Consider the following 114,573-nt stretch of genomic DNA (forward strand, 5'->3'; position numbering starts at 1 on the left):
TTTCTTGCAGTGATGGAGCGCAGTGCGCACAGAGAGCTCTATAAATGCTTGAAGAATGAAACGAACGGATAATGGTGACAGTTACAGTACAGCCAGAAGGCGTCGGGAGACCGTTCCTGGCTGATTCTGGTGAATTTCTACCTGTCCGATGTCAGTGGAACGTGAAGGCTTTATGAGGATTTTGCTTCGTCTACATTTACATCCTGACTACTGTCCAAAACAATTCGGAGTTGCTATCAATAAAAACAGAAGCACAGTTAGATTTTTCAGAACACACACACACGATTAATTGCACATAAAAGACAGAAGCCCAGGGCTTCCCTGGTGGCGCAGTGCTTGAGAGTCCGCCTGCCGATGCAGGGGACGCGGGTTCGTGCCCCGGTCCGGGAAGATCCCACATGCCGCGGAGCGGCTGGGCCCGTGAGCCATGGCCGCTGAGCCTGCGCGTCCGGAACCTGTGCTCCGCGACGGGAGAGGCCACAACAGTGAGTGGCCCGCGTACCAAAAAAAAAAAAAAAAAGACAGAAACCCAGAATGGAAAGCCAAGTGAACCAGGAAAAACAAGAAATTCTGAATGAGGCCGCCTCCAAGTCTCCTGCCAGGGAGGCAAAGAGGAGGTAGGAACGGCTGTGCGCTTGAGGAGAGCACCCTCACACAGGTCTTTCTGCTGATCGTGAATTTGCTGAAACATGAGCCTGTCTAATAGACCCACAGTTGGCCCCTCTTCCCAGCAGGCTGTAGGAGATTTGAAGCAGAAAATGCCCTATTGTTCTCAAATGTTTTAATGTCACAGATTATTTGATTAGCCTGCAAAGCAGCCTACGGAAACCGCACTGATGTTTAACCACTGGTGAGATTCTGCGAAGGGCGGCCCCGCCTCGGTGTTGACACTTCACATATGTTTAAAGCCCAAGGCCAGCACCACCTCCTCCAGAAAGCCTTCCCTGACCAATCTCCCTCCACAGAGACTGTTTCCTGCTCAACACCAGTGTCCCTTTGGAACTTCTTTGCACTTTCTCTGGGTCGCAGGAGCTCTGTGCGCCTCTTGTGTGTCCTACGAGGCTCTGAGCCTGCACATCCTTGTCGACCTCTGGGTCCTGAAGATGCCTGGCTCCTGCTAGGACCTTGGCAAATTTGCGTGGGATTGACTCATGAGAGGAATTCGACAGCTGCACGGCTGTAGGGTTGTGACTACCCAGCCGAGTCAGGCAGGAGAGGTGAGCTACGAAGGAAACCTTTGCATTCTGAGGAATACAACGTTTCCTCAGAATCTTCCATCTTCAGTTTCTTCCTGTGTGTCGTCATCACCATCCTTCTTTCAATCAGTGCTTCCCGAGCCCCCACCTGCATGTCCCAGACACTTGGCTGGGTTCTGGGACGGGGTTCTGAGCAGAACACAGTCCCTGCCTTCAGGGAGCTTTCAATCCACGTGCGGGACCAACTGGCAATGAGAACCAATGTCCTGCCATCATGGGGACGCCCCTCTCTGGGCCCCTAACCCCGGAAGGGTAGGGAGTACAGCCGTTCAGGAAGAAAACGAGAGACAAAGGGCGCCGAGGAACCCAGAGGGATGTGCAGAGGCATGATTTTGGTTCCATGTCCTCTGTGTGCCCTCCAGGATGGATCGCGTCCCGACACGGCGGCTTGGGAGGTGTGCAGAGCGGAGAATCCAAGCACGCCTGCTCCACCAGGGCAGGACCTCCCGCTGCATCAGGAGGGGCGAACTTCTGCCCAGTCAGGGGCTCCTGCCTGCTTCCTCCTGGGGAGCCTGAAAGGGGCTTGGGTCCTGGAGAGAAGAGGTGACTTCTGATCCACTTCCACTGTCCAAGGAGCCTTATCTGATTCCCCTGAGTGGGTCTGACACCCCGGGTGCTATGGCTTCTCCCCTGTGGCTCTTACCACCAATGCAGATGGATTGATCCTCATGTGATTATTCCAGCAACGCCCATCCCCCTGTGGGGCTAAACCACTAAAAAGGCAGGACTGGCATGAGCCCACCACCACTGGGACCCCAGGCCCAGCTCAGCACGGCCATGACAGCTCAGCAGACACATGGAGTGAGTAAGTGAAGGGATGCCTTGCAGTGCTCCGGGAGAGAGGGGATAGGAGAGCCAGCTGGCTCCACGCCCTGGGGGAAGAGTACAGGATGCTAAAAAACAATTGACAGGCTGAATTTGGGGGTTTGGGGGGAACATCTGGTAATGCACCCCCCCCAACCGGGACATGAAATTGAAGCTGCATTGAGATTTGTAGAATGAACTTGCCAGGCAAAATGGGTGGGGGGCTGGGGGGCAGGTTTTCCAGGCGGAGGGAATAGTGCATGCAGGGTGGGGGCTGAGAGGGGAGCGGGGAGCACAGCAGAGGGGGAGGGGAGGGGGTGGCAGGGCCAGATGAGTCCGGACGAGGGGCAGTGGTGGGCAACCTCACAGGGCTTTCTGAGCATTCATTCGACCATCATTCATTGAGTAGCCGCTGTGCCAGGCACTGTGCTGGGCTGTGCAGGTCGTATTAGGACTGTCGCTCTCCATCCTAGAAGCGGTGAGGAAGCGCTGAAGACCGTTAGCAGTGGGGTGGGTCACTGATCAATGACCACCCTGACTGCCAAGGGCAGAACTGGCAAGAGGGGAAGGCGGACCAGGGATGGTGGCTGATGGGACATGGGCAGTGAGCGTGCCCTGGGGGCCAGGCCGGAGCAGCTGGGCAGCTGCAAATACCACCTATGTAAACTGGAGGCAGGGGAGCAGTGAGGGGGGACCACAGCATATCTGTGACAAGAGATCAAGAGCTCCTTTGGGACGTTAAACTCGGGATGACACTGAGATGATCCGGCCACAGTCGGACACGCTCAAGCAGTGCGGTGTGTATCTCAGTTGACATTAACCATAAACCACCATGGAGCCCAAAACTGGCTTGTGGCGATCAGCCCCTAGTTAATGAGAACCGAGAACTCAGAGCTCTTAAGGAGTCCAAAATAAAATCACTGAACCCAGCTCATTGTGAAACCGACTTCAGCGAAAATGGGACAGGTTAGGTATTTAACACGCGTATCACTTTGCTTTTTTCTTAACAGCTGACAGTGATTACGTTAGTTTCCCCTTCAAAAGGATTTCCTGCCAGCCCACATCTGTCTTTTCCCTTAGGTGTGTACCATGGGGAACAACCCGGTGAGAAGCATGGAACTGGGAAGGAAGAGGGATAGGATAGCCAGGTAGGTGAGCTTGTGCTGGTGTTGGCCTGTGCATGCACATGTATGCACGTGCAAGGGTGTGTGCAATTGTGTGCAGTGCGTGTGTGTGCACGTGTCCGTGTGTGCGTGTGTACCCTAGGACTGCACGTGTCTTCACGCACTGCCAAAAGCAAAACCCCACGTGCAGCCCTAATTACCTAAGGACGCATGTCTAGAGAGGAGAGTCTGCATAGCGCTCTGGCGGGATCCTGAAGGGCCCACATTTTTTATGCACTGAAAAGAGGCATCGACTGTATTTCCAGGCCTCGAGGGAGTCATTCCGTCAGGGCAGAGACCATGAAGCCTTTGGAAGAGACGGTGAATCACGCCTCTGCCAGGGAACCACGCGCGGAGAGACCCTCGAGCGGTACACATTTCAACCTTTATACTTTAATTTTAAAACGTAATTGACAAAACTGCCTGATTTAAATGTTCTCGTTAAAAAAAAAAAAAACTAATAACAAAAGGAAACAGCACTGTCGTTTATTTGTGAAGAGCGCGTGGTCCCTGCGTCCCTGATGAGAAAGTGGGTGGTTCCGGGAGGAGGGCCACAGCGGGCACGGAGGCTGGTGTCCCCCGGCCCGAAAGGGCCCTGCGGCCCCGGCCCCGGGAGGGCTTTAGCCTCGTCCGTCCGTGGACCTCGGTCCCGTGGCGCCGACGCACGTGCCTGAGACGAGGTGCGGGCCAGCGCGGGGTATCCACCCGAGGGCGGCCGCCCCCGGGGCTCGCGGCGGGAGACGCCGCCGTCCCTTCCCACGCGGACCGGGTTCGCCGTGCAGCCCCGGGCCCGGCCCACCCAGCACTGCATCGGTGGGCAGTGCGGCCAGGGCGGGGAACGGCCTCGCGCGACCACCTCCAGGGACTCCAGCATCGCTCCCGGGGCGCAGAAGCCAAGGCCGGGGCCCGGGAAAATCGCCTGCCGGACCGGGGTGGAAGACACCGCCGCGCAGGCCCTCCCAGCCAGCCTCCACGCGCGTGGCCGGGGACGCCAAAGGAGGCCCCTCACGAACATGGCCGCCGCCCCGCTTAAACGTGGCGGCCGCAGAGCCGTCAAGGGAGGTGCCCCTCATAAACATGGCCGCCACCCCGCTTAAACATGGCGGCCGCAGAGACACCAAAGGAGGCGACCCTCATAAATATGGCCTCCGCCCCGCTCAAAAATGGCGGCCGGAGAGCCCGCAAGGGAGATTTTCCTCACAACACTGCCGTGAGACCCGCCCGCTACGTAAAACGCCGACTTTGTTGGGTCACATGCCTGGAGACGCCTGGCTGTGATTGGCCAGCATTCTGGTGACGTCAGACGCCGCGGCGCGAGCCGAGGGCGGCCGGGTCGCTTCTCTGCTGGAGAGTGTTAGGCCCGGTGCTGGGGCTTGGCGGCGGGGCTGGGGGCGGCAACGCGCCGCTCACACTCATGAGGAGCCGGAAGGTGAGGGGCCGCAGGCCGGGCGGGAGCTGCGCCGGGCGCAGTGGGGGGTGCCGCCGCCAACTTTCTGGGAGCTGAGGGGGAGCCACGGTACGCCTCGGGCGGAGGTGGGGGATCTCTGCCTGGCTCTCGACCCCCGGAAGGGAGCTCCCAGGTCACGCCTTTGGAAGCGGACCCCCCCTTTTCCGACCACGTCTGCGGGAAGGGGGTCTCCCAGGCCACGCCCTTGGAAGGGCACCCCCCCCATACCACGCCCCCGGGCTAGGGAAGCTCCGAGGCCACGCCCCTGGGAAGGGGGCTCCCAGATCAGGTCCTGGGATGGGGGGGCTCTCTCTCCGGAGCTGGTCCGGACCGCTGGTGCCCTGACGCTGCCCAGCCCGGGGTTCGCGTGCCTCTGCTGCCGGCATCCGAGCCCGGGGTCAGCCAGCCCAAGTGCGGGCACATGACGACGGGTACACCCCGGAGGGTGGAGAGGATGGAGGGGCGCCAGTTCCTGGCACTGGTAGCCGGCGGGCGGTGTGAACCAGGGCGAGGGACAGGGACAGGATGCGCCCCTGCCTGGGGAGGGGGCCCTCCGGGGGGTGGGAGCGGCGCCTGGGGTACCTTTGACCCGAAAATGTGCCTCCTGAAAACCCACGTGGTTGCGCTTTCCCAGTCTGACGTCTCTGCCTTTTGAGGGATTGTTTAACGCGTCAGTGACTTAGTTGGGTTCGCGTGTCATTTTACTTTTTGTTTTTCTCACACTTCTGTTTGGTTCTAATGTAGGGTTTTAATTTATTGATTTATTTTAAACCTTTAGTTTTTTCCCCCAGGGGTTGCTCTGGGTCTTACCGTGTACATTGTAATTTAGCAGAATTCGTTTCAGATTGAACTAGCTTAGTTCCAGAGAGATACACAAATGTTACCCCTATGTAGCTCTGTTCCCTTAACGCACTCTGTTCCCTTAACGCACTTTTCTGGTGGTGGTAAATGTTTAATGTTACAAACCCGATAGTACACTGTCATGATTACTTTACCAGCCGTGGTCATTTCCTTAGCCCAGTACAGCCTTGATGCCACGCATCTCCTTTGTGCTGTTATGGGCATTCCTGCCTACACTTGCATACGTGTTACTGTATGCAACTGTCTTTTAAATCACCTTAGGGAAAGAAATAATATGCACGTAAACTGTCTCCGTGAGGACGTAATTACCTTTACTGGTGCCCTTTTTTATGTGGATTTGTTTTTTTGGTTTGTTTTCTTTTTTTGCGGTACGCGGGCCTCTCACTGTTGTGGCCTCTCCCGTCGCGGAGCACAGGCTCCGGACGCGCAGGCTCAGCGGCCATGGCTCACAGGCCCAGCCGCTCCGCGGCATGTGGGATCCTCCCGGACCGGGGCACGAACCCGCGTCCCCTGCATCGGCAGGCGGACTCTCAACCACTGCGCCACCAGGGAAGCCCTTTCTGTGGATTTGAATTATCGTCTGGGGTCACCTGCTTCCAACCCAAAGAACTTCCTCTAGTATTTCTTGTAAGAGGAGTCTGCAGCAACAAGTGCTCTCAGTTTTTATCTGGAAGTGTCTATTTTGCCTTCACTTTTGAAGGATAGTTTTGCTGGATATAGTATTCTTGGTTGACAGTTTTTTTGTTTGAGAACTTTGAATCTGTTTGAATATACCCACTGTGGTGTGGCACCCATTGTTTCTGCTAAATCAACAGTTTATTTGTTGGGCTCCCTTGTCCTAAGGAGTCATTTTCCTCTTGCTGCTTCCGAGACTTTCCCCTTGTCTTTGACTTTCAGCACTTAAACAGTGTTGCATCTGCTTATAGATGTCTTTGCAGTTATCCTACTTGAAGTTCAGTTCTTTGAGATTGCTGGGTTTGGGGAATTTCCTGGCGGTCCAGTGGTTAGGGTTCCATGCTTCCACTATAGGGGGCGTGGGTTCAATCCCTGGTGGGGGAACTAATCCCACATGCCACACGGCACAGCCAAAAAGAAAAAAAAAGAAAGAGAAACAGAGATTGCTGGTTTGTACATTGTTGTTTTTCAGTAAATTTGGGAAGTTTTCAGCCATTATTTCTTCAAATATTTTTTCTGCCCCTCTCTCCCTCCTTTCTTGCTGGTACTCCCATCACACGTATGTTGCTGCACTTTATAGCCTCCACCATGTCTCTGGGGCGCTCTTCATTCTTCCCCGTTCTTATTTCTCTCTGTTCTTCAGCTTGTGTAATCTAGCAATCTATCTTCAAGTTCACTTATTCTTTCTTCTGCCAGTTCATATCTACTCTTGAGCACACCCCCACCCCTGCCAGTGAATTTTTTACTTCAGCTATTGTAATTTTCAACTCCTGAATTCCCATTTGGTTCTTTTTTATAATTTCTATCTTATTATTGATAATCTCTATTTGATGTGATGTCATCAAATCTTTCTTTGATCATGGTCTCTCTTAGTTCTTGAACACATTTATAATGGCTATTTTGAAGTCCTTTTCTGATAAATCCAACATCTGATCTCTCTCACAGGGAGTTTCTGTTGCCTGCTTTTATTCTAGTGTATGGGTCTGCTTTCCTGTTTCTTTGCATGTTTCATGATTTTTTGAAAACTGGACATGTTAGATAACATATTGTAGCAGCTCTGGGTACTGGGCTCCCACCCCCATCCTGAGGCTTTTTACTGTTAATGTCCTTTTTATTTGTTTGGTGATGGGGATTCTAGTAGAGTCTGTTTCCCTTCCCACAGCTGAAGCTGTGATGATGCTCCTCAGGGGCAGTGTTGGGTGTGCCCACAGTCACCTGGGTCTCACTAGTTTCAGGGGGGCTGTCTTCCTCTTTCTCTGACCACACCCAGCTCTTTCTTTTTTTTTTTGGCTGCGTTGGGTCTTCGTTGCTGTGCACAGGCTTTTTCCAGTTGCGGCGAGCGGGTGCTACTCTTCTTTGCGGTGCGCAGGCTTCTCATTGCGGTTGGCTTGTCTTGTTGCGGAGCACAGGCTCTAGGTACATGGGCTTCAGTAGTTGTGGCTCGCAGGCTCAGTAGCTGTGACTTGCGGGCTCTAGAGCGCAGGCTCAGTACCTGTGGCACACGGGCTTAGTTGCTTCGCGGCACGTGGGATATTCCAGGACTCAAACCCACGTCCCCTGCATTGGCAGGTGGATTCTTAACCACTGCGCCACCAGGGAAGTCCCCACACCCAGCTTTTAAGCTCTGCTAGTTGCCAGCTGATCGCCCAGTCGTTTTCAGCGATGACCTGGAGTATAAATTTTCTACAAAGGAATCCAATCACATTCAGGCTTCTTGGAAGGAATAGTTTCTAAGATCAGTGTTTGATGTTTGTTCTGACCCCAGGAGGGATTCTCCTGCTGTGTTTTTCCCTGGCTGTCTCCTGAAGACTATACGCCTACACTTTATCTTGACTTTTCTCCCATCTGCCTTTCATCACAGCTTCCACTGATCTTGAGGACCCCTTAGGCATTACCTTCTCCACACTCTGTTGTAAATGAAGTTGGAAGAGATTAAGAGCCCTTTGTTTTGATGCCTGCCTCTTCTCCAGGCAGAATCTGAGCCAGGGCTCCCCAGCTGGGGACAGTGACAGGCTTCTCTGTGTGACACCCCTGCTCTCAGAGCTAAGTGCTCAGGGGAGGGAAGGGGGGCAGCAGCCTGAGATCCCCTGGACTTGCCTCTCCTGGCCTTGGAACCACTGCCTCGCTAGGAGGGGCGAGGGTGATGGGGCCCCAGTCTCCTTAGTGCCCTGCCCAGGCAGGAACTTCTGTTCCATGAGTGGGGCCTCGGCAGAAGGGAGCCCCTCCTCTCAAGCGTGCTTGCTGGAGACTTGGCCTCACAGCAGGTGGGGTGAGGGCAGAATGAGAAGTGCTGCCATCCTGCTCCCCTGGGAAGAAAGCCCTCTGCCTGGGGCGGGGGGTGGGGGGGGGAGGGTGTCCTGTGTGCTGACCTTGGCCGTGTGGAGTTGGGACACCAGAATAACTGTTTCTTCATTTTGCTCTTTGCTTATAGGACCATTTGCAAAGGTTTTAAATGGTTGTTTTTAATACTCTTCACCAGTTGCACTGGGGGAGGGTTAGTGGAGCACCTCTTGCTGTTTTGTTGATCTCTTCCAGCTCTTTTAGTCTTTAACTAGTCTGCTTGGAAGGAGGAAGTCCTCAATGATGGGGGCTTTTTCATTTAGGGATTGTTTACGTGGAAGCAACCAGTTTGCCTAACTGAAGAGCAACGGTTCTCCAAGTTAGAAAAAAATGTAATTGATTCTTGACATTTTGGAGCAAGGGCCTTAGAGGTAGTTTTACCCACAATTAAACTAAAGCCAAAATGCCACTGGAGTTGACTCTCGCAAATCTGGTGCGGATGGCAGATGGCCTGCTCAGGTGCCTGTAACCACAGCTCCTGGGTCTCAGCCAGACCCTCACCGACTTCACCTCTGCAGAGGGGCCCAGAAAGCTGAGGGGTGACAGGCCCACCCGAGGAGCTGTGGTACAAAGCATCTAGAAGTGCCCTGCTGCCAGCAGAGGGCCTGCACGGCACACAGCCCCAGAGCCGGATGGCAGGTTCTCTGCTCGGTCCCTCTGCAAGCAGCCAAGGCTTTCATGCGGGTGGCTCTGGTGACAGAGCAGGGGGAGGGGCTCTGAAGCCAGACATCACTCTGTGTGACCTTGGCAGGGTCTTTTCCCGAGTCCCCATCTGCAGTGGGGTGCTGCTCCTTTTAAAGCTGCTCGGCACGAGCACAGCACCTGTGTGTTGACACTCAGGGGTGGTGGCCGCTGTCACGAGCGCCAGTCCCCCCCGAGGGAGCCTGGCACGACCCGGCATCAAAATGTTTGGAGTCGGACTATAACGGGAAGGAGAGGATAGTCAGCGACTCTCTGGGGCTAAGAATGTCTGTTCCCGACTGTGGCAGCGCTAGAGCTCCAGGGAGACTGGGTGGTGCGGTGCCGTCCCCACAGGAGATATTCTGTAACCTCTTAGGCTTAGTTCCTTGGGTATGAGCGGCCACACTGCTGCCTGGGCTCTTTGAGCAAAGCCCAGCCCCGGGGCGTCCACATCAGCGGGTCCTGCCTTGTTCTCGCTGTGGAAGCTGCCTTCCCCTTCCCTTTAAGTGCCCTCCGCAAGCGGTCACGTGCCTCGGAGCCTCAGTGGCCTGCCCTCCTCCAGGGGCCTCTGGATGAGATGCTGCTGTGAAGATTTCTAAACTAGTCTGTGTGCTTTCTGACCTCTCTTCTCCACTTTTGGGCATGCTGCCCCCCATCCGGCCCCGTCCTCAGCCCCTAGGTCTCGGCCGCTAGGACAGCGCTGTCAAGCTTGCCCTCCGCTACGCCTTCCTCACTATCCCCCACCTCTCTTACTTTCAAGTTCTCACTTGCACTTTAATGTGTTATTTTCTAAGTGTCTGTGGTCCCCATTCTGGAACAGAGAGAGCAGTCAGTGGAGAGGCAGGTGAAATGCAAATGAAGCCCCAGTTTCGTGAATTGTCGCGTCAATGCTGAGCTTAGTTTTGACAGATGCACCAGGTTGTTGGCTGCTGGGAAGATGAGGGAGGCACGGGCAGAACTCCCTTCCCATCTCTGCTGCTTTTCTGAAAACCTAAAATTATTCCTAAATAAAATGATTGTAAGTTTCATTGTTTTAATTCCTTTCTTGTCACTAGAAGACTTTCCTTTGCATTCCAAGTGAGATGGCGGCGGGCGGTTTGTTAGCGTTGTGGCCTGTCGATGGCAGCTAGAGCTCCTTTAAGCTGATGGGATTAGGCCTGGCTCCCCTGTGATTTCAGAGAGAGGGTTTGTGGGGCGGGGGTGGGGGGGGGGCTTTTGCTTTTTCACCTTTTATCCAGAACCTGAGCAAGGATACAGGCTGCTTATTCTAAACACCTGAAGTCAACTGAACATCTATTCACTCACAAATGGAGGTTCTAAAAACGTGGGAGGTAGGGACAGAGTATGTGAGCTTCCCGGATCATGGAAATGGGGGTCGGCACCTTCCACCCAGCTTTGTGCAGATGCGCCATTCAGGCCATGGTATTAGGGGAGCCCCTGGCGGTGCAGTGGTTGGGACTCGGCGCTGTCACTGTGCGGGCCTGGGTTCAGCCCCTGGTTGGGGAACTAAGATCCCACAAGCCACACGGCACAGCCGAAAAAAAAAAAAAGAGGCCATGGTGTCTGTCTTTCCATGGTCGATAAAAACATGGGGGTGGGAGGGGCCATCTTCGGGGTCTCTGACCAGCCTCTGGTCTGGCCCAGCTGGCAGGTGGAGTGCGGTCCTCGGCACGCCTCCGAGCCCGGAGCTGCTTGGCCACATCGGCCTCGGCCCAGGAAGCCCACGTCGCCACATCTGCCCGGACGGCATGTCAGGTGAGCCTCAGCCCCTCAGAGACAGGACTGGACTGAGCGTCAACCTCTCCACGAAACATGTCACGTTAGAAAGCCTTGAGTGTGGCGAACAGACCAGAGGCGAGGTCACGGCGCTGTCGCCATCAGAGGAGGCCCCGCCCTCGGTGCACGTGCTCCCCGCCCACCGAGAGCTGTGGGCTCAGCGGCCTCTGCTGGGCAGCCTGAGCGATGCTGGCACAGGCCATGCTGCTCACCCCAAAGGGCAGGTGGGGAGGCAGGGGACTCTGTGTCCAGCCAGGGGCACACAGCCATGGTGGCCCGGTGGTCCCAGTTTCCAGAGCTGCTCCCTTGAGCTGCAGCCCGGCGGTCTGGCTAGACTTGGCTTCACAGCAGCAACTGGCCTGGTTTCCCTCCTGGGGTGCCACTTGTTAGAGCTGCGCTGAGTCAAGTTCACGGCCCCGTTGAGCGCCCGCTCCTGCCATGGAACAGAGAGTCCTGCCTCGTCAGAGCTCACAGCCCAGCAGAAACGAATGGAAGCTGGGTCTGGGGTCATCATTTTACATGGCAGGGCGCCCCTCGGGGGACAGCGTCAGTCTGGACTCCGCCCCTTTGGCGGCAGACAATGAAAGGACCCTGTCCTGTAAGTTGTGGCTCCAGCAGTGACGTCGCTTGCTGTGAGCAGGACTGCCCGCCCCTGGAGTTGAGGCTTGTTAACTGTTTGCCATCTGCTTCGTAACCTTCAGCGTGTCTGGTCTTCCCTTGCCTTTTCTCTCCTGACAGCCTTCCTCATCACAAAAAGCCACCGACAGGCGCACGTCCAAGAAGTTCAAGTACGACAAAGGTCATCTTGTGAAGTCAGAATTCCAGAAACCCATCCCCCAGAGTGACAGCACTGCTGCGCCCACAGCGACCCCCGAGACCCCAGGTCAACGCGAGCCTCTGGCATCGGCTGAGGACAGGGCCAGGCTTCCGGGAAAGGAAGCCAGCGGCTCCGCTCCTCAGGGGACCGCAGGACTCCCCCAGGGGCACTGTGGAGCCATGAGTGACGCCTGCCCGGTAGAGACTGAGGACAGGCCGCCCCTGCCGAGATGCGGGGCCCCTGCGGGAGGAGAGTCCGACAGTGGCTGCCCCGAGAGGGACGGGGCGGTGGCGGACCTGGAGCAGAGCCACACGCCTCCACTGCAGATGGACAACAGCGTCCTTCTCGATGACGACAGCAACCAGCCGATGCCAGTGAGCCGCTTCTTCGGAAACGTCGAGCTCATGCAGGTAAGGCCTGTGGCCTCTCCCCTGGGCAGGCAGCCCCCAGCAGACCGCACGCCTGGTCACGGCCCCAGTTCACACGTGTGAGTGCCACCCGATGCAGATCAAACACAGTAAGAGCTCTAACCCGGGAGGAGAGAACAGAACGGTTGCTGATGTGGGGCATCCCCCGCACGGAGCTGAGAACCGTTGCCATAGCGAGTGCGGGTGTGGGCGGGGCTGGCCGACGTGAGTCTGGACCCTGCTGCGGGGTGTGAAGTCATGGCCGTGGTTTGCAGCCCTCTGGGCAGTTCCCCCGCATTTGCCGGGCTTGCTTTTGCTTTTAACCCAGAGTCTTTCCTCTCTCCCTCCATCACGCTGGTGGGGAGCACGCTCCCATGATGGGGGGGGACCAGAGCCCGGAGACGGGTGCTCGTGCTGGGCAACCCGTGCCTGAAGCAGGTGTTCTCTTCCCTCCAAGGACCTTCCGCCAGCATCGTCATCCTGCCCTTCGATGAGCAGACGCGAATTCAGGAAAATGCATTTCAGAGCCAAAGACGACGATGACGACGATGCCGACGGTGCAGAAACATAGAGGGTGAGACGCACACACTGATCCTCTGCACGTTCAGTACCGTTGACCGCTTCCCAGTTCAGCACATTAGAGATTTATACCAAACCTTTCTCCAAGAGTCCATGCTTCTAATCAGAATTCAGAACTGACCCACAAAGGTCAGCAGCACAGAATGCCACGTACCCGCGGGGAGGCTGGCACACGTGAACTAGAGACCTCTGCGTGCACAGCTGTTTCCGCAGCGATGCGTTTTCTCCCATCTGTACCCACGGGGGTGACTCCAGCTAACTCCTCTCGTAAACGAGAGATCTCTCTGTAAAGGAAACTCTTAAGCTTAGCTTTGATAACGTGCAAGTTTATTTTCCATAATCAGAATTCGATCATTCTTGTGACTGATTCAATCCCAGTTCTTAAAGAACTCTCCTTTATTTCTGTATATGAAGCTCATGTGTACCTTGGACATTCAGCAAAATCCATATGGAAAAGAAATAAAATATATTTTGAAAATATTTTTAAAGAAGGCTTAGGTTCCTAGAGCTGTATTCCTTTCTAAAATGCTGGACAGCCAAGTGGAGAAAATAGATCCTGTCCTGTCTTAACATGTACGAGGCTGGCTCAGCTTTGCACCCATTAACCACTGCCAAGAGCTGAGAGTGCAGGGCTGTGAGCTGGAAGGGACACGGCTCCTCCTCTTGAGGCTGTGGGATTTCTGAGATGGTAGGTGTTCGGCACATTCCTCGCCCTGTGTGGTGTGGGGACCAACCATCCAGCGAAGCCGTGCTCTTCTCCCTGGTGCAGTGTTACCTGGTGCAGCTGCCCTGCCGGAGCTACACTGTCACTCCCCCTGTCTCAAGGAGCGCCTGGTGACACATTCTTGCCAGTGGGCTCCGGAGAGGAATGTGGGCCTGCTTGACTGCTGCCCCTTCCTGTCACCAGCTGCTGGCAGAGGACACCAAGGCTGGTGACTAGGAGAGCGTCCAAGAGGGAGCCTGGTCCCCGGGTGACAGGTACAGGAGGAGAGCTGCCTGCAGTTCCGGAGGGCCGTGCTGGATTTTCACGAGTGAGCAGCGGTCCTACTGTTGCTGCGCTAGCAAACATTTCTGCTTTAGTTACGACAGCCATTAGACTTCCCTCCCTCTAAAGTGTCCTGTGAACAACGGAAGTTTCTTACATAACATCATTTGGGGGCAAAATATAGTTGAATTGCCCTGTAAGGTTGGCCACTGTCCTTGATGGACCCAGAGTGCTGCCGGGAAGCGCCTGTCCCCACACGTGTCCCCACAGTCCCTCTGCTTCAGTGTGGTCGTTGTCCCGTCAGCAGCTGTGACCTTCCCCTGCTCTGAGTCATTCTGTGATTTATTGGTCAACAAACTACTTTAATAACGTGACGATGTTGCTTCTAAGGCCTTTTGGCAGCATCCAGGGAGAGTAATTCACAACCTGAGATTCTGCAGGAATGACTGTTAATCACGGCACTCGGATTCGTGGGGGTCGAGCTGCATCAGATTTCAGGGGATTTTGTCTTTCCCCTACACTGGCTCCCGGGAGAAGCATCAACCTGAATCACAGCCCACCTGCAGGACAGACACGTCGGCATGTTCCCACCAAAATGCGAAACGTAAACCTCACTCCTGGATGCCTGAGCCCCGCTGGCTTGCGGTCCACGTGGAACCTGGAGAGGTTCCTCCCCAGCCGCCCAGGTTGCTGAGCTAAACCACAGGAAGCTCCCCACGTGTTCCAGGCCTTTTTCTAACTGATGACGGACAGTGTGGTGGGCCATCGTCCCGCCCACCCGCCTCCCCGGCGCCAGCTGGCTCCACTGAGTTGCAGCTCTGGTTTCCAGTGGCAACTGGAGGATCACATTGAGTGCAGGGAACGCGCCCAGTGGAACCTGCTGGGTGTTGAAAGTGGCCAGGGTGGGCAAGTCCATGTCCCTGATGGTTACTCCCGAGAGTGAGACATTACCAAAAGAAAACACCAGGTGTCCCCGTAACGAGGCGGCTGGGACCAGGGCGGTGCATCTGGGGAACCTGTTCTGTGCTCACGCGTGCAAGGACAGTGCAAAGAAAACACGTCGTGAGGCCAGCCCAGGGTGACGTGAGCAAGACAGATGGAATGCAGATCAGGCCCGGGGGACGAAATAAAGTTTCAAAAAGCGTATTAAAACGCGTGTTAAAATTGCTCTAATTGGGAGTACTCCGAGGATGTGTTCTGCCAGCATTTAAAATGAACACCCGACCCACAGGCCAGGCCATGTGACACATGCAGATTTTTAGAAACACTTCCTACGTGAATCCACAAAATGACCTACCGGTGCCAGAGCAGTAGGGGTGTGGGGTGCGTCCTGCGAGCATTCCTGCGACTCTGTCGACTGCCATCGACCGCTCATCCCGCTTCCTTGCGCACGTCTGTGCAGGGGACCTAGGACCGGCCTCAGGCACGACAGTTCTCAGAGCTCACAGGACTCGGGAAAGCTGTCGCACTCTTGGTCACCCCGATTAAAATTAGCAGAGAGAAAAGGTGCACGGGGCCAAGGCCAGGAGAGACCGGCACAAGCTTCCGGACACCTCTCCCGGCAGTCGCACCGAGGCGGCACGATGTGGGCAGCAGGAGCCCTGACCAGTCGGCTCTTGGGGAGGCCTCGTGCCCGGGCAGCCCTGCGCAACCAGAGGCCAGGGGCGGGGGAAGGAAGGGGTCCTTATGACAACTGTGCTGAGTTGCCCTCCAGAAACGTCACGAAGAGGTTGTAACAGGCGCACTCCAGCAGCAGAGAGCAGGCAGCCCTGCCCTGGACACGCAGCCACGGAGCTGGAGGGACGGGGTGGGGGCCACTGGGCCTGGTCCGGCCTCCTTACTGCACAGATGGGACCCACCACGCTCCGGGACGTCCAGCCTATCCCACGTCCCCACTTCCCAGCACACTAGATCAGTGCCATGAACTGAAACAGCACTTTTCAAATCCCACGCTGAACTGGCACCTTCTAAAATGTGTGTATATTTCAGTGACGAAGATAGAATGATTTGGGTCAGCTTCTTAAAAGTCATTGACTCATTTTTTTCCTCATTTTCATCATTCTCAATGAGGGCAAACTTTTTTGACGTGTCTATTTTTTAAAAATCTTTATTGCTTTCGTGATTATACAGTACATATAAAAATTCAAGTATTATAAAATGTGACTTTAAAAAGTAAATTTAAAAAAATTATGAAATGCTCATTTCAAAAACTTCAAGTATTATAAAATGCATGATTTAGAAAATTAGTCCTTTGTGACCCAGTCACCCCACCCCACCCCCCAGGTTTCCTGCTCTTCACACGCAGTGACGGTCTCTGCATGACCGGCACATATGTATCATACACACCCGTGTCACACTGGGCATGGCCGAGCCACCTGCCTGCCTCGTGCACTTAACAGCCAGCTTCCCACTTCTCACATAAACGCCCGAAACTGTTACAGAGTAGATGTGTCAGGTTGAGTCATGAAATTAATGCTATCTACCTGACCATTTTGGACCCACAGAAACAGCAATTGCGTATGGGTCAGCAGAATGCCACAAGCAGCCCCACGGACATTTGGAGGGTTTCCCACTTTCTGCAGTTAGAAATAATACAGCAGTGAATATCCTTGTATTTTACCCCAAAAGGGTCACGACTCTTTCGAGCATTTAGAAGAGACCAGAGGACAGAGCACTGTGTTTGCCTGGGGTGTGGAGGCCCAGAGGAGCTGAGGGCTCACACAAGCTCCCTGAAGCCCGAGTGGCCAGGCGAGAGGGGAGCCACCTGGCTGGGAACACCGCACACACACATGGGTGAAGCCGGAGGGAGGCCACTCCTGAGCCTGGGTGTCCCGGGAGCCACCAGAATCATCCTCTGGCAGCTGGGCTTGCAGAGGTCAGGAGACAGCTTCAGAAATGTGCTCAAACCAGAATCTGTAGGAAGATTTTTTTCAAGTGTTTTCCGGGAATATTGGAGTGGCCAAAAAAACAAAAAAAGGAGCACCTGTTGGAAGGATGCACGTGCTGTCCGGGCTGCATCACGGGCGCTGGCGAGCACGGCGCTTCCTCCGGGGCACCGCCGGGGCTCGGTAGATCCTGCTGGGATCACAGAGGAGTTTGTGGGTGGTCTTCTTGTGGCAGGCGATGTGGACTAACTTGAGGTTCTCAGAGGTGAAGAGCAGGCGGTAGAAGTACTTCCAGTCCACTTCTCTCCCCTCGGCGTCGTGGATGGCCGCGGCCAGCGTGGGGACGACCGTGCGCTTCTTTTCTATCCTGCAAAGCAAGGTTAGAGACGCCGTCTCTGCTGTCCAATTTGTCACAATACCCCAGGCACCTGCCAGGCCTCATTTTCTGTTAAACCACAGAGATGGTTGAATGTGGTGTCTACTCGGCTGAGACATCCATCAAGGTTTGGCGGCTTCCAGGAGAGACGAGCGGAGATGGTTAAACTCGGCAGAGGAACTGCACTCAGGCCGTCCCAGACAGAGCAGGGCGGGCGCTGAAAGGGGCTCACCCTGTGGCCATCGAACAAGCACTGGGGACATCCCTCCACAGGCTGGCGGGGCTGCATCGCCACACGCAGGCACGCCCGCCGGGCCAGCCAGCCTGGCAGAGCCTGATGCCGGCCACCCGGGCTTCTCACGTTTTACAAGTAGCTGGGGGACTTCCCTGGCGGTCCAGTGGTTAGGACTCGGCGCGCTCACTGCTGAGGGTGCAAGTTCAATCCCTGGTCTGGGAACTAAGATCCCACAAGCTGCGCGGCACAGCCAAATTAAAAAAATAAGTGAATAAAAGTAGGTAGCGTGTACTTTTTTAAATACTGAAAAGTACACAGAGAAAAATGAGAGCCAACCGTAGTCCCATCACGCTCACTCACCAACAACTTGGCTTCCTGGGCTACGTGCAGACTTAGCAAAACATTACCTGATACTGTACGAACGCTTTTAAACAGAATCTTACAAATGAAGCTAAAGTCACCTCCAGCTACAGCCTTCGCTCTCACTTCCCGCCTTCCCTTCCCAGAGACGATCTCTATTAAGGGTCTGACATGTGTCTTTCCAAATTTCATCCTGTACTTTTATACGCATATGTGTGTCCACTTAAAACAACCGTGATGTTATCTTTGTGTAAACTGCTTTCACTTATAAGCAACAGTTCAAAAGACCTCACTAAGTAACCAGCCTAGAAGCTTGTAAACTTGACAAGATGGAATTGGAAACAGCACAGCTCGGGGGGCTGGCGGCAACTAGACCGGCAGAGAATCCTGTCCCCCATGACACAGAAAAGGTGAGTAACAATAAATAAGTATCTGAGAGTAAAAGAAAGAAGGCGGCTCCCCTCTGCAGACACAGAAACCAATGCTGGACCACAGGACTGAGCTACACTCCACAGCTCAACGGGGTTCCGGTCCTGATGGAGGCCCCAGGGGCCCTCAAGAGCCAGGAGGGGTGGGCCGAGATTCGCACCCCAGCCATTAGGGGAGGAACAGGTGCTGCTGGGGGTCCAGGGCTTTGTGAGGGGAAGGAAAAGCCTCTGCGTCAATTACCAACTGCTGCATAACCAGCCCCCCAAAACCTAGCGGTTCTGTGGGTTGGCCTGGCCCAGTCACGGGGCTGCACTCTGCTGAGGGGTTGGCCAGGAGCTGGCTCTTCTCCCCGCGGGGTCTTTCATCCTCCAGGAGGCCAAGTCAGGCTCCCCGGCGTGGTGAATGTGCGAGCCCTTGCCAGGCACCCCCAGGTTCCTGTCTGCTTGATGCAGTGGGGGGATGAGGTAAGGACACCCGGCAGGTGCTGGTCACAGGGCACCACTAGTGTGACCGTCCTCCAGTCACGCGGAAAACCAGGACCATCAGTCCACCTCTCACATGTCCAACTTTACGCTGCACGTGGTAGGGAACCCGCGAGCAAGGAAAGCCCCCTGAAAGCCCCGGGCACCTGGTGGAAACATGCAGAACCGCTCGGTGGGGACACCCGGGCCGTCTGCAGACACCTCCCACCGAGGACGAACTCATGGCCCAGACACACACAAAGCACAAGGAATGCACTGCAATGCACAGAAGGATGCAGCCAACGGTGGCGCCCCCCAGAACCCCAGGGATCTTAACACAGACCACTCCCTCTGCCGCCAACTGCAGAGCTCAGGGCCCCGAGACCACCCTCAGGGTCCACAGTTCGCTGAAAGGACTCGGAAGGCCCTGAGAGCCTTCACACTTACAGTTTACAGCCACGAAAGCATGCAAATTAAAATCATCCAAGGTTAGGGACACACAGGGCGGGGAGTCTAGGGCAGCTCCGGCCGTCCCCTCCCCAGGGAGTCATGGACAGTGCTCCCAGCAGTGGTGGTGACAACACACATGGAGAATCAGCAGACAGGGTCGCTCCCTGAGCCTCAGCATCCAGAGTCTTTACTGGGGCTCTGCCATGTGGGCACAGCTGACCACCCACAGGCTGACCTCATCCCCAGCACCCCCAGAGGGCAAGCTGAAACCACGTGACCCAAACCCCCCACCTTGGTCACACTGTTAGGCTGTCCAGTGATCCCCGGCCCCAGGGAAACAGAGACACTAGCAGGCAGGACACTCCGAGGGCTCAGAGGTGACCTCCCAGGGGTCGGGGCAAAGGCCAGACCTCTCTTTGCACACAACCATAAAATAAGTGTATTTAAAATAAAAAATAAAAATGAAAGCTGACTGGCATGAAGAGGAGCGTTTTTAAAAAATAACCCAAGAGCACTTGTAGAAAGGAAATATGTACTCAATGCTGAATGCACAGACTGAATGCATCAGAGCTGAAGAGAGAATGCGTGAACTGAATGTATAGGAAGTGTATTAGCCAGCTCGGACCACCGTAACAAAATACCATAGACTGGGCGGCTTAAACAATAGAAATCAGTTTTCTCACCATTCTGGAGGCTGGGATTCTGAGATCAGAGGGCCAGCGTGGTTGGGTTCTGGTGAGAAGTGTCTTCCTGGCTCGCAGACGGCTGCCCCCTCGCTGCGTCCTCACATGGTGGAGAGCAAGCCCTCACTTCTTATGGGACCACAGTCCTATCAGATCAGTCCTATCAGATCCTCCCTTCCAACCTCATTTACGCTTAATCACCTCCTGAAGAGCCTATCCCCAGACACAGTCACCCTGGGGTTAGGGCTTCAGCACATGAATTTGGGGGACACAGTTCAGTCCGTGGCAGGAAGTCCGCGGGAAAGGGAATGTGTAAGAGCAGATGCAGCACAAGGAGGACGGAGGAGCTGGTCCAGGTACGTGAGGGGGAGTCAGAGAATCAACGCTGAAGAGCTTCCCAAAATTAAAGACAGACACATCTTCAGAGCAGAGAATACAAGTCCCGGTCAGAATTTAAAATGGAGGTCTGTACTAGATACACATCATTTTCAAAGAGAAAGGGAAAGTCTAAAGCTGCCACAGAAAAGCAGAGGAGACTGTCGGCAGCCTTGTGAACAGACGCCAGAAGATGAGACGTCATGTCTCCAAAGCACTGCGGGCCGAGTGGCCGCCGGCCTGCAGCCACGTCAGCTCAACAAGCGCTCAGGGCCTTTCTACGACCCCCCGACCCTCATCATCGACGGAGTGAGCCTGAGTGCCATGTGATCTGTGGGTGAGCGTAATCGAGGACCGACCCCGGGAACACGCCCACGCTTTGTGCAGGGCTCACGGCGAGCAGAGGGGGTGACACCAAGGTGACTCCACGGGGCCTGGGGGCAAGGGGGACGCAATTCTGCTTCCGATGTGCTCCACTCAGGGGCCCCACTAAGGGAACACAAGCAGACATCTATTTCCCAAACCACCGAAGGGTGGGGTGATGGGCAAGGGAAAAGGAAAACTCGGTTAAACACACAGAAAGCACAAAGGAGACCCAAAAGGGAAGGACTGGAATGGTGACTGGGAACCCAGAATAGAGGGCTAAAGAAGTCCAAACACATTTCCTATTTACTCCACCAACACTGGCCACAGTGGCCAGACGCTGTCCCGGCTGCAGAAAGATGCTGGGGACGTGCCAACACCACTGACCTGGCAGAGCCCGATGCTGACAGGGAGCACGGCCGTCACCACACAGGCAGAGGACAGCAGCCGTCAGCTCTGATGGGGCCATCTCGGACCCCATGGGAATAAGAGCAAGTGGGACACTCACCCAAACCCGGAGACATGTCAGAGTCGACAAGAAAGGGGCGGAAAGACAGCAGAGCAGCTTAAATCCAGCCACGCAGATCTGAGGCCACTCGCACTCACGCCCCCGCCACTGAGGCTCAGAGGAGGCGTGAGTGACCACAGCAGCGAGCGGGTACCAAGAGAGGCAACTAGGAATCCGGCAGCAACTGAAAACAAATGCCCACTTCTAACCAGTTCACGGAGCAGCGATAAAATCACGATGGAAATGACAGAATCCTTACACCTGAATAACAATAAAATTACCGAACTCACAGGTGGTAGCTAAAGCTGAAACTGATAGCCTGAAATGTATATGTCAGAAAACAGGAGAGATGCAAATTAACTAATAAGCAAGAAGAAACCCAAAAAAGTAGAAAGAAGGGATACAAAATAAAAGGCAAATGAATGAAGTTAAGGAAAAGGCCGAGGATGGTTTTGAAAAGAGGGAGGGAAGCGCTGATCCCAGACAGGAAGACTTCTCGCAACACCGGGTATTGGAGGAGGCGCCCTTAGCCTTCGGGGAACAGGATCCCTGCCCCGCCGCCCAGCCCACACGCCCGGAACTCAGGCGCGGAACATCCTCCCAGGACAGGCTGCACCCCCGTACGTGCACCCCTAAGCCTGCACATGCGTGGTGCAGCCCTTGTGGTGTGAGGGGGCCCGAGGGGTGAGAGAAGAGGGCAGGCTGCGGACTGCAGGCCACTGCGGCCACGTCCCGGAGCCCTGAGAAGTCCCAGGAACCTGGACTGGGCCGCGGTGACACAGTCCAAGGGGGAGGACAGCACGTGCTGTACTGACAGTTTGTTACTCTTTAGTGTTTAACTATTTAAACACGTGGCTTGTGGCTTCAGCCCCATCAGAGTCGGGGTGGGCCTGTGTCCACGTCTCAGGGAAACAATCAGACCAGTGTTTTCAAACCCCCGCTGCCTGCTGTCAAAACTGCATTTCAAATTAAAAGCCAGTACGTGTATCTATGTGGACGTATGTGTATTTAGAAGAAGAGCGGCAGTGTAACTGGCACGTGTCAGGAGACATGACTCAGGGTCTGGCGTGCACGCTGCTGCTTCATCCGTGTTCTCTTCTAGGCCGGCCTGTTTCCCTCCTCAGATGCTGGCGGTGTGGCCCCTAGTGGGCCGTGAAAAGACAGGAGCAGACAGATGGCCTGGAGCCCCGAGATCATCTTGGGGTGCTCCAGGCAGGTCAGAAACAGCGCAGCCAACCAGTAGAGAAAAACTAGGATATCTTCATGATACAGGAAGGGAAGGATTTCACACAAAAAAGAAGAGCTACATCTCAGTACACTGGAATTTAAACCCGTGACGATCAAAGACATCCCAGAAGCGAAAGACAAGCCCAAACTGTAAAAACATACCTGTAACACGAAGAGCCACCAAAGAATCAGTAACCAGGACGTGTAAAGAATTCTTACAAATTAATTAGAAAACCAAAGCCCAGTAAAAACTGAGCAGAGGAAGCAAAAGCCAGTTCACAGAACACAAGTGGCCAATAAACACACGGACATTCAACCTTCCTAGTAATCAGGCAAATGAACTGCAACAGGAGAATCTCTTTCTCGCCCATCAGACTGGGAGAGCGCAAAAAGAGGACTGATACCAAGAGGTGGTGAAGCCTGGGGCGCGTGAACCCACAGCCGGTGAGGGTGTCGGTGGGACCACCCTGGAGAGCAACCCGGCAACACGCAGGACGGGAGGCAGGGGACGTTAGGAGCCAGCACCCGACGCAGGCAAAAATCCACGTGTAACTTTACAGGAGGCCCTCTGCGTGCAGGGTTCCTTTGTATCCGCGGCTCGGTATCCGCAGAGTCAACCGACGTGGATGGAGCAGTACTCTAGTATTTCCTACTGAAAACTCCACGTATAAGTGGAGCCATGCAGTTCAAACCCCACGTTGTTCAGGGATCAACAAGAAAAGCATCTCAGTTAAAATAATAAAATTTTCCTTTTCTGCCCTTGTTTTTAGAATGAGCTGATACACACATAAAATGATCCTGCCAGCCAAGACTTGCTAACCCTGGTTGAAGCAGGAAACGCCCTACACGTCACAACGCAGAGCTCCCACTCCCTGGGCGAGGCAGGGACCACACACAGCTGCGCCCGTGCCACACTGACCGGGCCGCAGCTGCCGACCACTGCCTCCGCCCACAGGTGGGCGCTGGCGGTGGGAGGGGACGCGCGGGGTTGCACAGGTGCGGACGGGGATCTGAGCCCACCGCGCTGAGTGACACCCGCCACGCAGCCCAGGAGTGTCAGCACCACACGATCCCGGCAACCCCTTCCACGCCACACGCCCACGACGTCTGTGGGTCCGTGACACGTGCACTGGGCGCGTGGCGCACCAGGCAGCCCGCCAGCCGCGGAGGTTGGGCAGCGCCAGGTCGCAGGTGCACTCCGGGTCTGTGGATGTGGCCTTCAGCCCCACGCACTCACACATGGTCCAGGTTCCAGGTGCTAAAGAGGACGCGGCTCTCCCTGTTACTGTAGGGGTTGATGGAGTGTCTGGAAGCACAGTCGTCCACGTCAAAGGGACCCTGGGCCGAAAGAGAGAAGGTAAAGGCCACGAAGCCAAGGAGCATCTCACTGCCGCTCCGCCCGCGACGGAGGCACCCCTTGGCAGGGCCAGGCCCCTATATAGAGTCTGTTCAGGAGGTAAAGCATCCTGCCCTGGAACGGCACCCCATTCCCTCATGACCCGGGGGTGACGTTCTGCATCTGCGAAGGGGACAAGTGAGCCTATTAGCCGTTTGGGGCGCCAGCTTTCCCCATGCTGCTCCCATCACACGACTGCTCCCCTCCTGTCTCCTCCACGGCTTCCCGATATTTCCCTGAGACCCTGCACAGGCTGGGCCTCCGAGACGTGCAAAAACATCTCCTCCTCCCTGAAGCCCCCAGCCCCACTCTGGCCCCCGAGGGCCCTCACAGCCGTCCCGCAGGCAGCCTACCGCCCGACTCGCTTAGAGGCCTTTGACCCAGAGCCTGCCCAGGCCGGGGTGAAGGGTCTGGTCTCTGTCCCCGCCACACACACTGCCAGGCTCCAGGCGCACCCCCCCCCCGGGAGGGAGAGGTCAGCTGTGTGTGAGGTGTGACGCAAAGCCAGCTGGGAAGGAACAGCGTTTGGATCCTCACGGCCCGTCACGCGTGGGAGGGGCTGCCCGGTGGGGGCAGAGGCATGGGGGCCTATGGGAGGGAGGCCGCGCCCACCCCTGCCCACTCTGGGCCCAGTGCCAGCGGCAGGAGGGGATTTTACTGGAAGTGCAACGTACAGCTTTCAAAGAGCAAGATGTGCCCTTAGCTGTCTCCACAGCTCAGAATGCTGCTTCCAGCTGATGCCACCCACCACGGTGCCACGCTCAGCCAGAGCCCGAAATGTCACATCCGGCCACCACCCTGCAATCCTGATGCTCTCTCATCCAGGATTTCCCAGGGGAGCAAAACACGCATCAGCCACCCAAACGAATGCCACCCCTCCTCTCACACCAGGGCGGGGTCTCGGCTCACGAGCAGTTGTGTCCTGCCGCCTGCGCCCGCCAAAGCTGTTCTCAAGTGAGGGCTCTGAACCAGCATCACTGTGGAACGTGTCAGAAATGTAGGCTCTCAGGCCTCACCAGAGCTGCTGCAACAGAGGCCCCGGAAGGGGCCCAGGGGGCTCACGAGCCCTCCAGGGGGTTCTGACACCACTGACGTCTGGAAGCCACTGGCTGAGACCCTCCCTCACCCCGAGGGCTGCCCCAGCTCACCAGGCCCTGGCCGGGGTGGCCCCGGGCACGCGCTCATGGCTCACCTGGCAGGAGAACCAGCCTTCGGGCGTGCAGAGCCGGCGGCCGGCCTTCGCCCCCCTGTCAAAGTAGCTGCTGTTGTAGCGGGCGGCCTGGAGCTTCTGACACATGGCACCCACGACCCGCAGGTACTCTTCCCGAGCCTCCGTCACAACCAGGGACGCGCCAGACGTCACCTAGGAGAGGCAGGGGCACCGCTGGACGCGGGCCATGCGCCCAAAAACCCACCGCCGCCGAGGTCCCGGTCCACCAACGCCACAGCCCTCAGAGCCCCCGGCCCCTGGGGTCCCAGCGTGGCCCCGAGGTCGGGGATCCGGCCCCCGCCCCCTGGGGTCCCAGCACAGCCCGGAGGTCGGGGGTCTGGCCCCCGCCCCCTGGGGTCCCAGCATGGCCCCGAGGTCGGGGATCCGGCCCCCGCCCCCTGGGGTTCCAGCACAGCCCGGAGGTTGGGGGTCTGGCCCCGGCCCCCTGGGGTCCCAGCATGGCCCTGAGGTGAGCTCACACCGACTGTGCCTGTCTGACCCTGGGAAATTTCTCTGGGCCCGTAAGATGGAGCTTTGGTCACAATCAGATAAGAACTCAAGCTCCAGGCATCCTGGCCGCCCTGTCTCCCAAGCAGTGCCCACTGCTTTGCAGCAAGAAACCCGAGAGGAAGTGTGCAGGTGAGGAGTGACCAGCGCACTGCCGCCCACTGGGGCGCAGGTGGAGAGTCGCACCCATGGGAACAGCTGGGCCCACACTGAGCGCTGGGCAGAAGCAAGGAGACCGCCTGGCCCAGTGTGAGTGACAGCAGGTTAGCAGATGGGTCATCACTGGACAGGGGGCTGCACCCAGCAGGGGCTGGGAATGATGCCCTGGAGATGCCCACCAGCCAGCGCGGGGAGCGCGTCCTCAGCAACAGAAGGAGCCCGAGGGTGGCCACTTTCAGGCAGAGATGGGGGGCAGGGGGAGAGGGGGATCTGGACCAGGCCCCAGGACCTCAGATACCCCAGTCCTGAGGTTTCCTTCTGTGTAACGGGATCTCAACAGAGCGCGTGTGGGCAGTTCTGCAGCACCGACGTGCAGCCAGGCGCAGGTGAGGGGTGGGGGGGCGGGTGTCTGCAAAGGACGAACAAGACGCCCCACGGCTGACGTCCAGCCACGCAGCACAGGGGCAACAGCGCCCGCGGGCCTCTGCGGGGAGCGCCCAGCCCACCCCCGGGCTCCAGCGCCGGTTCTCTGAGGAACTGGCACAGAAAGCAGAGCCTGAGGGCCCTTGCCTGCCGCTGCCCCCAAACCCGCCCCCTGCCGCCTGTCCTCCCATGAAGGGTGGAAGAGATCCGCCCAGAACCCAGCCTCAGGGGCCAGTCAAGCACCCAGGTTATCCTCCAGAGAGGGGGCAACGCACCCCCAAAGCACCACGGGCACCAGTCCCCTCCGTGGCCTGCCCTGCTGCAGGTCATCTGTCAGCTGGGTCACCTCCCTGCTGAAAGGGAGCGGGACAGAGTGCACTGGGCCCGAGGACCCATTTCTCCTCGGAGGTGAAGTGCGTCTCCATCGGGAGACTTTCGGCTCTCAACCTGTATCAGCCTGCTTCTCACGCCTCCCGGAGGGGAGCCCAGAGTCAGAGCCTGGACCCACCACGACTCAGAGCCCCTGCTGCTGCTTCTTGGCGGTCAGACAGCTGTGCCTCGCACAGACGGGAAAGTCAACGGCAGTGCTGGGGACAGAAGAGCAGCTGCCCCTCCCCACCCACCGTGTGGGTGTCCATCCAAGCTAACGGTGGACGGAGACGGCTACTTGGGATGAGTTCACGTCGAAACTGAACCGCCCAACAGATGAAGGCGTTCAAAGGTGGGTTCGCTACTCACAGCCCGTAGGGAGAGTTCACGCAGAGTGCAGGGAGGCAAAGTCTGCAACCCCGGACCCAGCTTGAGCTCTGACAAGTGGAAGCCAGATGTCGGCCGTGCGGGGGGCTCCCCGGGCAAGCGGCCCATCCATTGCTGGCTCACGTCCACCTGCACCCAGACTGGCATCCACAGCAGCACCTACCCCTGAACCCGCACCCACGCCAGCCTGTGCGCTCCTCCAACAGCCACGCTGGCCCTGGAGCAGAGTCCCAACAGCAGAGCCCGCTTCCTAAACCCGCCTGGCACACCCAGCATCAGTGTGGACCTACCTCTCTCAGGTAGCTCCGGATCCGGCTCTCACAGCTGTATCTCAGGTAGCCAGACTTGTTCCTAAACCGGGACTCCAAACCTGCCAGAAGGAGAGACAAGACGCCTGGAGCCCAGGGCCCGTGCTCTCCCAGGAGGGGCAGAAGGTGAGGGCCGTTTTGCTCAGCTCCATCTAGAGACGTTCTAATGGGGACCTGCACGCTATCCCTGGATTTTGTTCATTTGTGCAGAAGTCTGGTCCACCAGCACGGAGAATCTCAGAGGCCACCGAGGGGCTCCTGCCTGGTGGCACCTCCAAGCCCCTTTCCCAAGAGGGCTGCAGTTGCTCAGGGCTCCCTCCGCCTGGCTTGAGAGGCCAGTCGGAAAGGTGGGAGCAGCCCAGGTGAATGGATAAAGAAGATGCGGTCCACCCAGGTGATGGAATATCACGCAGCCTCAAAGAGGAAGGGAATCCTGACACCTGCTTCCACATGGATGAACCATGGAGACATTAAATGCTGAGTGAAGTAAGCCAGATGCCGATTCCACTCATACGAGGCCCCTGGAGGAGTCAGAATCACAGGGACAGGAAGAAGGCTGGGGGCCGGGGCTGCGGAGGGGCGGGAAGCGACGTTCAGCGTGGGCGGAGCTTCAGTCTAGGAAGAGGAGGGTGTCTGAGGACAGATGGTGGTGACCCTGCACAACAACGGGAAAATATTTAATGCCAGCGGACTATACGCCTGAAAACGGTAGAGATGGGGAATTTTATCTTATGCCTACTTGACCACAATTGAAAATTAAATAAAAATAAAACGGCCAGTCCCAGGGCTGCCTGGCCCCTGGCCCCGCGCTTGGGGAGCCCCTGGGTATGGGAACTGACACAGATCCCATGTCCCAGCAAGCTGGCCCAGAGGAAGCACTCCCCACCCGCTCCCTCCAGGCGCGAATCCATGAGGCACCTTCGAACCACGGCGCGTCCTCAGCCCTGGTCTCGGCCGCGATGTTCTCGCTGACGGTGCCCAGCAGGTCGGCCAGGAGCTTCTGACGCAGCGGGGCCCGCTCGCCCGACAGCAGCTGCCGGGCGGCCTGGATGAGCTCTGCGTGCGGCTCCTGGAACACGCTCAGGAAGCGGTTGATGTCACTCGCATCTGCCACCGAAGGGAACAGAGAGGCTACCAGGCCTTGGAGCACTGCCTCGGGGAGACCACCTCCTCCCCCGGGACCAGCCAGACCCCTGCCCCGACAGTCACCAGCCCAGGGCTCCGGGCCTTAGGCCTGGCTGCCCGCGCCCGGCTGGTGTGAGGACAGACAGGGAGGACACGGGACGCGGTTGGGACAACGAAAGCCACCCAAGCGAGTTGCCGCCCTTCCCCTCAGCCTTCCTTCCTCCAAGTGAAATCACCTCGTCTTGGAACCTCCCTCGAGACCTCTCACACTCTAGGTTCGTCCCTTCACTGTCCTGCTGGCTCCCGGGGCCTTTCCGCTCACACCCGAAAGCAGCAAGCCCTCCGAGCAGGCACTTGGGACCGAGGGCTTCACAGCGTCCTACAAACAGAAGTCCAGACACATGCGAGGAACAGGCCGCACGGTCCCGAGGGTCATTCCAGGGATATGGGGCCACTCGGGGTCCAAACATCAATCAGTGTGATCCACCCTCAACAGGCTAACCAAGAAAAGTCACATGATCATAGCAACTGGCGCAGAAAGACAGAGAAAACCTTCAAGACCTAAAGCTTCGTGAAAAGGTCTCAGACTGAACACCAAAGCCATACGCATAGAAGGATAAAAAGGGACAAGTTGGATTTCATCAAAATTAAAAATTTTACTCCATGAAAGACGCGGTCAAGAGAACGAAAAGACAAGCTGCAGGGACTTCCCTGGTGGCACAGTGGTTAAGAATCCGCCTGCCAATGCAGGGGACACGGGTTCGAGCCCTGGTCCGGGAAGATCCCACATGCTGCGGAGCAACTAAGCCCGTGTGCCACAACTACTGAGCCTGCGCTCTAGAGCCCGCAAGCCACAACTACTGAGCCTGCGCTCTAGAGCCCGCACGCCACAACTACTGAGCCTGAGCTCTAGAGCCCGTGCGCCACAACTACTGAGCCTGCACTCTAGAGCCTGCACGCCACAACTACTGAGCCTGCGCTCTAGAGCCCATGCGCCACAAATACTGAGCCCAAGTGCCGCAACTACTGAAGCCTGCGCCCCTAGAGCCCATGCTCCGCAACAAGAGAAGCCACTGCAAGGAGAAGCCCACACACCGCAACAAAGAGTAGCCCCAGCTCGTCACAACTAGAGAGAGCCCGCGCACAGCAACGAAGACCCAACGCAGCCAAAAAAATTTAATAAAATAAATAAATTTATTTTTTAAAAATCACATATACTCTTTGGCTCAGCAATTCTACTCCTAGGAATCTTTCTCACAGAAATAAAAGCATAATGGTCATAAGAACATATTTATAAAAAAAAAAAAAGACAAGCTGCAGACTGCTAGAAAAGATCAGTGTCAACAACACATCTGACAAAGACTCATCCAGAATATATTAGGAAAAAATTCACAAAACTCAACCGTAAAAAACACCCCATTAGACAATGGACAAAAGACACTTCACAGGAAGGTTTACAGGTGGTAAATCAGCCCAGGAGAAGATGGTCAACACCATCCGTCGGGAGGGAAATGCAAGTCCAGACACCATCGCACACCCACCAGAACGGCTAAAGTGAAAAGAGCGACAATGCCAAGAGCTGGAGAGGCCGTTCTCGTCCCTGCTGTGGAGATAAGATGGGACCGCAGCTCTGGAAAGCGGCGTGCAGTTCCTTTTCTTTCCTTTTTTAACAACTTTATTGAGACTTAATTCTCTAGAAGTACAAGGAGGAAGGCTGCTTGCCACTAGGAGCGCACAGCAGACATGTCACCTTCACTGCTGACAGCAGCGTCCCAACCGAGGGGCGAGGCCACACCTGCACTGCTCTCGGGCTTCTCTCTCCGCCCTTTCGGCAGAGGATGTAGGACAACCTCGGTCCTCAGAGCTCCACTTCCTTCCCCAGGCACCAGAAACATCTCCTGAAATGGAAGCCCCTTTGCACAAGGGCCAGACGACCCTCCCAGGGAAAGGGCACACACCTGGCCACCGGCCTATGGCTCCAGAGTATCACTTGTCATCCAGCACAGGCCCCCCTAAAGAACCAACTCCAAGAGCACCTGCTCCAATAAGGCAGCCCCGACAGGAGCCTAAGGACGGTGTGTCCGCAAACCCGACAGAGACCACACACTGAGCACAGCATCAGCCACCAGCCCATCCCTGAGAAAGTTGATAAAAGAAATTTTTACATATTGAGATGCAGGGACGTTGTTCTGGCTTCTACATGAGTTAACGTGAATTTGATGCTAACTAAAACAGCCTTTTTGTGGCTGATCAAACATACACTGCACATCTGCTTTAATTATTAAAGAAAAGGGCGCACTGACCAGAAGTAAAGAACATCCATGTTAAAGATAAAAATTAAATGCCCCTCTTCCTGGGACACCAATGCTGGTTACTCCTTCGATCATAAGGCTCCCTCCCAGGTGCCAAGCCCATGCTGACTCGCTGTGTACGTGCTGGTCTGGTTTTTTTTGAAACCTCGGAGAAATGCATCCCTGCCTTGTTTAAGGGTCTTTGTTCTGACAAGACATAAAACTGTGCTGAAAACCCTGCTTCTCTGGAGCAGTTTCTCAGAGTAACCTGGGAAGAGGGCTTCTGGGCTATAGTCCTCAGTCTGGCTCAAATAAAACTGTTCTGTTCTTATTATTGATTGGTTATTGATTATTTTCCACAACAAAGCCCAGCAGAACAGGACAGCCTCTCTCTCTGGCTCTGCCTTACCCACAAAACTGGGCAGGCTCCCACCCGCAAAGCCCTCCCTTCTGCCCTTAGGGGTTACTAGGACACTTCAAATGAATGTAAATAAAACTAAAGGAATTTCTTAAAAAGACACGTAGACCAACCAGCTGGACCACTGGCCTCCTGGCCAAGAGGATGGACAACACTGCCATCTGATTCTGCCTCTGGGGCTTCCTCCTTCAGAGCCCAGAGTAAGGGGGACCCCTCCCTCCCGGGGTTGGCACCCCCAGGCAGGCCCTCTGCACCTCCAAAGCCACACCAGCTTCCCCACAGATCTCCGAGGTCCCCGCCACTTACAACCCTGCCAGGTCTGCCCCGCAGTGAGAAGCACGAGCTCCGAGTCATCGGGGACACTCCAGAAGTAATCTCCAGTCACCTCCGTGCCATCCTCGTAGAGACACAGGGTGGAGCCAGGAACGGGGAGCTGGGAAGAAGTGGGGGAGGGGAGAGCAGGGTGGGATGCTTACTTCCTGGATCTCGGGCGGCCCAGTCTTGGGGTGGCGACCTGAGGCCTTCCCATCTGCAGCCCTCACAGAGAACAAGAAGGAGCTACTACGCTGTAAAGAATCCCACTCGAGATGCAGTCTGCACGGACAGAGCACGTCCAAACAAGGGCACCTACTGTAGGTCGTTCTAAGACCTGGAAAGTCATAGAAATACATACACGGTGATAACCGCTTTGCAGGATTCACCACTCGGACCCTTCAAACCGAGCTCCTCCAGGGCACTTTAAAATCCAAGCCTGTGGGCTTCCCTGGTGGCGCAGTGGTTGAGAGTCCGCCTGCCCATGCGGGGGACACGGGTTCGTGCCCCGGTCCAGGAGGATCCCACATGCCGCAGAGTAGCTGGGCCCGTGGGCCATGGCCGCTGGGCCTGCGCGTCCGCGTCCGGAGCCTGCGCTCCGCGGCGGGAGAGGCCGCGGCGGTGAGAGGCCCGCGTACCGCAAAAAAAAAAAAAAATCCAAGCCTGTTTCCAAAAATGACCCTTGACTGCTTGCACGAAGCCTGTAAACACATCCCCATCAACGAGGCTCATTGCCCGACAGGTGTCAGGACACATCGCCTAGCGCTCGAGTTTCTCCCTGGGCACCCATTAGTTAAGGAGAACATCTTTACTGAGCAGGGCCCACCGCCTCCGGCCACGGAAGTGTGATCAGCACACGGGACTCTTAACTTGGTGAGGTTTAGTCCTCTGTTGCTCGACACCAATCAGTTTTATGAATTTTTTTTTACATCTTTATTCGAGTATGATTGCTTTACAATGGTGTGCTCGTTTCTGCTCCATAACAAAGTGAATCAGCTATACATATACATATGTTCCCATAGCTCTTCCCTCCTGCGTCTCCCTCCCTCCCCCACTCCCTATCCCACCCCTCTAGGTGGTCACAAAGCACCGAGCTGATCTCCCTGTGCTATGCGGCTGCTTCCCACTAGCTATCTATTTTACGTCTGGTAGTGTATATATGTCCATGCCACTCTCTCGCTTTGTCACAGCTCACCCTTCCCCCTCCCCATATCCATTTTTAATAGCAACTCCTCCCCTCTCCCCGACCCCACACACGCACACACAACCCCAGCACTGGTCTAAGCCCAGTGGAGGAAATTAATTCAATAAGGGTAAGAACAATGGCTCAAATACCTAGAATATTCGTGCCAAAGGGCTTTTAGAGGCCTCTGAGCCCAACCCTTCATTCTACACCAGGGGGAACCAGGCAGGGAACGGCCTGTGCCCTGGAGCACGAGCACTGGAACCAAGTCCCTGGGTCTCAGGCCAGAGATGTCGTGATGCTCACGGTCAGAAGGGGGAAGTTTCCCAGGCCTCTCTACAAAGTCCCCCTGCTCTGACGGGGCCGAGGAGCCAGAGGAGGAGGTTGGGGGCTACTCCGCAGCACAGGAAATGGGAATTCCCTGGGGCCCAGATGTCTCCCACACTCCCTGGTTTTGAGGCACAAAAGCAGCACCTCCTATTCTCCCTAAATTTCTCCCAAGCGGGTGGGCTCCTAAGTGCTGGGGCAGAGGCTTCACTCAGGCCATCTGCTGAGATGCAGCACCAGGACCCAGAAGCCGGGAAGGACCCCAATTCCCCCGCCCCCCGCCTGCAGCCCCCGCACCCGCAGAGGCTGGGCTAAGAGGCTTCCAGCGTAGCTAGACCGGGGTTTAAACACCGGCCTTTCCTCGGTGGCTATGGCACGTTGCTTAGTCGCTCGGTGCCTCAGTTTCCTCATCTTTGAAATGGGGGTGTCAGCGCCCGATTCACTAGGCGACAGGTGGACTCCACGACAGCCCACGTAAGGAGCCAGGATGGAGCCCGGGGTCGGGCACGTGGCCGTCGGCAGTGGTCAGGCTCAGGCTTTCCGCCCTGGGGATATGGACAGTGCCCCCTCCCAGCGACTGTCATTACTCGGGGACGCACTGCGGCTCGGTGCAGCCTGAGATCGGCCAGTGTTGACAGTGCAGGACGACGGGCCAACATCTTCCCCGCTCAAAAAGAGTGCTCTGGGCAGGCTCGCTCAGTCAGACTCGCCCCACCCCCCCACCGCCACGCGGCCCGGGGCGCCCGCAAGCAGAGGCCCCCAGCCCATCGGCCCCCAGCTCCTCGGCCTGGGGAGCACCTGCAAGCGGAGGGCCCCCGCCCCCCGGACCCCGGGGCACCTGCAAGTGGAGGCACCCCTTCCGCAGCACTTCCTCGCAGTTCCTGCCCGCCACCCCAAATTTCTTCTGGTTGTGCAGGGCCCGCAGCTTGAACCTCTTGAGCTTCTGGAGCACCGCAGACATCCTCAGAGATTCCGGCCCCGCGGGCGGCGCCTACGCGGCGAGCCGCGCCTTGTGTCCGCGCCTGGGGGTTTCCACCAAGTGGAATCAAGGCCCCGGGCCGCCCCCGCCCCCGAAACTACACTACCCAGAAGGCCCGGGAAGCGGCGGCATGACCCCGCCTTGTGCGCAGGCGCCGTTCCCTGAAAACAACATTACCCAGAAGGCCCAGGAAGAGGCCGTGCGACCCCGCCTTGTGCGCAGGCGCGGCGGGGCGGGGTCGCGCACGCGCGGAAGTCCGGGCGGGCCGGCCTGGTTGTCATGAGAGCGGCGGCCGCGGCCGGGGCAACAGGCGCAGGCGGCCGGGGCTGCTCCTCGGCTGCTACCACCGCTGCGGCTTGGGGGTGCCGGCCGGCCCGGGTCGGCGGAGGAGGCGCCTCCTGAGCTCCGCCGAGGCGCGGCGCTGCCGAGGGCCGGCGGAGAGCCCGGGTCGTGCGGACGTCCTGACAGGTACACGAGCGGGCCGGGGGCGTCGGGGCCTCCGTGGGCGGCAGGGCCTCCGTGGGCGCGGCCAGCGCGTTGCGTCACCGCCCCGGGCGGCCGGCGGCGCCAGCGCTTGGTCCTCGCGTTTGGCGGCGGTGCGGGCTCAGCGACCCCGACTCGGTGCTGAGCTGGCTCTTCAGCCTCGTCTGTTTCGGGGATTCTCAGGGGCACTTTCGAGCCTTGAGGTTGCTTGAGCAAAAAACCATTTCCGTGTGTAACATTTAGGTTTTCCTAAGAAGGAAACGATACAAATCTGTCTCCTAGTCTTGTAGCAAGATGTTCGGAAGTTGGTAAAGTGTTTCGATTTAACGTAGAGATTCAGTACCCCGATGCGTAGTGAAAAGCAGACTTCGTAGGAGGAACCGCCGAGTTACCTTCTCCCCACGGTCCCAGCTCGTCCTGCGGCGCGGGGGAGAGTGATCGCTGCTGGGGAAGATGCAACCGGCGCTCGTTTTGAGGCGAGGACCGCTGTGCACCGGGGCCCCGCACTCGACAGAGCTTTGGTTCTCCCCAGAATGTTAGTGTGATTTCTATAGAGCCCAATACTAGTGTCCTTAGTGACACCCCAAGTATCTTAGGGAAGACTTGAAGGTTTACGCAAAGGGGACCCTAGGGAACAAGGCGGAAGGACGTGGCCATAAAGGAATCCTGTTCGAATTCCCAAACCGACGTAATAGCGTTGCCTCTGCGGTTCCCAGGCACTTCTCCTGTCTGGTTCCTAAATGCCAGGACTGTGTTTTGGATTTATTGAGGTAGCGCAGTATAGTGGACACGTCCTTTATTCGGATTTAAAGGGCTCCTTTTCTAACTCTTAGGGCCATAACCGAGGGTGTTGGCCAAGACCAGGCTCTGGAACCCGACCAGCTTTAGAACAAACCCGGCCTGTGTGGCTTCATAGCCGGATGACCCTGGGCCAGGCCTCTCTGTGCCTCAGTTTCCTCGTCTCTACAGCTGGGGTGTCAGAGTTGTGATGAAGGTATAAACATGTATGCATCTGCACACAGAAGTATGTGTAAGGGAGTAGGTCAGTACACAGGTCAGCAAGATGAATAAACAGTATTTCAGATCTCTGGAATTTCAGGATACGTGATCACACTCAGTTGAAAATATTTCATAGGTACCTACTGTTTTCAAGGTGGGATAGAAAGTAACAGGCCCTGCTCTTAAGGGTGATGGAAGGACACAAGGGTCTAACTCTGAGCTTTAGTAAGTTTGGAGGGACTTTAGAATCCATGACAGAAAGCGGGGGTTAGAACAGCGGGTTGGGCTTGAGGAGGGTTCTTCCGGTGGGGGCAGTACTCCACGTGGGGAAACCTGGCTGTTGTTTTCTAGAGAACACAGTGGGATCCAGAAGAAGTGACGTATTCAGTCACTGTTCCAAAGGTGGGACCAGTGAGACTTGGCACTGAGGGAGAGGGGACGGGGGAGGGGGAGGTATGGAGGCCAAGGGGAGAGTCAGTCCAGGCTGCGAGCGGGCCACGTGGGAGGAGCCAAAGGCTGGGTGAGGCCAGTCCATGTCTGGCATGGGAGCTGGCACACAGGCCAGGCTGTGCAGTTGCCGTGGGTTAAATCACACTTGTCCATTTTTTGTGCCTGCATTTTATTACTTTCTGGGTTAGTTTGGTTTTCTCTCCTGTGATATCCTGCAGTGAGCTTTGTATAAAAAATAACTGGGATTTTTAATAGTGGTTTCTCTTTCTATTTTAAATACTTTTGTTCATATATTCCAAGAAACATTAGCGAGTGCCAGCCAAGAATTAATTTATTGACGTGGTCCTCTGCAGGTTCTCAGTAAAAGTCAAAGGAAGATCTAGATCATGTATCAAGCATGTTAAACACATTCCATGTGGGATATGCTTGTGTGTCACCTCCTCCTGAAAATCTCCATTAATAGTATGTCCTACCCCAGAGAACTTTCTGGAGAAGTCTTTATCCTCTGTGTTAGTGAGGACTCTTGGTTGCATACTTCACTCAAATTGGCCGACTGAAGAGCATCGACAGGCTTAGTCACTGGAGAGTAACCGGAAGTCCATGAGTTGTTCGGGCTTTAAGTCCTGAGGCTCACAGGGTGTCTCTGCCTCTCTCAGCACTGCTTCCCCGTGTCAGCTCCACTCCCTGCCTGGATCTCCCCTCTGGTGGCCTCCAGCAGCCCCCCCCCCGCCACCGCCGCAGACACTATGCTATGGCCACAGCCTCCGCAGGGTCCTGGGATTGAGTGGCTTTGGTCCAGTTTGGGTCCTGTTCTCATGTCTCCATCCCTGAGCCCGTTCCTGAGGAGGGATGTGGAACTCATGGACCACCCAAGCCTGGGAAACGTGCCCCCTCAGGCAGGGATCTGTGGGGGGCAGGATGGGCGTCAGCCCCACAGTTCCGGGTGTGGGGAGGACAGAACCACGGAGGGAAATTGGGATTGAGGTGCTGTTTTCAAAGGAGTGGGCAAAACTGGGCGTCACTACAGCCACCCTCAAAACGATGGTAGGTAACTATGAGCCAAGCCAGCTTTGCTAAAACATCAAGACAAGAAAATCCTTCAGCTGGTATTTGCGCATCTGCCCAGAGTCAGCCACTCCGCCAGGCTCGGGGAGAACACCTGTGTGCTTGAGGTTCCGTCCGTGGTTCTGCCCCCCCTGCGGATCAGCATTTTCATTTAGCAATGTTGTTGATTAAACTGCCCCCTTTCCCCTTATTTTTGTATAACTCATTAGCGCACTGGTTTATTAGTTCCTTAATAATTTGAAAATCTTTATATTCATATCTTAGCAAAAGACCTTGTTTTTGCCATAACAAAGTAACATGAACTGGATGACTTAAAACCACAAAAATTTATCCCGGAGGCTAGAAGTCCAAAATCAAGGTGCACTTGTGCAGGGCCACGCTTCCTCTGAAGGCTCCTTCCTGGCCCCTTCCAGCTTCTGCTGCCTCCAGACAGCACTCGGCTTTCCTTGGCTTGTACATGCAGTGCTCCAGCTGCTCGGCCACTGTCACTTGGCTTCTCCCTGTCTGTGTGTGTGTCCCTGTCTCTTTTCTGATAAGGACACAAGTCATGTTGGAGCAGGGCCCATCCTATTCCAATATGACCTCATCTTAACTTGCTTACGTCCCCACTGTTGCCAAACGAGGTCACGTCACTGGCATCAGGAGTTAGGACTCAGCATAGCTTTGGGGGGGACACAGTTCAACCCACAACGCTGGTCAAACTTTTTGGCATATATTTGGGAAAAGTCAAGAGGCATCTTAAAAATTGTGTAATAAGAACTAGACTCTTTCAAAGTGACGGGACAGTCCTGACTAGGTTGGGAATTACTCTGTGTATTAACAAGGCAGGAAATAACACTTTCAATGTTGCGATGTACTACCAAGTCCCTTAAAGCAGTCTTTCCTGCTCTCATACACAGCCCCAGCGTGCACAATGCCCCACAAGATCGGATTCGTGGTTGTCAGCTCATCTGGACACGAAGACGGCTTCAGTGCCCGGGAACTAATGATCCATGCACCGACTGTCAGCGGGTGGAGGTCACCGAGGTGGGTCAGACGGGCGGTGGGGGGGGGGGGGGCAAGGGCTGTGGGTCCTCAAGGGCGCATGGGCTCTCTCCGTCTCAACTGCTAGTCTTACTACGACTCAGACGGCAGAACCACACGAGGGTCGGGTTGTGCTGCAGACTCACCCATCTAGTTACGCGCTGGACTTTTTTCCTTCTGTTTTTAAAGAAAATTTGTTGAACCTTTTTCCCTATAACATTAACCCACATTCACTTAAGAAGCATGCAAATACGGAAGAGAGGAAGGAGAACTGCCCCTCCCCCAATTCCCTGATTGAGGGCCAGTCCCGCATTCTCTGTGCTTGGTGGTAAAGATTTTACATCTCACTGCTTTCATGTAACACAGAACTTTAGCCAGGTCTCTTTCAGACTCATCTGGAATATTTGTACACCTTTAAAAGTCTTCATTACTTGAGTGATGTAATACCAGTGAGTATTTTTCTGAAACATTTAAGTCTTTTCCTGAGAAGCCTTCATTCTTCCCCAAAGGTGGGGCAGAGTTAGTTGTTGAGCTGCCCCAGGGCCTGATCTGGCTTCCCCGACTTAGTGTCGGCCACCTGAGGCCATTCACCTCCTGGTCCCCTCACCTCCTCAGGGAATCTCACTCCTCATGACTTGTTTTCCAAGAGTGAGTAGAAGGCTTACTATTTGCTCCTATTCATGAACATGTAAATCTGTATGACATTTACATTCAGTCATATACTGTGACTTACATTTATTCAGATGATATATTGCTAAAAAGTTGAATGTAAATCCCATTTAAAATTCAAATATATTTTCCTTTTGGCGTTTCTGAGGGAACCCGACAAACAAGACTCCACTCTCGGTGAACTGAGAACTGAAACAGAAGAGTGGAGCAGATGGGGACAGATAGCCTCTTTAATGCTGATGAAGCTGGTATTGAACAAGGGCTTTATCTGGGCGCAAGTAGCATCCCAGGACTGGGCCAGCCAGGGCAGCCTCACCCGGCCCAAGGGGGCTGGAGGAACACCTCCATCAGGCAGCCTCAGTCACATCCACGCTCCCCCCAGACTCACGAATCAGTCCAGTCCTGCTTCCCCCCAAGCCCAGGGGCCCGGAGTGAGCTGCGGCCATGGTTTTATGCAAATACACTTGCATTCCCCCCCCCACACACACCTGCATTTCCCTTCAGCAGAGGTCCTTCCTACTAAATGCACTTATTCAGCATTTATGCATGAATTAAAGGTACTTAAATACACAGACAGGGCCGCTTTTTTGTAATATTTATAAAAGTAATACTGATATGGTTCTTTCACATCTTGACATGGTATTTCTTCTAAGGCATGACCTATACTTGTTTTAGTAGTAAACTTTCAGACTGCTTCAAAGGAAAGGGTATATGTGCCTTGATCTCCATTCAGACTCATGCTGGGTTTAGCTCGGGGGTCTCCTGACTTCAGCAGTGTTCTCTGAGGTCAAGCACATCATAGGAAGGCAAAGGAAAGTAACCTCAAACCAAGTCTCCCAAAGAGAGGACAGGGTGCTCTGTTAGCCCAGGTCAAAGAGTGATTGCTCAGGCACTGATAGATACAGCTCCGGTGGGAGGTGGTCCTGGGGGTCTTTACAAGGGTGCAAGGGGAGTTTTTCCAGTGCCTTCTATGACCTAGGAATTCATAGAGCCTGAAATCTTCAGGGCATGAGCCACACTTCTCCAAGAGAACACAAAGTTTACACCAATGATCAGAGCCTCTGGGCATGAATTTTTTATTGTCAAATAATATTCATTTGGAAAGAAATCTAGGGAATTCCCTGGTGGTCTAGTGGTTAGCACTCAGTGCTCTCACTGCTCCGGGCCCGAGTTCAATCTCTGGTCGGGGAACTAAGATCTTGCAAAACGCACAGCATGGCCAAAAAAAGAAAGAAATTTAGAGCTGTCAGTTTATCTTGAAGAGGTACATAACTTTTTAGGTAATAATCAACTTTAAAAATAAAATAGCCAGTTCTTTTACCTACAAAATGAGTTTATTCCAGAATGGCAGAGGAATTGCAATTCGGGACATGCAAGCTATGGTGAAACCATAGGCAAGTCTGGGGAACAAAGGAGAGAGAGAAACCTTACTTTACCTTGCTTTATAGAGAAAAGGAGGAAGTTGGGAGGGGCTGCTTTGAGTGAAAGTCCATTGGAGGAAAGCAAGGGTTCAGGGTGGTGACAGTGTCTCATTGGCTGGCCTGTTGCTGAACAAGTAGAAAATCTTCCTTCTCCTGCTGGGGCAGTAATGTCAGCTTCTTCTTGCCCAGGAATGAAGGAAGATACGTGCCTGAGTGCTCCCCCTTCAGGGCTCCCCTTCTCCATTTTAATTGAGGTTTCCTTTTATTAATTGTCGTATTTCCCCCTTTTGAACACGAACTTTCTCCAAAAGTATCACTGATCAAGAGTCAGGTTGTCTGCATTTAGTGGTTTTTGTCCTTCAGTGTCAGGAAGGACCTTTCCTATTTGTCACATCCAAAGTCAGAGGGAAATTACATAGCAGTAGGAAACCGTTCAAGGCCATGTTTGAGTAACAGGGAAGGTTAGAAGGGAAGACTCTCAAGCATTCCTATCTAAAGTGTACATCTTGTCAAGGTTGTGACGTTGGAGATCTCAAAGCATTGAGCCAACATCACTCTATTGCGTACATCATTTCTACAAAGGTTTAACATGTAACAGGTACAAAGGTTAAAAATAATTATGCAAAACAAAGTTTAAAGTAACATGACAGTTCCAAATTTTATGATAGTTCTGACCCATGACCCTAGGCCTGAAGGTAGCCAGCTGAACAAATCCAAGGACCGTGGAATATCAGGTGAAAATCTTTTGGAACCAGTGTACTTGCTCCCTGGTTTTGTGTAATTGGATTTCTACTTCTCCCGAGACATTTATCCATGTGCAATAGATGGTATTTGCTATTGTTCCAACACCTCCTTGCTCAGCAAATAGGTAATTGGGGGCTATGCACTTATCTAAAACTACTTTAGCTAATAAGTTAAGTGAACGATGTTGGGCTGCTACTCCTTCGGCTGTGGAATTGGCCAGCTCTTCTAATGTTAGGAAGAGATTTCTAATCGTGTGTTCATTGGCACCTACTCTGATGGGGGGAGAAAGGCGGCTTTCCCTACAGAGGCAAACCTGGGGTCATATACGCCTGCTGGAAGTTCCCATGTAAGGCAGCTAAGGAGGTTTAACACAATAGACCAATAGGAGGTTTCTGATCTGTTATGAAGAGAAAGTAGAACAGTGAATACAGCAAAAGCACACTGTTCTTTTACCCTCCAGCTGTCAAGATGATGAGCTGCCCAAGCTGGGGGCCATTACCAAGGCTTCCACATATAGAAGAGTAACCGGGAGGAACACGTAGGACCCCCTCATCAGTAGTAGCATTTATGGACTCATTTGTCGGTATCAAGGACTTGGCGTCCTTCAACCAAGACTCACGTATGATGTTATCACATACTAAAAGTCTTCCTAAATATATGGGCATGACAGCCAGCTTACAAACGGTCTGTCTCAAACTGACTGCTCCAGTGTCTTCTGTATGTATATTCAGGAGAGCTTAAATTAAGCCAGGGAACAAGGGCATGCGGATTTAGTAGTCTCACCTTACACAAGGGGCCTGCGGAACAGTTTAGGTACAGAGTGGCATTTGGGATTCCAGAGAAGTTACTTATAGTGTGAGTAGGGGTCACTGCTGTCACGGACAGATCAAGGTTTCTGGTGACAAATCCAACAATCAGAGAGGTTTCCCTCTTTTGCAGTAGATGAGGAAATGTGCATAAAAGCAATGTCTGTCCAAGGTAGAGAGGGAGAAAATAAGGCAAGAAGCAATAGTGAGAAAAGAGCATATGGGCCTGGTCCGTCCTGGGGAAGCTGTCTCGTCAGATGCTTCAATTCCTGGAAATCTTTACTTTCAAGTTGCCAGTTGGTGCAGGTCCACTCAGGGCTTGGCGTTTCCTTTAGAGGTGACGTGAGTCCAGGAGTGCAGGCCCACTCAGGGCTTGGCGTTTTCTTTAGAGGCGACGTGAATCCGGGAGCCCATTCCTTGGAGCTTAGCAGCACACGGGTTGGCTAGCAGTACCTGATGGGGCCTTTGCAGTGAGGTCGAAGGGAATCCTCCTTGCGGTGTCCCTTCCAGTAGGTGAAATCTCCGGGTTGCATGGTGTGGTACTTAAGGTCTTCATCTCCTGGGAGCATGCTATGAAAACATCACTAAAGTGTGATTACTTTCAATGGAAACAGTAAGGCCCTTACAATATTGAAGTATATCTCCGTTTATCAGCTGTGGATCAAAGGAGGCGGGAACCAGGTGCATTGGGCTTCCTGTGACTGTCTCAGAGGGTGAGCGTTTGTGAGTTCCCAAACGGGTGGATCTGAGATTTAGAAGGGCCAACAGTGATGCTTTTGGCCAAGGTATTTGGAGGGTCTCTACAAATTTTGCCAGTTGGGTCTTAATGATGTCATTAATGCGTTAGACTAGCCCTGAGGATTGAGGATGGTAAGACAGTGAAAGTGTAAAACCAGCCACAGACCTGTCAAAGTGTTCAACTGCTGAAGTTCAGGGGCGGGGGTGGGGGGGGTTCCCCAGGTAGAGATGATCTTTTCTAACAGGATCTTAGCCACAGAAGAGGCAGTAGCCTGTCTGCAAGGGAAAGCTTCAGTGCAGTGAGAAAACATGCAACTCATGACTAAGACATATTTATATCCCTGAGATGGGAGCAGCTGAATAAAATTCCTCTGCCAGGTCTTGAGTGGCCCATTAGCAATTTACTGCAGTGCAGACAGGTTTTCCTGGGTTGTGTTTTGGACAGATGGGACAAGCACAGTGGGCGCTTCTCACAGCTTTCTTTGTGTTTCTTCACCAATATTGGTTCATGAACTCTGTCATTTTGCCAGTAGACCAGTGGCTTAAGGCATGTGCAGTGGTCAGTAGTGGGAGCTTTAGAATTTCTGGTAGGACCAGATTGTTGTTTGGCCCAAACCAAGAGTTCTGTCTTTTTATCAAGCCAACAGTTATTCAGTTTCCAATATTGTTTTTCCTTTTCTGGGGCCAGTTGTTGGGCATTTCTAGTCAGTGTTTCCAAATTATCATCTGGGGGATGTGGGGATATCCCTTTGGAGCATGACAGAGGGTTAGCCATTGGTTCCTTTGAGAGCAGCATTTTTCGGCAGAAATGTCAGCAAGGTGGTTTCCTTTAGCTTACAGGGACTCGAGTCTGGAACGCCCAGGGACCTTTCTAGTAGCCAGAGCAGCTGGCAAAAGTATGACATCTAATAAATTTTAGACATGAGAGCCATTTTAAATTTTATTCCCATCAGAGGTAAGTAAACCTTGCTGTTTTGATAACGTCCCAAAGTCATGGGCTACCCCAAAGACGTACCGGCTGTGGGTATAAATGTTGGTGGTCTTGCCCTTGGCTAAAGTACAAGCCCTAGTGAGAGCATGTAATTCCACCTTTTGGGCTGAAGTAGCCAAAGGTATACTGCCTTGATGACTTCAAGAGGAGTTGCGACAGCAACCCCACACGGTGTTTACCTTTTGCATCTTTTAGATAGGAACTATTAGTAAATCATGAAAAATCTACATTGGTTAGAGGAATTTCCTGTGAACTATTGCAGGGAGTCAAAAGGTGATCTGTCAGTGTTAAGCAGTCTGGAAGAGTTTTGTCAGAGCAGCGGGGAGAGGAACAGTAGGGTTGATGTTATTACACCAAGAAAGAGTTCTGTGAGGAGCAGTTAGCAAGAGGGTCTCACAGGAGTGTGATGAAAATTCAGGAGAGCTTCTACTGCATGGGGTACAAAGACAGTTAGAGGGAATCCCATGATTATTTTTTTGGTGGCCTTAACCAAAAGGGCAGTGGCAGGAGTGGCTCTGAGACCAGGGGGCTGTCCCCATGGCACAGGGTCCAGCTGTCGACTATACTAGCCAATGGGTCGATGATGGTCCCTGTGTTTGGGATTATACTCCAAAGGCGTTCCCCTCCTTCTCACGTACAAAGGGAAAGAAAGGAAGCTGACAATTAGGATGTCTAAGGGCAGGGGCCCTTATTAAGCTTTTCTTTAAGGCTCCAAAGGTTATGTCATCCTGATCGCCCCAAATAATAGAGTCCGGTTTGTTGTTTTTTATAAAACATGCAGGGGCTGGGCCATAAGAGAGAAATTTGGAATCTAGTTTTGACAGTAGCCAGCTAGCCCAAAACACCTCGTAATTGGGCTGAGTTTTAGATTTGGGGAAGTTGAGGGTACCATGAAGCCTGCCTGTATCTAAAGGTAGCCTCATTCTAAGATCAGGTGCCCTAAATATTGAACCTGAGTTTGAGCAAACTGCAGTTTTTCCTTGGAGACTTTATGTCCCTTTAAGGCTAAAAGGTTTTAACAGGTGAATGCTGTCCTCCTGTGAAGTTTTAGAGGAGAGCAGAGAAGCAAACCATCCATATATTGTAATAAAGTAGAGCCTGCAGAAAACGGTATTGTCCAGATCAGCCTTTAAGGTTTGAAAAGTAAGAAGGACTTTCAGGGACTTCCCTGGCGGTCCAGAGGTTAAGACTCCTCCACGCTTCCACTGTAGGGGGCGCGGTTCAATTCCTGGTCAGGGAACTGAGATCCCACATGCTGCGCAGCACGGCCAAAAGAATTTATTTTTAATAAATTTAAATAAAAAGAAGAAGAAGGACTTTCAGTAAAAGCCTTAAGCATTTCTGTCCAGGTCTACTGTTCTTTCCCAAGTGAAAGCAAAAATATACAGAGTAGCTTTATCAACAGGAATGCTAGAGAATGCAGCGCATAGATCAATTACAGTGAGATTCTGCTTTTAGTAGAAATGGATGCTAGTCGCATATGGGGCTGAGGGAAGACAGGGTGCCAGGGATAACAGTGTCACTTATTCCGGTTTCCGGACAGACCTCCATCCTCAGCCGCTGGGTTTTCTCACGGGCAAAGCAGGGTGTTACAGGGACTAGTACAAGGGATAATGAGGCTGCGGCTTTGAGATCTTCTGTTATGGGCTTGATGCCTGGAAGGACCTCTTTATTTCATTATAAGGTACTGATTAATTCTGGGGAGAAGTTTTGAGGGATATGTTTGACTCTTAATAGGAGGAACACTGAATTCTGTGTATTTCAGTTGGAGATTTTGCCCACAGGGAAGGTGGTCGCTGATCCACTGGTGACAAGTGACTAGTGAGTATCCTTGAAATCACCTCTGATGCATCTGAGACAGAGCAAGTAAAAGATATCGAAGGTCATTCAGTTCCCTGCTTGGCTATTTTGATGGCTACTGTCAAATTCTAGAACTATTTCCCCTTTTCAGGAGAAAGAAATTCCAGCATGGTATTTTCCTCAGAAATCTCTGCCCAGTGATTGAGTAAGGATGAAGGAGCCTAAGGAGAAAACAGTGTGTGTCTCTCAGAGGGCCTAAACAAAAGGCAACGGGTTCTGAGACGGGGGTCTTTGGGGGTTCGTTAGAAACCCCCGCTATTTGAACTGTTTAGCACTCCGAGGCAGGGCTGCTTTACAGCAGCGGGGTTGAGCACCAAGAGCGTAGCTGTGGTGTCAGTAAGGACACAGATTCATCCCCATCCAGAGTGTTGTTTCTCCGAGCCGATTAAAAGGGAGGGTTGGCAGAGCCCCCTGTAGTTCCTCAGAGCCTGGCCGTTGGGGTTAAGAGGACGTTGGAAAGGTTGCTTAGAGGCCTGAAGGTGCCTGCAGTGCTTAGGCTTTAATTATCTTTTTTTCCAATGTCCTGGCTTTTTGCAGTAATAGCAGAGACCAAGAGGTTTTGTTTGGCGGGGAGGGTGGGGCCTCCATTTGTTGAATTGTCTAGCGTGCAAACGCGCTGATTTACCAAATTAACCAAACCTGGAGTGGACAGGGTTTCCCATTCCATCCTGGTCCTTTTTTTTTTGGCTGCGTTGGGTCTTCACTGCTGTGCACAGGCTTTCTCTAGTTGCGATGGGCAGGGGCTACTCTTCCTTGTGGTGCGTGGGCTTCTCATTGGGGTGGCTTCTCTTGTTGCGGAGCACGGGCTCTAGGCACGCAGGCTTTAGAGCACAGGCTCAGTAGTTGTGGTGCACGGGCTTAGTTGCTCCGCGGCATGTGGGATCTTCCTGGACCAGGGCTCGAACCCATGTCCCCTGCATTGGCAGGTGGATTCTTAACGACTGCGCCACCAGGGAAGTCCCCATCCTGGTCCTTTTAACTGAAAGAGAATCCCCATTCAGCCCATTAATGAACACAGAGTTAAAGGCAACCCAAGCAGATTCAACATCCAAGAGAAGACCAGAGTTTTCTCTAAAGACAGTCTGAAGACAACTACAATGGCCGTGAACAGGTTTTATAGGTTTTGCATGCAAAGCCTGAATTTTGTTCCAGTCATCATGCTTAGGAAAACCTTTTGAAACTCTTAAGTGAAAATTTCTAGCAAGTTCTTGGATTTCCTGCTAACAGTCAGGGTTTGTTTTTCCAAATCCCTTTCAGGATTTTCCCATCAGGCAACTTTCATCCAATGTTGGGCCTGAGCTTCACCAGCAAGCATGTGGACTAATTGATATAAATCTGAGAAGCCAGGTTGATAAGTTTATAAGTGGATAAGTTCTTCAGCAAATCCATGGGGGTCCTCAGTTACTTTGGGAAAATCTTTGACTATAGCTAGAAGTTCAGCTTTAGTCCAGGCAACATAAGTAACTAGGGATTTAGCATCTAGACCCCTAGAAGGCTTAGCTTTAAAAGGGCAGGACTTAATAAGTTCAGGGGAGGGGGAAACAGGGAGAGGTTTGGAGAAAAAGGGGAGTTCAGCAAGAGGGTTAGGAGCAGGTGGAGGGCCCAGAGGAGGTGAGGATGGGCAGAAGGGGAGGGAAGGTGGCGCAGGGGCACAAGGGGCGGGGGCGGGGGAGAGGCCTCAGAGCCGTTTTGTCTTCTTTCAGTTTGTTCTCCTCTGTTAGTCTAGGAATGGTGTTTTGTAAAGAGGCAGTTTTATTAGAGTCCTGGATGTGTTTGGAAGCTCCAAGGTACCGATTAAAATAAGCATCCCATTCAATCTGTTTAGTTTTAGAGCCGTCGCTTTCTAATTTGGTTCTGAGAGAAACAAGTTTGGAGAGGTTGAAAGTTCCCCATAATGGCCCTTGGTATTCTGAAGTATTTGAGGTTAAGTCAGTCTATTTAGTTTAAAATGTGCATGAGGAAGGACCATAGTTTTTAAACATAAAACCAGCCAGGGCCCCCGAAGGAGGGTGCCCTTAGAGCATTTAGGTGACTGGGGTCCCATTTCTTAGAGCTTGTCTCAAGAGCAAAAGAAAAATCCCTAAACAGCCTGATTCCAGTGGAATTTTACCAAAATTCTAGCACACTTCCAATAGGGGGAACAAATGAGTGAGTACTCACCTGAGGGACAAAGCCTTCCCAAAAAGAAAACAAGCAGATCCCAATAAAGTCAGAGCACTCAACCAAAAGGAGGGAGCTGACCCGGAAAGAGGAGGCTTCCTGGCCAGGAAGGAGGAGGGCTCTCGCTGCCCGGAGGGGAGGGGAGGGGAGGGGAGGCGAGGGGAGCGGGGCACGGGGCACGGGCGGCTGTCACATGTGGGTCCAGGCTCCGTCTCCTCCAGAACCCACTTCTGCACACCATGCGATGTCAACCTTAGAAATAAAATAGCCAGTTGTTTTTGCCAGCAAAATGAGCTTATTCCACAATGGCAGAGGAATTGCAGTTTGGGACATGCAAACTGGTGAAAGCACAGGTGAGCCTGAGGACAAAGGAGAGGGAGAAACCTTATTTTACAGAGGAAAGGGGCACTTGGGAGGGGCTGCTTTGAACCTAAGTCCATTGGAGGAAAGCGAGGGTTTGGGGCGGTCACAGCATCTCATCGGCTGGGCTGTTACTGGACCAGGAGAGAGTGTCCCTTCTGCTGCCGGGGCAGCCAAGTCTGCTGCTCCCTGCCCGGATGCAGGAAGTCCATGCCTGAGACCCTCCCTGCGGGGCCTCTGGCTCCATTTTAGATGAGTTTCTCTTCACTGATTTGCACAGTGTATTGTCCCTTCTTTTCATCAGTTTGAGGGGTATTTTTGATTCATCTATAAGCTCTCAATAAGCTACCTTTGTATAGCTAAATCCTAATTCCCTGACCGGGGATCGAACCCAGGCCCTCAGCAGTGAAAGCGCTGAGTCCTAACCACTGGACCGCCAGGGAAGTCCCATAGCCCTTTTTTTGAAGGGCTTTAAAATATACAGCTTCAAACTTTTGTCAGCCATCTTAGTTTTCCTTAAACAGTTTTGGAGGTTTTGTTTTTTTTATAAAGGATTTTTTCCCACATGAGATTACTGTGTCCTTATGTCTAGAATGATCTCACTGCCAATTATAATGTCTATACCCTCCATTTAAAAAAAGTAAATATCTTAAATGTCTAAAGCAGTGCTTGACTGAAGGGTATTCAAGGCTCGAATTGCTAAGTTCCCAGTTTCCTGGCTGCCCTCCTGCCCCACATGCCTCTCTCTTACAACCTTGGCATTTAGGAAACCCCAGGGATCACCCCCCAGAATACGCGTAGTCACTGGCCCCACTTTCTCAGCAGCACTCTCCCCATTCACCCTTTCACGTCCCTCAGTTAAACACAGAAGTTTCCAGAGTCCCATCCATCCTGCCTGATGATCCTTCCTGTGCGCTTCCTTTCTGTCCTGTCCACTGATGGTGGCCCCTCTGCTAGGAGCGTGAGGACGGACACGGGCCACATGATGGGTGCGGTGCTAATGCTGAAAAGCTGGGGGAGGAGGCTGTTTGGGGCGGCTTGGGGAGCTGGGTCAGGAGTGTGTTTGTCTGGGTCACATCTGGTGCTTTGAGGATGCCTGCACTCAATGTCAAGTCACCAATGAGATGTGCAAGTTCGGACATAGGATGGTATTTACTTGGGGTTCCTCCCTGTTAGGAGGTTTTCAAAGCCATGGGGCAGGTGGGATGCCTCACAGTGAGTCTAGATAGAGAAGGGAACCTGGAACCCAGCCCAGGGCACAGTCAGGGCCGGACGGGAAGGCGGCCCGAGGCAGGAAGGGGCCCAGGAAGTCAGGACCATGAAGTGTACGTTGCACTCAGCCTCGTGGAGGTCAGTGGTGGCCTGTGACCTTGGCCAAGGGGGCAGCTGAGAAACGGGGTGGGAGCTGGAGACGGAGGCAGGGTCATGGGAGGCTCCTCAGGCTTTTCTGGAGTGTATGCGTGTGTGTGAGTGTGTGTGTGTGTGTGTGTGTGCGTGTGAGCATTGAGTGTATTTGTGTGAGGGTGTGAATGGGTGTATGTGTGTGCGTGTCAGTGTGTGTGTGAGTTTCAGTGTGTTAGTGTGTCTGTCAGTGTGTGTGACTGTGTGAGTGACTGTGTGTGAGCGTGTATGTGTATGAGAGTGTGTGTGTGTGAGTGTGAGCGTGTGAGTGAGTGTGCGTGTGTGTTGATGGGGTGATCGGGTCAAGAGAAGGGGCAGGCTGGCTCTGGTGCAGTTCAGCTGGGGCTGCTGGGAGGAAAGGCGGGAGAGGGGCCAGGCCGGCCAGTGGCCAGGTCACCACTGCACTCAAGGAGGATCGTGACGCGTGCTGGAGGGGCCTTTCCCACTGTCGCATCCTCGGTGCTTTCCTGGCTCTAGATGCCCTCGATGCCCACTGTCGTGCACACCCAGTGTTGGCCAGCTCGGCACACACGCTGCCCACTGTCAAAGCATCGTGCTGCCCCCCACCCCCAGTCGTGATCATATACTGCAGTGTGACCTTCTAATGCTCTGTGTCCCTTCTGGGCAGAATTAGAAGCTCCAGCGTGGACAGTTGTAGGCTTCTCCAGGCCGCTGAGCGAGCGTTGAGAGGCATTCTTGAAGTACTGATCGTTGCTCACTCCACTCAGGATTCTGTAAAGCAAGGGGTTTCCTGAAGTGTTCAGGTTCTGGTGGAAAGTCCTTTGACTCACTAGTACAGCATCTTTAGATTGATGTTTTTATCTCGTGATAAACTTTGGGTTTCATTTCAAACCACTAACTAATTGCTCCAAGTATGATTCACGCTGGGGGGGCTGGCAGACCCCATCAAACCTTCACTCCAAGCTCGAGCTGCGACTGGAAGGCCAGAGGGCGGGGACAGCACCGGGGACCCGGCAGCGTCAGAACCCACAGACCTGACACGTACGTGGAAGCGTGGCTGCGAACATCCCTCAACCCTCTACGGAGATCCTGCAGATAAAACGAAAATGTGTTTGCTTTCAGGTTTTGCCAGTTTCCACAAGAAATTGTTCTTCAAATGGTGGAGAGATGTCGAATAAGAAAACTACAGTTGCTTGCTCATCAGTATATGATTTCCAGTAAAATCGAGTTCTACGTTAGTGAGAGCCTGCCTGAGTATTTCGCACCGTATCAAGCAGAGCGGTTTCGAAGGCTTGGGTAAGAATGCAATTTAACATGTATGGTGGGGACTCTTAGCCTAATTCCATCTCAAAGCAATTAAAAACTAAGGAGTCGCCCTTGCCCTTGGCGCTGTCTTACGTACTTGTGTGCGGGTGGAGAGCACACCCCTTCCGAACACCGGCCTGGTGCTCAGCGTGCTTACTGGGCAGTGTTCCTGTCAGTCGTATTCAGGCCACTTTTCAGGGGCAGAGCTTATCTTAAGACAACTATTTAGAACTTGACTTCTGGGCTTTCTTCCCTAGGGTTTTTCGTTCCAAACCTAACAACTTTCCTTGAAACCTGCGGAGCTCAGTGGGCACCGAAGGCAGCGTATTTCCACATCAGCGTGATTCCAGAGTTGTGTTTTTTCTTTCAGCTACGTCTCTCTCTGTGACAATGAAAAGACAGGTTGCAAAGCCCGGGAACTGAAATCGGTGTATGTGGATGCAGTAGGACAGTTTCTTAAGCTGATTTTTCACCAAAACCATATCAACAAGTACAATGTGTATAATCAGGTGAGACACATGGCCCCTCCCCTTGGTGACACCCCTACCCCACCCCCTGCTTTGTGGCATCTGACACTCCTCCTTTAAGGTGGTGTCTGTGGGAGAGTGCTAAGCTCCCTGGAGCTGCGTGCTCCGATTCGGATTCGGAGCCACCAGCCACGTGCGGCTATGCATGCTGGGAGCGTGGCTGGTCCAAGTGCATGGGCTGCACGTGTGACCCAGGCTCGGTTACACAAGGAGAGGAGGATGTTTTGGATACATTAGCTTTAAATATATTGTTAAAATCAAAAAATCAATTTTAAATGTTTCTTTTACTGTGTCGACTAGAAAACTTAAAATTACATATGTGGCTTGCATTATATTGGGTTGGCCAAAAAGTTTGTTCGGGTGTTCGAGGCAACAGCGCACGGAAAATCCGAACGAACTTTTTGGCCAGCCCATTATTTTTGTTGGACAGCACTGTTCTACGTCAACCCCCTAAACTTTTACAAGATAAATCCCCTGGTGGAAATTGAGAGTGCGGTTTAATGATGCACGCAGTCCAGAATCTCTCTAGCTGCCTCCCTCCCTTTCTTTTTATTTTTTTGGCGTAAAGAGTATTAGTGGAAATCAGCTGTGTCCAAAGCAGTCTTGTTAATTAGCGCGGATAACAGCACTCCCTGCCCCCTCCAAGAGGGACGCAAGCATTCCAGCAAGTCAGAGCTTTCTGCTGAGCAAGTGAGCTGAAGGAGAGTTCTGAGACAGAGTCGTGGTGCCTGGTCCGTATTTGACAGCAGAGTTCTGAGCCTTTTCCCTCCTCCACCCCATCTGTGTATTCACCAGTAATTCCTCAGTTTTCAGTTCAGCAACCGTGATTCTCAAGGAAGGGGGTACGCGAAGGCGGCTCCTCCCCGTCAAGTGAGAATCAGTGCCTTGGACAAACCAAGCTATGTTAACGTAGGTTTTCATTTCATTGTCTAATTTACCACGATCATGTAGATGTGACCCCATCCTTAACCTTGAGTGGATGGTTCGATATAAAGCTGGGTTACAACTTTGGAGGTTTTTTAGCTGTATTGTTTTAACATCCTTTAAACATTAAAATACCCTCTTGGTTCAGCATTAGAATATTAACTTATATAATTTATAAAAGTCATTAGTAATTCTATATTAGCGTGAGATTTTACAGTTAAAGCATTTTGCTGTACCTCATCCTGTTTTATGACAGTATGGCTCAGAGTTTGTTATAAAGGGGTTAAGTCATGTCAAACATTTTATACTTAATTTCTGTTGATTAACTCTTTCTTAGGTTGCTTTGGTGGCAATAAATATCATTGGAGACCCTGCAGATTTCAGTGATGAAAGCAATATTGTAAGTTTGGGAAGTTTCATTCCTGAAGAGGGACATTTATTTCTAACAAGAGGGGATCGTTTATTTTTGTCACAAAAGTATCGTCCTAAAAATCCTCACAGATTATCTGGCGAATAGCTAGCAGATCAATTTCAGCAGCTGTTGTATTAAACTTTACTGAGAATTTTAGTTGTCCCTCCAGGGCACTAGGATCATTGAAGCTCCCTGACTGACACCTTTATGTCAAATCATCTCTGTTTTATGTTGTTCCTTTTCTCTCTGAGATACTAAGCATAACTTTTTCCCCCAAAGACCTCTAGAGAGAAGCTGATTGATCATTATCTAGGGCACAACACAGAGGACCCAGCTCTCGAAGGAACTTGTTCTGGGTAAGAGCCCTGCCCCCCTCCCCCGAGGCAATAAATTTCTGTAACTTTCCTTGGAATCATGAAAGTACAAGTCAGCTCCAAAGAAAGGATCCTGGACCTGGGGGCCTCTACATTCAGCCTGGAGCCGAATAAGCCACTGATGGGATTGTCTTAAATACACTGCAGATTAAGGTCACCCTTTTATTCAGCACATCTTCATGCACTGCCCTGCAGAGATGACTTCGTTTCTTGTATGTTCTGGTATTACTAGCCAGTTCCTCGAATGCATTCAGATAAAAGCTCTGTCAGCCGTCCTTTGGTATTTTGGTGGCACAGGCAAATTCATAGGTAAGAATCGATGTATTAATTGACCCAGATTACCAGGTACCCCAAAGTTCATCTTATGTCTGCTTTAAAACCTCATTCCTTCAGGGAGTGAGAACTGCATGTCACATCAGTTTCTGTAAGTTCCTCTCCACGCTCCTCACGTGGACAGTTATACAGACTTAGCTATCTTGCTGACTCTTTAGCAAGTCAGGCGTGGAGGGCAAGGCCGAGGGCACGGCACTTTACACCCTCTGTCCCTAGGTGCCCCTCTGGGACAGAGTCCTTCAGCACCCTTGTCATGTGCCTGCTGTTTATGAAAGTAGGGGGACCCCTTCCACAGGCGCCCGGCCTAAAGAGAAAGGGATTCAAAAGAATACCCAGGTCCCCTTCTCTGATGGCAACTTCCCAATAGCGAAGAGATAAGATGCTTAGATGTTAGTACACGGTTGACATTTGCACATGACCTGTGGTGTATTTCCACGCTCACACGCACATGGCCAGAACTGCTGGCTCTTCCGTTTGCATCAAACGTGGGGTCAATTCTCCGTGCCGTTGCTCGGAGCCACTGACTGGTGCTGAGTATGGCACGCTGGAGTGGAGGCCGTGCTTACAGTTTCGTGTATAAAAAGTCACGGTGCAGGGTGACCCATCATCCCGCCTACACAAGCTCCGCTTCAGTCCTCAGCCCGGATCCTTCCCGCCTGCTGGAGTCCTCACTTTGCCAGGTGGGGGTGAGAGCACGGGGGGAGCACTGACGGCAGGTACTTCCTTCAGCATCGTGGAGGTGCTGCCCCCGGCTTTGCCCTTGCTGAACAGGGACGACTAAGCTCACTTACCGGGTTTAGTATCTCCAGGAAACGCCCTCTGGGGAATTGTGGTTTCTGTTTAAATCAGTTCTTTATCAAGTTAGCCATGGGGGATGGTAAACTGCAGTTTCTTGTCCTGACTCACCCCACCCCCACCCCCCACCCCCACCCCCCCACCCCCCCCGCCAGGGTTTTCCTGAAGGTAGAGGGAGGTCTTGAAAGGTTGTGGGCAGTGCCCGAGGCTGAGTCCACAGGCAGTGCTGGGGCATTGTGGAAAGTGGGCGCTGCTGATGCCTGGGCATTGCAACATCATTTCGTCCTTCGTAGGGTTTTTATACTGTAATGAAGTCTTGGTTTCACCTCTGGAACTTCAAGGCAGAGTGAGTTAGACTTGAGCGTGTGGTGTGTATTTAGGTAAAAAGAGTCAACGGATCTTGGAAGCACAGAAACGTGCTCTTGTTCAGTCATCACTGAGATGAACGGAGACGCTCACAGCCGCCGTGGCCATGTGCCCACTGCTGTGCCCACAGCCGCCTGAGTCAAGGCCTGGGGAAAGGGGGTCCTGGCTGCTTTTGAAAGGTGATGTGGTCCCCTGTCCTGTTTGAGTATATTGTTAATCAACCAAACTTGTATGACAAATAATCTCTTTAATGATACTTGCTGTGTGCAAGGACACCCAAGGCGAAGCTAACAGCAGGCGTCTTCCTGCCTCTGATGCAGCAGATTGGGAGGCTCTGGACCGTGTCCCCTAACGCTTCTGTCAAGTAGTTAGAACGGCGTCCTGGTTCTAAATGTCAGGCCCAGAAGAAAGCTTCTGGCCGGTTATAGAATTGGGAGGAAAGAGGGAGGCGATGCAGAATCCGAAACAGGTGATTCAGATCACGTTTAGGTCATTTATTCTGGGAAGGATTTCTCTGATCTCCTGCAGGACTGGATGGTGATGTCATACGATCAGACACTTTGAGGTACAAGCCCAGTGGTAGCAGTTCTCCATCTTTAATGCTCGTCACCATTACTGTGGCTTGAAATGCAACCCTGGACTCGGCCTGGGCCACCAAGCCAGCCTCTGCAGGGCTGGGGCCTGCTCATGGCTGGCTTTGGTTTTGGTTTTCCCACGTCTACAAATGATTCACATGCTCTGTCCTGTCCCTGCGCCCAGAGCAGAGCCCTGCACGGTCTGCGCTCGGGATATCTGCCGAACGAGTGAATGAACACACTGAAGGCTCAGATGCCCCGTGTGCATATAATTCATGGTCAAGAGCATAAGCTGTGGGGTCAGCAAGACCTGCCTGCACTTGCTATGTGACCTGAAGCCCTTTACTGACTTCTCTGAGCCTCTGCTTTCTCAGCAAGAAATGCTCCAGAACGGGTGTGGGTGGGACCTTTCCAGACTGCCTGTGTGTCTTCAGCACTGAGCACGGGGCCCACTCTCCCCCTGCAGCGTCACATAGATTGAAACTGGCTCTAAAGTACCCTTTCCTTTCCTTTAGGAAGTCTGACTATATTTCCCCACTAGATGACTTGGCCTTTGACATGTACCAGGATCCGGAAGTGGCACAGATTATCCGCAGGTTAGATGAAAGGAAGCGCGAGGCGGCCCAGAGGGAGCGCTACGACGACGCCAAGACGCTCAAGCAGGCCATCGCCGACCTGCAGAAGGTACTGCCTGTGGGGAAGGCGGCGGCTCCGTGTCTAACTGCCCTGGTTCCTGCTCAGCAAACGGCAGGCCTCTGAAGGCTGCAGGGTTAGCGTGGGTTCAGGGGCGTAGCACATGAAGGACAGCAAGAGCACATACTCCTGCAGAGCCCTCCTCAGGGCCACGGCCACAGGAAATGTAACATGTTTAAACTCCCGTGAGCTCTCAGGTGGCGATGGCCCATTCCCTCCATCCCCCGTGACGTTCCCCTCTCCCCCCGACACGGAGTTGGTCGCCCACACTGTCCTCAAAGCGTTACTTTAAAACTGTCTTTGCACCTCGCGTGAGTCAGTCCACATGCGAAGCCAAAGCCAACACCGTGTGCTTCAGGTCGGGGAGCGGCTGGGCAGGTACGAGGTGGAGAAGCGCCGTGCCGTGGAGAAGGAGGACTACGACCTGGCCAAGGAGAAGAAACAGCAGATGGCGCGCTACCGCAGCCAGGTGTACGGGCGGCTGCAGCTGCACGGGCTGGTGGACGCCGAGCTGGTGGGTGGCGGGGCCCACAGCTGGGCCCAGGGACCGGGAGAGCCGTTGCGGGGTCCACGAGGGTGGTTGCGCGTTCCGCAAAACGGAAGACTTTGTCAGGCTCAGGCGACAGCAGCGACAGTGGGCCCGTGTCGTAGGCCTGGCCTTGACGCACTCTTGCAGGATTTGCAGAGGCGGAGACAGGGCAGGTCGGGTGGGAAGGCTTCCCGGTGGGCCACTGCATCTCCTGTTGGCAGCCCTGCCCACACAGCCCCCGGGAGTGGGGCGAGAGAGCACCACCCTGACAGCTCAGGCTGGGTGGGGGCGGGTCTCATGTCCGGAGCCCACATTCCAGGCTGGGACGCAGGCCCGGCACCCAGAGGGCAGTGCAGGGAGTGCCGCCTCTGGCACTCGCTGCCAGACCCCGGGTTCCGTTCCTCCGTCCAACTCTGTAGTCTCAGACTCATTCCTTGGCCTCTTTGTGCCTCGGTTTCCCCATCCCATCCACGGGGGTGAGAACAGGGAGCCTCAGGTGCGGTCGTCTGCCTGGAGCGCTTGCTCCTGGCCCAGCACATGGCCACCACTGAGTCCGTTGCACTCGTTCAGGTGACACGAAGTAGCCTGCTTTGCAGACACGGAGTGACCAGCACAGGCCTCTCGGGTCCAGCTGGGTGCTCCCTGCCCGCCTGTGGCCTCCCCACCACAGCACCCCGTGCACAGATGCTCATGGCCACGCTGGTGTTTTGGTCCAGGTGTCACTGGAGTGGTCCACACAGTAACCATCCAGAGACAGTCGGGGGCAGTGACATGGCTATGGGACCTCGTCAGTGTGGGTTTCCCCCTCTGCCTTCCCAAACTAGCGCTCCCCTGGGGGAACAAGGGGTGTGTCTGGTGGGGCAGTGACACTAGGGATTGAATGGCCTGTTTCTCCCCAGATACGAAGGCCTCTGGACTTGCCCCTCCAGCCCCTGGTCCGTTCCAACAGCCCTCGCCACCAGCAGCCCACGCTCTCACTGCCACAGCCAGAAGAAAGGGGGACAGAAAACCAGTTTGCAGACCCTTTCCTTCAGGAGAAGGCTTCATCGCATCCCCTGGACATTTCTCCTCAGCATTGCGTGGTGGACCGGTCACCCCCCGCCGCAGGTCCCCCTCCCAAGGCCCATGTAGGTAACTCATGTTCACGCTGTGGGCAGTTTATTCCACATGTATGTAGTGGGGACCCACATCATGCCGGGTGCTTTCTCGGGGCAAGGGATGTATCAGGGTACAGAACAGTGACAGCCTTACCCACACTGCGTCAAGAAGAGGGGCAAAAAAGCTGCGGCCGGAACATCGGCCAATGGCTGAGACACACTTCATCCTCTGAGCCTCTGTTTTTCTCTTTGCAAAGATGTACAGACGTCTTCTTAAAGGGTAGTTTCCAGGATTAAATGAGACAATATTCGTCAGGTTCCTACCCTGGCCTGACCTTAGTAGAGCCTCGGTACAAGTCGTATCCAGTTACCGTACCTGTTAGAACCTCCTGTGTGGCAGGGGACAGAAAACCTGGTTCAAACTGGGGGTTATTGGCGTTTATAACTGGGAATTTTAAGAGGTCATGTGGGTTCCAGGGTTGGTTTGATTTCTGTCTTGCGAGTCTGTTTTCTGTGGTTCTGAGGCGCCCTCTCGGAAGGCCGGGCTCATCACGTGGCCTCAGCTTCAGGTCTGTACGCTGTGCCATCTGGGGGAGAGCATGCGTCCCATTCTAAGCAGAGTCCCCGGGTTAACCCTGCTTAGATCGGCCTCAGTCACTTGCCACCTCAGGAGCAGTGCCGAGGACCAGAGGGGGCAAAGGTGGCGACTGGCCTGTGAGGGCCTCCCTGGAGCCCCTGCCGTGCATGGCCATGTGGCCAGTAGACCCTGGGGAGGAAGGAAGGCTGCCAGGCGGGCACAGACAAGTGCCGACGGCAGCCAGAGGCCCAGGAAAGCTGGAGAGGCCCACAGCTGCCACACGGCCCCCACACCCTCGTGCCGCTGGCTCTCCCAGGGCGTGTCTGTGAGCATTGCCATCCTCCCTCTCCCTCTAGTGATATCTTGTCTGTAACTTGTTATGTTTCACACTTCAATCTAAAAGTACTCTAATTTCTCCTTTTTTAGTACCTCAATGTGTTTTGTTTTACAAGTGTGAGTACATTTTAAAAGATGAGAAACTAAATCTCACATGTGTTGTACACCCAGTTAAGACCTCAGCAAGTATTAAGTATGAATAAACGGTCCTCCTTGTCTGTTCAGTGTCACCGTGACACCTTCCTCAGAAAGTGACTCTGGAATCGCTCTTTCTGCCCTCAGTTACCTGGAAGTCTGTGACGTGTGTACTTGTTTAATGTATATCTGTCTCCCCCTGAGAACGAGGCCCACCGAGGGCGGGGAGTCTGTCTTCCCATCGCTCTTCGTGGGTCACCAAGAACAGAGCCCAGGAAATGTCTGCTGCAGGGTGCAGACAAAGGTGAATAAGGATCTGGAGCTTTGGCTGCCTGTGTTACTTCAAGGCTGCTGGGTACTGGATGCGTTTAAAATGAGGCTTGAGAGTTGTTTCTCAGAAATAAACTAATAAACTAAGAAAATGCCAAGGGTCTTGCCAGAAAAAAACTGTAATGACCTTTACTGTAGTGACCTACTGTCAGCTGAACTGAAATCACTAGTTGTAAACAGTAATCGCGGCAGAATCTACATTGCTTGTTTATTAGGTCTGTAGTAAGTTTAGAAGGGAATAAAACCCCTGATCTAATTCTTTTTCAATTACACCCTATGGTATAAATTACTCTAACTTGACGAGACTGATATTTAGCGAAATACCATCATTCTGACCAGGTAAGTCCCAAGCAGTCAGCCCATGGGTGTAGACGGGGGGGTCAGTATGTGGGGAGGATCCTGCACCGAGCCCGGCAGCCGCCCTGTCCTCCCGCAGCTCGAGTCCCTGCCCTACGATGAGCGGCCCCTTCCCGCGACCCGCAAGCAGCCTGGGGCAGTGGCCACGGAGCCAGAGACGAGGGACACGGACAGCAGCGAGCCTCCCAGAGCGGGCACCATGGGCGAGCCTGAGCCTCTAACAGAGAAGGCCTTGCGCGAAGCCAGCTCCGCCGTGGACGTGCTGGGAGAGGCCTTGGTAAGAACAGAAGCTCGTATAAACAGCCTGCAAACAACGGGCGGGGGCGGGCGGCTCCACAGGGCTCCCAGGCTTGCTGGTCCTGATGCTGCAACTGCCCTTTGTCCTCACTGTTCAATGGAAAAGTCTTTTGATAGTTACTCCTTACGTGAAGCAGCACAAGCGTAAGCTAGAATTTCAGATTTCATGACAAGTATCCATTTAAGCCTGGGCCTGGTTTGTGGTGTTGACAGGGCTGGGGTCCAACACCAGCTCCCGCCTGAGAACAGCACCAGCTCCAGGGAAGAGGACAGCAGAGCAAACAAAACATGAGCGTGTCACCAGCCTCAAAAGAGTCTCGTGCTGGAACTTTTAATATGTTCCATGTTTTAACATAAACTTAAATTTTCCACGTTAGGAAGAGTATTTCTCCAAATACACATACCTAGTGGGTGGAGGTCCTGTTATTAGAAAAGGTGTGTCTTGGTTTAAAACAAACCAAGGCCAGGAGTGCAAGGTGCAGGCTGCCGGGGCTGCTGGGGAGGGGATGTGGCCAAGTGCCCACTCTGAGGGGCCGGCTCCCGCCCTCCCAGGTGGCCGGGGCCTATTCCAAAACATGGTCGCACCGGGAGGACGCGCTGCTCGCCCTGTATAAACAGCTGATGGATGCACCGGCAGCAACCCCAAAGGAAGACCTGAAGAGCACGCTGAGGGCAGCCGTATTCCTCACCAGGAGAGCTGTCCGAGACATCGTGACCCCAGTGAGTCCCCGCCCGCCCCTCAGGGGCCCCATGTCTGCCAGAGAGCTGCCGGGATGTCCCCAGGAGGTCAGGGTAGCCCAAGAGGCAGCCTGGTCCCCAGTACCATTGTCACCTAGCATGTGGTGTCACTAGGAATGAAGCTCTCGAGGAAGGAATGTGGTCGCTAAGGAGTCTGAGGTCTGTACCCGTGGGCCATGCCCTCTAGTCCATGTGTACAGAGGCCTGGCCACCACGACTGATACATGCCCCTTTATGTTTTTGTTCTTCATGACACCTGAGGAGCTTGGGAGTTAGCACCGACTTCTCCTGACCCTGAGAGGGCCTTAAGAATGAACATCCCACAATTACACTGTCGTCTGCATTCACACAGGAGCTCATGCAGTTCAGCAGTAATGTCAGATATTTGGCTCATGGAGAGATGTCGGGGACTTTATGACACGTGGGAGATAAGAGCCTGTGCCTTCCATGTGCAGGGAACTGTGCTCACAGAGCAGTTTTCAGTTGGCCATTTCCAGTCCTTCAGAGAGCATGTAGTTTTCAGCGTAACGTTTGTGTTTATAACTAATAGTAAATTTCATGTTTTCTTTTGGTGGAATTCAGTGAGAGTGGATCATCTGTTTTTATCACTTTTTTCTTAGGTCTTTCAGGCATCTTTGAAATTGTTGAAAATGTTAATCACACAATATATTCCTAAACATAAACTGGGTAAGCTTGAAACAACTCACTGTGTGGAAAGGACCATTCCTGTTCTGCTCACGAGAACTGGAGATTCTTCTGCTCGCCTCCGTGTTATAGCTTCCAATTTTATTCAGGTATGAATTTCACCACAGAATTTGAAACCATAAATAATAAACATATAACTACAGATACTTGACTTTCTTAATACCTTACAAGATCCTGTCAACCCAAGAGCATCATAGATTATCCTCAGTGATTCACCATCATATTTTCCTTATGTTCTAAACCAGGTAAATGTTGCCTTAAACATGATTAAAATGTACAGTTTGCTTTTTCTAGTGTTTTTCTTATTCAACGTACACTATTTTTTAAATAAATAAAAATATATGGAGAATTAGAATAGAAAAATGGGGTAAAAAAAAAGATGTGTAATGGTCTTGATCTAAATATTTTTATTCTTTCAGCAAACACACCTCCTCTAGCCTGGGCGCTGGGGGAAGCTAAGATAGAAGTGAGCGTTTAAGAGTTTGGGGCGCACCGCACTGTGCGGCTTGCGGGATCTTTGTTCCCCAACCAGGGGTTGAACCTGAGCCACCGTGGTGGGAGTGCCAAGTCCTGGCCACTGGACCGCCAGGGAATTCCCAGCCCCAGGGAATATTAATCATCGTGAGCTCTCCTGGAGGTCCCTGTCTTGGCACTGAGACCCAGCTTCACCCAACAGCCTGCAGGCTCCAGTGCTGGAACACCTCAGGCCAAACAACTAGCAAGAAAGGAACACAGCCCTACCCATTAGCAGACAGGCTGCCTAAAGTCATACTAAGCTCAGAGACACCCCAAAACACACCCCTTGACACAACCCTGCTCACCAGAGGGACAAGACCCAGCTCCACCCACCAGGGGGCAGACACCAGGAGCAAGAGGAACTACCACCCTGTAGCCTGCGAAAGGAGACCACATATTCAGTAAATTAGAAAGAAGAGAAGACAGAGAAATATGCTGCAGACAAAGGAGCAAGGTTAAAACCTACAAGAACAACTAAATGAAGAGGAAATAGGCAGTCTACCTGAAAAAGAATTCAGAGTGATGGTAATAAAGATGATCCAACATCTCAGAAAAAGAATGGAGGCACGGATGGAGAAGATACAAGAAATGTTTAACAAGGACCTAGAAGAACTAAAGAACAAACAAACAGTGATGAACAACACAATAACTGGAATGGGAAATACACTAGAAGGAATCCATAGCAGAATAACTGAGGCAGAAGAATGGATAAGTGAGCTGGAAGATAAAATGGTGGAAATAACTGCCAAGGAGCAGAATAAAGGAAAAAGAATGAAAAGAATTGAGGACACTCTCAGAGACCTCTGAGACAACATTGAACACACCAACATTCAAATTATAGGGGTCCCAGAAGAAAAAGAGGGGACTAAGAAAAGATTTGAAGAGATTATAGTTGAAACCTTCCCTAACATGGGAAAGGAAATAGTCATCCAAGTCCAGGAAGCACAGAGAGTCCCATACAGGATAAACCCAAGGAGAAACATGCCAAGACACATATTAATCAAACTAACAAAAATTAAATACAAAGAAAAAATATTAAAAGCAACAAGGGAAAAGCAACAAATAACATACAAAGGAATCCCCAGAAGGTTATCAGCTGATTTTTCAGCAAAAACTCCACAGGACAAAAGGGAATAGCAGGATATATTTAAAGTGATGAAAGGAAAAGACGTACAACCAAGAATACTTTACCCAGCAAGGCTGTCATTCAGATTTGACAGAGAAATCAAAAGCTTTTCAGACAAGCAAAAGCTAAGAGAATTCAGCACCACCAAACCAGCTTTACAACAAATGCTAAAGGAGCTTCTCTAGGTTGGGGGTGGGGGGGGCGGGGTGGTAGAAATATTCTTGTTTCTACAAACAAGGAAACTAAGAAATGGGAAAGCTTGCTAGTAAAGGCAAACATACACTAAAAGGAGCAAATCATCCACACACAAATATGATTTCAAAACCAGCAATCGTGAGAAGAGGAGAGCACAAATGCAGGAAATGGGAATTGCATTGGAAAGTAACAGACCAGCAACTTAAAACAACCTTGTTTATATATAGACTGCTATATAAAACCTCATGGGAGGGCTTCTCTGGTGGCTCAGTGGTTGAGAATCTGCCTGCCAATGCAGGGGACATGGGTTCGAGCCCTGGTCTGGGAAGATCCCACATGCCGCGGAGCAACTAGGCCCGTGAGCCACAACCACTGAGCCTGCACATCTGGAGCTTGTGCTCCGCAACAAGAGAGGCCACGACAGTGAGAGGCCCGCGCACCGCGATGAAGCGTGGCCCCCGCTCGCCACAACTAGAGAAAGCCCATGCACAAAAACGAAGACCCAACACAGCCAATAAATAAATAAATAAATAAAAATTTTTTAAAAACCTCATGGGAAATGCAAACCAAAAAAACTACGATACACAAAATAGAAAAAGCAACCTAAATACAACACTAAAGATGGTCATCAAACTACAAAAGAGAATAAAAGCAAAAGGGAAGGAAAAAGATCTACAAAAACAAACCCAAAACAAGAAGATGGCAATAGGAACGTACATATTGATAATTGCCTTAAATATAAATGGATTAAATGCTCCAACCAAAAGACACAGACTGGCTGCATGGATACAAAAACAGAACCCATATATACACTGTCTACAAGAGACCCACTTCAGACCTAGGGACACATGCAGACTGAAAGTGAGAGGACATAAAAAGATATTCCATGCAAATGGAAATCAAAAGAAAGCTGGAGTAGCAATACTCATATCAGACAAAATAGACTTTAAAGACTGTTACAAGAGACAAGGAAGGACACTACATAATGATCAAGGGATCGATCCATGAAAAAGATATAACAGTTGTAAATATTTATGCACCCAACATAGGAGCACCTCAATACATAATGCAAACGCTAACAGCCATAAAACGGGAAAGCGACAGTAACACAATAATAGTAGTGGACTTTAACACCCCACTTTCACCAATGGACAGATCATCCAAAATGAAAATAAATAAGGAAACACAAGCTTTAAATGGCACATTAAACAAGGTGGACTTAATTGATATTTATAGGACATTCCATCCAAAAACAACAGAATACACTTTCTTCTCAAGTGCTCATGGAACATTCTCCAGGATAGACCATATTTTGGGTCACAAATCAAGCCTTGGTAAATTTAAGAAAATTGAAATTGTATCAAGTATCTTTTCCGACCACAACGCTGTGAGACTAGATATCAGTTACAGGAAAGAAACTGTAAAAAATACAAACACATGGAGGCTCAACAACACACTACTGAATAACCAAGAGATCCCTGGGGAAATCAGAAAATATCTAGAGACAAATGACAGTGAAAACACAACAATCCAAAACCTGTGGGACACAGCAAAAGCAGTTCTAAGAGGGAAGTTTACAGCACTGCAGTCTTATCTCAGGAAACAGGAAAAATATCAAATAAACAATCTCACCTTACACCTGAAGCAACTAGAGAAAGAAGGTCAAAACCCAAAGTTAGTAGAAGGAAAGAAATCATAAAGATCAGAGCAGAAATAAATGAAATAGAGACAAAGAAAAAGATAGCAAAGATCAATGAAACTAAAAGCTGGTTCTTTGAGAAGATAAACAAAATTGATAAACCTTTAGCCAGACTCCAAGAAAAAAAGGGAGAGGACTCAAATCAATAAAATTAGAAATAAAAAAGGAGAAGTTACAACAGACACCATAGAAATACAAAGGATCATAAAAGACTACTACAGGCTGCTATATGCCGATAAAATGGACAACCTAGAAGAAATGGACAAATTTTTAGAAAGGTACAGCCTTCCAAGACTGAACCAGGAAGAAATAGAAAATATGAGCAGACCAATCACAAGTACTGAAATTGAAACTGATTTTAAAACTTCTAACAGGGAATTCCCTGGTGGTCCAGTGGTTAGGAGTCTGTGCTTCCACTGCAGGGGGCACGGGTTCCATCCCTGGTTCATGTACAGCATGAACAAAAACAAAAGTCCAGGATGAGATGGCTTCATCGGCTAATACTATCAAACATTTAGAGAAGAGTTAACACCTATCCTGCTGAAACTCTTCCAAAGAATTGCAGAAGGAACACTCCCAGGCTCATTGTATGAGGCCACCGTCACCCTGATACCAAAACCAGACAAAGATACTACAAAAAAAGAAAAGAAAATTACAGGCCAATATCACTGATGAACATAGACGTAATCCTCAACAAAATGCTAGCAAACCAAATCCAACAACACATTAAGAGGATCATACACCATGATCAAGTGGGATTTATCCTAGGGGTGCAAGGTTTCTTCAACATATGCAAATCAATCAATGTGATACACCATATTAACAGTCTGAAGAATAAAAACCATATGACCATCCCAGTAGATGCAGAGAAAGCTTTTGACAAAATTCAACACCTATTTATGATAAAAACTCTCCAGAAAGTGGGCATAGAGGGAACCTACCTCAACATAATAAAGGTCGTATACGACGAACCCATAGCAAACATCATTCTTAATGGTGAAAAACTGAAAGCATTTCCTCTAAGATCAGGAACAAGACAAGGGTGTCCTCTCTCACCAGTTTTATTCAACACAATTTTGGAAGTCCTAGCCATGGCATTCAGAGAAGAAAAAGAAATAAAAAGAACCCAAATTGGAAAAGAAGAAGTAAAACTCTCACTGTTTGCAGATGACATGATACCATACCTAGAAAATCCTAAAGATGCTACCAGAAAACTACTAGAGCTCATCAATGAAATTGATGAAAATGGCAGGATACAAAATTAAAGTTGCAGGATACAAAATTAATACACAAAAATCTCTTGCATTCCTGTACACGAAGAATGAAAGATCAGAAAGAGCAATTCAGGAAACAATTCAATTTACCTTTGCAACAAAAAGAATAAAATACCTAGGAATAAACCTACCTAAGTAGACAAAAGACCTATATGCAGAAAACTCTAAGACACTGATGAAAGAAATCAAAGAAGACACAAACAGGTAGATATACCATGTTCTTTGATTGGAAGAATCAATTTTGTCAAAATGACTATACTACCCAAAGCAATCTACAGATTCAGTGCTATCCCTATCAAATTACCAATGGCATTTTGCACAGAACTAGAGCAAAAAATTTTACAATTTGTGTGGAAACACAAAAGACCCTGAATAGCCAAAGCAATATTGAGAAACAAAAAACGGAGCTGGAGGAATCAGGCTCCCTGACTTCAAACTATACTACAAAGCAACAATAATCAAGACAGTATGGTACTGGCACAAAACAGAAATATAGATCAATGGAACAGGATAGAAAGCCCAGAGATAAACCCACGCACATATGGTCACCTTATTTTTGATAAAGGAGGCAAGAATATACAATAGAGAAAAGACAGCCTCTTCAATAATTGGTGCTGGGAAAACTGGACAGCTACATGTAAAAGAATGAAATTAGAACACTTCCTAACACAATACACAAAAATAAACTCAAAATAGATTAAAGACCTAAATATAAGGCCAGGCACTATAAAACTCTTAGAGGAAAACGTAGGCAGAACACTCTATGACATAAGTCACAGCAAGATCCTTTTTGACCCACCTCTTAGAGAAATGGAAATAAAAATAAACAAATGGGACCTAATGAAACTTAAAAGCTTTTGCACAGCAAAGGAAACCATAAACAAGACAAAAAGACAACCCTCAGGATGGGAGAAAATATTTGCAAATGAAGCAACTGACAAAGGATTAATCTCCAAAATATACAAGCAGCTCACGCAGCTCAATAACAAAAAAAACAAACAACCCAATCCAAAATGGGCAGAAGACCTAAATAGACATTTCTCCAAAGAAGATATACAGACTGCCAGCAAACACATGAAAGGATGCTCAACATCACTAATCATTAGAGAAATGCAAATCAAAACTACAACGAGGTATCACCTCACACCACTCAGAGTGGCCATCATCAAAAAATCTACAAACAGTAAGTGCTGGAGAGGGTGTGGAGAAAAGGGAACACTCTTGCACTGTTGGTGGGAATGTAAATTGATACAGCCACTATGGAGAACAGTATGGAGTTTCCTTAAAAAACTAAGAATAGAACTACCATATGATCCAGCAATCCCACTACTGGGCATATACCCTGAGAAAAACATAATTCAAAAAGAGTCATGTACCAAAATGTTCATTGCAGCACTATTTACAATAGCCAGAGCGTGGAAGCAACCTAAATGTCCGTCAACAGAGGAATGGATAAAGAAGATGCGGTACATATATACAATGGAATATTACTCAGCCATAAAAAAAGAACAAAATAATGCCATTTGCAGCAACATGGATGGGCCTAGAGATTCCCATACTGAGTGAAGTAAGTCAGACACAGAAAGACAAACATCATATGATATTGCTTACATGTGGAATTTTTTTAAGAGGGTACAAATGAACTTATTTACAAAACAGGGAGTCACAGACATAGAAAACAGGAAAGCATGGGGGAAGGGATAAATTGGGAGATTGGGATTGACATACACACACTACTATATATAAAATAGATGACTAATAAGGACCTATTGTATAGCACAGGGAACTCTTCAGTACTCTGTAATGACGTGTATGGGAAAATAATCTAAAAATGAGTGGATATGTATTTATATATAACTGATGCACTTTCCTGTACAGCAGAAAATAAGGCAACATTGTAAATCAGCTATACTCCAATAACAAGTTTAAAAGAGAGTTTGGGGCACACGCTTAGATGAGCAGTGTGAGAATATGCTTTGTTCTCTTTAAATTAGTGACTCCATCTGGTCTAGGAGATCTCAAATTAAGATTCAGAAAGTCTGCGAGCTCCTTCAAATGTCACACACAGTGCTGTGAGGGTGCACGGCTTTCTAGGGAAGGAACCCAAAGCTGCCATAGTTTCTCCAACATGAAGAACCACTGATCTTTTGTTTAATGAACTTAAATTTTCAGAGAAAACAAGTAAGTGATACTATTTGGGGGAAATCTTTCAAAGGATGCATTGAATATGCAGCTAATTATTTTCCAGCCACATTCACCTCTGAGACAGTGGTGGTGCTGAGTGTCTTCTGCTTGGGAGCTGTTCTCGTTCTGCACCAGCATCTGGGCAACCGACCCTGCATCCCCGGGTCCTCAGCACCTGTGTGTCACGTGCGAGTTCACCATTCGTGCTGCTCTGAGGGGCTGTCCTTCCTCTTTCTTCTTTCCTTTGGTTCAGAGCTACTCACAGGACCAGAGAGAGAGTTAACTGTACTGTCAAAATGAGAGGGTGTTTTGGGTAGTGTGGCCTGCAGACCTGCTAAAAACAGACGTCTTTCTATATTACGTCTCATATTTTATCAATATTTTATCGTTTCTTCGATCTTTTTCTTTAATATTTTACCATTTTTTTCTTTTTCTGCGTCTGGCTAATTAATGATGAAATCTTAGTTATGGGAAGACTTGCTCACTTGGAGACGTTGGACTGTGTGGAGGTACTTACCCTCCTTCATCTAAACCCATCAGGGGTCTGTTCACCTGGAGTATTGTGCGTGGTTACATGCTTGGCTGACGTTTAATAAATACCGAAATGGTGGTTCTCGCAGCAGGACTAATTTCTTTCAGAATTTTAGAAATTAGAAAACCTTTTTCTTGAGGTTGTGAAATCCTGAGAAGAGAAACCTTAAGTTACCGATCACATTTGCTGTAAAGCTTTCATTAATCTCCAAGTGGTCGTGGTTTTTATTTCTGATGCTTTTGGTTTTTGTTTTTAATTGTTATTACATCTTAAATAGAAACATGAGCTTATAGGTCAGTGACTTTACTGCCATTGGTCACTGTCATTTTTTGTTTCCTGTTTTTTCCTTCAGTGTTTACTTTGCGGATGGCACTAAGTTGCCCTTAGCATTTTCCAGTAAAACTTAACAAATGATGTTGGTTTTTATAGGAAATGGCCTTGTTCAAGGAAGTGAAGTCTCTCCAGCTTATCCCATCTTACCTCGTCCAGCCATTAAAAGCCAACTCCTCGGCTCACCTGGCCATGAGCCAGATGGCGCTGCTGGCCCGGCTGCTGCGGGACCTGGGCACAGAGGGCATGGGCTTCACCGTGGACAGCGTGATGCGGGTAAGCACCCCAGAGTGGCCGCCGCAGCCTGGGCTCCGAGCTGGTGCCCGGAGCATGGCAAGCATCTGGCCGGTGTTGGCTGCGTGCGGAGGTGGGGGGCGCTTTCGGAACGTCGCCGCTTCCTCTGGCACGTGAGGGCGCTGGAGTCGCGCTGCCGGTTACGCCATGGCGTCGGGGCGTGAGCCGTGCAGAGCCATGTCCCCAGGGAAGCAAGCTCTGCAAGCAATGACGCCGCATCGTAGCGGGTGGCAGGGCTGTGGAAGGAGGTGCGTGTTTTATGCTTTGGACAACCCCATGAGCCCCAGAAGTGAACACTGATTGTGTCCGTTCACTTGTAGCCCCTGGACTGCCTCCTGAGTATGGGTCAATGTCCCCTGTCCTGCCCTGCGTCACGTGGCCACTGTCTGTCCTGCTTCCACGTCAGTTTCCTTGTTCCCCAGCACAGACCATAAGCCGGCCCCACATGCTTACATCCTTGTTAGGGCCACACCCACGTCAGGATCCCAGCATAAGCTTTGGTCCAGTAAGCTGTGCCGCCCTCACAGATGCACACTCTTCAGGGCAGTGACACAGCAGAGGCTCACTGCTGTCCCTTGTGGCCGGTGCCATCTGTGGGGACAGAGGCTACTCTGCTCTGTGGGCACTCGGGGGCTCCGTCTCCTCCCGGTGTGATGCCGCGGCTTCACACATGATCTCCAAGGTCACTGAACGGAGGTGGGTGACTAGAGGTTGTGAGTGGAGGTGTCCACAGGCCGAGCCACTCTCAGACATGTCCATCCACTGAGGTGGCCCCATCCTCACTGCAGGGCCTGGGAGGCGTGTACAACTGTGCCCCAAGGAAGTGGGGAAACCGGGTTGGTGAGCACATCACCCTGTGCTGGTCCGTCTGCATGCGGTGGGCTTCACCGAGACGGAGAGTTTAAGAAGGAGGAGAAATGAGTGAAAGTTGGAGGTGGGGGTGAGGCTTTAATTGAAGGAACAAAGCCCCCAAGCAGCCGACGGAATGGGGCCGCAGTGCTCGCTCGGACGGCTCGGCTCAGAGCCGGGCAGCGGCCAGCCAGCCTCTCAACAGGAGGGCTCAAAGCCGAGAGTGGATGGGGAGGTTTGAGAGGCGAGCAGGGAGTATGAGATGCTGCCCTTGACCTCTGAGCAGGGAAACCAACCAGGAAGCGTCACGGGTCAGGTTACTGCGTGATGCCAAGGGCCCCAGGATCGCCATGGCCCAAAGTCCAGCATGAAACCAGCTGGCACAATTCCTGAGCCCGCAGCACCTTCTGCTTCACCTGGGAACACAGAGGAGGAGGGGCCCCAGATTTGAGGGCCTGCAGGGATGCCGGGGGTGACTTGGTGATGGACACGCGGGGCGGGAAAGACTCGCGGGAGGTGGCAGACGGGAGGGAGTGCAGACAGGTGAGCTGGAGAGGCAGGAGGTGATCATCCCGGGGGTGCCTCACGGTCAGAACTTCTCGAGCTGGTGCAGGGGTTGGGAAGGACAAGGTCTAGGGTAAAACCTGAGCGTGTGGCAGGCAGAGACAGAGGAAGTGAGGAAGCCCAGCCAGTGAGGGGCCGGCGCCCAAAGGACCAGGAGGGGACATGGGTTTACTATACGTGGGAACGTCGGATATTGTGATGTGTTCGGATGACACTAAAGAGCTTAAAATGGATGGGGTGGGTCGTTTGCCTACTTCAAGGTCATGCACAGATCTTGAAAAAGGAACATTGAATAAGAAGAAGTAAAGTGTCAGAATGATAAGCACAGTGAATCATTTATAATGTCAAACAAAAATCCTACGTGTACACACACACACGGCACGTACACTGTGCAGCAAATGAAGACGTCTGGGGGGCGCGTGCCCTCCAGCTTCAGGACACTGATGCCTCTGACGGGGGGGGGGAGGGGACAGGGGGCCAGGGAGACTTCAAGGGGACTTGCACCGTAGTCCTAGGGTTCTGTTTCTTAGAAAGAGTTGAAGCAAACCTGGCAAAAATGATAGACGTTGGTTAATCTAGATGGTGGATGCATGGAGTTTATTATATTTCCTCTTTATGATTGAAATATTTTCTAATACTTAATATGAAGTTTCTGGGGGGATGTAACTTTAAAAATGCTATTTAATACCTGAAGTAGGAAAAAGGAAAACACTAATAATTGTACATACAACATGGGTTCAGCTGCACATGTAAAGTAAAGGAAGTGAGGAAAACTCTGTATCTTAATAGCTGGAATTCTATGGGCATTGTCATCCATGTTTTTCAAATGTCCACGATGTCCCTATGTTTCTTTTATGCCAGAAGAAATAAACGTGGCTATTTTGAGACCCAGTAACAAGAGCACGTCCCGACCCTATTCTTAGTTCGCAGTGCGGGCCCTGGAGCACAGGGAGCACAAGGTGCGGGATTCGGCGGTGGGGATGATCCTGGACCTGTACGCGCAGCACCGGGCTCTGGTCCTCGAGTGCCTCCCTCCCGAGGAGAGTGCCACCCGCAGGAGCGTCCTCTATAAGACACTTTTTGAGGGATTTGCTACGATAGACGGCAGACCTACAGATGCTGAAATTAGGGTAAGTTAACTTCCCTGAAGTTATGACCTGGTCCCGGGTTTAAGAAGTGACTTGGTACGTGAGTAAACTGACACATCGTTCACGGGGCTATGGGGACAGGAAACACAGCACACGGAGGACACTGGTGCCTGAGCCCGCGTCCTGGCTCTTCCACCTTGTCTGTGTAGGGATTATGATGGCCGGGAGGACACCTGCAGTGTTTATCAACAGGAAACATTTAACACAACACTGTTAATGAAATATACCCCAATATAAAATTTTTAAAAAAATTTTTAATTCCAAAAAAAAAAAAACAACCAGTAAACATTTATTAGATGAATCTGGTGGATTTTCTTTTAATTCTAGCTATAGTATTAGTCTTAGTGACGATTATAATACATAAGAAACATAATTTATATGCTATAACTTATCACTCAATTTCCAGCACTACCCTAAAAATCAGTTCTAATGGAAAATCATTTCATACCAGGCACAGAAAAGAGCGGCTACAGAAGAAGCAGAAAAACGCAAGAAAGAAGAAATTAAAGCTTTACAAGGGCAGTCGACAACACTAAAGGAGATGCAAGCTGAAGTCCAGGTTGGCAAGGTTCACTGTCTTTCACCGTCATGCTCTCGGTCAAAATCCTGTGACCGTTTATTTCCTTACGTAGATGCACAGCATGCTTGGTTTGCTTTTCGTGGGACTCTCCAAATGGGTATCTTTATTCTTTGTTGTTTTTTAAATTAGTTTAGGGGTAAATAAAAGGAATCCTCCACTGAATCATTTGCATGCTCTTTTTTTTTTTAACATCTTTATTGGAGTCTAATTGCTTTACAGTGGTGTGTTAGTTTCTGCTTTATAACAAAGTGAATCAGTTATACATATGTTCCCATATCTCTTCCCTCTTGCGTCTCCCTCCCTCCCACCCTCCCTATCCCACCCCACTAGGTGGTCAAAAAGCACCAACCTGATCTCCCTGTGCTATGCGGCTGCTTCCCACTAGCTATCTATTTTACGCTTGGTAGTGTATATATGTCCATGTCCCTCTCTCACTTTGTCACAGCTCACCCTTCCCCCTCCCCGTATCCTCAAGTCCATTCTCTAGTAGGTCTGTGTCTTTATTTCTGTCTTACTCCTAGGCTCTTCATGACATGTTTTTTTCTTAGGTTCCATATATATGTGTTAGCATTCAGTATTTGCTTTTCTCTTTCTGACTTACTTCACTCTGTATGACAGGCTCTAGGTCCATCCACCTCACTACAAATAACTAAATTTCATTTCTTTTTATGGCTGAGTAATATTCCATTGTATATATGTGCCACATCTTCTTTATCCATTCATCCGATGATGGACACTTAGGTTGCTTCCATCTCCGGGCTATTGTAAATAGAGCTGCAATGAACATTTTGGTACATGACTCTTTTTGAATTATGGTTTTCTCAGGGTATATGCCCAGTAGTGGGATTGCTGGGTCATATGGTAGTTCTATTTTCAGTTTTTTAAGGAACCTCCATACTGTTCTCCATAGTGGCTGTACCAATTCACATTCCCACCAGCAGTGCAAGAGTGTTCCCTTTTCTCCACACCCTCTCCAGCATTTATTGTTTCTACATTTTTTGATGATGGCCATTCTGAACGGTGTGAGATGATATCTCATTGTAGTTTTGATTTGCATTTCTCTAATGATTAATGATGTTGAGCATTCTTTCATGTGTTTGTTGGCAATCTGTATATCTTCTCTGGAGAAATGTCTGTTTAGGTCTTCTGCCCATTTTTGGATTGGGTTGTTTGTTTTTTTTGTTATTGAGCTGCATGAGCTGCTTGAAAATTTTGGAGATTAATCCTTTGTCAGTTGCTTCATTTGCAAATATTTTCTCCCATTCTGAGGGTTGTCTTTTGGTCTTGTTTATGGTTTCCTTTGCTGTGCAAAAGCTTTGAAGTTTCATTAGGTCCCATTTGTTTATTTTTGTTTTTATTTCCATTTCTCTAGGAGGTGGGTCAAAAAGGATCTTGCTGTGATTTATGTCATAGAGTGTTCTGCCTGTGTTTTCTTCTAAGAGTTTGATAGTTTCTGGCCTTACATTTAGATCTTTAATCCATTTTGAGCTTATTTTTGTGTATGGTGTTAGGGAGTGATCTAATCTCATACTTTTACATGTACCTGTCCAGTTTTCCCAGCACCACTTATTGAAGAGGCTGTCCTTTCTCCACTGTACATTCCTGCCTCCTTTATCAAAGATAAGGTGACCATATGTGCGTGGGTTTATCTGTGGGCTTTCTATCCTGTTCCATTGACCTATGTTTCTGTTTTTCTGCCAGTACCATACTGTCTTGATTACTGTAGCTTTGTAGTATAGTCTGCAGTCAGGGAGCCTGATTCCTCCAGCTCCGTTTTTCGTTCTCAAGATTGCTTTGGCTATTCGGGGTCTTTTGTGTTTCCATACAAATTGTGAAATTTTTTGTTCTAGTTCTGTGAAAAATGCCAGTGGTAGTTTGATAGGGACTGCATTGAATCTGTAGATTGCTTTGGGTAGTAGAGTCATTTTCACAATGTTGATTCTTCTAATCCAAGAACACGGTATATCTCTCCATCTATTTGTATCATCTTTAATTTCTTTCATCAGTGTCATATAATTTTCTGCATACAGGTCTTTTGTCCCCTTAGGTAGGTTTATTCCTAGATATTTTATTCTTTTTGTTGCAGTGGTAAATGAGAGGGTTTTCTTGATTTCACTTTCAGATTTTTCATCATTAGTGTATAGGAATGCCAGAGATTTCTGTGCATTAATTTTGTATGCTGCTACTTTACCAAATTCGTTGATTAGCTCTCGTAGTTTTCTGGTAGCATCTCTAGGATTCTCTATGTATAGTATCATGTCACCTGCAGACAGTGACGGCTTTACTTCTTCTTTTCCGATTTGGATTCCTTTTATATCCTTTTCTTCTCTGATTGCTATAGCTAAAACTTCCAAAACTATGTTGAATAACAGTGGTGAGAGTGGGCAACCTTGTCTCGTTCCTGATCTTAGTGGAAATGCTTTCAGTTTTTCACCATTGAGGATGATGTTGGCTGTGGGTTTGTCATATATGGCCTTTATTATGTTGAGGAAAGTTCCCTCTATGCCTACTTTCTGCAGGGTTTTTATCATAAGTGGGTGTTGAATCTTGTCAAAAGCTTTCTCTGCATCTATTGAGATGATCATATGGTTTTTCTCCTTCAATTTGTTAACATGGTGTATCACATTGATTGATTTGCGTATATTGAAGAATCCTTGCATTCCTGGAATAAACCCCACTTGATCATGGTGTATGATGATCCTTTTAATGTGCTGTTGGATTCTGTTTGCTAGTATTTTGTTGAGGATTTTTGCATCTGGGTTCATCAGTGATATTGGCCTGTAGTTTTCATTCTTTGTGACATCCTTGTCTGGTTTTGGTATCAGGGTGATGGTGGCATCGTAGAATGAGTTTGGGAGTGTTCCTCCCTCTGCTATATTTTGGAAGAGTTTGAGAAAGATAGATGTTAGCTCTTCTCTAAATGTTTGATAGAATTCGCCTGTGAAGCCATCTGGCCCTGGGCTTTTGTTTGTTGGAAGATTTTTAATCACAGTTTCAATTTCAGTGCTTGTGATTGGTCTGTTCATATTTTCTATTTCTTCCTGATTCAGTCTTGGCAGGTTGTGCATTTCTAAGAATTTGTCCGTTTCTTCCAGGTTGTCCATTTTATTGGCATAGAGTTGCTTGTAGTAATCTCTCATGATCTTTTGTATTTCTGCAGAGTCAGTTGTTACTTCTCCTTTTTCATTTTTAATTATATTGATTTGAGTCTTCTCCCTTCAAACTATCAAAAATTAAATACAAAGAAAACATATTAAAAGCAGCAAGGGAAAAACAACAAATAACACACAGCGGAATCCCCATAAGGTTAACAGCTGATCTTTCAGCAGAAACTCTGCAAGCCAGAAGGGAGTGGCAGGACATATTTAAAGTGATGAAGGAGAAAAACCTACAACCAAGATTACTCTGCCCAGCAAGGATCTCATTCAGATTTGATGGAGAAATTAAAACCTTTGCAGACAAGGAAAAGCTGAGAGAGTTCAGCACCACCAAACCAGCTTTACAACAAATGCTAAAGGAACTTCTCTAGGCAAGAAATACAAGAGAAGGAAAAGACCTACAATAACAAACCCAAAACAATTAAGAAAATGGGAATAGGAACATCCATATCGATAATTACCTTCAATGTAAATGGATTAAATGCTCCCACCAAAAGACACAGACTGGCTGAATGGATACAAAAACAAGACCCATATATATGCTGTCTACAGGAGACCCACTTCAGACCTAGAGATGCATACAAACTGACAGTGAGGGGATGGAAAAAGATATTCCATGCAAATGGAAATCAAAAGAAAGCTGGAGTAACAATTCTCATATCAGACAAAATAGACTTTAAAATAAAGACTATTACAAGAGACAAAGAAGGACACTGCATAATGATCAAGGGATCGATCCAAGAAGAAGATATAACAATTGTAAATATTTATGCACCCAACATAGGAGCACCTCAATACATAAGGCAAATACTAACAGCCATAAAAGGGGAAATCGACAGTAACACATTCATAGTAGGGGACTTTAACACCCCACTTTCACCAATGGACAGATCATCCAAAATGAAAATAAATAAGGAAACACAAGCTTTAAATGATACATTAAACAAGAGGGACTTAATTGATATTTATAGGACATTCCATCCAAAAACAACAGAATACACATTTTTCTCAAGTGCCCATGGAACATTCTCCAGGATAGATCATATCTTGGGTCACAAATCAAGCCTTGGTAAATTTAAGAAAATTGAAATTGTATCAAGTATCTTTTCTGACCACAACACTATGAGACTAGATGTCAATTACAGGAAAAGATCTGTAAAAAATACAAACACATGGAGGCTCAACAATACTTAATAACGAAGTGATCACTGAAGAAATCAAAGAGGAAATCAAAAAATACCTAGAAACAAATGACAATGGAGACACGATGACCCAAAACCTATAGGATGCAGCAAAAGCAGTTCTAAGAGGGAAGTTTATAGCAATACAAGCCCACCTTAAGAAACAGGAAACATCTTGAATAAACAACCTAACCTTGCACCTAAAGCAATTAGAGAAAGAAGAACAAAAAAAACCCAAAGTTAGCAGAAGGAAAGAAATCATAAAAATCAGATCAGAAATAAATGAAAAAGAAATGAAGGAAACGATAGCAAAGATCAGTAAAACTAAAAGCTGGTTCTTTGAGAAGATAAACAAAATTGATAAACCATTAGCCAGACCAAGAAAAAAACCAAGAAAAAACGGGAGAAGACTCAGATCAATAGAATTAGAAATGAAAAAGCAGAAGTAACAACTGACACTGCAGAAATACAAAAGATCATGCGAGATTACTACAAGCAACTCTATGCCAATAAAATGGACAACCTGGAAGAAACGGACAAATTCTTAGAAATGCACAACCTGCCAAGACTGAATCAGGAAGAAATAGAAAATATGAACAGACCAATCACAAGCACTGAAATTGAAACTGTGATTAAAAATCTTCCAACAAACAAAAGCCCAGGACCAGATGGCTTCACAGGTGAATTCTATCAAAATTTAGAGAAGAGCTAACACCTATCCTTCTCAAACTCTTCCAAAATATAGCAGAGGGAGGAACACTCCCAAACTCATTCTACGATGCCACCATCACCCTGATACCAAAACCAGACAAGGATGCCACAAAGAATGAAAACTACAGGCCAATATCACTGATGAACATAGATGCAAGAATCCTCAACAAAATACTAGCAAACAGAATCCAACAGCACATTAAAAGGATCATCATACACCATGATCAAGTGGGGTTTATTCCAGGAATGCAAGGATTCTTCAATATACACATATCAATCAATGTGATACACCATATTAACAAATTGAAGGAGAAAAACCATATGATCATCTCAATAGATGCAGAGAAAGCTTTTGACAAGATTCAACACCCACTTATGATAAAAACCCTGCAGAAAGTAGGCATAGAGGGAACTTTCCTCAACATAATAAAGGCCATATATGACAAACCCACAGCCAACATCATCCTCAATGGTGAAAAACTGAAAGCATTTCCACTAAGATCAGGAACAAGACAAGGTTGCCCACTCTCACCACTCTTCTTACACCTAGTTTTGGAAGTTTTAGCCACAGCAATCAGAGAAGAAAAGGAAATAAAATGAATCCAAATCGGAAAACAAGAAGTAAAGCCGTCACTGTTTGCAGATGACATGATACTATACATAGAGAATCCTAAAGATGCTACCAGAAAACTACTAAAGCTAATCAATGAATTTGGTAAAGTTGCAGGATAAAGAATTAGTGCACAGAAATCTCTGGCATTCCTATACACTAATGATGAAAAATCTGAAAGTGAAATCAAGAAAACCCTCTCATTTACCACTGCAACAAAAAGAATAAAATATCTAGGAATAAACCTACCTAAGGGGACAAAAGACCTGTATGCAGAAAATTATAAGACACTGATGAAAGAAATTAAAGATGATACAAATAGATGGAGAGATATACCGTGTTCTTGGATTGGAAGAATCAACATTGTGAAAATGACTCTACTACCCAAAGCAATCTACAGTTTCAATGCAATCCCTATCAAACTGCCACTGGCATTTTTCACAGAGCTAGAACAAAAAATTTCACAATTTGTGAAACACAAAAGACCCCGAATAGCCAAAGCAATCTTGAGAACGAAAAATGGAGCTGGAGGAATCAGGCTCCCTGACTTCAGATTATACTACAAAGCTACGGTAATCAAGGCAGTATGGTACTGGCACAAAAACAGAAAAATAGATTAATGGAACAGGATAGAAAGCCCAGAGATAAACCCACACACATATGGTGACCTTATCTTTGATAAAGGAGGCAGGAATGTACAGTGGAGAAAGGACAGCCTCTTCAATAAGTGGTGCTGGGAAAACTGGACAGGTACATGTAAAAGTATGAGATTAGATCACTCCCTAACACCATACACAAAAATAAGCTCAAAATGGATTAAAGACCTAAATGTAAGGCCAGAAACTATCAAACTCTTAGAGGAAAACACAGGCAGAACACTCTATGACATAAATCACAGCAAGATCCTTTTTGACCCACCTCCTAGAGAAATGGAAATAAAAACAAAAATAAACAAATGGGACCTAATGAAACTTCAAAGCTTTTGCACAGCAAAGGAAACCATAAACAAGACCAAAAGACAACCCTCAGAATGGGAGAAAATATTTGCAAATGAAGCAACTGACAAAAGATTAATCTCCAGAATTTACAAGCAGCTCATGCAGCTCTATACCAAAAAAACAACCCAATCCAAAAATGGGCAGAAGACCTAAATAGACATTTCTCCAAAGAAGATATACAGACTGCCAACAAACACATGAAAGAATGCTCAACATCATTAATCATTAGAGAAATGCAAATCAAAACTACAATTAGATATCATCTCACACCAGTCAGAATGGCCATCATCAAAAAATGTAGAAACAATAAATGCTGGAGAGGGTGTGGAGGAAGGGGAACACTCTTGCACTGCTGGTGGGAATGTGAATTGGTACAGCCACTATGGAGAACAGTATGGAGTTTCCTTAAAAAACTACAAATAGGGCTTCCCTTGTGGCGCAGTGGTTGAGAGTCCACCTGCCGATGCAGGGGACATGGGTTCGTGTCCCGGTCCGGGAAGATCCCACATGCTGCGGAGCGCTGGGCCCGTGAGCCATGGCCGCTGAGCCTGCGCATCCGGAGCCTGTGCTCCGCAACGGGAGAGGCCACAGCAATGAGAGGCCTGCGTACCGCAAAAAAAAAAAAAAAAAAAAAAAAACTACAAATAGAACTACCATATGACCCAGCAATCCCACTACTGGGCATATACCCTGAGAAAACCATAATTCAAAAAGAGTCATGTACCACAATGTTCACTGCAGCTCTATTTACAATAGCCCGGAGATGGAAACAACCTAAGTGCCCATCATCGGATGAATGGATAAAGAAGATGTGGCACATATATACAATGGAATATTACTCAGCCATAAACAGAAACTCAATTGAGTTATTTGTAGTGAGGTGGATGGACCTAGAGTCTGTCATACAGAGTGAAGTAAGTCAGAAAGAGAAAAACAAATACTGAATGCTAACACATATATATGGAATCTAAGAAAAAAACATGTCAGGAAGAACCTAGGAGTAAGACAGAAATAAAGACACAGACCTACTAGAGAATGGACTTGAGGATGCGGGGAGGGGGAAGGGTAAGCTGTGACAAAGTGAGAGAGGGACATGGACATATATACACTACCAAGCGTAAAATAGATAGCTAGTGGGAAGCAGCTGCACAGCACAGGGAGATCAGCTCGGTGCTTTGTGCCCGCCTGGAGGGGTGGGATAGGGAGGGTGGGAGGGAGGGAGATGCAAGAGGGAAGAGATATGGGAACATATGTATATGTATAACTGATTCACTGTTATAAAGCAGAAACTAACACACCATTGTAAAGCAATTATACCCCAATAAAGATGTTTAAAAAAAAAAAGAACAAAAAAAACCCCAAAGTTAGCATAAGGAAAGAAATCATAAAGATCATATCAAAAAGAAATGAAGAAGAAATGAAGGAAACAATAGCAAAGATCAATAAAACTAAAAGCTGGTTCTTTGAGAAGATAAAATTGATAAACCATTAGCCAGACTCATCAAGAAAAAAAGGGAGAAGACTTAAGTCAACAGAATTAGAAATGAAAAAGGAGAAGTAACATTTGCATGCTCGTCATTCTCCCCGGGGATGAAGTGTGCTGCTGGCCCAGCCGTGTTTAGAGAGGACTCTCGGAGCTGCAGGAGTTGGCGGAGCAGGGAGGGGGTAGAGGGACAGAAGTCCTCTCTGCAACTTCTCGCCTCCTTCAGAGGCAAAGGAGGTAAAGGAGCTTGAATATGAAGATCTGATTTCCGTGCACTAAAAAAGGAAGGTTTGGGGCAAATGCTGCCTGTCAGGAAGCACTGAGTCCTAGTGCGCAGGGGGCATCAGATGATGTTTGGTTGTATGAAACGTGTCCCTTCTGAAGGGCCCTGCCTCTGTGATTTAAATTTGTGCCATCACTCTGGTTTTTGTGATTAAGTTCGTTAAGTTGATAGTAAAAGGGAGAGGACGTGGGTGCATAAGGCCGGCTGTGCTCATGAGGGTGAGTCTCCTGGGAAGTGCTCTGACCACCGCTTTTTAGAAAAAGAATAAGTGACTAAAAATGGCAGAAAAGAAAGAAAATACGACCGAATGTATGTTGAAGTGCCTGTGACAGAAAGTGACGGTGACGTTTCCGCTGGACGCTGGCATGTCAGAATGCCTGTGAGAAGAGCGGGAAAGTGGCCACCGAGGAACGGAAGAGAGGAGGCGGGGGACCAGCGGGGCAGCGCGGGAGCAGTGCCCGGCCTGGGAGCTGCCGAGGTCACCAGGCTGTGTGTCCCCGCAGCATCTGTGGTGCGGGTCATGGAGGCCTGTCCTCCGGCTCGTCTTCATCCTTCAGTGTTTGTTGAGCGCCTGCACTGGGCCAGCCCTGCCCTGGGCTCCAGAGATGCAGCAGGAACAAGGGCCGCTGCTCCAGGAGGAGAGACCACACGGCACGGCCGCTCAGGAGGGTGGGTGCTGTCCTGCTGTCCTTGTCCTGAGATGATCACTGAAGCCATCTCGTAGGAGGATGACGGAATCTTTTTTTCTGTTTTTTATTATTATAAAATATACATAACATGAGATTTACCATTTTAACCATTTTTAAGTGTACGGTTCTGTGCCGTTGAGGACATTGACATCGTTGTGTAGACACCACCACCATCCAGCTCCAGAACTTTTGAGCACGGCAGAATATTTTTAAATCACCCGATTGCTCACGAGTTTTCAGAAAAGATGTTTAAATTACTAAGCAGTTGTCTAATCTGTTCAAAGCATAGATTAAGGGAGATTTTATAACTCAAATTTAACTTTTGGCATTGTTCATTTGTCTCCCTGCAAGATATACAAACCCATCTCTCATTAATAAGAATTGTTTTTGATGCCCAGAATCCATTTGTGTAAGTTTGCTTTCTTTAGTTGGTAGGTGTATAAATCACGTGAACCCTATTTGCAAGTTTAGTATCAGTCTGTCAAGTGCTTCCCCAGTCCTAAAATTGTATTCTCGTGTGTTTTCTGTATTCAGAGCTTGGGTTGGAGAGAAGTTCCTATCGTGTAAGCTTTGATTTTCTGCAATCACAGTAGACAGTGTCTATGTATTGCGCCACTTAATGCCGTGGATAGGGGACCAGCTCATCCCTGTCCTCCCGTGAAACTGCAAGTCCCAGATGCGCCTCCCCCACCAGTGGCCAGCAGCCCAGGCCACGTGGGTCTAGCAGGCTCAGGTGGGGCAGACTGGCCAGTGCAGGGAGGAAGGCTTGGTCACAGGAGGAGCCCCCGGGAGGCCCCTGAGTGGCAGGAGAAGAGCTCGGTGCAGAGGGGCAGCTTCCCGCCGTGGACACACAGGGCCCTGCACCCTGTCCTTCCTCCGGTCAGCAGTGCCTCCCCGGCTGTCACCTCCCACAGTGGGGACGCCCAGCAGCCAAGACCCACGAGGCAGATACGCGGTGCGTGAGGGTGTGGTGCCCGCTCAAGGGAAGAGGAAGCCAGAGGAGGGAGGCGGCCAGCTGACGCCACCTGACACCACGTGACACTGCGTGGCGGGGGGGCCCCCGGGGGAGCAGTGCCGTGGCCTCTGGAGCCTCCAGGGGTCCCTTTACAGGGGCAGTAACGGGCCGCCCTGGCCACTGTGTTTGCAGGTGGTGGGAAGGGCAGGCTCCTGGGGTGCTGAAGCAGAGCCTGCGGGGCTCACTGATGGGTCGGGGACAGGCCACACCTGGAACAGGAGGGAGGGGTGGGAGCCGCTGGGGTCTCCAGGCTTCGTGGCCTGGATACCTGGAAGACTGGCAGTTCTGGGCTCTGCGCCAGAGGCTGCGAGGGGCGCACGTGAGGGGGAGCCTGTGGGCAGGGAAGGGGGGTTTGGTCTGGTTAAGTCACATTTAAGTGACGTTAAGACCCACGTACATGCTGGGTAGCAGAGAGGCCCAGGTGATGGCACAAACGTTTGGGTCATGAGCACAGAGATAGGTGTGCAGCCTGGGACCTGGGCAAAAGCACCGTCAGGGTCTGTATGGACAAACGGGGGGTGGGCTGAGTCCTGGAGGGGGCGCAGGGGGCGCCCTGGGAGCCCGACTCAGAAGGGCCTGGAGGAGACAGGTGAGGAGAGTCACGTGCCGCCGGGAGCCCATGGCGCGTCCTTCGGGCGGGCAGACACTGATGATGGGCAGGCGACCCGGAGGGGGTGCAGGTGGCCTTGACGAAGAGTGGTTTCCAAGGAGACGGGGGGCGGGGGGCGGGCAGGAGCCCGAGGTAGGGGCTGTGGAGGGCAGGATGGAGGAGACTGCTGCCCACGGATTGAGAGGGCAACTCTTTCAAACAAGTGTGTTGTTTGCGGATGGAGATTCTGCCACGCAGCCTGAGGCCGTGCCTCCAGGACCACGGTAGACCCTGGGTAGGCTCACACACTGCAGCCGTCTGCCCCTGATCTTTCTGCTCTTCTGTTTCAGGGAGAAGAGAGTGAGGCTGCGAAGGCCGAGAGCCAGGGTACGTAAGAAACCACTTGTATTCACGCGGCGAATGTCTGCATCTCCGATGCTTCAGGGCTCAATGCAAAATACTACCTTTACTAACTGGTAGCTTTTAAACTGTATTTCCCATCCAACTGGTTACTAAAACTTTGAAAATAGTTTTCTACAAAAGGTTATTTAAATAGCTTTCTTTTTAATTTCTTTAGACACTCAAGGAAGGAAAGCGGCCCCATCTAATGCTCCAGAAATTCCAGATAATCACTATTTAGATAAGTGAGTAAAGTTGTCTCTAACCCACTGTAGAATAAGTAGAGGGACTAACCCATAAAAATGCCGTCAGATAAATATATTCTCCCTGGTTCATGAGGATTACGTGAACTAGTTGTCTCTTTTCAGTGATTTTGAAAGCTAGGAAATTGCCCTCCAAACCAGGAGCATCAGCTGTGAGTCGAGATAACCTTTCCTCTCTTTCCCGACAGAAACGAGCAGGCTGTTTGTCAGAAGTCCTGTTACAGGCCAAAAATTCTTTTAGTGTTTTATGAAAGTATAGTTGATTTACAGTGTGTTGATCTCTGCTATACAGCAGAGTGACTCAGTTATACATATATATGTTCTTTTTCATCTTCTTTTCCACTATGGCTTATCACAGGACATTGAATATGGTCAGGCTCAAACTTTACAGCAGCAAAATGCTTTCTCCTGTGCTGTGGCTGAGACAAATCTATAAGGAATTTAAGGGAAATGTCTTGGTTTCATCTTTTCTTGTGATTTAAAATATCCTTTCTGCTTGGTGACGCTGACAGAGTTAGAATTCTAAGGGATCTTAAGCTACTTTATCTCAAACCCCTACGTGGTAAAGACTCTTGTTTACGCCCTTTGATAGAGGAGCTACCCAGCCCCTCCTGAGGCCCCTCTGTGAGGGGCAGCCGTGCCTCCAGGTCAAGCTGAAGCCCACTCAGTGGGTCCAGGATGGTGGCCGCAGGCTGGGCATGGGGGGCGTCACAGAGCTCCCCGGGAGCCGGCAGAATGGGGATGGCTAAACTGGGTCTGTGCTTCATTTCTTACCTTTCTGTTTTGTTTCAGTTTATGCATTTTTTGTGGGGAGAGGAGCGACTCCTTCACAGAAGAAGGCCTGGATCTCCATTACTGGAAGCACTGTCTTATGCTGACGAGATGTGACTACTGCAAACAGGTCAGGTGCTGGGCGCGGGCGGGCCAGACCCAGGCAGGCGAGCTGGACACGCAGTTCCCGAAGGCCGAGTCACAAAAATGTCCCAGATCTTAGCATTTTCAGAGGAAAAGTTATGGGGAAAGTTTTGTTGGGGTTGATTTTTCTTAATTTATTATTAGAGTATAACATATATATAAATGTATACAAGTCATAGGTGTTACAGCTCCTGAATTATCGCAAGATAAACAAATCCACGTAACCACCAGCAGGCCACGTACCGCAAGGTACCCCACCCTCCTCCCCAGGGCCATCACTGTCCTCATGTCTGCTGCTTGCTTTGTGAGTTTTACCGAAGTGGAATCCTACGCGACGTCTGGAGTTTGCTGTACAGTACTCCGTTGTTTGGATGTACCGCGATTTATCAGTCCTTTCTACTATGTCTGGGTTTGGGCTGAGACTGTTAGGAATAGCATTGCTACAGACACCCTTGTGTGATCTTCCGCGTGTGCGGACGCACTTTTTTGGGCGCACACCTCGCTGTAGGACGGCTGGGTGGGCTCGCGTCCAGCTGCAGAAGGCCAGTGTGAGCCACGCGCCTAGTGTCCGGGCGGGAGCCGCCCCCCATCCTCGCCAGCCTCGCAGTCGCCACCTGCCACGCGCCCATCACGCTCTCCTGACGATGCTGGGCTGGAGCCCTGTCCCCCTGCTGGCCTCTCGCTGACCTCTTTTGCGAAGCACTTCTAGTTTCTCACCCATATTTTGAATTGGGTGCCAGTCCCACTATTGCTGACGTGTAGTCGTTCTTGACACACCCGGATGTGCATCCTTCGCCACTTGAATGTGTGGTGTCCACTCTGTGTCTGGCCTTTTCACCAACGAGCAGGAGCTTTTCATGTTGTCCACCCTACTGACCCGTTCTAGGGTTAATGCTTGGGCACCCTGTTGAAGGGGTCCTCGCGCACCCCAGTTGTTCATCTTTCCTCTATGCAGCCAGCCCTCCTTTAGACAGAGGAGGGGAACCAGAAGGGGAGTGACCTTCTCTCCTGTCCTGGGTGCTCTCAGGCCTGCAGGGGCGGGGTGGGCAGGCCCCACCCTCTGAGCAGCTCCCCCCCACCCTGGCTGGCGGTGCAGACTCCTCCACCCGGCGTGGCCTGGCTCCTCTGGCAGCAAGCGAGAGTCTGCGGCGTGAAGCTCTAGGGTGTGTACAAGCCCCTCCTGGCAAAGAGTTCACAGTGGTGAAAGGGTCTCTTCTTGTGACCCGTTTCCGGGCACGTTCTTAGAAATGGCCAGGAGCCCGGATTGAACCCAAGGCCACGTAAACCCCTGAGCTCTTCAGAGTACAGGGCAGGGTTAGTGTTGTGGGTGAACCGTCGCTTCCCCTCCCCGCTTAGCCGTGGCCTCTGGATGCTCCTGAGGTAGCAGGGCAAGCAGGATGTGAGGTCTCCAGCCACGTGTACGTGACTGCGCAGGTAACAGGTGTGTGCCTCCCTTCCCGAGTGGTGCTGGCGGGACAGGAAGCGCGCGCTCGTGCAGGGGCCGGGGCCGCACGCGCCTCGGGGTGCTCAGCCGTGTGACGTGTCCCGTCGTGGCTTCCAGGTGGTGGAGATTTCCAGCCTGACGGAGCACCTGCTGACGGAGTGTGACAAAAAGGACGGCTTTGGGGAGTGTTACCGCTGCAGTGAGGCCGTTTTAAAGGAAGAGCTGCCCAGACACATAAAAACGAGAGACTGCAACCGTGAGTGCCCCCGCAGCCCCCCGAGACCTTCGCGCCATCCCCGGAGGCCCGGCTGGGGGGTCGGGGGGCAGATCCCGCGTCTGCCGGTGGCCCTGCCCACCCGTTCCTCTGCGCCGCCATTCACGCCCCACAGGAGTAACTAGATCTTGTCTCATTGAAACCGTTTCAGCTGCCAAAGCGGAGAAGCTGGCGAACCGGTGTCCTCTGTGCCACGAGAATTTCACCCCCGGAGAAGAGGTGAGGGGCTGACGGGGCGACCTGGCCGCGTGGAGGGACGGCGGGCGTCGGGCGGAGGCTGGCCCCCGGGGTGGGGTGAGGCTCTGTCTCAGGGTTCCTGCGCTCCCTGCCCAGCACGCCTGTGGCATCTCCCAGGAAGGGGGAGCATCTCGGCTCTTTGGGATGGAAGCATGAAGTGGTTTCACTTTTTCCAGGCTTGGCTTTCATCTCCACGTTGGGGCCTAGACTGGCCTCCTGGCCAGATTCTGTAACGCTCTGGTCCCTTGTGATGCATAAAGCTGAGCCCCGTCCAGGTTGGAAATCCTACCTCGTGTCCGGTGCCCAGCACTCCGCCCACTCCCAGCGTGAGCCACGCGGGTGACACAGCGGCCTAGTTGGGGGGCGCCAGGGTCTCCCACCCTCTCCTCCACACGCCCCGTCCTCTGGTGTCAGCCCGATCACTCTGGCTCACACGCCGCCAGCGCTGCCCTGCATGCTGAGCTCCCGCGGGGCCCTGCAGGCCCAGCCTCTCCTGCCCTGAGCCCCTCAGCCGCGGCCACCTGCGGTCCACCCACTGCGTCCACTGCGGGGTCCCTTGTCCCAGCCCTGGGGCTGTGGTGCCAATAGGATGGCTCAGACCCAGTGACGCCCCACTGTGCCGGATGGTGGGCCCGGCCGCCCGCTGCTCCCTCAGCGCCCCGGCCATCCGGCCGTCCAGGGCTCATCCTCTCTCCCTCTCAGAAAACGTCACACACGTAACAGAGACAAGCATGGGAACCACGTGCCTCCTCACGGGCCGTGTGTGGGGAAGGCACGGTGAAGGTTTAGGTCTCTTCCATCGTTGACTGGTTTTCAGAATGACAAGTTGGGTCCCCAGCATCTTCCAGTGGTGGCTTATTTGCTTGTTGGATCTTAGCACCATCAGGAACTCACAGCTTAAAACTGTTTGCCGTGTTCAGCTGTTGGCATCGCTGTGCTTAGTGGTGCGTGAATGAGCTGATCTCTGGCCATCAGAGCCTCTGCAGACAGGCTCCTGGCGCTGCCGGTGGCCCAGGGGACTCAGAGCCTCCTGGCCGTCGCAACAAGATGCCCCACCAAGCCTTCCGTTCCTGGTTCCCTGCAGTGGAAATGACGTTCCAGCACCCCCTCGGGTGCCTCGGGTGCTCCTTGCTCCTGGTTCGGTACCATTCTGGGCCTCTTTGCGGACAGAGCCGGGGAAAACGTTGAGATAAATCCATCAAAAGTTCATGGTAGGGGCTTCCCTGGTGGCGCAGTGGTTGAGAGTCCACCTGCCGATGCAGGGGACACGGGTTCGTGCCCCGGTCCGGGAGGATCCCACATGCCGCGGAGTGGCTGGGCCCGTGAGCCATGGCCGCTGAGCCTGCACGTCCAGAGCCTGTGCTCCGCAGCGGGAGAGGCCACAACAGTGAGAAGCCCACATACCGCAAAAAAAAAAAAAAAAAAAAAAGTTCATGGTGACGTTCCTGATTCGGAGTCTGAGCTGTAAGGGTTTCTTGAACCTCTGGCGTCGCACGTCTGTGTGTCCTTCCTTCCCTCCCAAGAATCAGTGCCCACAGTCCCCAGAGATGCCCATTGGACTGTCACAGAGTGTGCGTTGCTCGGACCCACGTTCCCCTTGGCGGGGGCTCAGAGCAGCAGTGCGGGTGCTGCGGACAGGGAGATGCTGCTGGACACTGCGCTGTCCCAGCTCTTCGTGTCCCTCCCGTGCCTCCTGGAGACGTGGGGCAAAAGCGTCTCTGCTTCACAGTCACGGGAGTTGCTCCACGTGCTTGTGTCGCCAGTTGTTAACAATTCAGCCTCATTGTTTCAGTCTGTGTTCAAGTCCCAGGGGTTTTCAAACACAAGCTCTACAATTACATGAGATACTTAGACGGTTCCAAAGTCTGTCAAATGAGACTTACTCAGGGAAGACCCGACAGAAGCTGCTGCCCTGCCCACCATCCCTCCTCTTACAGAGCGAGGGGTTTTTTATGGTTTATCCATTTTAGTCTTAAATGTGAACTGCTCTCACATGCCCATACATTTTCTCTCTCCCTGTGTATTTTTAGAATTTAGGAGCCTTTGAGCTTTTGTTGTCGTTGTCACCTTTACACTATTACTGTCGTACGTGACCAGCCCCTCCTTCTGGAGACCAGTCGGCTCCCTGCTCTGAGCAGCGCAGACATTGGCAGTGGCCTCCTTCCCTTCCTGCCCTCCCCCCAAGCCCCCCAGCGTCTGCCTTGAGGGGATGGCATCTGACTCACAGTCAACTGCAGAGAGGCATTAGCAGGCTTGTGCTGCTTCTCCTCTGCTTTCTCCGTGTTTTCTTAACGTGGCACCACCCGCCGAGCAGCTTAAACACCCGCTGTTCTATCACAGTTTCTGTGGGTCAGAAGTCCAGGCACAACCTGGCTGGGTCCTCTGCTTGCGGTCTCCCAGGGCTGCACTCGAGGTGTCATCCAGGCTGCGCTCTCATCTGTGGCTCGGCAGGGAAAGGAGCCACTTCCTGGCCCATCGCAGGTGCTGGCAGAATTCTTTTCTTCGTCATTGTAGGACCAAGGGCCCTTCTTCCTTGCTGGCTGTCCAGCAGGGCCACCCTCAGCCCCTGCACCCTGTGCCCCTGGACCGTCGCACATTGTGCACCCCGCGTGACAGCGGTCTTGGCATGTTTGCTCAGCGGTGATGAGAGCTGGGAGAGGTGTGAAGTGCAGGCAGCATCTCAAGATACGTGGGTGCTCCGGCCGTGCACTCAGCACAGGGGGCTCCAAGGCAGGACATGCACAGAGCTCAGGACCCACGCCCGCAGCCGCAGCGCATCGCCACCCCTGGCTCGGTCGTCTCAGTGGCCCCTCTGGTGGCCTGGTTCCCACTCCACCTGCCTCTCGTTTCAGGCGTGGAAGGCCCACCTCATGGGCCCCGCGGGCTGCACAGTGAACCTGCGCCGGACGCACGTGCTACGCAAGGTGCCCACGCTGCCGCCAGGTAAGCATCCGCCCCGGCCTCGGCCCTGTCCCTGGGTCCCGAACAAGTAGGGCGATCATGTCGTCAGCACCAGCTCTGGCCGAAGCCCCTCCACGTGGTCCTGCTTCCCCACTCACAGAGTTGAGAAACCAAACCGCAGGTGTTCGCAGGCGCACCGCGGGTCTCGTGTCCCTCCGCACCATGGGTACCAGTGTCCAGAAACTCGGGGTTCAGTAGGAGACCCGTAGGCGGCGCCACGACCTGACTTCTGAATCCCAGTTCTGGCTGCTTTCTGTGGGATTTAGAATGCCTTACAGAAGAGTGTTGTTTTTCATTAGAAAATTATTCTTGACCTTGGATACATGACTTTATTTTGGGGCCCTGTGATCAACGAGAACATGAGGAAATGTGTCTCGTGCTCATTCAGCGCCAGGCACGGGCAGGAGCTGCGCCCCTCACACACGCACACACGCGCGCGCGCACGCACACATGCACACGTGTGAGGACCAGAGGTGCTGGGGGAGCTGCCCCGGCCTCCTAGCCAGGTAACCGGCCCTGGTCACATGGCTGCTGGTCTTCATTTCGGGAGCTGTTTGAAACTAAAAATTAGGTAAGCGGCTCAGTTCTTTCCTCTGACCGTGCGTCAGTCTCCTTCTCTGGCTCTTTCTTCTTCCTCTCCTGCCGTCACATGTGCATCCTCGAGGGTGGCCCGCCCAGCCCCCTCTCACATCTGCCGGCCCAGCCCGGCCACCTGTGGGCTAGGTGACCTGGAGCGTCCCAGCCCCTCGTGCTCAGATCCTCCCCGTGTCTGGCGACCCCGGGCCACTCGTACTGTCACTGCAGCTTTGCACCCTGGCTCACGTTTGTCCCCCGTGCTCTGTGTGTCCACTGCAGGTAAAGGCCCAGCCGCAACCAAGTCAGGGACCTCGGGATCCAAGGTCGGAAGCAAGATCCCCACCCCCAAGGGGGGCCTGAGTAAAAGCTCCGGCAGGACGTACACAAAGCGGTGACACAGCACCGCATCTGCTCCCTCGTCTCCAAAGGGACCGAGCAGCTTCCCCAGCCGTGGACGTGTCACCTCAAAGCATCTCTAGACATGGCAACCCCCGCTCCGCCCCTGCTGCCCCCAGGCTCCTGGCTGCGCCCGTCCCGACCGTGGCCCCTGCGTCCGGAGTGAGGCCCTGATCTCCCCATGGCTCCGGCTCGCAGGTCTCCACCCCCCCAGGGCCCGGGGTCCACAGGAGACGGTCCTGCTGGAGGAGCAGCGCCGAGCGGCCCATGCGGAGGGACAGGCCCAGCGCAGCACCTCTGCGCTGCTGCTTGGAGCGATTTCCATAAAGCCCTCACTCTAAACCTCTTGCATGTGGGTCTCTCTCAGCCGTGGTGGAAGGTCTGCAGGGCTCGCCAGGCCGGGGGATGGGATGGGATGGGATGGGGGGGCCAGTCACCCTGTGCCCCTCCTCCCCAGGGTAGGGGGGCCGTCGGCCTGCAAAGCCTGCATGTCCACAGCAGCAAGAAGTAAGGTCGAGGTCAAGAAGTTAAGGTCCAGGCCCGGCCCCCTCGGCTCTCGCCTGCCAGACGCTCGGAGCGCAGCCCACCTGATCCCCCCATCGGCGCCCACACCAGGCGGAGTGGAGGTTAATGCTGGCGGCTCCATGTCAGGCCCTTCCTCGGGGGGCTTCAAGTTCTTTACACACATGAAGCCCTAGAAAAATAGGAGACGACATTCCCCGATGATCCTGCGCTCACCTGAGCAGGTGTGTCCGTCAAAATAGCCCTTTCCTAAACCCCTGGGGCAGGCAGAGCGACTCCCACTCTGTGTAACATTCAGAGGAGCCTCCGAGCCTCTGCTCAGCCCGTCAGCCCGTCCCGCTCGGATCCACGTGGGAATTGCAACTGTATGTTCACTTTTCTCAAACACTTTGTATGATACTTTCAACACCAAAAACCACTTAAAATGATGAAACCAAACCTCAGAATCCAGTCTCCTGACCAGCCGCCAACCAACCTCCCTGGCCTGTGGCAGTGGCTCACCTGGCTTCAGAGCCAGGTAGCTGTGGGGGAGCCAGTGTCTGTCCAGAACGTGCTTGGAAAGGCCGCCTTCTCGTCCACACCTGTGGTCCCCAGGTGCCCAGCCCACTAGAGACCGAAAGAAGATGGCCCTCCCCGCCCCACCCGGCCCCGTGCCCAGGGTGTGCTTTCCTCCTGAGCATGATGCAGGCTTCCAGGATGACGAAACTTGTACTACACCGTTAGTGTAAGAATATTTTTAATTCCCAACCATGTAAAATAACAAAATATATATTTTAAAACTAATAGCTATTTGAGCGATGTGCTCCCTGGGTATGTTAGTGACCATGAATTTGTACTAGTCGGTCAATTTCCATTTTTGGTAGGCTAATGCTTTCTCATATGGTTGACTCAAAATACCCGGAATAAGAGTGACCAAGAGAATTACCTTCAAAAATATACTCTATAAAAAAATGTAAAAGTATGGGGGGAGAAATAACATAAAACTTTACTAGAGAGAGCAAAGTACAGATGCCAAGATAATTATAAAATGATCCTTCCTGGTTTCAAAAAGATGTTGCCATGGTCTCTCACCCATGAGAGTGAAGTACAGATAGAACACTTCTTTAAACAGAACAATGAGAAAAGTTAACCAAGAAATGATTCTTTTCTCTCCAACCAAAACTTCTAAGAAATATACAGTTAATGTTTTCTATGTATTGTAACATAAAGAAGATATTTGTAAAATTACTTAATTTTTAGTGATTGACAAACAAAATTGAGTGCATTTAAAACAGATCAGTCTTGCTGGTTACAGAAGAATCATGTGCTTCTGTTCCGATGATTCCTGGCCGTGATCAGTGGCTATTAAAATATTTACAGAGTTATGTATATACTACTAAGGGACCAAGAATAAAGGATAGAAAACTAAAAAGGAACTATAAGCTCCCTTGGCCATTCTTAAATATCTAAACTTGGAACAGTACTTAATTGAAATTTCACTCATGAATATGTTGTGGATACTTAACAATATTTATTTCTATTATTTTCATATTTCAAAATATTCTAATTTAAAAGAATTGTATCTATAAATTTGACATTAGAGTACAAGCGTAAACACTTTTAATGAAAATTTGCAACTTTTTAATGTTTTGACATAGTTTTCTATTTGTCTTTATTTCACGTACCAAAATTATAAAGTATCTAAGTAATATATTTTTGTTGTCGTTTGAGGGCTTAGGCGTTAATTCACCCTGAGTATATGAATGTAATAAAAAGATTACTAAATGTCTTGTCACTTTTATTTTAAAATTATAATTAAAAAGCAATCGGTAAGTTACATTTCCTTTCGTAAACATGCAGGTGTAGCTCAGCCCTGAAATGCCAGGGAGTTGCTGAGATTTGCTTAGAAATGGGCAGTGGGTATTAAGTTGCCAGGAGAGAGTGTGGTTCCTAAAATAAGTTATTTGTGGGTTTACTCCTGAAGAAGCTAAACGATTTTAAGCTACATATAAATTAGAGAAAGTTCTTTACCAATTTTATCCCATGGAATAAAATGAGAATATTTTATAAATGCTCCAATTGTGCCCATCAGAGGTTTATACTTTATAGTCTCTTCCTGTGTTTTTTATCCCTTTTGAAAGAGGGCATTTTTACCAGCCAACAAAGCTATTTTGCTCTTCAAATAAGTAAAAATACAGTATTTTCTCTGTTGATTTGGAGAGTGGTTTTAAGCTTTTATTACCTTTGATGGTTTTATAAGTTTCCATTTTGAAGTTAGTTTTTTCCTTTATATATATATATACATATACACATACATATATACACACACACACATATATAAACTTAAAACTTAGCATTACAGTTTAAACAGCAAAATTACTTATCTTACTTTGGTAGGTGGGGTGTGTGCGCGTGAGTGTGTGCTCTGGAGAACGTGGGAGGAAAGAGCTCGCTGTCCAAAGGGAAGAGTGTGATTCTACCTGCTAGTGTCAGACACCCCGAGAGATTTCAGTGCGCTAACTTTCAACTAGGTGTTCGTTCGTGCCATTGCTTATTTGCTCTTAAAACCTAGCCCAGTGCTAAAAAACAAGAGCCTGCTGGAGCAGCGTGTGCCCCGCATCCTCGGAGTCCTCGGAGCGCTGGGGTCTCCGCCCAGCCTGCTGCCACCAGGGGCAGGGAAGCCCTGGGCAGGGGCTGAGCCTCCCGGATCTGGGGTCGGGGTTTGGGGCGGTGATCCCCGGAGCCGCTGCTGCAGGGCGGACGGGAGCAATTCAGTGGAGCACCCCACGCCCCCACGTGCGTGTTCTGGAAGGGTCAGAGGACCTGCAGGGCAGCTGGTCCCACCCTCCACTGCGGGCAGGGAAACTGGCTCAGAGCCCAAGCCCTCACCACCGGAAGGCAGCGTGCCCAGATGTGAACCCTGTGCTCTGCGCCTCTGTCCACCCTGCGGTGAGGGTTGCCGGGAGCAGGTTCGGGGTACTGGAGGCAAGATCTGCTTGTCTCTGCCTCGGTTTCCCCCCACACCCCGGAATGGAGCTGATGGGGAGGTGTTGAGCCTGGTTCCCAGCACACGCCCTCTGCGCGCCTGCGCCCAAGCGCAGAGCAGTTCCCCCCAGGCAGCCTCCACCCCTTCATCTCAGGCCGGGAAGGTGATGAGCCTGCAGGGGTGGGGGGAGATGGAAGGTGTGGCGCCGCCACCTGCCCGGCTGGCCTCAAAATCTCCCCGAGCTTCCTTCTGGCCTCTGAGGTCCCCAGGGGTGCCTCCCAGTGCGGGGGGTGGGGGGGGGTGGGGGGGCGTGGGAGGAGCCAGCCGCAGGAGGAAGGGCACCACCCCCCCTCCCCACCCCCAGTCTCTGAGCTCTCAAGTGCAGGGGAGGCGTGCGGCCCTCCCCATCAAGAGATGTCCCAGCAGGGAGAGCGGGGAAGAGAGTGAGGTCAGACTGAGCAGCAGGGTGGGTGCCCTCGTGAGCAGGCGTCCCGGGGCCTAGCTCATCCCTAAAGCCCCCTTTCATGGCCCTCGTCCTGAAGGTTGAGGACTCCCCAGGAGTGTCCTAGCGCCGCCTCCACACCGGTCACCTGGCCACCCCTTCTCGGTGCCTCCCGGTGTCCCGGGACCAGTCCTGGCAATGGAGGGGAGCAGTGTCCTGCTGAAGGTGGGAGGCGTTGCTGGAACCACTGCTAGGGTTCTAGATGGAGATCTCTCTCCCCCCACGGGGTAAGGAGACAACGCTTGGGAATGCTGTTTACCAAATTCAGGGATCCTAAATCAAATTACCCGGGAGGCTGGGACAGTGGCAGGAGGGCAAGCACTGCCAGGTGTCCAGGGCCTCCAGCTCCCAGCCTCAGCCGGGTGGAGACATGGGCGGGGACCAGGGCGGGGACAGCGATGGGGACTGAGACTAGGGCAGGGAAGGGGATGGAGAGGGGGTCTGGATGCACCAGCTGCACCCTGCAGGCCGACCAAGCAGCTCGGCGCAGCTGGAGAAGAGATGGCGGTGGCACTGGGGTCTGGCCGCTCTGTCTGCAGTACCAACCTCGGCTGTCTTCACGGACACCGCACAGGCATGTATCCCTAGACAAAAGAATCTTGAGTCTGACATATCTTTAAGCTGTGCACGTGGCATCATACCGCGTGTATCCCGGTGTGAGTTGCTTTCCTCCCTCCCCATCACGAGCCTGACCGTCCGTCATTCATGCTGCTGCGTGCAGCTCAGACACGGTCTCCACGTGGTCATGCACGTGAAGAAACGTCTCACAACTTATTTATCCATTCTCCTGTTGACGGTCATTGGTTGTTTCCAGTGTTGGCTACTGTAAAACTATTACTACTCTCATAGCCTGTCAAGATGATGTGTGTTAGCATGAGCTGCTGGACAGCGGCCCAGAAATCTACCACGAGAAACTAAGCAAGCAAGACAACACCCAGGTCCCAGGAACCGAAAGCCACTGATATCATGCATGTGTGTACAACCTTCCAAGAAATCACTGGGGAGACCCAGCAGCGCGCAGAGGGCGCGGAAGCCGGCTCAGAAGGCACAGGTGGAAGAGGTCCTAGGGCCCCATTCTCACCTCTCCCGGCCTTGCCTGGGGACAGTCACTGCCTGCCCTTCACAGATGGAATTGGTCACAACAGCAACGGAGACAAAAATCTGTCTTTCCTGTGTGGGGTCATTGGGGCTGACGGGGGCAAAGTCAGGGCAGCACAAAGGCCCTGCTAGAAATAAACATGGTACAGTCACAACGCACTTATAATGCCAGACAGCAAACAACCCGCAAGTACCTCCCACACACAATGACTCCCAGAGGCATGACATGGGGCGAAAGAGGCCCGGCACAGAGAGCCGGCCCTGCACCTTATACACGAAGTGCAAAAACCGGCAAAACTACAATAGGGGGGTCTGGGGGGACTGGTGACCACTGGTTTCTTGTTCTGCGTGATGGCTACACGGATGTGCTCAGTCTGGACAAAATTCACTTATGCTATGTGCACACTTTTCTGGATGTACATCACCCTTCAATACAATGTTCAGGAATTTCAAAACAAAATAAAACTGAAAACGCTGCTGGGGTGAGGAGTTACAAACAGGGGCAGAGAACAGGACAGCTGACCTCAGCACTATTCCTCCCACCCTCCTCCTCCAAACAGCCCTGATTAGTGCGTCCTAACACATGGAAACGATCTGATCCCTGGCAGTCTCTCAACCTTGCGTACCCAACAGAACACGTGGGGAGCTTGTAAAACCCCCATGCCCGTGCTGCAGCCCAGCCTGTTAGGCCAGAATCTCTGGACCAGGGACTGGGGCATCAGTCACTTGTAACTTCCTGGTGATTCCAATACACAAATCACTAACCTCTAAAAGAAAGAAAGAAAAAAAAAAAAGGGCACTGTATGCTTGTTAAAAACCAGCAAGGAAGACTTAAGGCAAGATTGCAGCGGGGACAGTGAACTCAACTCTGAATACAGGGCGGCTGGAGGGTTACAGCCACAGCGCAGGGAGAGGGAGCCAGCGGATGGGAAATTACGAAGAGGAGCTTGGTTAGGTTTTTGAAGGGTAGAAGACGATGCCACCCCGAAATATGACTAGGAGTTCAGATCATACCACCCCGAAATGAACCACCTCGGTATACTGCCTATTCTGAGCTGTGTGCTCTTGGAAATCTGTAAACGCAGGGAGAGGTTTGTCTGAACTCCCCTTCTGCCTAAACACATCCTCCCAAAGGAACTCAGTGGTCAGAGACCCCCTCCCGGGAGCGCACCGTCCAGGGAAGACGGGCTCATCCCCGGAGGGACTAGAAGTGATAACACCCCCATTGTCACACGGTCCTTCCGCCCGTCTGTCCTCTTAAGGGCCGTTCATCTCCCCTAAGAACCACTCATCTCCTCCCCCTTTCCCTTCAGACGGCGTTTAGCCTGAATTCTAGGCCACCTGGGAGTCACCACGTTCCCGGGCGTCTCCCTCAGGTCCGCGAGCCGGACGCGTCCGCAGACTCGCTCTCCGGCCTTGTCTTAGGGGCTCGGCCGAGACCACAGAGCACGGCGTGCGGGGCCGTCCCCGCTGCTCCCCAACATCCTCGCGGGCAGGAAGACTCAGCCGGAGGCCCAGCACTCACGGCCCTACGTGGGCCTGGGCGCTCCGGGAGCCCACCCACACGCCCGCGGGTGAGGACCCCAACCTGGCCGGCGACAGCCTCGAGCCACGCCCCACCGGGCTCCTCTATGGCCCTCGCTGAGGCGCTCTAGCGTCCGCGCAGCTCTCGACGACTCCTTCCGGCCCATACCGGAAGTGGAGCCGCGTGCCCCGGAAGCGCCCCGGCAGGGGCTGCGGGAGCGGCGGCGCGATGGCGGTTGCGGCGGTGCCGGAGGCCTGGCCGGAGCTGGAGCTGGCGGAGCGGGAGCGGCGGCGGGAGCTGCTGCTGACCGGGCCCGAGCTGGAGCAGCGGGTGCGCGCGGCGGGGGGGCGGCTGCCGCCGCGGCTCTTCACGCTGCCGCTGCTGCACTACCTGGAGGTGAGCGGCTGCGGCAGCCTGCGCGAGCCGGGCCCGGGCCTGGCTCAGGGCCTCCCGCAGCTGCACAGCCTCGTGCTGCGGCGCAACGCGCTGGGGCCCGGCCTGAGCCCTGAGCTCGGCCCGCTGCCCGCGCTGCGCGTGCTCGACCTGTCAGGCAACGCGCTGGAGGCGCTGCCGCCGGGCCAGGGCCTCGGCCCCGCCGAGCCGCCGGGCTTCCCGCAGCTGCAGAGCCTCAACCTCAGTGGCAACCGGCTGCGCGAGCTGCCCGCCGACCTGGCGCGCTGCGCGCCGCGCCTGCAGACCCTCAACCTCACCGGCAACCGCCTGGACGCCTTCCCCGCCGCGCTCTTCCGCCCCGGCGCGCTGCCGCTGCTCAGCGAACTGGCGGCCGCCGACAACTGCCTCCGGGAGCTCAGCCCCGAAATCGCCCACCTGGCCTCGCTCAAGGTCAGCGGTCAGCGGGGCGGGCGGGGCGGGCCCTGTGGTAGCCACGGACGGGGGTCTCCTCCCGGTGCCGAGCCGTCCCAACTCGGCCGGGAAGGGCCACCCCAGCGTCGGTATCTCTGAGAAGCCGGCCCACCCCCGGGTCCCCTCGCACTAGCCTGGCCTCCGTCCTCGGGTGGTCCTCTCGGCTCGCCCCGCACACTCTGCTCACAACTGGGCTTTAACATGCAACACACTGTTTCGTGATCGTGGACTAACTGGGCTTCCCGCTCAGGTCGGAAGCAGGTCAACAGCAGGGACGAGTGTCTAAATTTTTGCATCTCCAAATGTTTGTGAAAGGACTGGGTGGTTATTCCTGTCTTACAGAAGGCTGGAAGGGGTTGCCCAAAGTACATAGCAAATAGGTTGGGGTTTTGTCTGGGCTTTCTTGTTTAGGGACTGCTTGTTTATTTTATTCATCCGGGAACCCCAGGTCCCAACTCGGGACAAGGGCCCAGTAAGTCTGTTGAGGAAGAGAATAGAGGGCAGGAGTTGCCGTGACCATGGCCTAAATCCAGTCTAGAGGCTCCTGTCCTTAAAGAGGCAGGCCTCTGTTTCTTCCTCCTCATTGCCATCCTTTTATGCAGACTTTTTTTTTATATATACAGTAGGTTCTTATTATCTATTTTATACATATTAGTGTATATATGTCAATCCCACAATATCCCAGTTCATCCCACCCACCCACCCACCTGCTTTCCCCCCTTGGTGTCCATACATTTGTTCTCTACATCTGTGTCTATTTCTGCCTTGCAAATCGGTTCGTCTGTACCATTTTTCTGGTTTCCACATATATGCGTTAACATACGATATTAGTTTTTCTCTTTCTGATTTACGTCACTCTGTATGACAGTCTCTGGGTCCATCCATGTCTCTACAAATGACCCAATTTCGTTCCTTTTTATGGCTGAGTAATATTCCATTGTATATATGTACCACATCTTCTTTATCCATTCCTCTGTTGATGGGCATTTGGGTTGCTTCCATGTCCTGGCTATTGTAAATAGTGCTGCAGTGAACATTGGGGTGCATGTGTCTTTTTGAATTATGGTTTTCTCAGGGTATATGCCCAGTAGTGGGATTGCTGGGTCGTATGGTAGTTCTATTTTTCGTTTTTTAAGGAACCTGCATACTGTTCTCCATAGTGGCTGTATCAGTTTACATTCCCACCAACAGTGCAAGAGGGTTCCCTTTTCTCCACAACCTCTCCAGCATTTGTTGTTTGTAGATTTTCTGATGGTGCCCATTCTAGCCGATGTGAGGTGATACCTCATTGTAGTTGTGATTTGCATTTCTCTAATAATTAGTGATGTTGAGCAGCTTTTCATGTGCTTCTTGGCCATCTGTATGTCCTCTTTGGAGAAATGTCTGTTTAGGTCTTCTGCCCATTTTTTTATTGGGTTGTTTGTTTTTTTAATATTGAGCTGCATGAGCTGTTTATATATTTTGGAGATTAATCCTTTGTCCATTGATTCGTTTGCAAATATTTTTTCCCATTCTGAGGGTTGCCTTTTCGTCTTGTTTGTAGTATCCTTTGCTTTGCAAAAGATTTTAAGTTTCATTAGGTCCCATTTGTTTATTTTTGTTTTTATTTCCATTACTCTAGGAGGTGGATCAAAAAAGAACTTGCTGTGATTTATGTCAAGGAGTGTTCTTTCTGTGTTTTCCTCTGAGAGTTTTATAGTGTCCGGTCTTAAATTTAGGTCTCTAATCCATTTTGAGTTTATTTTTGTGTATGGTGTTAGGGAGTGTTCTAATTTAATTCTTTTGCATGTAGCTGTCCAATTTTCCCAGCATCACTTACTGAAGAGACTGTCTTTTCCCCATTGTATAGTCTTGCCTTCTTTGTCATAGATTAGTTGACTATAGGTGTGTGGGTTTATCTCTGGGCTTTCTGTACTGTTCCATTGATCTGTATTTCTGTTTTTGTGCCAGTACCATACTGTCTTGATTACTGTAGCTTTGTAGTATAGTCTGAAGTCAGGGAGCCTGATCCCTCCAGCTCCGTTTTTTCCCCTCAAGATTCCTTTGGCTATTCTGGGTCTTTTATGTCTCCATACAAATTTTAAGATTTTTTGTTCTAGTTCTGTAAAAAAAAAAAAATGCCATTGGTAATTTGATAGGGATTGCATTGAATCTGTAGATTGCTTTGGGTAGTATAGTCATTTTCACCATATTGATTCTTCTAATCCAAGAACATGGTATATCTCTCCATCTGTTTGTGTCTTCTTTGATTTCTTTCATCAGTGTCTTATAGTTTCCTGAGTACAGGTCTTTTACTTCCTTAGGTAGGTTTATTCCTGGGTGTTTTATTCTTTTTGTTGGAATGGTGAATGGGATTGTTTCCTTAATTTCTCTTTCTGGTCTTTCACTGTTAGTGTATAGGAGTGCAAGAGATTTTTGTGCGTTAATTTTGTATCCTGCAGCTTTACCAAATTCATTGATGAGCTCTAGTAGTTTTCTGGTGGCACCTTTAGGATTATCTATGTATAGTATGTCATCTGCAACAGTGACAGTTTTACTTCTTCTTTTCCAATTTGTATTCCTTTTATTTCTTTTTCTTCTCTGATTGCTGTGGCTAGGACTTCCAAAACTTTGTTGAATAATAGCAGCGAGAGTGGACATCCTTGTCTTGTTCCTGATCTTAGAGGAAATGCTTTCAGTTTGTCACCATTGAGAATGATGTTTGCTGTGGGTCTGTTGTATATGGCCTTTATGATGCTGAGGTAGGTTCCCAATGCAGACTTTTTTAAAACAATGAAACGCGTGTGCAGTTTAGCAACTGACCTCTTTGCAGCGGGAATTACTCTTAAGATGTTGCCAACTCATTTTACGGATTTCTTTATGTCAGGGTGTATCTGTGTGCGTGTGTACGTGTGTGTGTTTATAGTTAAGAGAAACAGGAGGCCACCCTGCAGAGTGACACGTGCTAACTGGCATTTCCAGGAAGAAGCTGTGGGCGACGACTCCTGGGATGCTGGTCCCAGGGCTGTAGCTTCCCTTCAGGGCTGTGGTGTGACACATGATATAAGCCCTTTCTACTCCATCACCTGTTTCATACGTCTCTTGGTTTCCCAGAAGGTAGATGTACCAAATGTGTAACTTAACATAGCGTCATGTGAGTGTACCGTTTTTATATTTTTCTTCAAATCTGTAATGTCTTAGCAGTATTCAAGTTTGGGTTTTGTTTTGTTTTGTTAATGTTCCGTAGTACCTCTGGGTGCCCGCCCAGTAAAGTAGCCTTTATTGTGTCCAGAACACCCTCATTCAGGTGAAAGAGAATGTCTTGCTTGCTCAGTCCCCCCTCGCCCGGTCCATCCTGTTCCCCATTTTTAGTCTTCCATCGATCTCTTTCACATGAAGAGACCTGTTTCTTGGAGAGTGTCATGTCAGCGCTGCTTGGAATCCCTTTTGGACTTAGATGTCCTTTGGGGGCCTTTCCTAAAATGATGCCTTCACGAGGAACGGCTGCTAGAACTGGGTGAAGCAGCATCGCTCCACACCCTGGCGCTCCGAGGACAGAGGTGTTCTCTGTCCTTCCTGTGAGGTGGGGGGACAGCGGGAGTCGGACAGCTGCGCTGGGAACCAGAAAGTGTGGGTTCAGCTCAGTGTCTTGTAGCGGCGCCCTGGGCTCCTGCCCATCTCCTCCTCTCTGAGGATGACCGCGGTGCCATGAAGAAAGCACGGTGATAGCACTGGTGCAGGTCCTCCGCGGCCGCATCACCGCGCCAAGGCTGTGGCTTAACACAGCAGTCGTTTTGTTTGCTCACGGTTCTTCACTGTGGGCCAGCCCAGCTGGACAGTTGCTGCCTTGCCGTTGATCACTCGTGTGGCTGCGGTCAGCTGCCGTGGGCTCAGGGCCAGGCTCAGCCGGCGTGGCTGGCGTGGCTGACTCCTCTCTCCACGTCATCTTGGGACGTCTCCCGTCCCCGCCGGGTAGTCTGACCTCCCACATGGCGGCTCAGGGCTCCTTGGAGCACAAGGGCAGGAGCTGCCAGGCCTTCCTGAGGCACAGACCTGGACCTAGCAGCCCGCCACATCCACTGCAACCTGCTGATTCAGTAAGTAGAGCTCAGTCCGGAGTTGTGGGAGATGCCACACAAGGAGGTGAATACCTGGAGGCGTGGTTCTGTAGGGGCCACCAAGGTGACAGCACACAGGCCCCTGCTTGTCCCACTCACCTCCCAGTCGGGAGACAGCAAATGAGAGCTCCTTGGTGCCCACTCCCCTGGGAGCCGTGAAGGTCGGACCCTCTTCCCCACTGCAGCTGCCGGGGACAAGGAAGCTGAAGGGAGAGCTGTCCTTTCGCTCCCCAGTTAACTCTGCCGGGAGAGCTGGCTTCATCACTGTCCTGACCTCAGACCCACTCAGCTGGGCTTCTCCCCGCTGGGGTTCTGTTACCCGCGGGGTTCAGCTGCAGGGCTGTGATGCTCCAAGGATGCCCTCATCGTAAGTGACCATTACCCAGGCCCATGGCACTGCCACCAGGAACTGCTGGAGGGATGGGCAGGCCAGACGTGCCCCCAGGTTTATGAACTGTTCCGGGACGGCACGTTCGTCAGCTGAAGGGCCGCGGCACTCAGGGTTGCTCCAGCCCTGCCAGGAGCTGTGCCCACTCGTGTCGTCTGGTGTCGCTCACTTATGGGACTCCTCCCATAATCACATTTCACAGAGAAGTGGAACTTTGACCATGAAACCATTGTCCAGTGACGAAAAACTGATTTAAAAAATCCTTCCATCTTATTTTCTCAGTTGCTGTTGGAGATGGTGGGTTCAGGTCCCCTCGGCCTGGTCACCATCAACTGGAACAGAGGGGTCCTTCCACACCCCCAGGGGCAGAGTGTGTGTCTGTAGGGTCTCACAACCAGGGACTTAGGGTCCCTTCCCTGCAGCTCGGCCCAGCAGTCGAGTCACAGTCTAGGGTCAGAGGCTGGCCGGTGTCACTATTGTGTTACCTACAGGGAGGGAGTGCCTGGGTGTCTTCTGGGCAGGTGCCTGGAGGCCCCTCCATGTGCACTCAATTCACTTCATTCTCCCTTTGGCGATTGTGGGTTTCCCGCCCCCGCCCCCTGCCCTGCGCAGTTTTACGCCATCCAGACAGCAATTCAGCCGCAGGCTCTCCCTCCGTGGACTCCACTCCCCATTGGACCTGCGGCTCTGCGCGCCTGGCGGCGGGTGGCGTGTCCTGCTGTGGGGTCCGCTTTGAACTCGTCGGTGGTCTTCCTGCCTCTGCTGGACATGGCACCCCCAGAGCCCTGTCGGCTGCCTGCCCTTGCTCCCGTTTGTCTCCCGCAGGGCCCCGGGGCAGGTCCTGGGCTGCTGCCGCTGCCCTCTGCTCCGAAATGCCCAGTGTTTGGCGATCGCGGCCCCTGACAGACCCCCGCCCCAGTACCCCTGCACCTTCCGAGACCACCTCAGCAGGCTGCTGGCCTGACACTGCTCTGGTCGGGGCTGGGGGCCACCCTCCCCCACTCTTGCCAGCCCTTCCTCTGCTGCTCTTTGTGGGTCTCTTCCTCGTGGAGACACAGACCTTCCACCCGCGGCGGCTGTGTTTTCACGCTGCAGTGAGAGTTGCCAGTGGAGTTCACCCTCTTGAGACTCCAAGCTGGGTGTGCAGGTCCAAACCCAACCTTGAAATGCCAGCCCTGGTCTGCTGTTCACAGCCTGCCAGTGGGCGGGGGCCGGTTCCTCTGGCCCGGGCCAGGCTGAGTGTGCACACAGGGTTACCTGGTCTAGGCGGCCCCGGCCCGTCCTCCCGCCCAGGTGCGTCCTGACACCTGGGCGTGTCCTGGGGCAGCGGCTCCGCAGCCCTGGGCTCAGCACCGGCTGTTGCTGAGGCCACCCGTCAGCAGTGAGTGAGGCGGCCAGGAGACCCCAGGCTGGGGTGCAGGGGGCACCGCCAGGTCCTGTGCACGGGTGGGTGGGTGTGTGCGTGAGCATGGGGGGGGCAGGACACAGAGAAGCCTGGAAGGGCCACGCTTCAGCCCATCTGCCCGCCTGTCCAGTCTCACCTGAGAGCGGGGAGAGGCCTGGAGAGGCAGCAAACGGCGACAGGTGTGTGACGTCCCGTTAACCCACAGCCCGCATGACCACTGATTGCTTGGTCGCCAGTGGTGACTGGAGACCGTGTCAGGCTCACCTTCTCTTTCTCCATTTCTGGGTCGACTGCAGGATCAAAGTCTGCTCTGCAGTTGCTCCCTCCCTCCCGAGCCTCCGGTCCTGCTGCGCGGAGGCTCCTCTGTCACCCTCTGTCGGGCACCCACCTGCCACACCCCTCCTCCACCCTGGTTCTTCCGGCCTCGCAGCAGCCTGACTGCTGAGCCAGAGTTTCCTTCATAACCGGGGTTTGTGAAGCTCCCTTAAAACCACCCTCTGTGCCAGCCACAGCAGACAGCATCTCGTGGATAGTCAGGGCCCCTGCCCCCCTTCCCAGCTGGTGACAAATCTGCCACCCGCTGTGGCCCAGCTGTGGTCATTCGGGGCCGAGGTGTCCCCGTCAGGACCAGGACTCCTCGCTAGCCACGCTGCTGTGGGCGCTGCTCCCTGGGTGCGAGGAGGGGCCTGCCCGAGCGCTCCCGGATCTGCAGCCCCTGGGGAGGCCCCTGCCGCCCGTCACTGCCTCGCTGTCCAAATGCCAGTCCCCTGTGCTTACTCCCACCAAACCAGATTATAGGGTTTCTCCCCAGGCTCCATGTGAGGTCCAAGCGAAGCCGAACGGGGCCCATCCAGAGCTTGCCACGGGCCCTGGAGGAGAACGAGGAAGAAGCCGTTTACTTGCAGGGCTGCGTGCCGCCTCGGCCTCCTGGGAGGGGCCCTGTCCTCCTTACCACCAGCCGAGTCCCTCCCGCGGCACAGGACCCTGCCTTCTGCCCACCACGTGAGGTGGCCACTTGGCCCGTTTCCACCGCGTCAGCGACACTGATGGCAGCCTCAGTAGTAGTCACAGAAGGTTCCTTTTCACGGGCCGCAGGGTTTCACCAACCTCCTTATGGCGCAGGAGCAGTAGCCCCCGCTCCCTCCTCCCGCGTCACCGCCAAGGGCCCAGGACCGTCCCAGCATTGACGCTGATTCGCTGTCTGTCACGCACGCAGGATACGAGAGAGCACGAGAGCATCGTGCTGCGTTACTCTTGCTCTGTTCTTGCTTTTTTGCTCATTTAATTAAAGACGTCTCAGCGCTACTTTGTAGGGAACCTGTTTCTCATGTAAAGTCCTTACTTGTTTATAACCAGACATTCCCCGCGTTCCTTGTTGTCTTTTTTCCCTCTAACCTAACCATCGATGGGAAATTCTGCCGTGGTTGTTACTACGGGGACACGGTGGTCAAGCAGCACAAGCAAGACCAGCACTTCACACAGGCGACTGGCAGTCCACTCGGGCCTCTCCTCCGAGGAGCCTGGGTCACTGCATCCGTGCTGGGCGCTGGGCTGGGGGAGAGGCGTGGGGCTGAGGCGGGGCAGGCGGCAGGAGGGCGGGTCCCGGGGGTCTGATGCGTCCTGGTCTCCCTCGCAGACGCTGGACCTGTCCAACAACCAGCTGAGTGAGATCCCAGCAGAGCTGGCCGACTGCCCCAGGCTCAAGGACATCAACTTCCGGGGGAACAGGCTGCGGGACAAGCGCCTGGAGAAGATGGTCAGCGGCTGCCAGACCAGGTCCATCTTGGAGTACCTGCGTGCTGGGGGCCGCGGGGGCTGCCGGAGCCGGGGCAAGGCCGAGGGCCCCGACAGGGAGGAGGCGCGGAGGAAGCGGCGGGAGCGGAGGAAGAGGGAGTGCGGCGAGGGCGAGGAGGCGTGGGTGGACGAGGCCAGCCGGCTGCTGCTGCGGGTCCTGCACGTGGCCGAGAACCCGGCCCCGCTGACGGTCAGGGTGAGCCCCGGGGTCGGGGACGTGCGGCCCTTCATCGTGGGCGCCGTGGTGCGGGGCATGGACCTGCAGCCCGGGAACGCGCTCAAGCGCTTCCTCTCCTCCCAGGTGGGTGCCCGCGGCCGCGGTGGGGGCGGGGAGGACGGGCCGTGGGCAGGGCGGCCACCGCTCCTGCCGGGCGCCTCGGCCGGCCCGGGTGGGGTGGGGTGGGGAGGGGACCCGGCGCAGTCAGCGTCCCTTAGTCTCTGCTGTGCGGGTGGGTTTCTGACTTCCGCAATAGGTGACATGTTCAGTGTCACGTGAGAGAGAGTTAAAATCGTCAGCTCTTGCCAACGTGTTCTTGGGTGACTTGTTTAGTTTTTGTGAAGTTTCAGCTAGACAAACTCAGAGTTTGTTCTTCTGTGAAGTCTGCCCAGCTTTTAAAGCAAAAAGCACATCCTTGCACGTGGGCAACCCCGAGCGTGGCCTGCGGGGCTGAGGCTGTACGTGCATGCGGGGAGGAAGCCAAGCCAGGAGCTCAGAACTGGGAGATCAGTGTTTTGGAGGAAACGCTTGCTGGGGTTGTTTTCCTTTTGAAGTCACACTTGTTTATTCAGTCATCAGTTTCAGCTCGAGATGGGTTCTTTGAAGTCTCAAGCATTGCACAGCAGAGTTAGGGTGAGAAGAAATTCTGCTGATAAGCAGATACCAGCTTTCCAGCGGAGGTTCCACGAAATAAATACTCGGCTGGGGAGGCTGCTCCGGGGGCGCTGGGGTGGCGGGGGCTTGCCCTCCGGCCTTGGCATGCTGAGCTCTGCCTGCCCTTGAACTTGTATTGCAGACAAAGCTGCACGAGGACCTTTGTGAGAAGAGGACGGTGGCCACCATCGCAACCCACGACCTCAGAGCCATCCGGGGGCCCCTGCTGTATGCCACCCGCCCCCCAGAAGACCTCAGGGTGAGGCCACGCATCCCGGTGTTTGCAGTTTGAGTGTTCCTTGTGTGTTTTTCAAAAAATACACATGCAGGTGGTTGAGTCAGACCATTTTGGCTAGAATCTGGCCCTTTTCTGCTCCCAGCAGGAACATAAAATAAAGCAGGTACTTTCAAAAGTAAACTCATCAAAGGAGGTGGTGATTTGAAAGTGGTTTCCTTCACCTGCTCGCTAACTTTTAACCAGAAATTGTGGTTTATATCCCAGTCGCAAACGCCCTGATCTGGGGTTGACCGCAGTGTGAGTTCTGCCAAGGCCCCGCTCCTGGTCTCTCGGGTTCCGCATGAGGCACCTCGGGCCCCCGGTGGAGGAGTGTTCCCAGGGGGCTGGCTCCGGCCGCTGGCCCCATCTCTTCCCTCGGCCTCCTCAGAGCCACAGGCGTGGAGGCGCGGCTGTGCATTAGGCGGGTTTCAGATTCAGCCCCCGGGGTGACCTCTGAAGGCACAGTATATCTGCACGTGACATGGGGACAGCCTCTATCCTCAGCCCGCTGGACGTCCGCCTGGAGGACTGTCAGCCCTCAGAAGCCTCCCGCTGGGACCCCCAGCGACGGGCCAACGTGCGGTGTCCACCCCGTAGATCGTCCCCTTGGGGCGCCGGGAAGTCAAGGCCAAGGACCTGGTGCGGCAGCTGCAGCTGGAGGCGGAGGAGCACAGGAAGCAGAAGAAGAGGCAGAACGTGTCGGGCCTGCACAGGTGGGGCCCCTTTCATCAGCCGGTGTCGTTGCGGGCGCTCCCGCAGCTGCCCGAACTAAGGAGACCTCCCCAGCGTTCGTTCACTCTCCTCTCGGGTTCTTGGGTGGGGCGGCGGGGCGGGGGTGGGGAAGGATCCACCGTAGCCCCGTGTCGCGTGGCTTCAGAGAAGCAGGTGCCAGGAGTGCAGGCCTTGTGTTGTCTCAGAGGGGGGCCCTCGGCATGTCCACCAGGTGCGCAGGGAGAGCGCACCACGGATGAGGGGCAGCCAGGCCTGCTGTACTTGATCCAGGTCAGGCTCGGCTGGCTCGGGCGCCGAGGAGGCCCTGCGAACATCTCCTCTGAATTGGCTTGTGTCACGTGCCCTTGACCTGACACCTACTGTGTCCAGAGAACTGCGATTCGTCCACTCGCCTTTAGGTGTGTTTCCACAGCTGTGCCTGTTATCGGTATTTCTTCTCACCCAGGTACCTTCACCTGCTGGACGGGAAGGAGCATTACCCGTGCCTCGTGGATGCAAACGGCGACGTGATTTCTTTCCCGCCCATAACAAACAGCGAGAAGACGAAGGTGGGTGGTGCCGGCATCTGGCACCTTTGAGACCGCGTCACGTGGCGTGTTCACGCGTGTGGCTGCGTGTGCTCGCTGCCGCCCGTGACTCACCACGTGTGCCGCACCCCGGTGTCTGTCTCCCCTCAGGCGGGCGACAGTCCAGATTTGTGTGACACCGTCTTACAGGGTTTTCTGCAGATTAGACCTTGCAGTTGCTGGGGTCTGCTTGTGATAACTTGATTCTTTCCTGAAATCTTTCTAATTTCTGTTGAAGATTAAGAAAACCACTTGTGACCTGTTTCTGGAAGTGACGAGCGCCGCCAGCCTGCAGATTTGCAAGGACATCATGGACGCCCTCATCCTGGTGAGCGCCCTGCCCCGCCCATCCTGCCCACCGAGGCTCTGGCCCCGCGGGACAGACGGCGTGTCCGCTGCCCTTTGCCATCTGGGTGACGGCAGCCTGTCTTCCCTGGGTTGCCTCTGATCTCTCGGTTGAAAAGATTTTTCATTTGCAGAAAATGGCAGAAATCAACAAGTACGCTTTGGAAAACAAAGACGAAGGTTCCCTCTCCGACCACGAAGTCGATGCCATTCCTGGACAAGTCCTGGGCCCCAGGGCGACTCCCGGTGCTGAGCAGGCTGGGAGCGCCCCGCTGGTGGTGGAGCAGGTCCGGGTGGTGGATGAGGAGGGCCACCTGAAGGTGGTGTATCCGTCCAAGACGGACCTGGACCTCGCCGCTGCCCACGTGACTGTGCTCCGCTGACAGCCGGGCCACTGCCTCAGGCTCCCAGGGAGGCACTGTCAGGCGCACTGGCTCTGCAGGGCTTCCGTGTGGTGATACTGAATTATTCCTTCACCTCGGTAGTTTTTAAGATATATGCATTCTCTGTTCAGTTTTCCAGTCGATTCTGTCGTAGGGGGTGCCACGTTGACATGCGCTGAAGTCATTTCACCTTCACAGCACCGAATTGACTCTGCCAGTGCTTTTCATGAAATCACTTGAATATTGGAACTAACTGCTCAAAGGGTTCTGAAATCATGTAGCCACACAGCAAATCACTGTATTCACAGGGGGAAAGGACACTGTAATTGGTGTGAATATTTAGTTCTAAGTTGAGAAGCTGAACGACGTGCATTTTGCTGAGCTGCACAGTTATTTTTCTACAATACAATATCTTTTAAAGTCCTACGGTTCCAGCACTGCAGCTTAGAAATGTGAGATGTCATGGTTTCCAGTTGTTGTAAACCGTAATCTTTTTATAAAAACATTTTTTAACGTGACCTTAGAATTGGCAAAATCATTTTTCTTACTGCTGCTGTAGGATGCTTTGGGGGTGGGAGGCAGGGCATCCGGGAGCGATGGCCCAACTCGCCTGCTGCACTGGCCGGACTTGGGGAGGGCGGGGGCGTCAGTCGACTGTAAACCAGCACCAGGGCCGTGAGGTGTCACACCTGCGTCTGGAGGTCAGTGTGCAGGTTTCCCACTGCAAAACAGGCTTCCATGCTCAGACAGGGCGGTCAGCCGTCGTCAGCTTGCTCCAGGACTGGGGTGGCGGTGACTGGAGGAGGCATGGGGAGTTTGATGCCAGGAATCATGGAGCGTGTGCCAGACAAGGGGGTCTCAGCATCTGGCATTCTAGGTATTTCCAGCTCTGAGTCGGCAGTTCACTGACCTCACTGCTCCAGGAGCAGCCGGCAGAGGAAAAACTGACCCGCCAGCTTTTTCTTGTTGAGTGAACGGGTGTTCCATGGTCTTTGGCCTGCAAAGGACAGTTTATGTGTTTTGTCAAAATGACAGGCGGCTGGCAGGCATGTGCGAGAGCCCCCCCCCGGACCCAGGCATGTAGCGGTCAGAGCCAGACCCGCGTGAGGCCCACACCCCACACGCCGGGCCTGCTGTACAACCACGTGGGTTCCCCAGGGCCCGGCCAGCCCTCCTCGAAGGACATGGCGGGGCTGCCTTGACACCTACCTGACCCAGCTCTCTGGTCACTGCCGGGGCTGCCCTTTGTCGGCCCTGGGGCAGCCGTGCTTAACTGGGCTGAAGTGGACACCAGGTGACGGTGTTCCCCAAACCTACCTGACATCTGTGTGCATTGGTGGCCCAGGGTTGTCACTTCATGACCCTCGGGCCATCAAGGCCACAGATGCTGCGGCTGACGTGGGCGTGGGCGTCACGGCGAAGCCCTGCTGGCAGCTCCAGGTTGGGGCCGCAGCTGAGCTGCCCTCTTGGCACCAGGTTGTGGCTTCGGCGGCCGCGTGGCACCAGGTCTGGGGCGCCTTGATGTTGGGGAGCAGCCGGCCCTGCTGCTCTTCTCTGGTGCAGTTTGATTCCGTGTGAGGTTTGGAAACGTATTCAGCTTACAGCAGAAAACCGCTTTGACGTTTCTTTTTCTTTGTCAGCCGACCCTCTAATAAAAACATTTAGAAGGAACATCGCGGCTCCTTCCCCGTGAGTCCTTCCTGGGATTTCGGGAGATGCGTGTTGGAAGTGTCTGTGGGGAAGCTGAGGACCTGGGACCCTCTTGCCAGCAAAGAGTGAGAGGCAGTTATCTCCTGTCACTCGGGCCTGGCCCAGAGAAGCTGCTGCCCTTGATCCCTGGGTCCTGGGAACCTGCTCCTGTAGCATCACCAGGTGGACCCTTCCCCGGGGCTTTCCCAAAGGGGTCAAGTTCCTGGGACCCGCTTCCAGCAGACCACCCCAATCCTGAACCTCCTGTGGGAGGGGAGGCCAAGGGTCCTGTCCCGTCCTCTCCCAACCCTCCCAGGGCTGTCGGGACGCCACCTCCACTCCGGCCACTCGGGTCCAGCTGGGGCCCCGGGGCATGTCTCTCTGAGGTGGCCCGTGTGGGGGAGTGTGCCCCACGTGCCCCTGCCTGTAGCCCCCCACCTGCATGGGCCAGGCATCCGGTGCCAGTAGGGCCTGGGGCAGGGGGCGCTGCGCATCCCCCAGGCTCTGGGCTGGTGCACCCAGCTCTCCATGCTGAGACCTGCTTGGCCGTGGGGCACGCAGGGCGTGGCCAGCCAGATCCAGGCCAGACCCCAGCACCGTCCACGGCCCACGGCCGCCCGTAAGGTTCCCCCCGGTCCTGGGGAGCAGGCTTCGTGAGGACCCTGGGCATCACCCAGCGGTGTCGGGCTGAGCCGGACAGGCTCCGAGGTCACTTCCTCTTCCCCCCGCTCCCGCTGCTGGCTGCCCCTCCTTGCTCCGTCCCAGTCACATGTGACCTGTCCATCGCAGACCTGCCCCTCACCAGGGGCTACTTGGGGAATGCGGCCCTGGAGCCGAAGAGGCCTCGGAGGGAGTGGGGGTCAGGGGCAGCGGGGGCCCCTCCCTCCTCCCTCTGTCCCGCGCCCTCGCCCCACTCCTGGCCGAGGCTGCACTGGGTCTCGGGGAGGGTCAGCCCTTGTACCTCCAGCGACGACCGCCGACTGCTGAGAGCCCCCGGAGGCCACGCAGCCAGGCCAGTGGCCCCTGCCCACCTCCCCACACCCTCCACCGTCCTGAGATGGCCAGAGGGGACTCGAACTGGGGTGCTAGGCTGAGGCCCCCTCCCTGGCTGTGGCCAAGCAGGTGGGGGCAGAGTCTCTCAGGAGACAGGTGCTGAGGCGCAGAGACCAGGGCGGCTGGGACAGACCCTCCACCACTGCCCTTAACCTGTTTGCCCTGCCCCCTGCCCCACAGCAGGCCCTGCTGAAGCACCGCTGCTGGGAGACCGCAGCCCAGCAGCGGGCTCAGAGCCAGGGAGCACCTGGGTGGTGCAGCCCCACCTCACGCCCGCCCGGCCCAGGCAGACTTGCAGTGGGCCCGCTGTGCCCTAGGCCAGTCCCGTGGGGTCTCTGCCCTCCCTGCCAGCTCGGCCTCTGACACCCAGGTTTGCTATGAGCCATAGGGATCCTGACTGTCCCTCGTCTCCTGCCCTCAGTTCTGGGCAGTTCTGGGGTGAGGACCAATTCCCTAAGAAGGTGTTTCTGGCAAGGGGTCTGCGGGGTCTGGGGCGTGAGTTCACAGCAGGCGAGGGCCAAGCGAGCCGGAGCAGAGCCGGCAAGGCGCTGTCCATGGTCAGGGGAGGCAGGAGCAGGTCCAGCCACATGCGCGCCCGCAGGCCTGCCCCCGTGCTCCCACCTCCCAGCAGAGGGCCTGGCCAGGACGGGACACATCCCAAGGCCCAGAGCCAGCGGGAGGCTCACAGGCCCTTTCCCAGGCCTCCCGGCCGCTGTCCAGATGCCCTCCAGCTGCCCTCACATCAGGGGCCGTGAGTCACGCCTTGCCGGGGAGACCCACGGGAGACACCGTCATCCGTGTTTTCATTCAACAGAAATTTAATGACGACCTCCGTGTGCAGGGTCTGGGCCTCCTACAGGGTGCCAGCGGAGGGGCCGGGCTCCTGCAGGGCCCACTCTGTGAGGTGGACAGCCCTGGGGAACGTGTCCACCTCCCTGGAGGGAAGATGCAGAGGTGGGTCTGGGACAAGGGCTAAGGCCCCTCTACCCAGGAAATGACTCAGCCCCCGGGGAGGGTGGATGTACAGAGGGACACACATACACCCCCTCAGAGCCATCCTTTCACAAATGGGAGTCAGAAGGGCCAGAGAGGGCAGGGGCCTGGTCAGGGCCACACAGCTCCGCACAATGCCCACCCAGGGATGACCCCACCCTGGGGCTGCCAGGCCTGTGCCCTCGGCTGCGGGGAGAAGGGGAGCTCTTGGGGCCCTGGACTGAGGGCCTAGCCTGGGTGTATCCTGCAGCCCCAGCTCAGGCTGGGCCCGGTCTCCCAGCCACGTGGGCCCCTGGGTGGCTCTGTGTGCCAGGTGTGCACGTGTGTGTCCTTGTGTACCCGTGTCCCTGTTTGGCTGTACGCCTGTGGATGCCTGTGACAGCTGTGCACAGTGGTGTCCCCGTGAGCTTGAGGCCAATATGTGTGCCCCCTGTGCCCCTGGAGTCTGTGCACTGGTCGGGGGGAGAGTGTCTGTGTGCATGGTGAGGGGCTGTGTACACAGAGGGGAGCCTGTGTATAGAGAGGAGGGTCTGTGTATATGGGAGGCTGTGTACACTAAGGTCCGTGTAGACTGGTGGGTCCGTGTACACAGAGGGGTTCTCGCACACGGGGTGTCCCTCCGAGCCCATGCCCCTGGGCGCATGCTCTGGGCAGCGTTCATTTGCACTTGTGCACGAAGTAGCCGGTGATGTAGCCCAGGGTGAACACGACCCAGAAGAGGGCCACTCCACCCAGCACCTTCAAGGAGATGCCCAGCTTGCCCGAGCACAGCTTCCGGGAGACCCTAGAGTGAGAACCGCAGGCACGTGAGCCCCCAGGCGGCCCCCAGTGCGGGGGGGGGGCAGGCGGGGCGGGGGGAGGAGAAGGAGGGGGCCCCGGGCAGATGGACCGCGGAGGAGGGCAGCCCGGGCGCTCTGGACTGGAAGACAGGAGGGAGGGGAGTGGCGGAGACACCAGGGAAGGTGTGGGGCCCGGGTCTGCCGAGACCGCCTGGGGTGGGCGCCCAGTGGGCGCAGAGCAGAGGCTGGCAGGAAGGATGGGAGGGGCCTGCGCAGGGCCAGGGTTCCCTCCTCCCAGCCCCTCACCTCTTACAGCCCGAGGCCTCCTGTGCGCCGGGCCCGCTGGCCACGCTGACTTCATCCCGGCTGCTGTCCTCCCACCTACTGTACTGGATGCTGCTCTCCTGGGGCTGCATCCTGGGGGCCACGGGGCTCTGGCGGGAGGGGCAGAAGGTGGGCTGAGCCTCCCAAGACACACTGTTCCAGACCGGGTGAGGCCAGGGGCAGGGTTCGTGTGGCCCTGCTTTTGGGGTGAGGGTCTGCCTGGGGGCCGTGACGGGCCAGGTGGGCTGGCTCTTCGCCTGCATCCTCTCATCCAGCTTAGGAGGTGACCAGGATGCAGAGGGGTTAGGCCACTTGTCCAGGGTCACGTGGGAGGAGGCAAGAGGGAATTCCAACAGGGAGTCTGAAAGTCTGCCAAACCCTGCCCTCAGGAATGCGAGAGGCTGCTTTTCCACCCAGCCTGCTCCCCCAGGGCAGGGGGGGGGCCTCCAGGCACAGCTGCTGCCACCCTGGAGGGCCCCTGGCTGGGGCCAGGTCACCAAGCCTGATAACTAACAGCCTTCCCTCCTCCCATTCCTGCCAGATAAGGCCCCAGAGCCATCCCTGGAGGCTGGAAGGGAAGGGGACGGGCAAGCGGCGCAGCCTGTCCAGTAGGGGGAGGAGGCCTGCCTGGCCTGCGTAGCAGCAGCTGTGTCCTCTGGCCTGTCCGAGTCGCAGCCCCTCCCTCACCCACTGCTGTGCCCTGCTGGGAGTCCAGGGGCTGAGACTTTGCTCAGCTCCCGCCAGCCTGGGAAAACCTGACCTTTTGTCCAGGTAATCTGGGACGCAGAGGCTTGAAAGCACAGTGAGCCACTTAGCAAGAAGCGAACCCAGAAACTCAGGAAATCAGGCAGTTCTTAAACCCCCAAAATGCTTCCACGTTTGCCCTTTCCCAAATCCCAGGGCCATGGGACAAAGGAAGGGAGCTTGTCTCAAAGCCACAAAGCCTGTCCTTCCTGTGGGATCCTGTGCTCTGGGGTAGCCATGCAGGCCGGCTCTCAGGCCTGGGGAAGGCCAAGCATTTGTTGAACGTGGGTTCTGCTTTCCCAGGGTGTGTCCAGGAAAGGGGCTAAGGGCCAACTCTGTTAGCTACCTACCTAATGTCCACCCTCCCTCCTGTGGCCAGAGTCCCCATCTTGTTCCAGGCAGCAGTGTGCCAGCCCAAAGTGACAGTCATGGGCTAAGACAAGCTTAATACTCTGACCCCTGCTTTCCCATGTCACCCAGATGTGAGCAAGGTGCTGGGGTGCAGCAGGGGGTAGGAGGCTTTTGCTTTCATGAACAAAAGAACAGCCACTTCCTTCTTCCTGCCTTGAAGTGACGGCTGGAGCTGAGCAGCCACTTTGCAACCTGGATATCCTGCCCACACCAGCCCAGTGGTGCTGAGTCTCCAAATCCACACCAACTGCCCACCCATGAGCTTCTTGATCTGAGGAGGGTCAAGCTCAATTTGTGCAAGCCTGGGACAGTGGGTTCCTGTTATTTGTAGCAGAACAAGCTCCTGACTGACGCGGATGGTGGCCCTCAAGTAGTCCTGGTTGGAGAAAGCCACCAGAAGCCGGTGAGGTGCTGGAGCTGAGCTTCTGAGGGCTTCATTCACTTGCTTGTAATGGTCTGTCCAACCCACACGGGACGGTCACACAGTGTCACAGGACCCTGGGGCTGTGCTGCCTGGCAGGGACACCTGCTAAGCCCCGGGACCCTCAGGGGTACCACCGCCTCCTGGGAGTGTGTGGGGGACAGAGAGTCCTTGGCACACAGGGGCTGCATATACATTAGACCCCTTCACCCCCAATGCACCTCCAAGGAGCCCACAGCTTACAAGGGGAGAGTCCCGGCGTTGGGGGTCGAAGCCTCT

General features: G+C 52.6%; 5 protein-coding genes across 6 annotated transcripts; 3 read left to right on the forward strand and 2 right to left on the reverse strand.

Moving 5' to 3' along the window:
- Window positions 1-4,521: 4,521 nt before the first annotated feature.
- On the forward strand, window positions 4,522-13,286 carry C1H1orf174 (chromosome 1 C1orf174 homolog). Its single transcript, XM_022598782.2, has 4 exons — window positions 4,522-4,652; window positions 10,872-10,982; window positions 11,742-12,230; window positions 12,685-13,286. The coding sequence occupies exons 1-4, from the start codon at window positions 4,638-4,640 to the stop codon at window positions 12,796-12,798; spliced, it is 729 nt and encodes a 242-aa protein (XP_022454490.1). The 5' UTR covers window positions 4,522-4,637; the 3' UTR covers window positions 12,799-13,286.
- Window positions 13,287-15,503: 2,217 nt separating this feature from the next.
- Window positions 15,504-33,643, reverse strand: DFFB (DNA fragmentation factor subunit beta). The gene is made up of 7 exons (XM_022598781.3): window positions 33,397-33,643; window positions 31,043-31,169; window positions 27,821-28,009; window positions 26,885-26,964; window positions 24,732-24,902; window positions 23,381-23,481; window positions 15,504-17,043 (listed from the first exon to the last, which is right to left on the reverse strand). The coding sequence occupies exons 1-7, from the start codon at window positions 33,517-33,519 to the stop codon at window positions 16,809-16,811; spliced, it is 1,026 nt and encodes a 341-aa protein (XP_022454489.1). The 5' UTR covers window positions 33,520-33,643; the 3' UTR covers window positions 15,504-16,808.
- Window positions 33,644-33,839: 196 nt separating this feature from the next.
- Window positions 33,840-91,848, forward strand: CEP104 (centrosomal protein 104). Of its 2 annotated transcripts, XM_022598779.3 has the most exons (22): window positions 33,840-34,005; window positions 37,434-37,560; window positions 49,791-49,964; window positions 50,344-50,482; window positions 51,762-51,824; window positions 52,116-52,192; window positions 54,795-54,963; window positions 55,331-55,486; window positions 56,401-56,628; window positions 58,413-58,610; window positions 59,183-59,350; window positions 59,989-60,162; window positions 68,029-68,205; window positions 70,560-70,766; window positions 71,236-71,343; window positions 82,432-82,468; window positions 82,659-82,725; window positions 83,536-83,644; window positions 85,220-85,358; window positions 85,528-85,595; window positions 88,466-88,556; window positions 89,430-91,848. In XM_022598779.3, the coding sequence occupies exons 2-22, from the start codon at window positions 37,448-37,450 to the stop codon at window positions 89,543-89,545; spliced, it is 2,778 nt and encodes a 925-aa protein (XP_022454487.2). In that variant the 5' UTR covers window positions 33,840-34,005; window positions 37,434-37,447; the 3' UTR covers window positions 89,546-91,848. The 2 variants fall into 2 exon arrangements, with proteins under 2 accessions (XP_022454487.2, XP_089758018.1); XM_089901892.1 differs by lacking the exons at window positions 82,659-82,725; window positions 85,528-85,595; window positions 88,466-88,556; window positions 89,430-91,848 and having other exon boundaries at window positions 85,220-85,331.
- Window positions 91,849-96,365: 4,517 nt separating this feature from the next.
- LRRC47 (leucine rich repeat containing 47) lies at window positions 96,366-108,398 on the forward strand. Its single transcript, XM_022598488.2, has 7 exons — window positions 96,366-97,001; window positions 104,549-105,007; window positions 105,720-105,836; window positions 106,452-106,567; window positions 107,032-107,134; window positions 107,391-107,480; window positions 107,632-108,398. The coding sequence occupies exons 1-7, from the start codon at window positions 96,387-96,389 to the stop codon at window positions 107,878-107,880; spliced, it is 1,749 nt and encodes a 582-aa protein (XP_022454196.2). The 5' UTR covers window positions 96,366-96,386; the 3' UTR covers window positions 107,881-108,398.
- Window positions 108,399-111,437: 3,039 nt separating this feature from the next.
- SMIM1 (small integral membrane protein 1 (Vel blood group)) lies at window positions 111,438-112,833 on the reverse strand. The gene is made up of 2 exons (XM_022598489.3): window positions 112,701-112,833; window positions 111,438-112,399 (listed from the first exon to the last, which is right to left on the reverse strand). The coding sequence occupies exons 1-2, from the start codon at window positions 112,808-112,810 to the stop codon at window positions 112,273-112,275; spliced, it is 237 nt and encodes a 78-aa protein (XP_022454197.1). The 5' UTR covers window positions 112,811-112,833; the 3' UTR covers window positions 111,438-112,272.
- Window positions 112,834-114,573: the final 1,740 nt, after the last annotated feature.

This window comes from Delphinapterus leucas, chromosome 1, assembly GCF_059928025.1.
Source record: "Delphinapterus leucas isolate spDelLeu-1000000601 "Yukka" chromosome 1, BTC_Dleu_Yukka2, whole genome shotgun sequence".
NCBI lineage: Eukaryota > Metazoa > Chordata > Mammalia > Artiodactyla > Monodontidae > Delphinapterus > Delphinapterus leucas.

Coding starts and splice junctions, on each gene's coding strand:
- C1H1orf174 (XM_022598782.2), top strand. Junction 10,983..11,741: donor CTGCCCGGACGGCATGTCAG/GTGAGCCTCAGC, acceptor CTCTCCTGACAG/CCTTCCTCATCACAAAAAGC. Junction 12,231..12,684: donor GAAACGTCGAGCTCATGCAG/GTAAGGCCTGTG, acceptor CTTCCCTCCAAG/GACCTTCCGCCAGCATCGTC.
- DFFB (XM_022598781.3), bottom strand. CDS start 33,519: ATGTCTGCGGTGCTCCAGAAGCTCAAGAGGTTCAAGCTGCGGGCCCTG. Junction 26,965..27,820: donor GGACGCGCCGTGGTTCGAAG/GTGCCTCATGGA, acceptor TCCTTCTGGCAG/GTTTGGAGTCCCGGTTTAGG. Junction 23,482..24,731: donor AAGGCTGGTTCTCCTGCCAG/GTGAGCCATGAG, acceptor CTTTCGGCCCAG/GGTCCCTTTGACGTGGACGA.
- CEP104 (XM_022598779.3), top strand. CDS start 37,448: ATGCCCCACAAGATCGGATTCGTGGTTGTCAGCTCATCTGGACACGAA. Junction 51,825..52,115: donor TCAGTGATGAAAGCAATATT/GTAAGTTTGGGA, acceptor TTTCCCCCAAAG/ACCTCTAGAGAGAAGCTGAT. Junction 60,163..68,028: donor TAGCTTCCAATTTTATTCAG/GTATGAATTTCA, acceptor TGGTTTTTATAG/GAAATGGCCTTGTTCAAGGA.
- LRRC47 (XM_022598488.2), top strand. CDS start 96,387: ATGGCGGTTGCGGCGGTGCCGGAGGCCTGGCCGGAGCTGGAGCTGGCG. Junction 97,002..104,548: donor CCCACCTGGCCTCGCTCAAG/GTCAGCGGTCAG, acceptor TCTCCCTCGCAG/ACGCTGGACCTGTCCAACAA. Junction 105,008..105,719: donor AGCGCTTCCTCTCCTCCCAG/GTGGGTGCCCGC, acceptor CTTGTATTGCAG/ACAAAGCTGCACGAGGACCT.
- SMIM1 (XM_022598489.3), bottom strand. CDS start 112,810: ATGCAGCCCCAGGAGAGCAGCATCCAGTACAGTAGGTGGGAGGACAGC. Junction 112,400..112,700: donor GAGGCCTCGGGCTGTAAGAG/GTGAGGGGCTGG, acceptor TTCTCACTCTAG/GGTCTCCCGGAAGCTGTGCT.